The 109,083-nt window shown below is 36.4% G+C and overlaps 1 protein-coding gene across 4 annotated transcripts; it reads right to left on the bottom strand.

Moving 5' to 3' along the window:
- Positions 1–21,590: 21,590 nt before the first annotated feature.
- Positions 21,591–105,292, bottom strand: Pak3 (p21 (RAC1) activated kinase 3). 4 transcript variants are annotated; one of them, XM_077106591.1, is made up of 16 exons: positions 105,118–105,292; positions 86,602–86,702; positions 83,351–83,413; positions 81,734–81,778; positions 80,408–80,561; positions 78,523–78,560; positions 70,949–71,080; positions 69,220–69,385; positions 60,681–60,744; positions 43,211–43,259; positions 42,876–42,988; positions 41,543–41,660; positions 40,025–40,124; positions 39,328–39,524; positions 23,814–23,951; positions 21,591–21,680 (listed from the first exon to the last, which is right to left on the bottom strand). In XM_077106591.1, exons 1-16 carry the CDS (start codon positions 105,290–105,292, stop codon positions 21,591–21,593), a joined length of 1,743 nt encoding a protein of 580 aa, XP_076962706.1. The 4 variants fall into 4 exon arrangements, with proteins under 4 accessions (XP_076962706.1, XP_076962707.1, XP_076962708.1 ...); XM_077106592.1 differs by lacking the exon at positions 81,734–81,778; XM_077106593.1 differs by lacking the exon at positions 83,351–83,413.
- Between the last annotated feature and the right edge of the window lie 3,791 nt (positions 105,293–109,083).

The raw sequence follows: 109,083 nt of genomic DNA, 5'->3' as shown, positions 1-109,083 counted from the left end.
GAATACAAACAACAGTAAGGTTTGGCAAGAATTCGGGGAAAATGGCGCACTCATATATTGCTGGTGGGACTGCAAATTGGTACAGCAAACATGGAAAGCAGTATGGAGATTCCTTGGAAAACTGGGAATGGAACCTCCATTTGACCCAGCTATCCCACTCCTTGGTCTATACCCAAAGGACTTAAAATCAGAATACTACTGTGATGCAGCCACTTCAATGTTGATAGCTGCACAATTCACAATAACTAAACAGTGGAAGCAACCTAGATGCCTTTAAATAGATGAATGGATAAAGAAACTGTGGTATATATACACAATGTATTATTACTCAACATTAAAAGAGAATAAAATCATGACATTTGCAGGTAAATGGATGGAGTTGGATATTATCAGGCTTAGCTAAGTAAGCCTATCCCCCCAAAACAAAGGCTGAATGTTCTCTATGATAAGTGGATGCTGATTCATAATGGAAGGGGCATGGGAAAATGGAGAAACTGGAACTGGGCAAAGGGGAGGGAGAGGTGGGGAGGGGGTATGGGGGCAGGAAAGATGGTGGAATGAGATGGATGTAATTACCTTAGGTACATGTATGACTCCACATGTGGTACAACTCTACATTGTGTACAACCAGAGAAATGAAAAATCATGCTCTATTTGTGTACAATGAATTGAAAAGTTTTCTTCTGTCACATATAACTGATTAGAATTAATAAAATAAGTATATTAAAAATGTTAATAAAGAACTAAAAAAAATTAAAAAAGAGAACCTGGTAACTGAGGAAATAATAAGGGTAAATCTTATGAAGGGGTACTCAGGAAGGGTGCCTAGACATCTGACTTGGATACTGAGAGGGAGAATTCAAAGAATAGATCCAATATGATAAATGTGTTTTTTATAACTTAAGATTGAGTATCTTTGGGACATATTTGTGGAGTCACAATATGGATGGGAGCTAGAGACATAGATGTGAATACAACAGACTATGGAAACATCCAGGAATACATCCACATATAAGGGATAGCTACAAGTAGGACTATAGAAAAGGAACTAGAGAACTGGTAACCAAAAAGGTAAGACAATGATTAGGAGAGAGTGGTTTCTGAACCAAGAGAAAACAGTTTGAAAAAGTAACAGTAAACCTTCACTTAGTCAACTAAATTTTATTAAGTGACTACCTTGTAACTGAGGAAGCCTGCCCTAGTAGTATTTACATTATCTATAAATAGTCCGACAATAGGCATAGTAAATAAATAAATTATAGAAACTGAAAGAATTTATAGATATTATGAGGAAAAGTAGATCAGGAGTTCTGTTAGAAAAAGTATAGTCTAAATGGGGCTATTATAAAAAAATCTCAAGAGTGATAAATATGACTTGGATCAAATGAGTTGCAGTGAAGATGGTGATAAGTGGTCAGACTGTACATACACACATTCTTTCTCTCACACAAACACAATCATATAAGTTCATTCTTTAAGTTTCGACTTCATTTAAGTATAATTTAAATACAATAAAATTGGGGGATCCAACATGGCGGCCGGCGAGGAAGCTGCACTTTCAATATCTCCACATTAACGGGATCAGAAACACCAATTAAAACAGCTACATTCTACCTACTGAGGATCTTCTAGCAAAATTCCGTTGAAAGGAGACCTGCCGAGAATTAGTAAGTTTATTAGACGTGACAGTTTGCCCCAGACAAGTGAAACTTGACCGGCAGCACGGGCTCAGAGTCCAATCCCGCGGCCACCCGCCGCTTCTGCAAGCGGCAGGCGGCCCAGAGCAGCGCGGCAGAAGGGTCCCCGCCCAGCCAGCAGACAGCTCCAGCCATCCCGGCTACCCTGGCGGCCCTGCTTTCGCTCCGCGAACAGCCACCCCACCCGGCTGGTTCTTAGCCACGCAGCTGCAGTCACCCGGCTTTACAAGCGGCCCCCGGCGGCCCTGCTCGGCGAGAAGGGTCCCCGCCCGGCCGGCAGACAGCTCCCGCCATTCCACTCTTGTTCTGCAAACAGCCACCCCGCCCGCTTGGTTCTTAGCCACGCGGCTGCAGCCACCCGGCTTTACAAGCACCCCCGGCGGCCCTGCTCGGCGAGAAGGGTCCCCGCCCTGCCGGCAGACAGCTCCCGCCATTCCGCTCTTGTTCTGCAAACAGTCACCCCGCCCGCCTGGTTCTTAGCCACGAGGCTGCAGCCGCCCGGCTTTACAAGCGCCCCCGGCGACCCTGCTCGGCGAGAAGGGTCCCCGCCAGGCCGGCAGACAGCTCCAGCCATCCCGCTCTTGCTCTGCAAACAGCCACCCCGCCCGCCTGGTTCTTAGCCACGAGGCTGCAGCCGCCCGGCTTTACAAGCGCCCCCGGCGGCCCTGCTCAGTGAGAAGGGTCCCTGCCCGGCCAACAGACAGTTTCCGCCATCCCGGCTACCCTGGCGGTCCCGCTCTTGCCCTGCAAACAGGCACCCCGCCCGCCTGGGTCTTAGCCATGCGGCTGCAGCCACCCGGCTTTACAAGCGCCCCTGGCGGCCCTGCTCTGCGAGAAGGGTCCCCGCCCTCCCGGCAGACAGCTCCCGCCATTCCGCTCTTGCTCTGCAAACAGCCACCCCGCCCGCCTGGTTCTTAGCCATGAGGCTGCAGCCGCCCGGCTTTACAAGCGCCCCCAGCGGCCCTGCTCGTAGAGAAGGGTCCCTGCCCGGCCGGCAGACAGCTCCCACCATCCCGGCACTCCTGGCGGCCCGCCCGCTCTGCGAAGGGTCACCCCGCCCGGCTCTTAGCCACGCGGGCGCCATCTGTCTGGCTCTGTGAGCGCCCCCGGCGGCCCAGCGCAGCTAGAAGGGTCCCCGCCTGGCCCGACAGAAGGCACGTGCCCTTCCGGCTCTGCTAACGGCCCTGCCCACCCGGGAAAGGGCTCCCCCCCTTGAGAGGATGGGAAGGAAATCTAACCAAGCCTCTATGAATTAGCGAACTGGGATCTAAAACCAGAGATTGTGTCAGACCAGAGACAAGCCAGTTCCACCTCTCCCTTCGGTCACTCCTGCAAGGAGCCAGGGGCCCGCCATAGCAGAGAGGGGAAGTCACCAAAGATCGGCCAAAGAGATTCCTTCCCAGCGGATTCTAAATTAGCAGGAGCGGCGAGGGAGCCGGCCGGAGCTGGCGGGAACCGCGGCAGCGGCACGGGAACCGGCGGGAGCTGAGGCGGCGCTGACGCAGGAGCCGGCGGGAGCCGCACGGCGCGGGTCTCCCAGCTACAGCTCCCACCAGTGCTGACAACTGAGGTCTCTTGCACCAGATACGGGGGCGTGGCTACCAGAAGGTAAGCAAATTTGCTGGGGGTTCTCAGCCCCAAGCTCTACAAACTTAGGGCCTGAGGGAGGCAAACAAGGAGAGTGTGCCCAGGCACTAATGAAACAGCTGCTCCACGCGTGTGCAAGGTAGGCGGAACCGTGACCACCGACAAAACAGGCCCAGTGGCCCGCCAGATACATCGCCCCGGTCGGGGGAGGGGCAGAGCCGCCACCAGCGCCTTTTAGGTAGACAGATCTGCAACCGACAGACAGAACAGGCCTAGTGGCCAGCGGAGGGGCAAAGCCGCTGCTCACGCCTGCAAGGTAGGCGGACCTGTGACCACCGAAAGAACAGGCCCATCGAAAGTACAGGTACAGTGGCCTCCTGGCGTGGAAGGCACATTGCCTCAATTGGAGGAGGGGCAGAGCCACCGCCAAAGCCTGCGAGGGAGACTTTGCAGCTATACAAGAGCAATATCAATATATAGGGGGAAAAATCAATAACACAACAGTTTCACCAAGCAGAAAGAAACGCGATCAGTATGAAAAGACAAGGAAAGAAAGGACCACAAGCAATGCAGGTCAACTCAACTTTAGAAGAGGTAATATCTGCAGCAGATGGAATGTCAGATAAAGAATTCAGGATATACATGCTTCAGATGATCTGGAGTCTCAAGGAAGACATTAGACAGCAAAATCAGACAATGAAAGACCACTTCGACCACTTCGACAATAAATTACATAAACAAATCCAAGAAGCAAAAGATCAATTATACAGGGAGATAGAGGTTATAAAAAACAAACAAACAGAAATCCTGGAAATGCAGGAAACAATAAACCAACTTAAAAACTCAATTGAGAATACTACCAGCAGAGTAGAACACTTAGAAGATAGAACATCAGACAATGAAGACAAAGTATTTCAACTGGAGAAGAACATAGACAGCTTAGCAAAGCTGTTAAGAAACCATGAGCAGAACATTCAAGAAATATGGGATAACATAAAGAGACCCAACTTAAGGGTCATGGGGATACAGGAAGGTATTGAGGTCCAAACCAAAGGAATGAGCAATCTATTCAACGAAATAATACGAGAAAACTTCCCAGACTTGAAGAATGAGACAGAATCCCAAATCCTAGAAGCCTACAGGACGCCGAATGTGCAAAATCATAAGAGATCCACACCTAGACACATTATAATGAAGATGCCCAACATACAGAATAAGGAGAGAATTTTAAAAGCTACAAGAGAAAGGAAGCAGATTACATTTAGGGGTAAACCAATCAGGATAACAGCTGATCTTTCAACACAGACTCTGAAAGCTAGAAGATCCTGGAATAACATATTTCAAACACTGAAAGAAAAAGGGTTCCAACCAAGAATTGTGTATCCCGCGAAATTAAGCTTCAGGATGGAAGATGAAATTAAAACCTTCCATGATAAACAAAAGTTAAAAGAATTTGCAGCTAGAAAACCAGCTCTTCAAAACATCCTCGGCAAAATATTACAGGAAGAGGAAATGGAAAATATCAATGAAAACCAACAGCGGGAGGTAGTACAGTAAAGGTGGGGGGGAATAATCAAAGAGGAAAACAAACCATGTTTAGTAACATAAATAAACAAATATGGCTGGAAGAACAACCCATATCTCAATAATAACTCTAAATGTTAATGGCTTAAACTCACCAATTAAGAGACACAGGCTAGCAGAATGGATCACTAAACAAGACCCAACAATATGCTGCCTTCAGGAGACGCATTTGATAGGAAAAGACATACATAGACTGAAGGTGAAAGGTTGGGAAAAATCATATCACTCATATGGACTTCGGAAACAAGCAGGAGTGTCCATACTCATTTCAAATAAAATAGATTTCAAGCCAAAGTTAATCAAAAGGGATGAAGAGGGACACTACATACTTCTCAAGGGAACCATACACCAACAAGACATAACAATCATAAATATATATGCCCCAAACAATGGTGCAGCTATGTTCATCAAACAAACTCTTCTCAAGTTCAAGAGTCTAATAGACCACCATACAATAATCATGGGAGACTTCAACACACCTCTCTCACCACTGGACAGATCTTCCAAACAAAAGTTGAATAAGGAAACTATAGAGCTCAATAACACAATTAATAACCTAGACTTAATTGACATATATAGAATATACCACCCAACATCAAGCAGTTACACTTTTTTCTCAGCAGCACATGGATCCTTCTCAAAAATAGATCATATATTATGTCACAGGGCAACTATTAGACAATATAAAGGAGTAGAGATAATACCATGCATATTATCTGATCATAATGGAATGAAATTGAAAATCAACGATAAAAGAAGTAAGGAAAAATCATGCATCACTTGGAGAATGAACAATAGGTTACTGAATGATCAATGGGTTATAGAAGACATCAAGGAGGAAATTAAAAAATTCTTAGAGATAAATGAAAACACAGACACAACATATCGGAATCTATGGGACACATTGAAAGCAGTTCTAAGAGGAAAATTTATTGCTTGGAGTTCATTCCTTAAAAAAAGAAAAAACCAACAAATAAATGATCTAATACTTCAACTCAAAATCCTAGAAAAAGAAGAGCAAAACAACAGCAAAAGAAGTAGAAGACAAGAAATAATTAAAATCAGAGCTGAAATTAATGAAATCGAAACGAAAGAAACAATTGAAAAAATTGACAAAACTAAAAGTTGGTTCTTTGAAAAAATAAATAAAATCGACAGACCCTTAGCCACGCTAACAAAGAGAAGAAGAGAGAGAACTCAAATTACCAGCATACGGGATGAAAAAGGCAATATCACAACAGACACTTCAGAAATACAGAAGATTATCAGAAATTATTTTGAATCCTTATACTCCAATAAAATAGAAGATAGTGAAGGCATCGATAAATTTCTTAAGTCATATGATTTGCCCAGATTGAGTCAGGAGGATATTGACAACCTAAACAGACCAATATCAATTGAGGAAATAGAAGATACCATCAAAAGACTACCAACTAAGAAAAGCCCAGGACCGGATGGGTATACAGCAGAGTTTTTCAAAACCTTTAAAGAGGAATTAACACCAATACTTTTCAAGCTATTTCAAGAAATAGAAAAAGAAGGAGCTCTTCCAAATTCATTCTATGAGGCCAACATCACCCTGATTCCTAAACCAGACAAAGACACTTCAAGGAAAGAAAACTACAGACCAATATCTCTAATGAACCTAGATGCAAAAATCCTCAATAAACTTCTGGCGAACCGGATACAAAAACATATCAAAAAAATTGTGCACCATGATCAGGTAGGATTTATCCCTGGGATGCAAGGTTGGTTCAATATACGGAAATCAATAAATGTTATTCACCACATCAACAGGCTTAAAAATAAGAACCATATGGTCATCTCGATAGATGCGGAAAAAGCATTCGACAAAGTACAGCATCCCTTTATGTTCAAAACTCTAGAAAAACTAGGGATAACAGGAACATACCTCAACATTGTAAAAGCAATCTATGCTAAGCCTCAGGCTAGCATCATTCTGAATGGAGAAAAACTGAAGGCATTCCCTCTAAAATCTGGAACAAGACAGGGATGCCCTCTCTCACCACTTCTGTTCAACATAGTTCTCGAATCACTGGCCAGAGCAATTAGACAGACGAAAGAAATTAAAGGCATAAAAATAGGAAAAGAAGAACTCAAATTATCACTATTTGCAGATGACATGATTCTATACCTAGCAGACCCGAAAGGGTCTACAAAGAAACTATTAGAGCTAATAAATGAATTCAGCAAAGTGGCAGGCTATAAAATCAACACGCATAAATCAAAGGCATTCCTGTATATCAGCAACAAATCCTCTGAAATGGAAATGAGGACAACCACCCCATTCACAATATCCTCAAAGAAAATAAAATACTTGGGAATCAACCTAACAAAAGAGGTGAAAGACTTATACAATGAAAACTACAGAACCCTAAAGAGAGAAATAGAAGAAGATCTTAGAAGATGGAAAAATATACCCTGTTCATGGATAGGTAGAAGTAACATCATCAAAATGGCCATATTACCAAAAGTTCTCTATAGGTTTAATGCAATGCCAATCAAAATCCCAACGGCATTTCTTGTAGAAATAGAGAAAGCAATCATGAAATTCATATGGAAAAATAAAAGACCCAGAATAGCAAAAACAATTCTAAGCAGGAAATGTGAATCAGGCGGTATAGCTATACCAGACTTCAAACTATACTACAGAGCAATAGTAACAAAAACAGCATGGTACTGGTACCAAAACAGGCAGGTGGACCAATGGTACAGAATAGAGGACACAGAAACCAATCCACAAAACTACAACTATCTTATATTTGATAAAGGGGCTAAAAGCATGAAATGGAAGAAGGATAGCATCTTCAACAAATGGTGTTGGGAAAACTGGAAATCCATATGCAACAAAATGAAACTGAATCCCTTTCTCTCGCCATGCACAAAAGTTAACTCAAAGTGGATCAAGGAACTTGATATCAAATCAGAGACATGGCGTCTGATAGAAGAAAAAGTTGGCTATGATCTACATACTGTGGGGTCGGGCTCCAAATTCCTCAATAGGACACCCATAGCACAACAGTTAATAACTAGAATCAACAAATGGGACTTACTCAAACTAAAAAGTTTTTTCTCAGCAAAAGAAACAATAAGAGAGGTAAATAGGGAGCCTACGTCCTGGGAACAAATCTTTACTCCTCACACTTCAGACAGAGCCCTAATATCCAGAATATACAAAGAACTAAAAAAATTAGACAATGAGATAACGAATAACCCAATCAACAAATGGGCCAAGGACCTGAACAGAAATTTCTCAGAGGAGGACATACAATCAATCAACAAGTATATGAAAAAATGCTCACCATCTCTAGCAGTCAGAGAAATGCAAATCAAAACCACCCTAAGATACCATCTCACTCCAGTAAGATTGGCAGCCATTAGGAAGTCAAACAGCAACAAGTGCTGGCGAGGATGTGGGGAAAAGGGTACACTTGTACATTGCTGGTGGGACTGCAAATTGGTGCGGCCAATTTGGAAAGCAGTATGGAGATTTCTTGGAAAGCTCGGAATGGAACCACCATTTGATCCAGCTGTTCCACTACTCGGTCTATTCCCTAAAGACCTAAAAAGAGCACACTATAGGGACACTGCTACATCCATGTTCATAGCAGCACAATTCACAATAGCAAGACTGTGGAACCAACCTAGATGCCCTTCAATAGACGAATGGATAAAAAAAATGTGGCATTTATACACAATGGAGTATTACTCTGCATTAAGAAATGACAAAATCATAGAATTTGGAGGGAAATGGATGGCATTAGAGCAGATTATGCTAAGTGAAGCTAGCCAATCCCTTAAAAACAAATGCCAAATGTCTTCTTTGATATAAGGAGAGTAACTAAGAACAGAGTAGGGAAGAAGAGCATGAGAAGAAGATTAACATTAAACAGGGATGAGAGGTGGGAGGGAAAGGGAGAGAGAAGGGAAATTGCATGTAAATGGAAGGAGACCCTCAGGGGTATACAAAATTACATACAAGAGGAAGTGAGGGGAAAGGAGGAAAAATATAAGGGGGAGAAATGAATTACAGTAGAGGGGGTAGAGAGAGAAGAGGGGAGGGGAGGGGGGAGGGGGGATAGTAGAGGATAGGAAAGGCAGCAGAATACAACAGACTCCAGAATGGCAATATGTAAATCAATGGTTGTGCAACTGAAGTGATTCTGCAATCTGTATATGGGGTAAAAATGAGAGTTCATATCCCACTTGAATCAAAGTGTGAAATATGATATATCAAGAACTATGTAATGTTTTGAACAACCTACAATAAAAATTAATTTAAAAAAAAAAGAATATTACTCAGCAATAAAAGAGAATAAAATCATGGTATTTGCAGGTAAATGGATGAAGTTGGAGAAGATAATGCTAAGTGATGTTAGCCAATCCCCAATAAACAAATGCCAAATGTTTTCTCTGATATATGGAGGTTGACTCATAGTGGGGTAGGCAGGGGGAGAATGGGAGGAATAGACAACTCTAGATAGGGCAGAGGGGTGGGAGGGGAAAGGAGGGGGCGGGGGTTAGTAATAATGGTGGAATGTGATGTACATCATTATCCAAAGTACATGTATAAAGACACAAATTGGTGTGAATATACTTTATATACAACCAGAGATATGAAAAATTGTGCTCTATATGTTTAATATGAATTGTAATGCATTCCTCTGTCATTTATTTTAAAAAATCAATAAAAAATTTAAGAAATTAAAAAAAAATACAATAAAATTGCCTGATTTTAATGGGGATGCATGCACTGTCAGCGTATTTTACCAACTGGAGCCCACATGAGTATGCCCTACTGAGGACCAGAAGATCTCTATCAATGGCTATGATATTATGGAAAAACTTTTCTGCTTTTGGACTGCTGGGCAAAATTGACTCAGAGCAGTAAAAACTATGGAAGGTGTTCTAGTCATCTAGGGAGTTCTTTGAAAAGGTTAAATAATAAGAGTAGTAACTATTCATTGGTTATCTACTTTGTGGCATGGCAAGCATATTGATCAGCTAAGTTTTTTTTTTTTAATTCTTCACACTCTTCATGTACTTTTTGTTTTCCTTTTAAAATTGAGGAAATTAATGTTTAGAAAGAAATTCTAATCTTGCTCTAAAATCTTAAATTTGATTCCATATTGGCCTAAGGGACATCTATAATTTAGACTTGGCAGCTTGTAGTCTAGTCAAGTTGAGGCAAGAGCCACAGGCACTGGAAACCAATATTGGGCATTTTTTTTGTACTGCTGTGCTAGGAAGGATGATTTTACCCTCACAAACTTATTTTTCGATGAGAAATCCCTCTTCCAAGGTACTATGAGAGAAGCACTAGGAGTTGTAAAGATTTAGGGACCTGTTGAGCATGGTGACACATGCCTGTAATCCCAGTGACCTCAGAGGCTGAGGCAGGAGGATCCAAAGTTCATAAGCAGCCTAAGCAATTCAGTGAGACCCTGTCTCTAAATAAAATATAAAAAGGGCTGGGGATGTGGCTTAGTGGTTGAGTGCCCCTAAGTTCAATCCCTGGTACCCAATAAATAAATAGGAACCTGATATAGACTAAATTGGAAATTATTAGAAACGTGCAGGTTGACCTCTAAGGCATTTTGCAATAAACTTGAATGGAACAAACACGATCATGCTATTAGAGTTTGTTGATAGGAGCTGCATTAAGGGTTCTGGGTACTGTTGAGGAATTAAGGCCTACCTGCCCCCACCCTGGTGAGCCCAAAATGACTGCCCCATCTATATGGGAGCAAATGGGTTGGACCTATCATAGAAGGCTACAGTATATACTCCAGCCAATAGGAAATCAAAGGAAAGCATTCAGACCACCATCCATATGTTTATCAGCAAAGTAAGTGTCTTTCCTTTAATTCCTAGACACTTAGAGGCTAAGGAGCCAAGCTTGTATTTGTCCTTGGTCCCATAGCTGCAGGTGCCATATCTGTTAGAGCCAGGTACCACAACAATGATAAATATGGGGTAGGTGTTTCTTCAAAGATGGCAAAAGAAAAATGCTGGTAGAAAACCTGAAGATCTGAGAAAGATGTGAACTCAGATAGGTACGTAGCATCTTATTGATTATTAAGCCTGAAACTATGTACTGCACCTCACAGTTAACATCAGAGGAACAATGGCTCCCAGAGGGGTCATAGAGAGTGTGTAGGCCCAGCATAACCAACATTGTACCCCTTAAAATGTAGATGTTAGTGAAAATGACACCAAGGACCTAGATTCTTTAATAACCTATGCAGTGCTTCAGTTGACATATCATTTGATGGAGGTGCTTAAGTTGGTGTTAGTAATACTCAAAAACCTATTGAGTTAGCAAAGATTATAAGTGTTTACCATAGAGCTAATTAAAGAGGATTTCATTGATCCTTGAATTGATGCCTTTGCTCCATATATGAGCACTTCTGAAAGGGAAATGTTCTGGATTACTATAATAATACACATGCCTGTATCACTGGTAAACAGATCAGTCCAAGTGTCATCCATACAACTTTGCTATGCAAGCAGAATCTTCCATGGAATTGAAAAATTCATCTATGTTGCTTCTTTTTTATTACAGCATTGTAGTTATACATAGGAGTTGGGTTCATCCCTACAAAATCATACATGCATGGAATTCAATTTCAGTTCACAATCTGACCCTTTTCCCATGTATCCTCCCCTCTCCTCTTCTCCTTCCTTTACTCTGCTAGACTTCCTTACACTTATCTACTTATTTATTTTTGTTTATACATAAAGGTGAAATTGCCTATGGTATATTTATTTATTTTTTAAAATATTTGTTTTTTAGTTATAGTTGGACACAATACCTTTATTTCACTTATTTATTTTTATGTGGTGCTGAGGATTGAACCCAGGGCCTCGTGCGTGCGAGGCGAGCACTCTACCGCTGAGCCACAACCCCAGCTCTCTGTGATATATTTAAATATGCATAAAGTGTGATTTTTTAAAAGAATTAATTCTGTGTTGCCTCCCTTTTCCCATCCCTCAACTCTGCCTCTTGATCTCCTTCTTCTACACTACTGATCTTCCCCATATCTTTAAGATATCCTTTCCTTCTCTCCTTTCCATGTGTTGCTTCTTGTATGAACTTTTTAGTATTATTTCTTAATATGAAGGATACAACCTTCATTGTTCAGGATTTGGTAATATGACCCTGCCTACTGTGGGGTACACACACACACACACACACACACACACACACATTATATATTACATATAGCCTCTTCATGTTAGTTAGGTATGTTGGTGTTGGTTAGATTGATAACACAATCAACTCAATAAAGTCTTATGATAGAAATACCCTGAAAGTAGTTTATAAGAGATACAGTTCTACTTCAGGTGAAAAATAGCTTACTAAACACAATATACCCAAAATCAAAACAAAAATCATTGCTAAAGGTAGACATGGTAACAAAAGGGAGTAAGATTTTACTCAGGGGAATATTTTGGTAATTCCTGCTCCCTATTTGAATGCTATTTAAATGATTTTAAAAATATCTGAATTGTATCAGCTAAATAAATTTAAATGTGAAAGGGAATTTAACTCCATTTATTAATATCTGTTCAAAGGAGTTTAGAAAGAAAATGTGGAAAACATGCCAGGGTTGTTCAGTTGTGCCTGTGGGGTTTCAGGACATACTGACAAGAGCTTTATTCTGTAGTATAACGTTATTAGAACATGGCATTGTCCTGTATTTTCAAAGCAATTTGGTTTTACCAGTTGCAAAATAAAAAGTTGTTTCTCATTACAAATTTTATTCCTGTGTGACACTATAGGCAAAAGAGCAACTTGATCCATACTCACAGGGAAGAACTCATAAGCAATAATATTTGAATTTTCTGCTTCCCCATTGAGACCTTATAAGTACCTTGAAGAGAAAGAGTAAGTCCTACTACCTAAAGTGCATGGGACAAGTGACAGGTGGAATTAAATTAGTAGAGAAGTCCTTGATAACAAGGTAATTGGAAGTTGGGAGTTGGCATGACCTCTGAAATGTCATGAGGGAGATTGTCACAATCCGTTACTTTTCTTATTGTAAATTATGTTGATATAATTGTAGATTCACATGTAGTTTTAAGAACCGAGCTCTCATTTACCTTTTGCCTATTTCCCCTTAATGGTAATAGAGTCTTGCTTCTTGGTTTGTAGGAACATATGTCTCTAGAGAATAGGACCAGGATACTCTAGGTAAAATGTTCAAGTACATGTACAATGGGGTCAAACAGCCAATTTCCTTTTTATTCCAAGGTTGGCTGCTTGGAAGAACACAGAAAGTGTATAAAGCAATGGCTATAGCAAAAGCTGTGGATTAACTTCTAATGGAGACACTGGGCCCAAAAGGGGCTAGGCTATACGGAGGTTGACTAGACAAGACCCAGGAATGGACAGGGGGAAACTTACTCCCTGGTTCAGTGACTGTGGAAAACTGAAAAAGCACTCCCAAAACAGATGCAAAGACACAAGTGAATGAGTCACCCCAGTGCCCTACCCAGAGTTCTCTTAGCCTCAGGGACTGGGGAAAATATTATGGATACAATAACTAGAGTGGCAAGTAAGTAATAATTAGACAGTGGTACTGCTATAGGATTAATGCTAACTGGTATAGGCAATGTTAACAGTAGTGCTTAATATAGGTGTACAGGAATCCAACAGATGCCAATCAAATATTTGGGGGTTGAGACACACAGAATATGTAGAAGAATCATAAATCATGGTGCACCTTGGGTGTTAGCTCCTCCCTACTTCAGTAGGAAGTAAGGGACTTGAACCTGACTAGAGTTTCATCAATCAAGCTAGTAGGGCTAAGCTGTGGAATAATGCTTGGACTCAGTACTTCCAAGTTTTTGTGGTAAGTGGAAAAGCCTTTTAAATTTATTTTTTGGTAGAAGATACTGGTACTTTGCTAACACAAAAAAATTATTTCTAGTTCATTTCTTAGAAATAGAAAAATAGTTGGAGGAAACCTACCAGGGAAGGTGAGAAAGATGCATGGCTAACAAGTGGTAGAAGGAATGCAGTCATTTGTGCACACTGGCAGTAGAGAACTTGACCAAAAGCTCATTCTTGAGATCCTAATTCACTTACCCACTTATATTTACAGAAAAGTTCTCTTTGGCTTTCAACGTGGAGAGATACAATGAAAAATAAACCTTGTACAATGAACTAGAAAACAATGAATTAACATTCGGTAAGATAGATAGGTAATCCATATGTGAAGAATATAGTATCACTATGTATCCACCTACACAAAAAATATATAATTATGTACACATGCTTCAGAAGGACCACTATGCCCACTGTGCAAGCAATACTGGTGCAATAAAACTCCGGTTTTCTGAATCTGGTGTTTTTGTCTTGAGTCTTGAGGGCTCAAGAGAATCTCCTGATAAATGTGACTGAACGGTGCATCTAGTGGCTTTCACTGAGCTTTACTATCAATCAGTCACCTTAGAGATGACTTTTACTGGAAATATTAACGTTAGCAGAAATGTCCACAGTTACCTGACAGACGATAGGAATGCAATAAGTGCTCTTTGGGGGAGGGGGTACCAATAATACCCTTTTTATATTTTATTTTGAAACAGAGTCTCACCAAGTTTCTTAGGGCCTTGCTAAATTGCTGAGGCTAGCTTTTGAACTTGAGATTCTCTTACCTTAGTCCCAGTGCTGGGATCAATAAGTGCTTTTTAAGGAACAAGTTGATGAAGGTTCTTAGTAATGTAGGTTTGTAATCTATTTGACACCAAATATAAGGCAAAAACTAAACATGGTGCAACATTGCTTTATATGTTCACAATTTTTCAAACACAAAGATGATAAAAATCAAATGATTTATTGCATAATGTCTCTTGGTGTTTTTTCCTTCATCTGCCTTTGGAATCTACCAGCGTTTTGCCCTGCTTTGAGCGTACACATTAGCTTCTTTGAGCTTTTCTATGTCATAGCCAGATGGACACTCAGTTAGTTATTCAGTGACAGAATCTACAGAGCATTTTCTGTATTGCTATATAGCTGGGCATTTTGTCACCTCCAAACATCTGAGACAGTCTACCCCTCCAACCTGTATAATAGGTAAAATGGCCAAAGCCAGGAGAACAGGTGGGAAGGTGACAGAAGACAGAAGCATCAGCACATTGATGTTTGTCATTTTTATTTGCAATACTTTAGGTCCAAGTTTCAAACTGCAATATTTTTACACTCAAGACACAGTCATGCACAATCCATATTTCAATTTTCTATTGCTTCAACCACAATGTAAAGTAACAATATTGGAAACAAAAAAATCGTTAAAAGATCAGATGCTGAGGTCATAAGGATGTAACCATACCATCAGCATGTCTACAAAAGAAATAACTTACTTAAAAATCAAACAAACAAAAGACCATAAATACCTTTAATCCAAAGTTACAGAAGAATTTCACTACACATGGATTTACAGATAACACATTTTGACAAAAGTAATGCACAACCAAATGAGATACAATTCGATAAACAGTGAAAAATGTAGATCCTCCTCAACTTATTTTATCTGGATGTTATGAGTATAATCCCAGTAGACATCAGTATCCTTGTGATCTGACTCCTACTGGCTGATGTATTGAGATTTTAAACTCAACCCACTAATGGTTATTGGATTCTGTGAAACATCTTATCATCATTAATGAATATAGTATATGCGGGTCCATAAAGCACACCACACAAAGTACACACATTGAACTTGAATTTCGCACTCAGGGCTGGTTGGCACTCTACTATAGGCAGGCAAGTGGGACCATCCTCTAACTAACTTCTGGTTTACCCTTTCCACAGCATACTCATACAACTGGCCAATCCCTGTGAGAGTTGTCATCAGAAACACTATCTTTGGTTTCCAACAAGTAAATTTGTCAACAATGCTAAAAGTATGCAATTATTTCTTCATTTCTCTCTCTGAATTTTGCAAGTGCTTAGGTCCCCTCTTTGTAGTCTCAGCCATTAATTTGCACAGGGTCTGCCATCTTGTGCCACTTTAGAATTTAACTCTATAAGGCCCAGCACTGCTTCATAGGAAAGGAGAGGCCCAAAACAGTTCTATTCTAGCAAATGTGACAGTGTATTTCTGTTCTAGTAGCAAATACTGGCCACAACTTAATGAATACCAGACTTTACATACAGAGTGTATGGAAAATGAAAACTGGAACACTCACCAGAAAAAGGACATTAAAACAAAAACAAAACCATTGTGAATGAACTGGAAGTCTGCCACAAGTTTTATCAACATTCTCTAGTACTACTGAGTTTTTCCATCTTACATGGTTCTATTTTTTAATTGAACTATAAGAGATCCAGGCTTAGGCATGTGGTATTTGCCATCACATTGTAAGATTGAATGTGCAAGGCAACCTATTATACCACAGGATGTTAGAGCTTTTGGAAAGACTCTGGAGAGCAGCTACACAAACACCCTTATTTGACATGAGAAAACAGTCATGGAAAGGTTATGCCTAGGGTCACAATGCAAGTTAGTAATAAAGTCCATTAGTATTCAGGTCTCCTTCTTCCTAGGCTGGAATTCTTTCCACTGTATCTGACTCAATCTCTAGAATTGCTGTCAATTTCCTCTTGTCAGGTGACATAGTAAGTCAGGTGAACATAGTTCTACTAAGTCAGGTGAACATAGTTCCTGCCTTACTATTGGTATTATAGGATAGCATTCACCTGATGGCAGCTTCCAAAGGAGATTGATGGCACTAACCAGATTCTACAAATTTATCTTTCAAGTTCAATCAAATTAAGTGACAGTAAATGCTACAAGTTGTATAGTATACTTATATGCAGAGGTGTGCACATGGAGATGGCATCTCAGTTCCCGCATTTGCAGATTCAATTACATACTATTTAATATTAAATAGACATTCCCAATGTATGAGAAGTTGGGTTATATTCATTTGGTCACTAAAGGAGAGTGAATCAGAAAAAGGAGTAAAAACTAAAAGCTAACCAACAGAATAATTATAGTAGAAATAATTTTTTTAATGAAAAACTTTCATAAGAAAAATATTTCCATTATTTCCAAAGTCCCATTTATTTCCTTCCCAATCCACATGCAAATATATGTTCAGAGTCATGTGTTAAGGTCACTCAAATTCCCAGGCCTATTAGACTGTCAGTTTACAAATACTGAATTTCCATCCTCTTGCTCAGAGACTGGGAGATGCTTGTACCACTGGCCATGCCTTTGTTTAACTAAATATTAACTGCAAGTAGCTCAGAAAAGGACCATGAGATTCAAGTGGGGATGGCAAGGTAAACACCTCCATGAGCACTTTTACACTGAGAATGGCTAATGAAAAGCCTGTGAATTTTCAAGGTATAGGGTCTGTTTCTGATGAAAGTGAGTAACATATTTGAGGCCACTACTTCCTTATTAAAGTCCTCACCTAAATTTTTTTTTATGAGTTGGAAGGAAATTTCTCTTTTGGTAGATGGTCTCCCTTTCTCTTAAAAACCACAATTACTGCATACAACCTTTAATTAATCCATACAGAAGCACACGGAGACCACTCCAAGCCAAAACTAACAGAAATGAATGTAACTGAATGCCAACAGGTAGAGATAATCCTAAATATTTGTCTTAATGATTTCAGAGTCAGCTTTTAATTCAAGTCATAACTTCTATTGAAATCATTGAGACTTGCCTATTGGTCACTAAAAGAAGAAGTCTACTTGGATGATAAGATCTTGTTGGACAAAGAAATGGTGAGAGTTTGGGATTTTATCCTTTTAATCCTCCAAAATTCAACCGGAAAATCTGTTAAGATGATCCAGAAAGTTGTTACTGGAAACATTTATCAAGTAGGTAATCAAATGGTCATCCCTCTGACTTAAAGTAACCAAAGTAAACACCTGGATGTCATTCCAAAGCAGAGGGCAGCCTGTTTTAAAGCAGAACAATGTATTTGGAGTTCTTGTAGTGGCCTCTCCCTAGTTAGGACTTAGATAATAGTCTCCTAAGAAAGCACGTGCCATACCTGAGCCTGTGCCAACCTCAGCACCCAGGCAAGTATAAAGCCTATGGAATATTGTAACTAGCAAATATCTGTGCCCTGCATGCTCTGGGCTCTGGCCAGAAGGCCTCTGCTTCTGGCATCTTTTCTATGTTTCTATAGTTCCCTTTCTGATGTTTATTCATTAAAAAGTAACAACATCAAAGAAAATTGCAAAAAGAAAAGAAATTCACATAATCCCACCACCCTAACACAACTGATTTCAATTATCTGTGTTCCCTCCCAGTCTTTGTCCATATGCACACTTATTTTAACATAGTTGTAATCCCTGTTTGTTATGTAAAAGTGATTTTATAGAATCTCTCTGAGAACTGGCAGCCTCATTAGAAATAAACAACCCATTCAGCAAATGAATATAAGTATTTACACGATCTTTGAGCTGAGAAATATCCTTTATAGACAAACATCTCAAACTATCAAAACAGTTTACGGACAACAGGAAGCAATTTCATATTTCTTTTTCTTTTAGCAATGGAATGTGCTTCACAGGGGAGGGATGGATGTGAGGATCAGATGTTTAAACTAAAAAACTGGGTGCAATTCACAAGCTGGAAAGAAATCTGAATAACACAATTAAACAATAAATACTTGAGTTAAATCTTCACATGACTTGGCCATCCAGTAGCCAAAATGGAACATGGATGCACAAATATTTACAATGACACATAGACGAGATCAGCAAGAACGAAGTCATTACCCAACATGGTGACTGATTTGAGGGGATGGTGTCATCCCAAAATCCTCATGGGATTATGACAACGCACCGGATCCTTGCTACAACATTAATGTTCTTTTCTTTCTTAAATAAATAATCTCTACTGTGCTTCTCACCCTTCCCTGACTTTCCCACTGCCCTATTCCTCTATCAGGACATTTTGGAATCAACATTCGATAATGTGCCCTCACTATCTCAGGGCATACTAGCAACATTAAAGATCTGGATAGACTCACCTATGTCAAGATGAGTGAAAAAAATTCAGGGAAAGGGAATAAACTATCAACCACCTGGAGTCCAAGTTGTTCGAGTGTACCAAATGTGAATCCTTCGGCAGCATTTTGGCACAAGAAACAGCTTCTCTCTAATACTTATAAGAAATATACATAACTCCCTAACACAAGGAAAGGGTTTTAGAAGCTTTTCTCACTGAAATTTACATAGATTTAAATTTGTAAGAGTAATGCCTACTGGGATATAATATCATCAAGTCTTGGTACAAAGTGATGGTAAAAAAGTACTTGACTCCTCATTGTTAATATGTTAAACTGAAAGTATAAAGAGCAGCCATTTCTCTGCCTACAGTGATCTGAAGGATCACTGCTCCAGGGTCTCCAAAATAACAAAAAAGGGCCTTTGCAACATATAAGGGATGCTAACTGATGACTAGGGCTTCCCAACCAGGTTTTCGGCTCTTTCTACTGGCAGGGTGTAGTCATTAGGGTAATGAATTCTATTTGCACCCCAGGTACTTCATTGAATTACCTGGCACTATGAGTGAACAAAAAGCTTAATTTATAAAGAAATCAAAATTAAGGCCTCTCTCTTATACTAGAACAGTGTGGCATTAAAAACTTTAGGCCCAGACACCTCTTTGCAAAGTATAACATAATATGCTTCAAATTAATATTACCATTTGAGCCTTTTTTTTCACATTTGTTGTTTTATCCCACTGTGGACCTTGTTTTACAGGGGAGCAAGAGGGTCAAGCTCCTCCCAAATTTTATAGTCAAAGAAAACAACAGTAGGAAAATAGGAAATCCATCAGTGGTGTCATCTTCTAAACATAAACATGTACACTATATGGTTAGCAGAAACTCTAAAGAAAGTGCTTTCTTTTTAAGGAATGGATCATAGATGTTAGATGGAAAGGTGTACCTCACAGAGAAGGACAGAGGCCTATGGTCATTAATCTCTTTCCCCCTGTGGGTGAATGTAGATGATAGGTTCTATTCAGATTCCTTATATACTTACAAATTATGAAGCCTCCTACAACAGATTGTTAGCTTTTCAAAGGCTTAGAGAAAAAACTTTCCAGAATTTATAAAACTGCTAATACTCTCAAAAGAGAAGCATATCCTTTTCTATGCAGATACCTTCCAGACATTTTTTTCTACTTTCATAAGATTCAGGAAGTACTAAGTGTTGAATTTTTAATCAATAAATATATGGTGAAATTACTGTCAATTTTTGGTATTTTCCCCAAGCCACAGAAGAAATTCAGTTGGACTATTATTTCTTGGAATATCTAATTAGGAAGCAAAATTACTTTCACTGGGGAATTGAAAGATTTTTATGAACATACTTTTGAAATTCAAAGCTCTGAGAACTATATATACACCATAATCCTGAAACAGAAAATTGGTAACACACAGGAAAAATGTGAACAAGTGCTCAGAGCCAAATGTTGATTGGGATGTAGCTTTCATATAGAGTTGAAAGCTTACTATATCTCTGTTCTCCAAATCTTTTGAATTTTTTTCTAAAGTGTTATAAATTGCCAAAATAAATCATTTTATCATAAATAAATGTTGCATGAATCTATTCCCTCCTGACGTGCCTATTTTACAGTGTAAATGTTCCACAAAGCACAAGAGAGGATAAAATAGGTATCTTTACCTTTGTTTACTTAATGTCCAACAAGGATTTCAGTATTATACACGTATCTTGTTTTCTTTTTGGCTGTCAGAGAAAGTTCCAACTTTGTTTATGTAAGGTTTCTTCTATCAGGATTTTCTAGGTTTCAGGACCTAGACTCACCCAATAGGAATGTCACAGTTTTAGTGTGCCCTTTTTCTGGTATGAAAACTAACCAGCTGGTTTGTGTGACAAATTGACCACCTCTTAAGCATTGTTGTGAAAATGACAGGATTTCACCATTTCAGCCTTATTTAGGTATACAGTAATTAAAAGCCCTTCCTGAAAACACATACTCCTCTCTGCTTTTGGAAAATGTCTTAAAAGAAACCTTTTCCAACACAAATGCAGAAAAATAGGTACACAAACCAAGCCACCACTATAGAAGAAGAATAAAAAATTTCAACTCTATTAGGGCATGGACTTCCACATGTTCACACAGTACTTGCTCTATTTTTTTTGTTTGTTTGTTGTGTTTTTTTGTTTTTGTTTTTGTTTTTTTTTTTTTTTTTTTGCTTTGCTTTTTTTTGCTTTCTTTTTTAAAAAAAAAAAAACATCTTGACATCTTTTTTTCTGGACATCTAATGACAATGCAAGTGAAAAACATCACATTGGGTAAGGGGTTTTGAAGGAGGTTTGAATGTAAGAGGTACTACTCTCTAACTTAAAAACAAACACAACACTATGAAGAGGAAATGTGCATCTTTGAGAAATCTTTTTCTTCAAAGTGAATGCACAAAATGAGGGGATTCACTACTGGCTCTTTCGCTTCACGGTGGAAGTGACCACTTGATGGCCACTTCGACATTGCTGCCCTGTTTGGGCTGCGATTCAGGCTTACAAATAAATTACATAATCTGAGGGAGTAGGAAAAGGCTTATAAGAAGTTTCTATTCATTTGAAAGTTAAAGAACCCCCACCCTATTTGACTGTCTTTTCTTTGTCTTTCTTGCAGCAGAGTTTTATTTCAGTCTTACTCATGAGGGAGATGGTGAGGGGTAAGGCGTGCAGTCCTAGCGGCTGCTGTTCTTAATCGCTTCCTTTGCAGCGATAATCAGAGGAGTCAGGCTGGAGAGAGGCTTGGCTAGTTTTAAAAATGGGTGCTGCAAAAGGAAGAGAAAAAAGAATTACTGGAATTCTTTCCTTCAACATGTATATTACTTTACATTTTCAAGCAGCCTTTTCTCATTAAAATGTATTTGAGTACCCAATTAAACATCATTTAATTAAAAAACATGGTGCCAGGGGCTGGGGTTGTGGCTCAGTGGTGGAGCGCTTGCCTTGCACGTGTGAGGCACTGGGTTTGATCCTCAGCACCACATAAAAATAAATAAGAAAGTTGTGTTCATCACTAAAAAGAAAAAAATATTAAAAAAAAAAAAAAAAAAACCATGGTGCCAGCTTTTGTCCTTGAGATGTTTCATCTGTGTCATGAAAATCCTCTGGAAACTGATTAGCATCATTAAAAACTCTAAAGTAGGGATCTTGTAAAACCTCACTGAGTTTGTAATTGTCAGACTTTCTTGAACTGATGAATTTTTCTGGAATAGCCCTTATGTTTGAAAGTGTGCCTTCAGTTAATGACTAAAGAATTTTTTTCTGAAGCCAATGGCTTTCTAACTGCTAAATCCAATAGTTGTGTCTCCATCATTTTGTTAAGTATTTCTTTTGTAACCTCTAAGGAGCACAATGATAGGCTAACATTGGAGAATGGACTTAAGGAGATATGCAGATTCTTGTTTATTTGTATAAAATGAAAAGATGCAACAAATGAACTATTCAACTCACACTTAAAATATAGTTTTGCATCAGTTTTCTGACTGGTTCATATAAAAGTACTGTTGGGTAAATAATTAACTAGATAATTGATTTAATGATCTACTTAGCTGCATAGCTATACTTAAAGAACCTGTATCTTTAGTCATCCCTGGAAGAGGGTGTAACAGGAAATTATATCAGGGTGTATTTATGGGGTAGTGGGAGGCATGAAAAATGTGGAAGCAAAGCACTCAAAAGTTCAGGTTTTTCATCTGTAATTCAAAGCTGGATTAAGTAGTAGATTAACAAAGTGTCATTTCAGATTTGACATTTCAGGGTTCTATGTTAACCTGTGAAATGTCATGGAGAGCAGAAAAGAGAAGGTGTGGTCTCTTTACTTCCTCCAAATAGCTTGATCCAAGGTATGATTTGTTTGAGCTATTTTTTTTTTTTTTTTTTTTTTTTTTTTGCCCAGGTGTGGTTCTGTCTTGGAAGGGAGTTTAGAATTCACAAGAAGAGATTTTTCTGTGCAGGATGGGACAGAACACAGTGATTTTGTGGTGAAAGTTGTGCATAAGCAAGTGTTGCACCTTTTGTTTAATTGGTGTGTGTTCAAAGTCACAGACAGAATAAGTGGCCATTGTTCTCAGATGTTAAAGGTCTTGATACCTGTCTCTGAGAAACAGTCCCTAGCAGTGAAGCTATGTGTGTAATCCTGGCCATGTGATTCTTTGTCAAATAGATACATCTTTTTAATTGAAATTTGTTTGTGTGTGATGTGTAGTTGGGATTCAGACAATCTAGGGCTCAAATATCAGCTCTGCCATTCGAGAGCTCTGTGAGCCTCAGTTTCCATGTCTGTAAAACAGGATAATAATAACCATGCTATAAAGTTTTTGTAAGAAAGAATTAAATGAGGTAATGTATGTACATAATTTGGTAGATAATAGATACTAACTATCATCATATATAGTCATCCCTGAGAGCCATGAAAAGGACAAATGGTTACAGAGGCACTCACCACTGGATGGTACTCACCCAGGCAAGCAGGTGCCTGCCAATTGGCATCACAAGCAAAGGGGCTTTGACCAGTAAAGCATTAGAGTAGCAAATGCCATGGAAATAATTGCATAGTTATGTAGAGAATTACCTCCAGCCAAGAGCACCTGCATACAACATCCAGGGGCACAAGTAAAGTTTAGAACAAAAAAGCAACACCAGAGGGTCACATTGGTTTTTTCCCTTGCAAAATAAGACTCCAGGAAGAATAAAAGAGATTTATAGATTAAACTGCCAACTTCTCAGAAGAAAGGTAACATGTCAATCAATCATGTATTAGATGCATGCCTATACTTATGTGCTTGTGGTCTAAAATCAAATGGTAATAGCCTAACTCTAACTACATATCTCTTGAAAGAGCTCTCTTACTATCACACATTGTGATGGAAGACCTCTGTGCAATTGTCTTTTATTTTCACCTGCAAAAGCTCCTTGGCAGATCCTCGCCTATCCACATCCATCTCAAGACAGCGATTTAAAAAGTCACGGAATACAGCTGACAGTCTCTCAGGATTCTGGAGCTCTGGGGTTCCATTAGTGGCTATCAGATATAATGCCTATAGGAAAAAAAATTAGAAAAATCCATTCAGCACATACATATTAGGACCGTGGGTTGGAACAGAAGGAACAAATCGATTTCATTCTGGTTTATACTCTGGTTCTTAAAAATTCCATTTAGACAATAACAGTGACATACATTTCAATGTTTCTATAACATCTAGAAATTATTAGTCTTAGTAGTAACTTAGGTTACAATGAGGTATCATATTCCCCCAAAACTTGGAAATAAAGTTATAAAGCTTCCTCTGAAAGTTATGCCTCTAAAAATTTATATACAATGAATATGGAATGAAGCACTAAAGAAACCAAAGATCTGCCTGTAAATCTGCCTACAAAGAGTTGGTAGGCACACATATATCCAATCATGCTGAACTGAGTATAACCTGAAGAAGGTGCAGAGAAAGGTGATTATAATTTATTGCCTTCTTATCTTATATGAAGAATATTTGTGAGTAGATGGGGGATAACAAAAATATATTATAAACTTATAAAATTACAAAGAACTAGATGATAGCTGTGCCTGGATGGGAGGCAATGTGTAGGACACAAGGACTCAAAATATTTTTGTCTTGTGACAGCTGTAGCCCTTTTGATATTAATTAAATTTCTTAAGAAGTTTTACCTATAATGAAAGGAAATAGGAGAAAAGTTGGCATTGGTAGTCTTGGTACCTAATGATGATATATCCTATGATGAAACATTGGATGATAATTCTTTGAGATCTTTGATGTGTAAGGCCACCACTGAGAGACATGAATTTTTGGTATGCTGACAGAATCAAGGTCCCTAAGCCTTCAAGGAAGAGAGTTGGACCCACGATTGTGGTAAATAAATTCATATTTTGAAGATATGTTTTTTGCAATAAGGATTCATCTATTCAACACATTTTTGTTTCAAATAGGTGTCAGGTGTGAAAGATACACTGGAGCAAAATAGACATAATCATCCACCTTCATTCAGCTATTGTTTTGTTTTGTTCTTTAAAAACATTTTTAGTTGTGGATGGACACAATACCTTTATTTTATGTATATATTTTTATGTGGTGCTGAGGATAGAATCCAGTGCCTCACACATGCTAAGAAAGCACTCTACCCCTGAGCTACAATCCTAGCCCATGTTTTTCTTTTCTTAAATGCCTTTATTTTATTTATTTATTTATATGTGGTGCTGAGGATTGAACCCAGTGCCTCACATGTGCTAGGCAAGTGCTCTACCACTGAGCTACAGCCCCAGCCCCCAGTCCATGTTTTATTTATTTATTTTTTAATTCTAAATAGTCCCCAAAGCTGACTTCCTGATGCCTCCACTGAGAAAATAATTCTAGAGCACTTAGTAGGTACCAGATATTGTATTTGACATTGACGATCCAAGGATGAATAAGACAGTCATCTTGCTTCAAAGATCACACAATTTAGTCAGAAAGAGAGACATTTAGAACACTACAATACAGTGAGATAAGAACTAATACAGGAATCTAAATAGTGCTAATACAAAAATGACACAATTTACGTCAGAGTTCAGAGGAAGCTTCATGGAGGAGATTGAAATTTGAGCAGGGTCTTAAAGAATACGTAAGAGTTTGCCTGTAGGTACTGCCACAAGGGAGGGATATGCTTGCTCATGTGACCAGCTCTCTCACTTTTAAGAAGATATGCAACTTCCTGAACTTACTTGGGCTTTGCAGCAAATTATCATCCCTTTTTACCTTTCCCTCACATGGAGCCTAATATTATTATTGCAGGTATTTCTATCAAAGTCATTTCCCAGAGCAGTAAGTAGAGCTCTTTTCCTTACCAGCAACCCCTGAAGGTAGATGTCCATTAGAAAGGGTTAGGAAGGATTTAAGTAATATGGGGACTATCAACTTCTAGCACCCACAAGAAATATCTGGAGGGCTTGTTAAAACATGGGCTCCCGGGCCACGGGTCACCCCCACCTGAGTTTTTGATTCAGTAAATGGGAAAGGAAGGATCTAAGAATTTGTATCTCTAACAAGCATCCTGTTTGTTGCTGCTGGTTCCAGAACCAAATTTTGAGAACTGTTTTAATCCACCCTGATATTTAATAGTGGATCGAACTAGAGGTTCTCAGATTTTCTGCATGATTAGAATCACCTAGGGAGATTTTAAAAAAAGTCCTCATGCCCAATTCTCATTCCAATACCAATCATGTAAAAATCTCTGCAAGGGAAACCAAGGCATCAGTATTTTTAAGCTTTCCAGAGTTTCCAATTTGCAGCCAACATTGAGAATCACAGGCCAAGAACCTGCAGCTCAGCTAGGATTTGATAAATTAGAATCTCTGCATCATAAGCACACTAATTTAAGAGTCACAGCATTCCATAGGAGACTCTCTTGCATAACAATGTGTGAGACTTAGAATGTCCTTAGTTTCAACAGAGTGCAAGGAATATTTGGGTTGTTCTTAGTATATGAAGATACCCATGTGTAAATACAATCCACTCCAAATGCTTTACTTTTCCTCACCTCTCCTCACTCCTTTGTAATTTTCAATTCTTTAATTGATGAAGAGCAAATGCAGGTGGCAGTTCCTAGGGCTTTCATGCCAAAATACAAGTCTTAACTAAAAGGAGATGGGATGTACAAACTGCTTTTAGGAAAACAGTAAATGGGCTAAAATCAATTGATGCACAGTTTTAACAGATATATTAAGTTCAAAGTGTTTTAATTCGCAGATGTTTAGTGCTTGAAGCACCTGTTCTCACAAACCATTTTTGTTCCCTTATTATAAGAAAATCAGTTGCTGCATGGTACATTTACTGCCTCCTAAAACTCTTAACTTCGGCTGGATACAACTCCCCCCAAATCACTGTTTTTTACCTACTTTTTTTCCTGCTCTAAAGCCAAGCCCAGTCCTAAACAAACAAACCTTTTTTCCCCTTTTCAAGGTGTTTTCCACTCTCTCTAGGTCTATATGCACACCATACTATTTTTTTTCTCACTTTTCTTTCCTCATTCTTAACTGAATACATTCTATTCCATATAATCTTCTTCCTTACAAGTACATGCACATCTTTGCTACCCAAGTTCTTCTCATCTCTGTTCAATCCATGCCTAATTACCTCAGGAAGTGTATGCTCCTCTTTCCATTCTATTTACGAATCAAAAATGACCTTAATCATAGTTGTTAAGTCTTAGGAGTGCTAGTGATATAGAGCATCTAGGGAGAAGAAAACACTGTAATTTGAAGGAAAATGAGAAGTAATAAAGAACTAGTGTTATGAACCTGTACTGCACTTCAAAGAACACACATGTCCTATTTCAGAACTTCTACAAAAAATCTGGCTGTGGATTTGTTGGAGGCTGGGGCTGATAATAGAGAGTACTGGCTGATTGCTTAAGAGCTGACTCCAGTCCTGGTTGGTGAGTATTGATCTGACACTCCCTCATCCCCAATCTATGCATACTCAACATTATATCATAAATATTTTTTCACAGTTCAAAAAATTGCTAATAAATATCATTTTAAAGACTGCATTTCATCAACTGTTGTTCATCATGTGGATACAATGTAACTACTGCTGTTCAACTAATTAAAAAAATACATGTACTAAGAAAAAGGTTGAAACACACCAACATGTTAACAGTCATTTTCTTTCCATGGTAGAATTATTGGTGACTTATTTTTTAAAAATGTATTTTTCAGTTTTCCAAATTTTCTGCAGTGAACATGACTGCTTTTATTAGTTTTTAAAAACTCTAAAACATTACTGAAAAAATAAACTTAAAAGCCATGGTGTTCAATTTACACAAAAATCCTCATCTATTTCATTTTGTCTTCCTAGGATTAAACCTGCTTTTCATAAAGCACTGCCCTTTGAGGGAAACAAAAACCCAGACTATTCCTTTTTCAACTATTGTTTTCATTTTAATTGCAACAGTATTATTTCCAACTAATTTCCATCGCAAATATCCACACTTTCAGTTATATTATGGGTGAAACTGGCCTTTGTGGACTGGCCTAGGAACCTGATCACTAAGTATAATGCTGCTTCTATGGGAAAATGCACTCTGGGTTCCAAATAATTAACTAAAAAATGAACTTTTGGAACACATCCTCTGTGTAAGTTGGGGACTATCTTAGTAAAAAAGAAAATTGCTACCCACTGCCTTGCTAATGGGACACAAATACAGTTAGTTGCAGCCAACAAAACCATGACAGTAAGAAGGATTTTGCCAGAAGTCAAGTCTTACATAAAGAAAGATTGAAGAAATTAAATCTGGGCATGAGTGATCATATGTTGGCTTTATCCGAGTTAGTGAAATTTCAAAGAAAATGAGCAATTAGAAATTAGACTAGAGATTTCTCATAGAGTTGGCCATTTCAAATTAAGTAAGAAGGCAGAATCATCCTTGAGTTGTTCTTCTTCACCCAGTAACCTACCCCATCCTTGTTATAGGTTCCATTAATGCAACCCTTAGAGATATCTTTCATACCCATCCACTTCTCCCTTTCCCCATTGTCTTTGCTTAAGGTCGGGCTTCTCTTAGACAGTTCTAAGTTTCCTTACTCAACTCTTTTCATTCTTCAGTCCACACCCTTTACAATCTAATCATTTCTTTGCTTACAATTTTTTCATGGTCACCTATGATCCACAAATATGGGGTTTTCAAACTGTGCTGTCCAACATTCACCCTGAAGAACAGTTAAGAGGAAAAAGAGGAAGGAAAGTGTTGAGAGTGAGTTTCTAGGATCTGTCCCCTCCATCTCTGTTTCAATCAAATAAATTTTGCTTTTCTCTATTTATTTATGCTTCCAAGTACATAAACTTTGTTCATTCATGTGTGTATTTTTACATCATATTATGAATACTTGTTACTTGTTTACAGGTTTGCCTTCCCTTCTGAACTGGAAGTCTGAGGAAGATATAAAGTGTGTCATGATCCTCTCTGATTTTGTAGCAGTTTGCTCAAAATAAGTGCTCCATAAATGTTTTTGTTGCTGAATGAAATGAAAGCCAAAAAAGTATGAATTTAACTGATCTGAGAATATAACAGACTGATACAGAGTATGAAAGCTAAGAACCTAAAGTAATTTGTTAAAAATGTAAGATAGGCAGACAATGAAATAAAGCACCTTTTCTGAGTTGATCAGTATTGGCATGTGATAAATTTTCACTCAGTGTGGAAGAAAAAGCACTCGATGAACAGAGCACATAAGGAGATACCATCAAAAGGGGGAGACCTGGAGAAAGATGGCCACAACAAGTCTGGTGCAAACAAATGCAGAGAGAAAGGGGAGAGAACAAGTGCTTCCTGGGACTTGAAACTTAATTCAGAAATTTATCTTCTCTGGCTGACCTTGAGCAGAGAATGTACTGTTGGTTATACTGTTAGATTATTAAGCAAAATCTATTGTCTTTCTCAAGTGAGACTATATAGGCCCCATGATTTACTGACCTTATGACAAATACAATGATTGGCCCAAAACTGGTGGCATTCTTCATTGTGATATACATATTACCTAGAAGTTTCTAATAGTCTAGAATTCTGCAATGATAATTCTAAATATCTTATCAACAACACACAAAACACTAAAGTTTTCACTGACCCATATGCAACTCAATTTACCTAAGTACTAACAGAAAACTAGTTCATTCAGTTGAAGAAATAATTCAATTTACCTTATTGGCAATTTCCTCAGTTAAGAAAGATCAAAGCAGTCATTATAGAAGTTACCACATTTCTCCAAAGAAGTCTCAAAACAATCCATATGTACCTAATAAGTTTTCATTAAGGCAGTTTTGCAACAGGACTAACCATTTAATTAAAAAGCTTTAGTTTGTGACTTCAGTTCATTATAACAGTTTATAAAGTTTAGGTTAAGACATCAGAAAACAAACCAGGGGGCATACATGGAAATGTATTAGCAACTACAAGAGACCTCAGCACCAATACTAAAGACTCACTTTAAAAGAGGATAGGGTGTGGCAAGCTGAATATTTGGGACACCAAAAACATTTTCCCATGGAAATCATATTATACATGATGAGTGGGCTCCTAGTCTAGTCCACAAAAATCTTTTGAACATACAATGTAACTGAACCATAAATGCAAAAAGACTATTTATCTATATCTTAATATCTGTATAAATATGTTCATGATAAGTTTTGATAGATACAATTTATTGAATGATTACTATTATTTAATTCAATCAACACATCAAGCCCCTGAGGTAGACTATTATGATTCCCCAATCAACAGATAAAAAAACAGTCCTGTGGGATTAAGAAAAATAACTTGTCCCATGTCACACAACTAGTAATGTAGGAATCACTATTTGAATCGAGGAAGTAGGAGTCTGTTTCCAGTCTCTGAGGTAGGAGTTCTCCTGAGATAGAAAAGGGCTCATCAAGAAATGAGGCAGCCAGGTGTGATGTGCACACCTGTAATTCCAGTGGCTAGGGAGGCTGAGGCAGGAGGATTGTGAGTTCAAAGTCAGCCTGAGCAACTTAGCGAGACCATATCTCAAAATAAAAAATAAAAAAGCTAGGGATGTGGCTCAGTGGTTAACCATATCACTGTCACCAAAAAAAAAAAAAAAAGAAAAAAGAAAGAAAAGAAAGGAAAGAAAGAAGTAGCAAGCAAGCAAACAAGCAGGCATGTTGTGCATGAACAACTGGTTTGCTTGATTCACCTCTACCAGTACAAAGGAAATGGTCCTTCTGCAGTCAGTCACTCTTCACCTGCTTGGAAATGGGGAACAAAAGGGCACATACCAAGTTAGGGAGGATGCATACTATATCCTTAGTGTGTATGTGTTGATGGTCTTTATGCAGCTTGTTCTCTCGCTGTTCCATGCAGCCTACTGCTCTCTGGTTCCTTTCTTATGTTAGAATTTTCAACTAACTTTGAGTGTTTTATGAGCAAGATTTGGCAATGAGTGACTTGACACCTTCTGACTAAGTTTGCTCATGACCTGGGATTTCAGAGGTTAAAGGCCAGAGTGTATTGCTGCTTCTGATGTGTTTACGGATTTCAAGAAGGGCCCTGACATTTCTTTTTTTTTATTTCCTAAGTAGAGAGTGAATGAAGCACAACCTGCAAAAAGAAATCACCATATTGTAACAAACACTGTATTCCATACTTGAACTTATTCAACTTAATAGTCCAGTGTGACAGCAATGTGGTCTAATTTAGCTTCCTACTTATTTGCATAGAAGCTGTCTGTCTCCAAATTATGGGAGGAGGGCTTTATTGTTATTGTGCTTTGTTGTTTGATCCTTAAAAAGCCATTTAAATGAACTTATTATAGATCTATCCCATTATAGGTTGATAATAAAAGGTAATTAGGTATTGCTGACTGATTAGGTGCTAGCCTAGCTTTAGAGTACTATTTTCAAGCACAAAGGACTGGCTAATGCCAAAAAATAAAAACCAGATGACTCTGACAATGCATGTGTTCATTCTAATCTCTTGTTAAGAAATGCAGAGCAGGATACTTGTGTTCATGAGGCAACCAATGGCATCCCAAGTAGTACTCAAGCCTCAGAGAGTTAAGGGTTGAATGTTTTCTCATAGTTGAAGCTAGAGAGAGAGAAATGGAATATAAAAGGGAACCTCAGGAAAATAGAAGGGAGAACAGTAGAGCAGAAGCAGGGAACCAAAGGGGAGGGAGCAGGAGAGGAAAAGGGGAAGAACTTGGGAATAAAGTGTTATCCAAATTATGCTATGTGCATGTGTGACTATATCCCAGTGCATTCCAAGTTTATATGTAACTGTAAGGTACCAATCAAAATAAATAAATAAAAGGAAAAAGTAGAGGAAAGGGATTGGGGGAAGGAGAAAGGAAAGGAAGGGTTAATAGGAAAAGAAGGAAAGCAAAATGGTGCAGGAAGTAGAAGAAGCTGAGAGAAGCAGAAAGAACAAAAAAGTAGGGCAAGGACAGAAGTCAAAGGATAATGTAAGAGAAGGTGGCTGGCTGGTGGGATGAAGCAGAATCGAAACAGAGATTAAAGGCTAGAAAATCTGGTTAAAGGAACCTAGATCCCAGATTCCACTCTGTTACTGCCACATTCTTCTGGTTCTGAAATGATAAGGAGATGGAAATGCTAATTACCCTGACTTGATCAGTGCATGCTATATATATATATTGAAATATCACATTGTGCTCTATTAATATATGCAAATATTACATGTTAATAAAAAAATTTTAAAAAACTAAAATAAAATTTAAAAATGAGAAAAGTGATCATGGGGAAAAAAAAAACCATCGTATTGAATATATCTTCCAAACTTCCCATTTATCTTCAACCCACACTTAGTTTCTGGTCCCAAGGCACCATTTAACATTATACATTTGTTCACGGTTTTATTTGAGAGCATTAGAAGGGACTAATTCCCTGATACCTTAGGGTTTTTCCAAATTAATATATTAGGATCAAAACAACCTATGATATGATCTATAAAACAAGCATTATTGCTCATGTACACTGATTCCAGCTTCTACTTTACAGGTAGTTCATTAGCTGACCAGCTCTGTAAACAAAAACACAATTCCTCCCATTGCTCCCCAGAGTATAGACCACATGTCCCTATAATGGCTTTTATCACTACAGTGCTCTTCATTGGCTTCTCCCCAAGATTACTATCTGTATGGAGTTGCTGAGTCCCACATGCAGCATATTTCACATCATGACCAAGTGTGTTTGCTTGGTAAAATGAGAGGGCTTTTTTTACTCTCCAAGATGTAAATTTAGTCTGGAAGTGATTAGATAGCTCTGAACTGCTCTCTGAAGATCATGTCTTTGAAAACACTCATAAAGACAATGCTCACCCAAACTATGGCGCTTTTGGCAAAGTCAGGGAAAGCTGTGGCCTATCTACAGCCAAAAGAACACAGGATCAAAGTAGGGAACCCACAAGATTCCCTGGTTTATGTAAGTAAATCTCATGTGATAGCCCAATATAGAAAATGAATTCAAGAGAAACTATTCTGGTGGAACCAAGAACCCTACCACGTGATCACTCTCTTGGTATTTTCAATAGCCCAAGGAACTTCATGCAACTAACTATTGGGCTTTGTGGAACCCATTAGTAAACCATAACATAATCAAATTCTGCTCATTTGAATCAATAAGGGAGTAGAAATTCAACAAGAAGGAATCTTTTTAAGTTTGTGGAATTCCTGACTGACCAACATGGAATAGAGTTCAATCTTCAAATCATATAAAGTTTGTAGAGATAATAGAAATCTCTTTGTCTAGTCCTCTCACATTCATTGGCCACTGACTGGTGAGTTTTGCCATCTGAGCAGAGGGGGGCAATTCTTTAACCCTCACTCCCAAAAACCAAAGAAAGCAAAAGGCAAGACTAGCTACAACGAAAGGTCAGCTTGATTCTTGGAATAATGTTACAACTCTGGTTCTTGCAGCTACAGAATTAAGATTGCCTTCATAAATTAAACTTTCTTTGCTGAGAGGTTTATCTAAGGAATTTCAGAGTATCCTTTTATCAGAATGCAGGGTTTTCTATTTTTCCCCTCTTTGCACATTTTTTTATCGGTACATAGTTGTATACAGTGATGGGATTTGTTGTTACATATCTGTACATGCACACAATATTAGAACTCAAGGGTTTTATAAAATAAAGACACAATTAGGTTAGAAAGGGTATAAATCAAAATGATAATGAAAGTCAGAAATGATCTTAATTGCTGGGCATGGTGTAATCCATGCCTGTGATCCCAGCGGCTAGAAAGGCTGAGATAGAGGGATCTCGAGTTCAAAGCCAGCCTCAGCAACAGCGAGGAACTAAGCACTCAATGAGACCCTGTCTCTAAATAAAATACAAAATACAGCTGGGATGTGGTTCAGTGGTCGAGTGCCCCTGAGTTTAATCCCCAGTACACCTCCCAAAAAAGAAATGATCTTAATTATCAAAAAAAAACCCTTGATGTTCTTGGTGAAGTCATTTCTCATTGGCAAAAACAGATTTCAAAAGCCACAGGATAAAAACATGTGACTAGAGATTTCAGTGGGCAAATAAATGCCTATCACTGTGTCCAAGATTTGTTTGTTTATAACAAACTCTGATTTTTGAGGAATTGAATTACTTGGGTATTAGGGCAATAGGCATATGCATCTCTGGCTCATACCCAAACCATCATGTAAGGACTCAGGAATGATAAGCAGAAAGGAATACCAGTCTTGGATAATGCTTGGTCCCTGGTCACCACATTTTCAAACTTTCTTTCTCTCATTTTTGCCTGGTCAGAGTTTCTTGGATTTTAGTTTGCTGTGGAAATCAATTCCTCCTTTGGCTGTCTTCTGGTTCATAACTCACCAGTTTAAGCTGTCTGCTTCTGAATTACAATCTAAATGAGACTTGCAGCTTTCCTATGGCTAAGTCTCATTTTCCTAAGCTGAATTCTTGACAACCAATGATTCTTAAGAGCTGTCGATCTTTTGACAGGCAATATTTTTTTTTCTGATTAAAAAGAAGCCCTGTACTGTTCTATAGTTATTTTAGTTGTAGTTATCCCATCTGGCCCCTCCTTTTAGGCATAGGCTTGTCCTCAAAGTAGGAGTGTCAACAACCCATCAATAAACCTTGCTGTTCCCTAGTGGCTTATGGAAAAAGAAGGGAATGCTCCCAGCTCTTCCTGAAATACATTCAAAACAATATTGACTGAGTGCTAGCAAAGTATGCTTGCTTCTCTGGTGCTCAGGAAGTTTATGTCTGACTTTAATTCCAAATGAGCATGCGCCATCAAATCCAGACATTCCAATCCACAGCACAGGTTCCAGTGGTTAGAGGAAACTAGATGCAGTTTGGCCTTTTAGTTACTGTTTTTCAGTAGCTAGTGATTATTTTAATCTACTTTACCCTCTTTCCTAGACATTCAAGCTAACTAGGATTTCCCTGATCCAATAATAATAATAATAATAACAACAACAACAACAACAACTAATATTTGTGTAGTGCTTTAAGTGTGGGGAAAGGAAAAGGGTGTGAAGTCTCTTAGTGCAGACAACAGGTCTGGATTTAGGTTTCCTGACCTCCTCTCTCCCTGAATTTATATAGGCAATGAACTCTTAATCATGAGCAGTCAGATTGATGGCTATATTATGCACTGATATGTGCTAGGTACTCCACCAGCAGCTAGCACATTTTAATGATAAACTTCATTTTCAGTAAAAGCAAAATTGAAAAAGAAAATGGCATATCATGGAGATATTCCTTTTTTGATAGTGTTATTGGACTGGAAAATCTTAGAATGACACAGAGCAGAACATGATTTCAAGTAGGCTTTGACAGTAATGCTAATAATTTTTTATTGCTTATGATTTTTTATATAAAATGGAAAAAAATATGAGCAGAATAATAATGTGCTCTTTCTTGGTTGAACAACCACGCTCAAAGAGGCATGAAGAAGAATTATTTCTGAGTGTGGACAGTGTTAAGAGGGCTTACTGCCTAGCTTTGTATTTGGCCTAGTCCTGGTTACCATTTTCATTTGGGGGTGGAAATCTGGTGTCATTGGTTCTGAAAACTTCACAAATTATTCCATTGTGCAATCAAAGAGAAGAATCATTGATTTAGGATCTCTGTTGCATATACAATACTGATATTGTTTTAGCATTGATACCAATAACTGTCTTCCAGTGATCCAGGGTTTAATATAGCACCATAATGGTTAATGCAAGGGTATTAAATACTTACCTGATACAGCTCCATAATGGTTAATACAAGGGTATTAAATACTTAAAGTTCATTTCAACTTTGATAAAGGTTTAGAAAATTATACATACAAAGGGTTCCATGATTTGGTGGATACCACTGAGATATTTAAAAATGGGATATTCCATCAAATCAAATTACACTAAACTGTACAGAACCCTGCAGCCCCATTATGTGTGAATACAAAATTAATAAAGAGGCACTCTTTTTGTGCTGAAAAATGAAAAAAAACAAATTTTTGTTTCATACAAATGATCATGCCTCCTTATTTAAAATCAGGTCATTATAATCACAGGTCTTAAAAATATATCCTCAATTAACAGAAAGTTGAGATTAGAAGAACAGCAACATTTGATTTGCACATCCACAGGGCAAGTTCGATTTTTAATCACAGTCAAACAGAAGGAACAAGGCACTTTATTATTGGGAGCTACATTTAAAATGTCCATGGGCCACAGAACAACATGTCCAAGTCCAATTGTGTAGAGTGCAAAGACTTCAGGCAGTGGGGGATGGTAAGAAGTTTGTCTCCTTTCTGTCTCTGGAAGGGTACCAACCTCATAACATCAGTACAGTTAATAACTCTCTGACCTTTAAAAGGCATTTTATGAGCAAATTAGGTCAATTAGAATGGAACAAAAACCCCAACCACTTTGTAACCAGGGTAAAAAAGTAGCCAATTCCTTGCATCACATATATGTTAACAGGCTATGTTCATACAGGGTTTTAGTTTGCTGAATTAAAACTGACAAAAGAAAGACACAAAGAAAGCCACAGTGAGATGCAAACAACTTTGAAATGTAAAGCCCCAAACTTCACTTTGAACCTGTCCTATTCAGTGTTGCCTGTTCATGAGAATTACACTGAACTGTACAGAACCCTCCAGTCCTTAAGGGGATGGTGTGTGGCCAGTGTAGAGGGAAAGTTCTTGGGAACTACATGCTAGCTGGTTTATACACATTATTCATTTCGTTTTCATGCCAGCTCAATGAGATAGCTATTGTCCCTATTTTATAGAAAGGAAACAGATTTAGAAAGGCTTTAAGGGACACACCCAACTCCTGTCTAGTGAATCAATTATTTTTCACAAGCATGTGCCACTCCATTCTACCACTCTTCTTTCTTTCAATAATTTATCTTCTTTCCTTCCACTTCTTTCCATCTCAAAGCCTTAAAATCAGTGGACAGGTGATAGTACTGGAAGGATTTTAAAGGAAAAAAAAACCTAATAGAACACTCTTTCATTCCTCTCTTAAAATCCTAGATGATTTTCTGTTTTACCACACATGGCCTGGTCACCAGGATCCAAGGAAGTGTAGGCTCCCTATGGGCTCATGTTATATTTTTTGCTTTTTAATCTCCCCCTGGTTTCAATGACTATGTTTTTCAAATCCCAAATAAGGGCATCCAGCCTGAGACATTATGTTTTTTTAAGAGATCATGAGGATAGCATATTTTGAAATTAAAGCTTAAAAAGTACTCCTGGTGTCTTGGAGAGAGAGGCTCAGAATAGGGCTGACTCAGTATGGACATGTTGATTAATTAATTGGAACCTGATCACACAAGGAGAGTAATGAGCAAAGTTAAAGTAAATTCTTATCAGTGGAATTCAACAGGGTGGTCTTTCTGACAGGTCTTTTTGTCATAGTCTTAATGTAGGCTTTCCTAAACCTTGTTGTTTGTTAACCTGCAAGTACTTGTTTAGATATAAAGCTGTGGATTCTAAAAGACAAGCTGTTAATTATGAGTTCTAATCTGAAGCTAGAAGATGCCTATAAAGATTAAAACTTGTTTCCTTTTTTCTAACAATTAGCAGCCTAGCTGAAGAGTGATCAATTATAATTGAGGAACTGAAGAAGGTAATAAATGCATTACTAAGAACAGTTGCTTTACAGAACCATTTTTTTAATCCTTAAATTCTGCAGGTTGTAAATTACTCATTAGAAGGCAGAAAGCAAAATAGCCATAATCCATTTAGTGCCTCCAAACTCCACAGACTTAGAGGAGGAAATCCATGGAAACAACGGGCCTGATGTGTTCTTTCACTGCTATTTCTTAATGGGCAAAGGTAGTTAAACAATAAGGAAAAGCCCAAGTAATTATCCTGATGCGATGGTCCATAGGTCAGGGGTGGACTTGATTAAATTCATGGAGGGCTGACCCACAAATGGTGGGAAAATGCCCCTTCTTTTCCACTCAGCGCTGCAGGCAGCTAATCAATGTGAACATCTCACTTCCAGATTATTTCATGAGACCAGAGAAATAGCCCACAGCATTCATTAGGGCATTCACTCATATCTGTTGTTTTCCAGTCAGTGTAGGGACTAGGGCAAGAGAGCAAGTACCAGAGAGGAATTAGAAGGGGGCCAAGGAGGAGGCTGTCCTCCTCTCCACACATAGGAAATATAGCTCCCATTTACAAAATATTCAGCTGTGAAAACAACTAGACAATTATTTTGTAGGTTTCTTTGCCTACAGAAAGGCACATATATTTGGTTTGAATATGGATTTTTGTAAGCTTAATGTGAGCACATTTAACTATTTACTAGGGGGCAATGGTTTTTTTAATACCTAGAAATGAAATTCAATTTTAGACTCTTAGTGGTAATGACACAGATGATATGAATGAGTTTTTTAAAAATTTTTAAATGTGTTTTAATTAGTTATACCTGACAGTAGAAGGCATTTATGCACTTTGATATATCATACATAGATAGGATACAATTTCTCATTTTTCTGAGTGTATATATTGCAGAATTATATGAATGATTTTGGGGGGTAAAACTCAAATCTGTGTATATTTCCTTTTTTCCAACAATATAATGACCTTTATATACATAAAACAGCTTCTGGGTCACCGTTAGACTAAATACAATAGAATACCTACTGGTTTGCTTCTGTACTGAGAAGGCATTTCTTTTATACTTCTTTGCCTTTTTCCTTCATGATCAACAGCACCTTTCTGAATAAAGATGGTGGGATTAGGCTATGAAATGGAACTTTTTTCTTTGCAGAGGTAAGTGGGCCACATGAGGATCAAATCTCCATTTCTGCAGTAGCAAATTGAGTTACCCAACCCCAACTATTTCCATTCATTTTCTACTTGACAGTCTTCTAATGACGTTTGTGATTTCACCAGACTGGTGCTATGTCTATCTCTGTGTTCCATTCCAGTACCCACCAAGTTGTTGTTGCTCAATAAATCATTAATGATAATGAAGGGAAATCCAGTTTAAAATTATAGCTGTTTGGAAATGTATTAACTTTGTTAAAGTCATTATAAAGTAAGTTTTTCCTAGACAGATTATTTAACCATGTCATGTGATAAATATTTTTGCTTCCCATATCTTCTCTTCTTTCCATTTCTACTATTCTTACAGTAGAGAGAGAATTTTTTTATAACTTTATTTATTTTTATGTAGTGCTGAGGATTGAACCCAGTGACCCTTTTCATTAGACATACTGACTTCAAAGCACTTTAGGAAACCATTGAGGCATAGTAAGAAAACTTTACAAAGCTCACAGTAATTTTAAAATTATAACCTGTTGCTTCTATGTTATTTGTCCCAGGAAGAAGCCCATTCTGGTCAATTTTGGTGAAAACCAGAAATGATATCTGGTCTTTCCCCTTTCCTGGGGATGAACTACCTGAGTTCTCCTCTCACTTACCCTGAGTGGATTTTCATTAAGGTAAGGGGGTTCACCTTCCACCATTTCAATTGCCATAATTCCCAAAGACCATATATCAACTTTTGGACCATAAGCTTTGCGAGTCACCACCTCAGGTGCCATCCAATAGGGAGTTCCCACCATGGTGCTTCGTTTACTTTGCTCAGGAGTGATCTGGGCACAGAACCCAAAATCAGCTGTAGAGAAGAAAAATCAATTAAAATAAGCCCACACTCTTTCATTCTACAATAGGATACTTTCAGATATGGGTGAAACTTCCTGTGAAACACTGAGCTTCCATAGCTGCCTAGCTCACATCCTTTTGATACTTAATTTCTCAGCTGGTTCTGGTTTTAGTGGGGTCAGAAATAATCATTGATGTCATTTTTACCAAGCTTTAATATATTTCAGTGTCCATTATTGTTTCCTGCAAGTTACAGTATCCTTCACTTTTCAGATTAGGTACTTGTCATCCAATCATAACAAAAACCACTAGAAATTGTGAAATATTAAATGCAAAAATTCTGGACACAATCTACAGTAACACAGCATAAAACAAATTAATTAAAATTGGGTTCTCAATGCTTCCAAATAAATCATTTCAGCAGCCATTATCTTCTATCTTCTTAAGATAGGTAGTAAAAGAACAGAAATTCCCTGATATTTTCTCAAACATGATCTGAATCAAAATACCTACTCAATTTAACAGAGCCATCCATCCCGAGGAGAATATTGTCACTCTTTATGTCTCTATGGATCACTTGGTTTGAGTGCAAGAAATCCAAAGCTTGGAGGCACTATTGAACCAGAAAAAAAGTTCCAATTATATCACAAAGAATTTTTTAAATTCTAAGTTTCATTTCTAGACAAATTATTGGGGAAGGATATAATTTTGTGTTGTCATGATTACTGCATGCCTTAACACCACTTTAAAATAACACTATCACTTAAATTAGTGATGTTACTTAGCAGTATAAGTTTGATGGCTCCCATCTCAGACTAGGCCATGAAAGAGTAAGGATATAAGTAGCACTAATCATGAATACAGCAAAGCTAACACACAATATAATCATCCTTTGGCCTAGTTATCTGCAAGGTATAGATTCAGCTTGGTCTTTTCAGATGTAGGAAGCTTCTGTGTATATGATTTCATTTGATTGAATAGGTTTGGAGTAGTACCCAGGAATCTGCATTTGAAATATGTGCTCTAAGCTACTTCTGATGGAGAGCCAAGTTTGGGAAGGTCTCCTAGTTTATAAAATAACTATAGATACTTGTTTGGAGATGCTTTTGTATTGTAATACCAAAAAATGGAAACCACAGGCTCAGGACTTGAATGACAATAAATTTGATTTATTGCATGAATAGAAAACATATGCATTTAGTGGATCTGTGGTGTCTGGGGTGCAGGAAATGAAAATAAGAAGAAAACAAAGGAGGAAATTCAAGCAAACAATTTAATACAAAATGTAAAGATTAGCTGATATCATTTATTTTTGTTTTTCTATCATTTGTTTCCACGTTTTAGTGAATCATTATTCCTATTTTGTTTGTAGAAAACTGCACCATAATGAATGAGATACAGGACAATGCCCAACATGAGACTCTAATGAAAAGTGTGTGTTCTTAAAATTATTGAACAAAATAATTATAACAAAAATCCTTTATTTAGCTTGGAAGTAAGAACATGACACCATTATTGAAAAAGAGACATGCATAGGCCCACTGGAGGGCTATGGAGAATATCCACCTTGTAGTATGAAAGCAACTGCTTTCTGGGCTGAAGGAGAACCTTGTTTAACTTGCCTTCTGGAAAAAGATTGGAATATCATGTGGTCATATTTTACATGTAGTAAAAATAAATATTGTGTTAAAATTCTCCCAAATCAGGAATAAGTTCCATGTAAACATCACCATTTTGCATATTCACTATAGTGATATGAATATGGCACCTCAAGGATTAAATATGGCACCTCAAGGATTACATAATGGAACTCAAAAGATTATCAAAAAAAAGCAACTAAAATAAACAAGGGGCTGGGGAGACTGATGCAAATAAATGCTACTAGGTTAAGATTCAAATTGAAGTCAGGCTCTCCAGTTGTTTTTTCATTAGAAAACTTTTGTTATTGTACTTAGATGTTATAAACATTCTGAATAAGCATAAATACTAATTTTGGTGTACTCATTGGTAAGAAATGCTCTATTTTCTTACCTCTCTGCAAACAGCTGCTATCTGTCCTTCATCCATACAGGTCTCTGTGACCACATCAGTCAAAGAACCACCAGCCAAGTATTCCATGACCACCCACAGTTCATCACCAACTAAGTAGCTATAACAAGGAAAGAAAAAGATTTTGAGTTGTAACCAAGTCTCAGTTCTGAGAGAAGTCAGTTGTAAGTGGAGCCATGTCTATTATCTATAGTTATTCAAGAACAAAAAGTGACCAAATATGGGCACAGAGGTCACCAGAGCTTACTATACAGGTAAAGAGCATGAAGTTATAGAAAATAACTTGGGGCCATGTTTAGACACTTAAGTAGTATCATTGGGTCTCTGGTTCCTTGCTTAGCAAGAGCGAGGATTTATAAGGAATGGAAGGACCCTTGATGTGCCTTTAGGCCCACATCACTGTGAAATTAAACTACAATATCCATAAGATGCACTGGGGAGTCTATTAAAAATGAAAATTCACTGGGTCCATTTCATGAGTTATGGCAAGCAGCCCAGAAACCTGCATTTCTACAAGTGCAAATACAATTTTGACAAAATTACGAATGCACAGGGTCACTTTGCTGCAAGTGAGTCCCCAAGGGCATTTTATGAAACACTGATCATGACTCTCAATTTCCATCCTCCTTTTTTCCTCCTTCCAATATCATTGATCTACCTGGTCTAAAACTCAGACAGCAAGATCTTAAGCTCATGGAGGTTGAAGAACTAGCCTTTTCTTTTGTATTCCCTCAGAACAGCAGAGTTGTGCTAAACAAACACTTATTGAAACTGAAAGAGACAGATGTTAACCACAAGTGAAGAGTTAGTGCTGTCTTTAAATTCCTATTTATAAAACTGCTAATACTACTGATGAAAGAAACATTAATTACCTGGCTTAGAAAAAGGTTTAAGATTAAAGTCTCAATTCCCTAGACCTCACTGTCAGTTCCTCACAAAGCACCCATTAAAGTAGGGCCATTGTAGTCAGCCTTTCTTCATTCAGCCTCCTAGAGATCTTACCCACTCCAAACAAACACTAAAAGAAATGCTTAAAGCACCACGGCTCTCTATTTCCTGCCAATGTGGAGCCACAATCCGCAAGTAGAAATTACACAAACTGTTTATGTTTAAAACCAAACCCATAAAACCTTTCATGTTTGATGGGCAGTCAAAGATAAGTGGGTGCAAGGTTAGCCATGTATCTCACACTCTACTACTTTGTAGCATTTGAGAAATATTTGACTGTTAAATTAATAAAAGTCCAATAAAATAATTTACCAAGAAAAGGCCATCTCATAAGAACAACAGGTACATAATGAGAGAAAACACTTACCTATCTAAATAATTAACAATATTGGGATTCTTATTTTCCCTCATAACCAGAATTTCATTAATAATTAATTCTTTTTTGGGTTGTTGTTGAAGGTTCATCTGCTTTATGGCCACCTGAATGATGATGAAAATATGAGAATGAATCACAATTGTCACAATAAACACAAACATCAGTATTTTGGGAACACAGAATGAGGCATACAAAATATTTACTAAGCTCTTTCTCTGTACCACAAATCCATGAGTAAATTATCTAAATTTTTTCATAAGAGATGTTATTAACAAGGAATAAATATGAATAAAGGAAAATAATCAGGAATAAATGTTAGCACTAACCTCTTGTCCTGTTGCAATGTCAAGTGCTGTATAAACAGTACCCGATGCCCTGTGAAGGTGAAATTTATCAAATGAATAAGCAATAAAGGTGTTACCAATGTATTTCACTTGCAACAAAATACTGGTTATTTGCAGGAAAGGAAAATTAGCAAAGTCAAGATTAAAGGATGAAGTAAAACAAGAGCATATTTTTAAAAATTATTATCATGGTAAGGACATTGAGCATAAGATCTACCCTTTTAACAAAATTTTAAGTGCACAATATTGGAACAATCTCTTTATAAAGTAATTACACCTGAGTCATTCACTGTCTATCCCTTGTGGTGGGTTAGGAACTCCAGTCAAGATTTTTTTGGCACCAGTTTCTGGGCCATGCTCTATGCAATTATGGGAAACTACTGAAATATTCCTAATATTCCTCAACTCGTACAACAATGAAAATTGAGGGCCTCTGCTTAATCTGAAATCTAGTTTAGCAAAGGGAACATCACCTTTTGCTTAGGCAAGTAGAAATTAACCTTCACTTTTAGCAGAGGAACAGTGTGGCTCTTTTAATATATTTCTAATTTTAAAGAATATGTTCATCTAATTAATCAACCACTCTCAGTGCTGTACCAGTACTGTAGCTACACAAAGGAATAATGTGGTTTTATTATGGCATTAGTTAGCTGAAGTATTGCTTTAGCCAAATACCCTTTTAAACTCCATCATTCCTTAAGGACTGGTAGTATTCAGGCTTCTATTCTAACATCAATTACAGTGTTCCCATGCTTAAAAATAGAAATTATAAAGTTAAATTCACAGTAACTTTCTGTGAACCACACCTGCATTTTGAACCAACTTTCACTTCCATCCCCAATAAAAAGGAAAAAAAAATACTGTCAATTTCATCTGTGGTAAATAAAGGAATTAGGTTTGAAATCAGTCCTGTGATCCACTAGGCATTGTAATGCTTCCACTTTCCTATCTAAACTCTCTGGTAATTGTTGTTTCTCTTTTACTCTCCATTTATCCCTTATGTTGTTTTGTTTTTTGAGTCCAGACATTCTTTTCTTATGTCTGGTATTTCCTAGTATTTCTTCTCTCTTCTTCTCCCTGAGTGAGCCGAAATATTTCTCATAAGCCTAGGAATTTTATATTACCTGGTCCCAGGAAAAAATGGGTAGTGCAGTATAAGGAATATTTGACTATTGGTAGAGAGCCGAGCTCTAATATTTGGCATACTGTCGACAGCCTATATGACCTTGGGGCAATGAATTTCCTTTTACTGTTTTAATCATCTCACATGAAAAATAGTGATCACAATAACAGCAAACATATATTGAGCATATCGTGTGTGTGCGTGCAAGACATTGTGACAAACTTCATATAACTTCTCTTATTTTTTAATATTTTTTTAGTTGTCGATGGACCTTTATTTATTTAAATGCAGTGCTAAAAATCTAATCCAGTGCAAGGCAAATGCTGTACCATTTGAGTTACAACCCCAGCCCATGTAGCTTATTTTATGTATTCTTTACCTTATTTCTATATAAGGAAAATCTATCATTTTCATGGTATATATGAGGAACCTAAGGTTGAGAGAAGTTAAGTACCTGGCCAAGGTTATACAACTTATAATTAAGGTCATCTGACTCTCTCACATGTAAAGTATGGGGAATGGGCTACTTTGTTTCTAAAGCTCTTTAATTCTATCATCTATAACCAACAACTGTACTTCCCTCCACATCCTGCATGAGTTTTAAATATCTATTCCAACTAAGCTGAAAAATCACACAAAATAGAGGCCACTAAACCTGGAATTGATAATTATAGAAATTTCTTAGGTTTGAGGATTATATTAAATAAATTATTCTGTCCATTTTGTGTTTCTGATTCTGGGTTCAGAGCACATAGTTAGTGCCCAACAAATATCTGCTGAATTAACACATTAATAAAAATATCCTCGAGCAAGCATATGATTGCAATAAGAATTTTTTCCATTGAAGAAAACATTTCTTCTACTTAAGTCTACATAAAAACACTTCCTCTTGGAATAAGCTATAAGACATTCCTCACTTTAAGGGCCAGAATGTGATTTTTTTTTCTTCTGAATTCAGAGCTGTTCTAAGTTCAAAGGAATAGATAGATCATCTCAACCTGGTGTGTATTATAGCTGGAATATCCCTGAGCAACTTCTTGTACTGAATTGCAAAATACAATTTTAAATTCATTTGTATATCTTTACATATTTAGGCCATTTTCACAACTTCTTCAGATGCAAAAGAGTAATAATATTTGCAAAGTCAGGTAATAGTAGTACCTATCTCTTAGGAGTGCAGTAACTCAAACAGCAAAATCTAGGTAAGTATTTAGCCCTGTGCCTGGATCACAGTTGATGCTTAATATGGTAACTGTTATTATTATCTGATTTTACTGCTGTTACTACTTTCCTAGTACAGGATGACTGATTCACTGAGTTCTTGGTTGGCCCTTCCCAATCTCCCAGCCAAAACATCCTTGCTAGCATCTGTCTTTATTTTCCAAAGGACAGAGGTTAAGGGTGATATAGTGGAACACTTTGTAGAGGTTCCACATCTTTTTTTCTCCCTCGGGAAGTGTTTTTGTCTTTTTCTTTTAAGCTTGGAACACTGTTATCAAATGAAACCACATGCAGGAACCCTCAATATAAAACAATTAAAATGGGAGCTGGTCCAGCTAAATCTGGGGAGCAAGGCCCAAAATGCCAGCCCAGGCATCTCCCCTTATCCTCTACCAGCATTCCTCCAACCTCAAGTCCATTTCACTGTACTAGGACCTAAAACTGTGATTGACTTGGAGTGAAAGGGGGATTAGTGTTTAACATCTCTTGAGCTTTACCTTGCAAATCCTTTGGGGTTTCTGTCCCCTAATTCCTTCAGCATTTTATTGTCTTAAAATTGCTGGAGTTTAACCCTGGAATCCTAATATCCTGGGTTTTACGACATTCAGTGGTATAGAATTGCCACAAATTCCTAATTCACAGAGGTTTACAGACCCTGAAACTCTAGATCATCAGTTATTAACTAAAAATGAACTTCCCCCGTCATTTCCCCTTCCCCCACCTGACTGCGTGTACATAATTATTTAGTGGGAGCCATTTTCCCCTTTCCCCTCACCCTTGTTCCCAATATTAAAATAGTGATATACTCTCCATCCTATTTACCACCCCAAAAACAAACATGTTGCTAGTTGGTTGGAATTCATTGCTCTGATTAGTAAGTGATTGGTTTACCCAACTTCCAGCCTTTGTAGAACCCTCAACTAAAATGCACATACTCAAGTATAATCTGCACAGTGAAATTTAGTGCCTTATCCCTAGCTCCATCTCAGCATGCCTAATAGTTCTTTGCACCCCAAGTCTACTGTATTTCTATATTCTAACAATCTAAGATTCAGTGGTGTAAGTGCAAATCTCTCCTTCAACAGATGTCAAAAATTTTTAAGACTCATTTATTGAAGCACTTTCATTGCCTATCACTGGGCTGAGATCAGTATCCCTTATTCCTTTTCATCCTAACCTCCCCTGGTTCACATTCAACTACTTCCTAGTTGTATGACACTGGGTAAATAATTTAATCTCACTATGATTCAAGATTGAAGGAGGATTAAATGTCTACAGTGCTTAGAATGTAAACATTCCTGACCTATACTATTTGTCCAGTAAATATTAGTGATAATGATAATTACTATTTGATTGATGGTAGTCTGTGGATGACTAGGAAGTTCTTTAAGTGCCTGGAAGTTTTCAAGATATTTGATATCTCAAAATTCATAACAGAAATTCAACATTCATCTGAATGCAACTAATTAAAATATCATATACATGTTATTTTAGCTGGAATAATATTAACTAATGATTATGTTAGATATTGCATGGTGGCCAGAAGGCTCTAGGCAATAGTTAAGTTATATGCATTTTAAAAAATTTATTTGTAGATGGACACAATACCTTTATTTTATTTATTTTTACATGGTGCTGAGAATAGAGCCCAGTGCCTCACATGTGCTAGGCAAGCACTATTCCATTGAGCTATAGCCCCAGCACAGTTATATGCATTTTTTTTTGCTTATTGAAGTATAAGAAATAAACAATTACTTAATAAATACAATATACTCATCAAAATTATTTACAATCTGGGGTTCATAGAGACTATTATAGAGGTCTTGGTGGTAAAGGTGAGAAGACCTCTTCTTGTAATAATTGAAGCACAGTAGTATACATGTACTTCAAAAGAAACAATCTTTAAGCCAAACATGTATCACACTGATTCCTAAAAGATGAATTCTGCAACATCCTGGAGTATCTTAAAGTATATCAATATATATTTTACAAAATAAATTTTAATTCACTTTAACAAAAAGAAAGAAAGAAAGAAAGAAAGAAAGAAAGAAAGAAAGAAAGAAAGAAAGAAAGAAAGAAAGAAAGAAAGTCTGGCTAGTCCCAGTGGTGCATGCCTGTAATCCCAGTGGCTCAGGAGGCAGAAGCAGGAAGATCATGAGTGCAGAGCCAGCCTCAGCAATTAGCAAGACCACAAGCAACTCAGTGAGACCCTGTGTCTAAATAAAATATAAAAAAGGACTGGGGATGTGGCTTAGTGGCTAGGTGCCCCTGAGTTCAATCCCTTGTACAAAAAAAAAAAAAAAAAATCAGTATCTTTCAGCTCTGTGGGTTATAAAGATACCAGAAATCAATCTAACAAAGATGGAGGTTAACACTCCTAATTCACTGACATACTGGAGCTGTTATGCTAAAATGGTCCATATTGTCAATTCGATTTTTATGAAGCCACTTAATTACATTCATCCTTATTCCATTCCTATTATATTGAAGTCAAAGGTTGCTGTAGAGAGTGAAAGACCTAAGCAATTTCGTTCTGCTTGGGATCTTATTTTGCTCTGAAACTTAACCTCTGACTTATTGTAATCCTAAAGTCAAGAAAAAAATCTACAGAAAAGCTCTGTGGAAACAGTTCAGTTCTCGGAAAAGCCAGAAAAGCCGCAGATAGGCCAAGATAACCACATATCTGAAATTCCAGATGGCTTCCACCTAGGTGTGGTGACCAATATCTAAACTAGAAGCCCTGCAGTTTGGCACGTACTCCCCTTGCGACATCCTCACGGTTTAAACCAATCAGTTTAAATGAATCCCCCTCTTGTAGTGACCAATCCCTCCTACCCAACTTGTTCCCGCCAGTGAATGTGCTAATCATATTTTAGAATTGTTATTTGATTTTCCCGCGGTATGTGATGATTTGCTAGGAGATGCTATGATGTTATGTGGAGGTCCCTGCCTTCTCCAAAAAATGTATAAAACTGCTGCAAAACCTGGGCTCGGGGCCTCTTAGTGTCACCTGTTGCTGTGTGTGTGTGGAGGACCAAGCTAGCTCGCAATAAACACCTCTTTGCTGCTTACATCGATCTTGGGTCTCTGGTGGTCTTTTGGGGGTTCCGAATTTGAGCATAACAAGAGAACATATGTTTATGCTTGGCATTTTATTTATTCTAAATCTCAGTTCCTTAGATGACAAAAAGAAATTATGGATTATTAAAACTCAAAAGAAATAGAGATCATCCAGTTTTACCTCCTTATTGCAGATAAGAAACCTGAAGCCCCAAGAGTGGAAGTATATGTGTAATATGACACAACCAGTAAGTAACAAAGGGCTCCTAACTCTGAATTACAGACCTTAGGGTTAACCTACACTCTAGTTAAAGAATATTAAACCAACACATTGTTCATTCATCATCAATTACAGTTGTGATGAATTCTCCACATCACATTAGATACTTTATCAACAGTCTGTCCCTGACATGGCCAAGTGCATAATACTCAAATGGAAACACTGGCATCTAGCCCAAACAGTCTAGCAAGGAAAAAAAAAACAATTCACTATCTTTCCTGACAAGTCAATTTAATTATCAGCACTCTTCATCAGGTTTTGATATTTCCTGCTAAGAGCCAATGTCAAACCATAAACCTGAGTAGCTGCCAAAGCAGCAGCATGGTGGAGCTAAAAGGTTAGATAAATCACTTTGATTTCAGCATGAAAATGAATTAAAGGAAGGAAAGAAGGGCAAGGAAGTGAAGCTAAAATGAAGCTCATGGACTGGGGAAAAAGAAAAAGACATGAGGACTAAAGAGCTCAATGAGGTCCAATGTGAGCCTAGTGGGAATAAGAGTGAGGAAACCTGAGGATAGGCAATATCTCCATGTAAGTTTCTACATATATATAGTGCCAATGCAGTCATGGTAAGGATTTTAAACTCCATTTAGGATGGTTATTTTTTACATCTACTCTTACTTCTACTGCTGCTAGAAAAGCCTGTATCATTTATTGAGACTTTCTGCTAGCTCTCAGTAAATAGATGATCTACTTAATGTTCACCCTATACAACCCCATTATCCTCATTTTACAAATGAAAAATAGAAACTGGGAAATGGTAAGTAGCTTGCCCCAAGGTTATGCAGTTAATCAGCAGCTGAGCTTAAAAATGTAGCCCGTGCTCTTAACTATCATTTCGGTTTGAAATAGATCATTAACATTTTTCATCAATGCTAAGTGCATGTGTGGTACTTCCTCATGGTCACAATTGTATCCATATGTTAAGCTGCTCCGGCTCCCAAATATTTATCTTGCCTCTAATTTTCTGCTTACTTAGTCCACGTGTCCCTTTTAAGCCATTTAGTTTGTCTCAGGACATGGTATATTTGATTCTTTTGATATAACCATACAAGCTGGTTCTCCTGGTTTCTGAGTCAGTTAAGATTATCATGTGGCTGAAGGTGACAGGACCTGGGGTTAGTTGTTAGGACTCAATTTTATCTTCTTCTGAATATTTAAGAAAGTCACTACTTAGAGGACCCTGTGTAGAAATTGCCTCTCTATATTAATGCATTTGACATAAAAATACACAAATATGTGTATTTCTTGACACTACCATACATTTACTTGTTTTGTTGAGAAATAAACCCTTCAGGGCTCAAGGATGGAAATGAATAGTGTAACCACTGAATGCAATAATGTTCTCATAAAGAAATTTCAAAGGGTTGTCTTTTGTGTAATTTACTTTTCAAAAGTGCATCTCTAAGGTAAAAAAAAAAAAGTTATGTAAAAATTCATGTTACCTTGCTACCTTTCTAAGAATACAGAATGCAGTTGGGGCCAGATGGCATAATGTTTAATTAGTAGAATTATGACTTTTAAAAAATATTCTTTTTAGTTGTAGATGGACACAATACCTTTAGTTTCTTTCTTTATTTTTATGTGGTGCTGAGGATTGAGCCCACTGCTGCATGCTTGCTCAGTAAGCACCCTACCACTGAGCTACAACCCCGGTCCCCAGTATTATAATTTTTAACAGGTAATTTTCTCTTCTTTAGTTGGGCAAGACTTTTCCCAGAGTATTCATGGTCATCTACTTTTAAATAGAGCTGTAACACATTATGGGTTTGGGGCTGGGGAGCTCAGTGGGTTACAGTCCAGTGATAATGAGGCCACAGTCATAGGGCTTAATCCCTGGAAAGTCCAGATAACTCTCAGCTACTCACTCCAACATAAGTATAAGCAGCTGCTTCACAGTGCGTCCCATTGGGTTCAAGAAGGCCTTGACAGGAAAGGAGGGCAGGTGGCTTAATACAAGCTCATTATTATGGCTGGAAAAAACAACTCAACGTGCAAACCCTGCTAATGACGGCTGATTGAGTGGCATCATCTTTCTTTACACACAAAACGGGGCATTTAAGAGAATTAAGTAGAACAAAGGGCATCTCCCTACACTCTATAAACACTGTTCTTCACAAATGCTAATGTATTTCCAATCTCTTACATCACAAAGCCTATTATAGAGCTCAGACTACAACTATTTAGTGCTTCAAAGCAGTGATCTACCTTGTGTGGCCCAAAATAGATCCAATGAGGAAGCAAATACTTTTATGGTGGGTGGTCCTACCCAAAGAATAACTTCTGTAAACACACTACACACCACTTTTGCTCTTGCCATAGTTTCATGAACAACAACAGAAACAAGTCAGATGTTTTATTTTCACTGCTTATCCCTCAGTTCTACGGTCATACACTGCTTTGTTATATTCTCTAAACCAAGGTGTTATTTATCAAATCTTTAAGATACAAGACTTAAAACTATTCATATTCGATAAAGGAACTTGATGTAATAAAAAGGGGGCTCCTCATTGAGTGGTGAGGTTGTTTGAAAATACCTAACATGGTATATTTACTTTCTCAAGCCTTAAAACACCCACAAGTCTGGGGTCCTAATTTTAATTTAAGACTCTACTGTCACGTATTACCAAAAAGAACTGATTAAAAAAAAAAAAACCTAAAACTAATTTAGAGGCATAGGGACTGAAAGCTTGTTTTATTACACATGAGCTAGTACTAAAGTTTGTCTGTAATTATCAATGAATTGATTATGTTACCATTCTGTATAATGAAATGATTGGCAAAGATTCACATGTTAGACAAAATTCCTTTGGCCAGAAACATAGTTTTACCTCTGGGAGGAAAATGATTTCATGAAATATTCCCATTGTCACTTTCTATCAAACATAGGTACATGACTGTATTAATCTGGGTAGAAAATATCATACAGCCGTACTACACTGGCCGATGAATTCTGCATGACAGCCTTTTGTATTGCCACATGCTTTCTTGTTAAGAGTTGCTTTCTTATACATTTCCCTCTTAATAATCATTGTAGGGAAGGGTTTTTGTTATAGTATTATAATGCCAAATAGATGAATACAGCTGTGTTGGCAAGATGGCTAGCAAACAGGCATACTCATTATCGTTGGTGGAGTGTTCAATGAAATGAAACAACCTCTATGAAGGGCAACTATCTTTTCACACAACAATTCCACACTTAGGAATTTATCCTAATTATAAATTTACATAAGTGTCAAATGGTTTGTCTGTAAGGATATGCACTGAAGCCTTGTTTGTAATAGCAAATATCAGAAAGAAACTAAATGTCTATCAATCGGGGCCTGCTTAAATAATTTATAGTTAATCCAAACAATAAAACCCTATGCATCTTTTAAAAAGAATGAAGTACTGGATTGGGGTTGTAGCTCAGTAGCAGAGCACTGGCTTAGCACACATGAGGCACTGGGTTTGATCCTCTGCACCACATAAAAATAAATAAATAAAATAAAATTATATAAAAAAAGAATAAACTACTGATATGAAACCATCTCTAAAACAGAAAAAGAGAGGCTCATAATAGAAAAGGGGAAATATAGTCTGTTGCCACTGTGTTAAAAACATGAGAGAGATAGAGAGAGATGCACTGTGTTCAAATACAAGGTTCATTTGGTTTTAATCATCAAAATACAGTTTGGGAAATACGTATTAGGTTGAAATATTCAGTGCTAGTTGTAGATATCCATAGAGAGTACCTGTTAGAATTAGAAAAGAAAGGATGCACATAAATTATTTCTGGGGGTGTCGTCTTATAAGTACAAGTATTAGATGTCCTAAATAAGCTTTTAAAAGATCTCTTTCAAAGTCAATACAGTAAAAGGGGTTTCCATTAACTAAAGATGGAATAGTCTGATCATTAAAAATACTGATGAATGGGCTGGGATTGTGGCTTAGTGTTAGAGTGCTTGCCTCACATGTTTGAGGCACTGGGTTTAATTCTCAGCATTGCATACAAATAAATGAATCAAATAAGGGTTCATTAACAACTGAAAAAATATTTTAAAAATACTGATGAATGAAAATGAAACAAAATGCATAAACTCTTGAGTTTATAAGGATGCTTTTAAATAAAAGATAAAGCTTTCTTCTCTTCCTAAAAATATAAAATAAAACCACCACTCATTGGAAACTTTTGGAAGTAACTTGGGTACCAACTCCTTATACTGAATTGGCAATAATAATGAAGGATTTGGCCCTAGGTTTGATTCAACTCTACTAAAAAAATAAAGAATTCATCTTGACTTTCTTGCATGACTACATTTTAGGGTAGCTAAAGAGTCCTAGCTGATGAAGTATAGTTCTTAAAAAAAAATCCTAAGCTGGGTGCTGGTAACACATGCCTGTAATCCCATCTACTTGAGAGGCTAAGGCAGGAGGATCACAAGTTTGAGACCAACCTCAGCAACATAACAAGACTCTGTTTCAAAATAAAAAATAAAACGGGGTAGATATGGGGCTTGGAATATAGCTCAGTTGGTAGAGTGCTTGCTTTACATATACAAGGCCCTGGGTTCAATACCCAGCTCCACAAAAAAAAAAAAATCAGTTAGCGGGTTGGGGGTGTGGCTCAGTGATAGAGTACTTGCCTAGCATGTGGGTTAGATCCTCAGCAGCACATAAAAATAAATAAAATAAAGGTATTGTGTCCATCTACAACTAAAAATATATTTTTTAAAAAGGGCTAGATATGTGGCTCAGTGGTAGAACACCCCTTTGTTCAATCCCTAGTACCAAGCACACATAAAATATTCTAACTAGCAAATATGGAAGAATGACAGATTTAGAAAATCCCTATTTTTCAATCCCCCGTGAAATAATTGATTTTAGCAACAATCATCAATAGATGAAACTATTGGATGAAAAGTTGATGGGTAACTTTACATGGAGGGTGAAAGTTACCCAATGAATCCTCCAGTCAATCTACTACTCATTAAATACAGGACAATTGGACAATACATCCTGATGTGATGGAATACAAAACATAGATAGAGCACCACCTATGAAAACTCTTTCCAAATGCTGAACTTGAATCTTACTAAGCCTGTACAGCTAACACTCATTTATAGGAAATACAGAGAACAGATGAACAAGTTAAATGTTACTGTATGCAACTAGCAGACAAGTCCAGAAAGTGGTACATTCTGCAAGATGATGTCTAGTTTAACAAGTCAATGATGTCCTACTTTTCTAATGGTGGAAAAAGAAGGGAGACTACTTTAAAGTACAGAGACTTAACAAACACAAAGAAAGACAATGTGTGGGTCATCTTCACTTGTTAGTTTGAATAAATCAACTGTAAAAATAGCATTTTGAGATACCTGTAGAATTCTGATTATAGACTAGGAGTTAGACAATATCAAACAAGTGTTAATTTTTTGTAGATCTTATAATGGTATTCTGATTTTATTAAAAATTATTGATAAGTGTTAAATCTGGGCAAAATTAATCACAGTGTTTCTGTACTATTTTCTCTACTTTTGTGTAAATCTGAATATTTGTAACAGAAGATTTAAGGAGTGGTATACTGGATATGTCATAAAACTTTATAGGCCAAATTCAGAACACAAACATCTTAACATTATGGAAGGAATAAATTACTGAGGGACAATCATATGTTAGTTTAATATCTCAAAGATCTCAGATAGAAAGCAGATGATACATTTGGATAGCTGCTAGGAGACTCAAAAAGAGGTTCTAGTAATTATAAAAACAACAATGTTAAATATGCCCATGAATATTTTGAAAACCACTGATTGTGAAATATAAAAGTAGAAAAAATATCCCCAAATCAATATAATTTTATGTAATATGTGGTTTCAAATATTTAAATAGGAGTAAATTAACAAATTAAACATTATAAGTAGACATTCAACCACTTATTTATATATCTAGCAGTTTATGTATTTAGGTAGGTCAATAATATTTTTAAAATTATTTCATGTCACCTTATATTTAAGCATGTATGGGGTATGTGTATGTGAGCTTGTGTTTACATGTGTGTGCACATGTATGTGCACAAATAATCTATAAAAGTATTATATATGAAACCATCAATACTCTCTTTCTGGAGGTTTCCTCTGTACAGGGTAAGTGGAAGGCTAAGCAACAAGTATTAGAGGGACACACATTTCACTATCAATTCTTCTGTGCCTTCTGAATATTATGCCAAGTCCAAGTATCACCTACTCTGAAAAAAGTAAACTTAAACAAATAAAAAACAGTGTAGCTTATATCTTTCAAGTTGTTTCATAACATACCCCTAACCTATCTTTCTAGCATTATTTCCTATTAATTTTCCTGCCAATTGGACTTTTGTATATTCATATATTTTATTCTTCTGGTCTTTTCAATATGCATTTAACGAATACTGAGTATTCACTCAATGCCTGACACATTTGCAAACACTACAGATATCAAAGGGAATGAATCCTATAGTATAAAGTGAATATTCACTTGATTTCTTTCAAATGAAATTTCCCATAATCTCAACTTGTTAACTTCTTACATCTTCTCAGGTCACTACTCAAATGTACACTGCTCTAAGAATTTTGACCTCACACCCCCTCCCTGGCTGTAAATCATTTTACCTCCCTTTCTTTGCCCATAGCTCTTGGTAGGTAAATTTTAATACTTGCTGTATTCTGCTCTGCATAATAGTAGAACATGGGTAAATCTTTCACTCCTAATAATAACTACCATTAACTAAGTATCTATGTGCCATGAAATGCACTAAGCACTTTAAATACCTTCTCTGTATTTCAAAACTTTATGAAGTATGTGCATTATGCTTTACTATGAAGGAGAAACTGATGCTTAAAGAAATTAAACAATTTGTCCAAAGCTTTCTGAGTTTACAATGTTGCCTCTTTTTAAGGAATTTTACCTGTCAGCTAAGGTGTAAGAAGTAAATACATGCTGATGCTAGTATAATCTATAAGGTTCTGAAGGGCAGAAGACAGAAAAGGACAATTAGGATCAGAGAAGCCAAGGAGGGATCTATGGGGGAGATGAAGATAAGTGTGATAAGTGTGAAGATAAGTGTGTGGGCAAAAATATCAGAGAAAGGCATATGCATGGGGGAAGGGGGGGGTATGCTTATATTTTGATACAATTCCCCTTTTCTCGCTGTCAGATATTTAGGGGGAAAAACACAGAAGTCGCTGTGAAGTCCCAGAACCTGATTCTGAACAGTATAATACATAGTAGGCACAGGATAGAAGTTCACTGCAAGAAAAATGAATTTGTTAAACTGGTTCTAAACCATCTCTTTAAAGTTGCTGCCTCACAAATTTTTTTTTATTACATTGTTGAAGAGAAAATATAACATGAAACTGAAGGGAAAAAAAGGGCTTATTTTTCAGTGCATTCTCATTTAAGGAAAGGTCTTAAAGTGAATTCAATGTATTAATGAGAAATCTGTGGGAACAGCTGCCAACATTAGTAAATTCAGCCCTCTGTTACATAGCTACTACTTATTTGGGAATTATACAGGCTTGCCAACGAGCTGCTAATGGAAAATAAATATTTGATTTTGTTGTCTCATCCTACCACATTTATCAAACAAGTTCTTTTACATAACTATCCTAGAGAGTGAAGATTCTTCTGTTTCCACCACATACATCTCAGATGAATTCATGTTATTAATGACAATTTGGGAAGTACCTTCCTTCCTTCCATCCCTCCCTTTTTTTCTTTCTTTCTTTCCTTCCTTCTTCTTCCTTCTCTTCCTTCTCTCTCTCTCTTTGTCTCCCCCCTCCTTGCCTCTCTTCATAATTTCACTTTGTATGCATGTGCTCAAAATGTCTGGCTGATTTTAGAACACTTTTCACAGCAAACAGAGTGAAATAATATCATCTTTAGCTTTTGACCCTTCAGCTATGTCTTCAAATTATTAGACTTGGAATTCTGAACTTGACTTATGGATGATGGATCCCAATGCTCTGGCTCCAGGCCTGAATGCTGGGGTGGCAGAAACCCATTCTGGAAAAAATTTAGTTTTCCAAGTAGTCAAGGGTGATTAATGAAGAGGTTTTTTCTTAAATCTGGTTGTGTTCCCTGAAGCTGAAAATGGAATACTGGGGTTGATTATTGCTAGCATTGAATGGTTACCAAAACGATTTGAATGATGCCACAACAATAGGTAAAACAAAACAATAAAAACCCCACACTTAATGAAAAGAAAATAAAAGCTCTATATATTGAGAGTAGAACTAGTTTGTCTAATTTAGGCCAGTAATTCATGGAAAAATAAATTGAGAGCCATGTAAGTATAAACCAAGTTAATATATGAGTGGTTTTCTGAATCTACAGAGAAAAAAAAGAAATGTTTTGCTCATTCACTTTAAACTTAACAACAGAGAATACTAAGAACAAAAAAAAATTAGTAAACAAATGATAAAATCACATTAAATAAATATATTCAAGTTGCTAGATTTTATATTAAAACTATTTTGAAAATACATCTTGATTTTATAAAAATATATCTTGAGGTTTATATTATGACCATTTGGAGTGTGTGTGTGTGTGTGTGTGTGTGTGTGTGTGTATGAGAGAGAGAGAGAGAGAGAGAGAGAGAGAGAGAGAGAGAAACAGAGACACAGAGACACAGAGAGGACAGTAGAAGGGGAAGCAAACATGCATGAAAAAAGATGTGTGCAATATCCAAAGGACAAAGAATAAGATGTGGTGAGAAAGACTAAATCATTATGGGAGATGAAGATACATTGATGAGAGCAAGAGCAAGAGCAAAAACACACAAGTCACACATGCATACACACATGAAAAGCCAGAGGAAAGAGAAAGCTATAAAGACAAACATTTTCATTAATTCAACAAACATTTATTGATGCAAAAAGCAGTCCCAGAGCAATGGGGGCAGCAGAGGAGGGAAGCTTGGTAGTTAAACTTTGAGTGCACCCAAAATGAAGCTGGCTGTTGACCATAACTATATAAATATTTTTGAAGGCCTAGTATAGGTGGAGGCACTATGCTAGATACTAAAGGAGACAAAAGAAGAAATAAAATAGAATCCTTATCCTCTAAGGCTTATGAAAAGGTTGTTCACCTGCAAGTGAACTATCCGTGATTTCACCATTCTTTAAAATGATGAACTCAGTGGAAATTTAAAATAAACTTTCCTGCAGAAGGCAAGCAGGATTTCTGCTTTGATGTTTTAGTTTAGATTATCTGGACTTTACAAAGGTACTCAGAAATAAAGAACTTTGCTTTTCACCTTTAGAGGTCAGGGTATAAATAACAGGCAGAAGGGGAAATCTCTTTGGTATGCAAAGTTGCTTGGTGGCCTAATCTTTGTTCTTGTAGGAATTAGTCTTGCTTCATTACCTGGGAGATATTTGAAACCATTTCTTACCTTTTTTCCTTTTTAAATTCAATGCTATTGTTGGCTCAGTTGGGTCTTGATGGGAATGAACAATCAAAACAAAATCATAATGTCTCTCATTCCCACCTCTAAAAAAGAATTTTGTTTGAAGAAAGCTCTTTGTGACTAAATAAATAAAAAAAAATAGCTCCCATTTAATCCTACAATTAAAGCAGTTCTGTCCATTAGAAAGATAATGTGAGGTGGAAATAGGACAAAGGGTATTATATCAAACAAAAAGCTTCTGCATAGCAAAGGGAAAAAATAATGCAAAGAGACAACTTACAGAATGATAGAAAGTATTAACAAACTATATATCTGATAAGAAGTTAATATTCAGAATATACCAGAAACTCAATTCAATGTGAAAAATGCTACAATTTTTTTTTAAAGGGTAATAGGGCTGGGGATATAGCTCAGTGATAGAGGGCTGGGTACAAATAGATAGGTCCTGGGTTCAATCCCCAGTACTAGAAAAAAAAAAATAGACCCGAATAGATATTTCTTAAAAACACATACAAATATCCAACAGGTATCAGAAAATAATGCTCAATATCACTCCTCATCAGGGAAATACAAATCAAAATTTCAGTGAGGTATCATTTCAGTCCACTAACAAAGACTATCATCAAGAATACTAAATATAACAAGTGTTGGCAATAATGTGAAGAAAAGGGAACCCTCACATTCTGCTAGTGAGAATGTGAATGGAAGTTCCCAAAAATACTAAAAATAGAATTACCATATGACCTAGTAATTCCACTACTGGTGTAATATAGCCAAAGGAAATCAAATCAGCATGTCAAAGACATATCTGAACTCCCCTGTTTACTACAGGACTATTCACAATAGTGAAATAGAATCAACACAAGTATCCATCAACTAATGAATGGATTCAGAAAAATATGGTCATATATGCAATGAAACACTATGCAGCCATTAAAAAGAATGAAATCTTGTCATTTGCACCAACATGACTGGAACTGGAGGATAATAAGTAAAAGAAGCCAGACAAAGAAAAATAGTCCATGAACTCACTCATATGAAGAATACAAAAAATTTGATCTTACAGAAGTTAAGAGCAAAATAATGGTTACCAGAGGCTGGAGAGTGTAATAAGGAAGAAGGGTTGGGGACAGACTCATCCATGGATACTAAATTATAGTTAGGAGAAATAAGTTCTGATGCTCTATTTCACAGTGTGGTGACTATAGATCATGATAATGTAATGTATATTTTTAAAAAGCTGGAAGAAAAGACTTGGAATGTTTTCAGCACAAGGAAGTGATAAATACTGGAGGAGATAGATATGCTCACCCTGATTTGAATATTATGTGATATTTGCATGTACCAAACATCACACAGTTGCCTATAAATATGTACGTCTTGTCAATTTGTAACAACAAAATATTTAGAAAGAAAAAGAACCTAATGTAAACCCTATTATAAACCTCCTAGAGTTACAGTTTAAAACGTTTTCAAAAGTACAATTAATTGTAATAATATATTTTATTTAATTCAACATACGTTGTTTTATCATTTCAACATGTAATCAATATACAATTTACCAAGGAGATATTTCACATTCTTTTTTCATATTGTTTCAAAATTAGATGTATATTTTATATTTACAGCATATCTCTTGATTTGGAATAGCCAAATTGCAAATGCTCCACAGCCAAATGTAAATAATGACTACCATATTGAATAACAACGATCTGGAGGGCTTTACTGATAGCACTCCCAGAGTCTTCACCAATTAAAATAAAATCTAAAACCAGATTTTCTTTTCTTAGTCCCCTTCAATGCATGACATTGTCCGTTTACAACCTGTCTTGTAGTATTTACCATTGAGGAAAGAAGCAAATGAATTGAGGATTGTGACTTAGGAAGGCACAGTTTTTTATACAGAACTTTTCTACTTCAAACACTGTTGCTTACTCAGGCCCTCCCATTTAGTATCACACTAAGGCCTAAGAGATATACCTAATTATAGCTGACTTGCAGAACCATTGACCCCTCCCTTCAGTTCCAGTGATCTAACACTGGTTCTCATGTCTAGCTGATGATCAGGAATATCAGGAACTTTTTGCAAAGTTTTGATTCCTAGAGCCCATGACAGACTTCTAAGTCAAATCTCTGGCACCAGATCCTTGGGAATCCAGCAGATATATTTGTAGGTTTAATTATCAGTCAGTCTGCCAGCTTGAAAGACCAATATTAAAATTGTAAAACGCAAACACAATCCAAGAAATGACAAGCATGAATTGGCAGGAATCCAAGCTGTTATTAAATTTTAATACCTCTTGCTGGTGCTCGTCTTTTGATATCTCAAATATCCATCACTTACCCTTGACCAATTTTTTCAAATCTTGTGTACTTTTTCTTTGGGTCTCCAACACTCACAATGCTTCCTAAGTGGGGAAAGAGGGAGACAGAGAGAGAGAGAGAGAGAGAGAGAGATTGATTTAAACTGATTAATTGATTTCCCTCTAATAAAGTCAATGACAAAAATTAAGCAAATACTCCCAAATTTATGAAACATGCTACTTTTCATTTGTTTTAAAAACAAACAGTAACATATGAATTAAAGTAGTAATAATTACCCATGATGCTTATATTAAAGTTTTATGATGTTTTTATGTTTTTTTTAGTTGTACGTGGACACAATACCTTTATTTTTATTTATTTATTTTTATGTGCTGTGGAGTATCTAACTCAGTGCCTCCCCTCACATGTGCTAGGCAAGCACTTTACCACCCAGCCACAACCCCTGCCCAAATTGATGATGTTTGGAAAACAAAACAGGATTGGTCACAAAGTTTTCATAAAATAATATTGTAGATTAGGAAATGAAAACATCTAAGAATTTTTTTAGACACTTTTATTAAACTTTATTATTGGAAAGATGAATTCTCTGACTTGGAATAAAGTTAATCACTACACTACATTCAATTCTGCTGTACAAGTTTCTACTGAGTAATTACTGTACACCTAGTTCTGTGCTAATGACAATGAGGGATAGGGATGGGTATAATGAAGAACAAAGTTTGATCATAAAGTAATGAAACTTTCACTTTTTAAAAACATACATCCCTGGACCTAGGGCCCTACTAGTGCTTCAAATATTTAAATGGCATTATTGACATAGGATTTACATACCATAAACTTCAGCCATTTAAAGCACACAATTCAATAGTTTTTAGTATATTTGCAGACTTGTGTAAACATCATCATGATGTAATTTTAGAAAATTCCATCATTTTCAAAAGGTACCTTGTACTTCTTAGCAATAACTCTATTTTTCCTGTTTTCTAAGCCATCTCTAAGAAAGCACTTAAAAGTTTCTGATCACTGAAGGATCAAAACCAAATTCTCTAGTTGTGCACAGGTCCTTCACCATCCAGTACCATCTGGCTCCTATTAACCAGTGTTAGTATTCTTCAGTCTTCTTCTTCTGCTTCTCTCTCTCTCTGCACTACCTTGAATTTACATGCCATCACTTATCCAATGCATATGTCTTCATATAGACTTTCCAATTCCCCTTCCCATCTAACTCATGAATTCATAATTATCATTTAAATATAATCTTAAAACACTCTCCTTTTTGAAGTCTTCTCTGATCCCTCTAATGAGAATCACATGCTTTTCCTGGAGGCCACAAAATTTGGCTTTTCACCTCTAACTTCAGCTGCCACTCAACAAATATTTGTGTATTAAATGGATTAGAATAAGAAATTATGGGGCTGGTGTTGTGGCTCAGTGGTAGAGCATTTGCCAGGCATGTGTGAGGCACTGGGTTCCATCCTCAGCACCACATATAAACAAATAAAATAAAGGCATTGTGTCCATCTACTATAAAATGTTTTTTAAAAAGCAATTAATGTAGGGGCTGGGGTTGTGGCTCAGCAGTAGAGTGCTCGTGTAGCACATGTGAGGCCCTAGGTTTGATCCTCAGCACAACATAAAAATAAATAAACAAAATAAAGATAGTGTGTCCAACTACTTCTAAAAAATAACTATTTTTTTAAAAAAGCAATTATGTATTTGAATGCTGTGCTGTGTCTATAGATGATGCCTCATGCAAATTTAGACAATATCTATTCTCTGGGCCAATGGACAGCTTAATTCATATCTAATCATATACAGAAAAAAAATAGTAAAGTGTTTCACTCATGGACTATTCATCAGATTGTTGAGGTGGTTCTTGCTATTTTTTTTGGTAAAGGAAGTCCATGTTTACATGAGGTTAAATAACACTTAGGCAATATGAGTTGATATAATTTTTTTCCTAGTAGTTCCAATTTCAATCAAGTGCTACTGTCAATTCACCCACTCTATAGCCTGGTCAGAAATATGATCATCTTTGATTCATCCTTTACCTCACTGGCTCATTCAGTTTCCTACCAAGTTGGCATCTCTTTACTTCCTAGACATCTCTTCTACCTGTCCCTTGTTTATTTCTGCTTCTTTAGTTGGGCTCTCAACAACTTTTTCTTTGCTTTGTAATTTTTTCTATAGAAAAAAATGAACATTTATTAACCTTATTCATTATATATGTGAATCCTAATTGTCTATTTGATTCTCATCATCGTTTGCCTGAGTTATTCCAGCAGCCTCCTAAATGGACTTCCTGTTTCCACTCTCTGCCTATTTCAGATCAGAGTCCACACCTCTCCTGTGATGCTGGAAGTAGATAGCTGATCAAAACATGTGATTCTCTGTGGTTCAGGATACCAGGATGGTTCCCTATCATCTACAGGGTAAGGCCTAAAGTTTTTGGCATTGAGTGCAAGGTTTCTCATGATTCAGCTCTAATTCTCCCCATCACATCTTTTACCACTAGAATCTTCTCATCTAATCAAAACAAACTTAACTGCAGATCAAGATTAGCTTCTGCTTAATAGCTTAGATGCCTCTTCTGTAACTCCAACAAAACCCTCCACTACTGAATCTTTGTTCAATTAACACTGAATACATTAGAGTCCTAGGCATATGATGTCAAGTCTTTATCTGGAATGTCCTTCCCATTTTTCTTCAGGGTAGGCTTCTATTCATGCCTTAATACTCAGATGTTTCCTCTTTGATCCCTTTAAATAAAGTTAGTAACTTACCCTCTCTGTGCTACTACTATGTTTTTCCTCTCTCACTCTTTAGCTTTTCCTTTTTTTCCCCCTCTCCTTACTGGATCATATTATCCATCTTTTTGCCATCCCCTTTGACACAGTTTCTTAAAGACAGGAGTCATTTCGTATCACCTCTGTATCCTTAGTGCCTTCTTCCTCAATGATGTTTATAAAATATATCAAATACTCAGCAAATATTTATTTAATTGAACTCAATTAAAATTAGGCATTATCTTTTATAAATGCCTCACAGTTTAATATGGGATAAAGAATATATGTTACATAAGCTGTCTCTATAGAATACCACCCACTTAGCAATTTCTGAGTTGCTATTTTATTTTTCAAATTGTCTGAAGATTTCCACATCACTAAAAGCCATATTTTTCAAGTCAGTTATTAATGGGTAAGTGCCTGACCTTTTTTTTTTTTCCCTAATGAAACGATGATTTTAAAGTCACTTGAAACCATAGTTTTACTAAGTAGTTTATAGTTTTCTAAGAAAGTTTTACTATTAAGTTGCTGAGCAGACTCTTTTCCATAGACTGATCAAAAGCAAAATAAGCTTCAACCCAAGCCACTTTCTGAATTATGACCAATTCTTATTGGCGGGGTTCAGTTAATGAGGCTCCATGGTAGTAAATTATTCAACTTTTATTTTCATGGTATGTAGGTTAAAAAAAAATCTGGAAATAAATCCTTTCATGAGGATTACCAAAAGACAACCATTTTCCTGAGATTCTGCTTCTGAATGTAATTGCTGTTCAAATAAAATGGCGTCCCCTCACCCATTACCCTTCACAGGAGAGTGTGTGCTGCCATCTATTGATGTTAGGCAAGGGTACTGAAGGTCTTGTTTACAATCCCGAGTCTCAAATACAATAAAGCAAAAGAAAAACATTGTGACACAATATTTAAAAGGTGAAAAAAATCAGCAAACCAAAATTCAGAGAAAAAAAAATGATAGCAACATCAGAACAATTTTCTACCAAAGAAATTCCCTAAACAGAAACCAAACCATTCACTTTCAAGTACAAGGTTTTACAAAATCATTAAATGCTAGTATTTGGAAAAGAGCTCTCACATTGTGGTTTCACTGGCAGAAAACCCATCAATGCATTCTCTGACATATTAAGCTAATCTGAACTCCTACAATTAAAACATATTCTCTTTGACATAATGAAGGTTTTGACTCCTAAGAAAAAGCAAAATAGTTTCCTAAATTACTATCAGTTCTATCTGAGGATGGCTTAAGAAAGTGAGTTTTGAGTGGCGAATACTGGGGTAGGGGAAGGAAAAGAGGAATAGGTGATTGTAGGACCCTGGAGGAAAGAGGATAAAGACATATTTCCAGCATTGCTTGTTTTGCTGAATGTGCCTTTTTGGAATTTTTAACTAAAATGTAGGACTTTCTTTATTTTCCAACAGATCCAGACAGACCACAATGAACAAGCCAGACCCAGGCGATCTGACTGTGTAAAACTGAAAGATGATCTGTTCATTTCAGGACTTAATGATCCCTTGGTTTGGCCCCCACAATCAGTATCTGCATGGAATATGAATAACCTAGTGGCTCTGTGGTTTGGACTGCCTGCCTCCTAGCAATCAGCTCCCTGAGGCTAAAGGTGAGGATGATTAAATAGAGGCTTCCTTTTCCTCCTGTTAATGTTTGTGGGGTCCACTCTGGAGTGGGTTGTAGGCCATCCTTTTCCTTCTCTGTCTCCCTTTACCCGCTCCTTTGTCTCTCAGCATCGGCTCTTCTACTCCTTCCCCAAACTCTAATGATACCCCCAATTCCAAGGTCCTCAATCACTTTTGTATAGAGATAATGCATTTGAAATTATTTTTACTTTAATTCTGTCCTACTTCAAGTACTGAAAAATATGGTGACTCTCACTTTGTGAAAATAGCATAGTAGTCATTTTTATGCTATTGTTTATTTTTTAGATGTCTTACGTATTTTAACTCATTTAGTCTTCACCCATTACATTCTTAATATCATCTCCAGTTTTTCAGATGAAGAAACTGAAGTTCAGAGAGGTTAAGTGCTTTTGCCAGTGTCACACAGCTAGTCTGTGTCAATGATTCGACCCCAGCTGCCAGGGCTTTAGCTCAGTGATAAAGCACTTGCTTAGCAAGAGAGCAAGGCCCTGCCTGGGTTACATCCCCAGCACATACACTAAAAAAAAATTGTGTGTTTCATTGTGTTATCTTATTAAGGCTTCATATTCATGTAAGAAAAAACAGTACCTACCAGTTTTTTGAATAACTAACTACTATGTGCCACATACATTTACTGAGGTTATTTCATTAGTCATTCTCATTCAATTATCACAGTGGTATAAGGCTAATACTATTTACTGCTACTATCCCAAGTGATGAGGAAAAGAAAGGTCCAAAAGTTAAATAACCGGATCAAAGTGACAGAGCTAGTAACAGTGGGTCTGCAACTTTTTTTTTTTAATTTATTTTTAGTTGTAGTTGCACACAATACTTTTATTTTATTCATTTTTATGTGGTGCTGAGGATAGAATCAAGGGCCTTGCACATGCTAGGCAAGTACTTTACCACAGAGCCACAACTCCAGCCCCATGGGTCTGCAATTTGAATCAGGGTGTTTCTCACTTCAATGCCTGTCCAGAACCAGAGGTTGAACTCTCTAAAATCCACCCCATAGACAGACTTCTTAAATCTAGTTATGATTCTTAACTTCATTTGGCAGATAAGAAATGAAGCTCACTGGGCAAAATGACTTGTCTAAGGTTACCAAGTGTGAGTGTGTTAGTGACAAAGGGCACAGGGAGGGTGATAGCAAAGCAAGGCCGAGACTGTGATATCTTTCAGCCTGGATCTACTAATTAAGAAACACTCCTCCATTTCTCTACCAGTTCTCCCTGTCAAGATGCATAGGCATAGCATAAACAGTCACAGGTGACCCACTGGCTATAGGAAAAGAGATTTTGAGCCCAAGAATAAAGTCCAATACAGGAAAAAAACACTCAATTCTTAATAAAAATGTTACCAAAGGCAGCTTTTCCCTCTTCATGCTGTTGCTTAGTGCAAAAGTGAAGAAACAAGAAATCATACAAGCCACATTTATAGTTTGCAAGAAAAGCAAGAGTTTAGCCCAGTAAAATAATGATTGTCAGCTAACTTAAAAAATATTCAAACGGGGGCTGGGACTGTGGCTCAGTGGTAGAGTGCTTGCCTAGCACGTGTGAGGCCCGGGGTTTGATCCTCAGTACCACATATAAATAAATAAAAATATGAAGGAATTGTGTCCAGCTATAACTAAAAAATAAATATTTAAAAAACACAACAACAACAACAACAAAAAACCCAAAACATTCAAATGGGGCTGAGGTTGTAGCTCAGTGGTAGAGTGCTCACCTAGCACATGTGAGGCACTGGGTTCGATCCTCAGCACCACATAAAAATACATAAGTGAAATAAAAGTATTGTGTCACCTATAACTAAAAAATATTTTAAAAAATTTTAAAAGGTACAAATGCATTTTCTTTACAATCCATCTAATGAGATTTGAAACAGATACTAAATACCAGTCTGTTTAAGTAAAGCAAGGCTGAAAGATGTTTAAGATCTGATATAATCTCACAGGTCACATCTATGTGTACAGAACAAAGAAAGAAATTAAGGAAATAGTGTAAGTAATTGAACTTAAATTATCCAGGAATTCTTTTATTTCTTCCTTCCATTTTACACAAAGAGTTGGGATATGCAAAGCAAAGTGGGTAATGGGAAGAGTGTAAGCTTTGAAGGCATACAGATAAGAGGTAAAAATCTAGTTCTGTCCTTCATTACTGTAATTTGGTGACTTTGTCACTTAAGCCTTTTCAAGCTTACTTTCAGTGATCTATAAAATGAGGACATTCAAATCTGCCTCAAGAGATTATGGAGAAAATTAACCCTGATAATGTATGTAAAGTGGGCAGTACAGAAAGTGCCCAGTAAATGAGAATGATTATGGTTGTAATAATAAATGGTTGGTACTGGTGCTAGAAGAATATTTAATCACATAGAGTAAAGTCAGTTTGCTAAAGTCCCACAATTCCAATTGTGAGTGCTCATTAACAACTACAAAGCCAATCTTTGCCTTTCCAAAATACCTCTAGTTCAAAATGTCTCAACTTCAGAACTGATGACATTTGGAGATGAATAATACTTTGTTGTGAAGGGGAACGGAGCGGAAGTATCCTGTGCATTGTAAGATGTTTAGAAACACTGCTTGCCTCTGTCCACTAGATGCCAGCAGCACTCTCTGAATTGTGACAACACTGTATCCAAACTTAATAAAATGTCCCCAATAGAGTAAAATGGTCCTGACCACCACCTCCTCAGAGCCTCCTTGTGGCCTACAGCTGGAATTGCTCTCTTCCTTTTCTCAGTTCCTTTTTAAATTAAAACAATTGTCTGAAAAGAGATTACATCTTATTCTTTGATTGGCCATGCTACTAAATCTTATCTTTCAAAAATAATGTAAGTTTCTTGGTGACAGGACAGTATCTTTCCATTGTGTCCTGTAACTTTTTTGTTTGTTTGTTTGTTTGGTATTTGGGATTGAACTCAGGGGCACTCAACCACTGAACCACATCCCCAGCCCTATCTTATATTTTATTTAGAGACAGGGTCTCACTGATTTTGTATGAGTTTAATAAGTATGATGCATAGACCTTTGACTCTTTGAAGAAGAACACCTAAATTTTTATCTTCTTGACCCAGAACTGAGTAGAATGTGAGTGTTTTGAAAAACTGGGGTAAAACATGTATATGCATGGGCTGGGTTGTAGCTCAGTGTTAGAGCACTTGCATAGCATGTATGAGGTGCTGGGTTTGATTCTCAAAACCAAATAAAAATAAATAAATGAAATAAAGGTCCATCAACAACTAAAAAATAATAATAATAAAGTATATTTTTTAAAAAAATGTATGTGCACAAGCATGTACATAGTAATGACATTGTGGAAGGAGACTATAAGCATTTGCTTGCTCTGCCCCCAATACCACATAGAAATAATGCTAAATTAAGGGAAAAGGCTGGTTTATTTGTGGTAAGTTGCAATTAACTATGAGGGCTCTGAGGTTGATTTTTCTATTGTGATTGATCAGTTGGAATGCTTGGAGAAATCATAAGACTATTATATCCCTTTTGATGGTTTAATTTCTTTTTGTATGGGGGGAGACTAGGGATTAAACCCAGAGATATTCTACCACTGAGGTACATCCCTAGCCCTTTTTTATAGTTTTTTAATAGAGCTTTATTTTATTTATTTGTTTTTATGTGGTGCTGAGGATCAAACCCAGTGCCTTACACATGCTAAGCAAGTGCTCTATCACTGAACCACAACCCCAGCCCTCCTTAGCCCTTTTTTATTTTGAGACAATATCCTGCTAAGATGCCTAGGCTGGCCTCAAACTTGTTATCCTCCTACTTCAGCCTTCTGAGTCACTGGGATTACAGGTGTGCACAACTGTGCCTGGATTGGTGGGGGTAATCGTAAGACAAAATCTCTTATGTGATTTGTTTTGTCATGCTGTTACCCTAACTGACATGTTTTTCAAGTAAAAATATCTTGTTACTGTTAAGGTAGGAGAGTGAGTCACAAACCTTTCATCTCATGACTGTGGGTATCCTGAAGTTCATACAAGCAGATACAAACTTCCAAAAGATCAATCCTCCTTCTAAATAGATCAGTAGAAAGTTTCTCTTGAAGAAAGTAATGATGGGAAAAAAATAAACAAACTCACTTAGCTTCTCTAGGATCTCCTCATCTGTCATCTTTGATTTTTTCCTTTGCCGATCTGTATTCCTGTACAAAGTACTAGAGTTGGCATTCTCTGCTGAAGGTGGTGTGACTTCTTTATTTGGTGCTGCTGGTGAAGCAATAGATTCAACCACAGAACGAGTATAGATCTATGAAACAAAATAATACAAAGTTTTATAATTAAAACATAGGCCATGGAATAACTATGATATTGAGACACTGTCATCTCATTTAAAGATAATTGTTTAAAGAGTTTTTAGTTTCCTTAATAAGACTTAGAAACTGCAAGAAATAAAATAAAAGTTCAGTAAGTGAGATGGCATCAAATTAAAAAGCTTCTGCCCAGCAAAGATAATGATTAGGAGCATGAAGAGAGAGCCTACAGAATGGGAGATCTTTGCCACCTGCTCCTCAGATAGAGCACTAATGTCTGCAATATAAAAAGAACTCAGAAAACTATAAAATATAATATAATTAATGTCTGCAATATAAAAAGAACCACATTAATGTCTGCAATATAAAAAGAACACACAAAATAATTAAACACTTTTGTAAAGAAGAAACACAAATGGCCAATAAATATATGAAAAAAATTCAACATCTCTAGCAATCAGGGAAATGTAAATCAAAACTACACTGAGATTTCATTTCACTACCATCAGAATATAAATAATAATAAACATTGGCGAAGAGGTGGGGAAAAGGGTACACTCATACACTGTCAGTGGGCCTGTAAATTAGTGCAAATACTCCATAAATCAATATGGAGATTCCTCAGAAAACTAGGTAGTGAACTACCATATGACCCAGCTATTCCACTCCTAGTCCATTCTTTGTCCAAAAGATCAAAAATCATCCTATTACAGTGACACAGCCACATCAATGTTTATAACAGCACAATTCACAATAGCCAAGCTATGGAACCGACCAAAGTGCCCTTTAACAAACGAATGAAAAAATAAAATGTGGTATATATACACAATGTAGTATTACTCAGTCAGAAAGAAGATTGAAATTATGGCATTTGCTGCAAAGGGTATAACTGGAGGTCAACATACTAAGTGAAATAATCCAGACACAGAAAGTGAAAGGTCAAATGATTTCTCTGATATGCGGAAGCTAGACCAAAATAAGGAAAAAACAGAAAAGTGGTAGGGAAAAGGGAATTCTATCAAAATAGAAGTAAGATCAGGGGAGGGAGAAGAGACAAGATAAGGAAAGACAGTGGAATGAATCTGATCGAAATTTCCTATGTAATCACATGAATATACCACAGTGAATCTCATCTTTATTTATATCCACAAGGCACTAATTAAAAAAAAAAAACTATAAGTACACTGAATTCGAACAAATTATATTCCATGATTTTATAACTAAGAATGAATTGTAATGTTATGTGTAACTAAAAAAAAACTAATCAAAAATAGCATCAGGGCTGGGGCTGGGGCTCAGTGGTGGAGCACTTGCCTAGCAAGCACGAAGCTCTGGGTTCAATCCTCAGCACCATGTGAAAATAAATAAATAAAATAAAGGTATTATGTCCACCTACATCTAAAAAATATTTAAAAAAAAAAACACAGCATCATATCTGATACTCAAGTTCTGTGAATATAAGATATGCTACTTAGGTTACTGGTTGGTTAATTGTATTCTAAGTCTATGTTCTATAGGTCATCTTCTGAACCATGTGGAAATAATCACTTGTAACTTACTGATTTTGTATGCTCTGGTCTTGGTGCAATAACTGGTGGGGGCTCATTGTCATCTTCTTCTTCCTCCTCTTCTTCATCTTCTTCTTCAGATACAGGAGGAGCTAAAGGAGGCTCAGATGCTGTTTTTGTACTCTTAGAGAAAAAAATTTAAGTATCAGGTATTAATTCTCATTGTTTTTCATCAGAAATGAGAAAACAAAAATGAATATTTAAGCATGTAGGGATAGGAAGGAGCTATGTATTTTATACTGGTGTGCAAGATGTGCTCACATTCAGAGATCAATTTGTTTCACGATGGAATGAACCATTTTTTTGTTTGCAACTGAGCTCAAAAACAGTGAACAATTTATTACTTTAGTATTTTAAAGTTAAATGTTTTTGAATCCAATGAGTACTTAAAAATCAAACTGCCACTAAAGCCTCAAATCTGTACTGGATACATTGTCAATTTGTTGATTGATGGTTTGTCAATTTGAGAAGGGCAGAGCATTCATATGGATATTGTATTAATACAGCTCTGCAAATACTCACTAAGAATAAGGAAGCCAGTAAATGTTTCTTCCTTGTTCAGCCTCCTGAAAAGAAGCACTCAGACAGTAATAGAAATGAAGATCTAATCACCTATCTACCTAAATAATTGTTTGATATTAACCAATAGGTTAATGTTGATTTACAATAACTAATAAAATATAATAATATAACCAACAATAACAACCACCACCACAATACCTAGGATCATTCATGTTAACACAGGGGCAGAATGGTTGCAAAGTCTATTTTAAAAAAAACTAAGGTTATGGTTCTCAAAGTGTGGTTCCCAAATCAGCATCATCAAGCAACTTGTTAGAAAAGCAAATTATTAGGCTCTTTGTACTTTGGAATCAGAAACTCTGCAAGTGTGGCCCAACAATATGTGTTATAACAAGCTTTACATGTTATTCTGATGCATTGTCCAATATAGGAACTACCAGCCACATATGGTTATTGAACATTAAAATGCAGGTAGACTAAACTGTGTTCTAAGTGTAAAGTATATTCCAGGTGTTATATACTTAATGTGAAATAATTTGATTTTTTTTTTTTTTTTTGGTACTGGGGATTGAACTCAGGGGCAATCAACCACTGAGAAACATTCCATCCCTATTTTGTATTTTATTTAGAGACAGGGTCTCACTGAGTTGCTTAGTGCCTCACAGTTGCTGAGGCTGGCTTTGAACTCATGATACTCCTGCCTCAGCTTCCCAAGACACTGAGATTACAGGCGAAAAACCACCACTCCCAGTCACATGAGATAATTTTAAAAAATGTTTCATCGATACGTATATATTGATGTATTAAAATATTAATTTAATATACTGGATTAAATTAAATATATTATTAAATTAGTTCAACTATTTCTTTTTAATTTTCTGAAATGATTGAAAATTTAAGGTGAATTTAAATTTATGGTTTGTATTTCTGCTGAACAGCTCTATTAGAGCTGCTTTGTATTTTTTGTTTTTATGAACTTACTAGTTTATTGTTTACATTACTGGGTATATTGCCCACAGTTATCCTACAATAAATTTTTATTCCTTGAATTCAAAGATCCTGGGGGCAGTTATAGGTATACTATAAAGACTATTAGGTCAAAAGACCTCAGTCTGTGATTAAAAATTCAATATGGATTTTCTACAGCAATGTAAATACCTACAGTAGAGTCATAAGGTATAACACATATCTGATAGGAGCTAGCAATATTTATATATTTGAGAAATAAGGCACCCTAGAATTGATAAACACATGAAAGAATATTTCCCTGATATAGATGTTAAGTGGTTTATAGATTGAAGTTCATGTATACTAGACATTGGTTTTCTTATTTATCCACCTGTATTTATTATGAACTTAATCATAATAACTGGGCTATAGTATCATATTATGGCTATAGCAATAGTAACAAATGTTAACAACATCATGATACCAGCTTTAAAAAAATCACTTTCTTCTTATGAAACACTATCTGTTCAGGGCAATTCAGTTAGGTGCAGGAAGAAATTACCTTTGGGTTATTGTATTTGTTTTGATATTTTGTTCTTTCTAGAAAGGTGCTCTGTCTTATGATTATTGGAATCAAGAATGTACCTAATGAGGGGCTGGGGTTGTGGCTCAGTAGTAGAATGCTTGCCTGGTATGTGTGAGGCCCTGGGTTGGATCCTTGGCACCACATATAGATAAATAAATAAAGTAAAAAATCCACTGGCAACTAAAAAATTTTTTTTAAAAAAGAATGTACCTAATGACAGAATGTTCATATAAATGAAGTACATTTTTTATAATGTGAAAAATGCTGCTATTTTATCAGTTAGGCAGTATAAACCAGACTTGGGTATAATAAGCTTTATGCCGGCCTATGAAGATGTTTCAGATTAGAAAAAAATCATCAGTTCTAAAAGGACACTATAAAACTATCAAGTAAATTAATCAATCTATAATCAAATGTCTATTAAGTATAATAATACATCAACATAACCAATTACTTAAATTTAGCATTTACAGAAATTTCATTACATTGAAAACAAATTGTAGGTTAGATTTTCTTATTTAGCAACAATTCTTAAGTACTCACAAAGATTTGCCAAGAAATTATACATAATCATACATTAAATTTTACTTATAACCAAATTATTTCAAAAATCAATATTTTAAAAAACCGTTTCAAAAATTTACAGCAAAAATATAAAGTGGAATATAGGAGTTCTTTAATATGACCTCCAAAAGTACACTTATAAAAATTCTTACTAGGATCAAAGAATGACCCTGCTGGCAAATATTATAACCCAAGGTCTAGTCTTCTTGGACCAATTCTTAGACTGTTGCAAAAACCAATTAGTGCATAATGGCCAAGTAGCTACCTTTCATATTTCAAGTTTCGTTACTGTGGGGGACAAGAACCCTAAACTCTACTTGCTTCCCTGACATTCCCTGTCTAGACACTGCTAAGATTCTGTATGTGGTGGTCATTTTTGCTGCTGTAAGTTTAACAAACTTATTTGTTTAACAAGTTTTTGTAGTAGTCTTTTTTTTTTTTTTTTGTATGTGGGGCCTTGTGCATGTGAGGCAAGCACTCTACGAACTGATCAATATCCCTAGGCCTGTAGTACTCATTTTTGTAGGGTTTCCATATTCTTCCAGGCAGAGAATTACTATGTCTAAAATTTAAAATTGTAAAAAATGTAGATAAAAAGTATGACATATTTTTGTCTCATCAAAATTACAGAGGGTCAAAAATATCATGATGCACACATTGGGACATGGGAGGCACTTATTGACCTTTGTTGGGACAAGGACTCTTAACATTCTGAAAGATTTGGCTCATATCTCCAGAAAAATGCAGGTAGAGACTTTTTTAAACATATACTTTCAACAGTTCATAGAGCTTGTGAAACCATCCCTGAACTCCAAGTTATGAACCCTGATCCAGAGAATGCACCAGCTAGAGGAACTATTTTAGGAAACTATCTTTTCTTTGATATTAATTTCTAAAGGCCAAAGGAATTGGAAGAAAGATTTTTGATACTTAGATGATAGAAAATATAGTTTGAGGGTCCTTGTTGGTATTTGTTTAAAATTCAGAATTCATAATTTCAATGCAGATCTATTTTCAGAATAGACTTCTGGAATCTGCACCTTAACAGACGTCCCTCGCAATTCTGATGCACACTGAAGGAAAAAAAAAATAACTAGTATATAAACAAACCAGTACTGCAAATCAAAAAAGAGCAATCTGTCAACTACACATTCAGTTTCTTTAGCAAATGATGGCATATTCATATTAATTGTTTTTAGCTTAAATTGGAATAATAGCTCAGGATCCTAAATATAATCAATTCATTTTTAATAGCACAATCAAAATATAAAATTTAAAATTGGCTTCAAATTGAAGAGTAGGTCACTGAATAGAATTTGGAATTTAATACACTAATATTAAAGAAGCTATATAATAAGTGAGAAGTAAAACAGGCATCTGTTTAAAATATTTAGAAAATGCAACATTGCTTCTATTTTAATTTTTATCCAGACTATTAAAGGATGCCAAAACTTGTGATCAGTTCAGGCTGTGCCTATACCGAGTAGTCAGGATCATTAAATTAGATCCTGTACGATAATCTCAATATCTTCCAATAGAAATCTGAATCTCCTGAAAGATAATATGCTTATATTTTAATTCACTCACATCTTTTTTTTATATGGATTGAACTGGGGGCAGTCAACCACTGAGCCATATCTCCAGCCCTTTTTATATTTTATTTACAGACAGGGTCTCACTAAGTTGCTTAGGGCCTCACTAAGTTGCTGAGGCTGAGCAGGATATGGCAGTGCATGCCCATACGCCCAGGAGCTCAGGAGGCTGAGGCAGGAGGATCACGAGTTCAAAGCCAGCCTCAGCAACAGCAAGGCACTAAGAAACTCAGTGAGACCCTGTCTTTAAATAAAATACAAAATAGGGCTGGGGATGTGGCTCAGTGGCCGATTGCCCCTGAGTTCAATACCCGGTAGCGCAAAAAAAAAAAAAAAAAAAAAAGAAGGTAAAAATAAGTTGCTGAGGCAGGGTTTGAACTCGTGATCTTCCTGCCTTAGCCTACCAAGCCATACTCACATATCATTTTAAGCATACAGCCATATTTGATCTCATCCTTTCCTCTAACATACCATCATTAATCAAGACATCTCTAGAATTTGAATCTAATTTTCAGTCCTATTGTCACTGTCTCATATCAGGGCTCTGGTTCAGTTGTATACAGTATTTTCCCCACTAGTCTCTCTTCATTTGGTCTCGCCTTCTGTTCTCAATTAATTCTGGACATTTGCTGTTAGTTACACTTCCCAAAGCATAACCTTTGATCACTTCACTGTCTGGCTTCAAAACACTTCAAGGGCTTCCCACTGCATACTGGAAAAGTCAGATGCCTAAAAATACCATTTAAGGGTCTCTGATTTTAGCCCCATATTTTCTTTCACAGTTTCACTGTGTTACCTTTTCTGTGTTACCTTTTCTTTCATCCAGACTTTATTCAAACCTATGACTTTTGTTCCCATGCTCTCCTCACCATTGTGCACTTTCCTCAAACCTTTCCTTTTGCTTAGAATGCCCTTCCCCATTTTCACAAATCCAAATCTCATCCTGTCTAAAATAAGGTCTAGCTCCAATCCCAACTTTTATATGATTCATTTTCTAATTCAGCATTCAAAAACTATATAGCAAGTGCTTATTAAGTACTAAGCAATGAGTTTAACCTCTCAGAGACAAGTGCCTACTTCCTTTCCATCCCCATCTTAAAATAATCTCTTTTCTTTGCATTTTCATAGCAAATTGATATATTCCATGGCATATTAATAGACACATTTGATACTCTATATTTAATAAACATACTTAATGCTATCCATATTATATTATGCTTCTTTATGTTCACACTTATTTACTGTACCACACTGAACTCCATACTTCTAAACTTATGCTAAATAAGAAAACATCTAGCTGCTTTATATCCAAAAAAACAAATCTACTTTTTTCTGATTTAATGGAATATTTGTCCATGATATAAACTTAATTCTATATGCAAAACCAACAGAAGTGATCTCAAAAGAAACAGTATATATTTCAGGGGAAAATAAAAACTAGTACACAGATTAATCTAGCAGGTTGGTGTTTAAAATAACTGACCTAAAAACAATACCTAGGGCTGGGATTATAGCTCAGTGGTGCTTGCCAAGCACATGTAAGGCACTAGGTTTCATCGTCAGCAACACATAAAAATATATAAAAATAAAGGTATTATGTCCATCTGTAATTTAAAAAGTTAAAAAAACCCACATCTAGTTCTTGGCCAGGACTGCACAAGTATGATACTAATTAAATTAAAGGAGGTAAAGTCTGTGTTGATAGGGGATGTTAACATTCTTTCTTACTTTCCTAAGCTCTCATGGCAAAGAAGAAAAAGGAGAAAGAAATAGCTAGTCAGATAGAGACAACAACAATCTGTTGTTTTTTCGATCATATGGTAATTCTTTTTTTAATTTTTGAGAACCTGCCATACTATTTGTTGTGCTCTGGAGATGAAGTATCCTCCAAAAACTTATGTGTGAGATGGTGTAAGAATTCTCAGTTGACATGATAAGATTATGAGAGGGGTAATGTAATTAGTGGTAAATCCACTGATATGGATTAAGTGTAGTCAGGTAGAGTATAGCTGGAGGAACTAGGTCAGTGGGGCTGTGCCTTTGGCATTCATAATTTGTCATTGGGGAGCTTGAGTTCTCTCTCTGCTTTCTGGTTGCCATTCTAAGCTGCTTTCCTCCACCATGGCCTTCTGCCATGATGTTCTGTCTCAGCTTGGGTCCAGAGCTAGGAAGTGAGCAAACCATGAACTAAACCTCTAAAACAGTGAGACAAAAGGAACTGTTCCCTCTAATTTTTTTTCTGTCTTTTAGTCACAGTGATAAAAATGCTAACTAAAACTTTTAAAGGCTAACTAAACCATTATTCTTCACCACTTATGATCTACTATTGTCACATCCACCCAGGGTGATTTCAAGTAGGCCAATAGTATCCTTCTACAAAAAGGGAAAAATCAGCCTGGCAATCCATGACTCTTTGGATAAAAAATAGGGGACTTTTGCTAATGTCAATTATTTTACACCTGAAGAAGCATGTATGTCAGGAAATACTTTCAATCAGTATATTAGAATGAAAATTCATAGAAAAGGAAACTTTGCCTAAGATCATTTCCTCTTTAATATATGTGAATATTATTTCAGATACTATAGCACTTCCAAGAACTAGGTTACATTTATTCCAGTTAGTTCTCCAATACACCTATATGACTTTGGGCAAAGTCACCTCCTACAATGTGCCTCAGTCTGCTGAAATAAATTACACTAAAATGTTGTATTGTGACCTTAGACAAGTCATTTCTATCCTCAGTTCCCTCATCTATAAAGTAAATCTTAGTTGAGTTGTAGGAAAGATGAAGCAAGTATAAAATATTAACCCACATTGTACATTTTAAGTTTTCAATAAAAAGAAGTTGTTATTAATATGGTTTTTATTTTTAAGATTCTATACATAGAGAAAGAAAAGCATTTGTCCATGTAAAGACAAATGAACATGAATTTTCACAGTATCTTTATTTGTAATAGCCTCAAACTGGAAATAATCTGGAAAGTCTTCAGTGGGTGAGTGACTAAACAAATAATGCCATAATTATACCATGGAATACTACTACTCAGCAATAAAAGGAACAATCTAGTGATACACAAACTAGTGGCTGAGGATTAATTGTGATCAGTCATGAGAGGTTTTACTAGGGTCCTGGAGGCATTCTAAGACTTGTTTGTGGTGATGGCAGTACAGGTGTATAAATTTACTAAAAACTCGTTGTATCCTTAAAATTGGGAAATTTTATAAATGTAAGTTATACCCTTAAAAACTGTTTTGTGAAGATTTTATATCTAAAAACTGGATTATGCGATTATATTCTATTGGATCTTAGGGAACCCTGATTATAACAAAGAGTCTTTAATTTTTCACTTACCGAAGGATGTGCTGCTATGTATCCATGTGCACTTTTATCTGAAAAGTGAGAACCAAAAGGTTACCTTTATTTCATGAAGTCGACCTCATTTAGAAAAATAGAAAAAAATATATTTGAGCAGAAGGTAATACTTCAATTTAGTATTAAATACATATTATGACAAATGATACCTTTTTTAAAAAAATAGCTCACACCATTACATGTTCTCACCAAGTCATTTTACAACCTATAGTAAAAGCCCCCAGGTCTTCAGTGTACCTCATCTATAAGGAGGAATATCAAGATTACCTATTCCTAACTGTTATGATTCTATACATCAATATCCATGATTTATTTTCTTTCCTCTCTTCCTCATCATCTCTTCCTTCTGTCCTCCCTTAAAAATTACCATCTTCTCATCTTCTTCTCCAGTCAGTCAGTTTCAACATTAGAGCATTCAGAAAACATATGTTGAGGATCTGAGGTTGTGGCTCAGAGGTAGAGCACTTGCCTAGCACGTGTAAGGCCCTGGGTTCAATCCTCAGCACCCCATAAAAATAAATGAATAAAATAAAGGTATTGTGACCAACTACAACTAAAAAATAAATATTTTTAAAAAAGAAAACACATGTTGAGTTTCACTCAGCTAAGTATAATGCAGGAACTCTGATACTATTGAGTTTTGCCATAGTGCCCAGGAGTTCATATTTTTAAGTTAAAATAATTCAGCATCTAGAAATATGGTGCTAAACAGAAGTGACTACTTGGAGTAAAAAACAAACTCTGAGAAACTGAAGGGTATTAATGGTTATACTGAAATGATTTCTTGAATGCATTTTCAGTTCTGGTAACCTATTGGAGGCCCACTCCTATTGTCTTAGCATTAAACACTGTTGATGTATCAACAGACTCTCTCAGGCATTTCATTCCACATGGAACACTAAAATATCATAAAAATGTTTCCTTAATGGTTTTCTTTTCAGAAAAAAGTTTTTAGGTTTTTAACATTGGATGGTAGTTAAATAATCCTCTCATATCAAAAAGTCCCACTTAGTGTATGAATTGCCATGTGCCTTCAAGTCTGAGCTTTGATATTTGACATGGCCAAATAAGACAATCCTCCACTTCCAAGTACATCCTTGTACTATTCTCAAAGAGATCTCAAGCCTGCCCTATATTAAATCCAATGACAAGCCACAGGAGGTCCTTATGGCTAGGATACTATTGATAGCATTCCCTTTATTCTTTGGATATTTAATTATACTAGAGAGATGATCCAGATCACTTTTCTCAAAATGTGAAAGTATTATTTGGGATTAGGTTTCTCTTGGTTGTTTATATTGCACATTTGAACATCAAATTTCCAAACCAAGGCCAGGTCTACACACTAGCAAATTAAAGCACAATTTGGCAGTATGGCTATTTCAATCTTTTTAAATAATAAGACATAGTTCCTCTTTTTCAGTCTGATATTGGGATCTGATCAAAGTAACCTGACAACCACAAAATTTATTCTGTGTCATCATGATATAAATCATTGAGTCTAAGGGGTACAATGTATTTCCATTGATTATGGTTCAATCCAAAACCTCTTACTTCATGAACCCATCACAAGGCCTGATCATAAGATACCGAGTATCAAGAATTGTGATTGCTAATTCAAGTTTACCATTACTGCTTCACTCAACAATTTCCCTACTTGGGTTCTGCAAAAACAGCCAATTAAAATAAATCTTCTAACATCAAGCCCAAATTCCAATTTGTCTTTTTGTTTTACTTATGGTGAATCCAGTCAGAGAAGGTACTGGAACTGACTTCAAAAGTTTTATAGACATTCTGTTCTAATCATGAGATTCTAAGACTAGAATGACTTTTTCACCTTTTGATGCACCAGAATTTCTCTTACCTCCTGATGTAAAGCTCATGTATTTCTGGTTGTTGACGGTTTCTTTGGAATCATAGAATTTGAGAACATCAAGAACGGCTTGTGGGTTCTTCTTTTGTTCCAGTTTTGTTATGTTGGAGGTTTGGAGTAATCTTGCCCATTGCTCAGGAATTCCCTGTGGACAACCAAAGGGAAAAAATGGCAGCTGAGAACATACGGCAATGGCAATTTCATGTTCCAGTAAAGTTCTTCACCAAGAAGCCCATGCTACCTGTAGGATTACACTTGGGAAACTGAAGTTACATTCTAGATTTAACGTTAGTAACTTAATAATGCAATCATTCTCTTCTCTAATTAAAACACATAGGTAAAACTAGGATCCAACTTAAAAAGGGTGGGTGGGAGTATGACTGTGATAGAAAAAAAAAGCGCATGAAAATCACCTCCATATTGACTCTGCTCATCCATGAAATGATGTTTACAGCTTAGCTTATTTTGTTCTGGTGACTCAGGGCAGACATAGCAAGACTTCTCTAAATTTGTGCACAACATAGTATAGTGCAGATCAATGGGTTTTATATGACTGGATTAACATAAGCTATTTCTGTGCATGTTGCAATCAGAATATGCTTTAGAATAAAAGGAAAGCCTCACCCTTGGTCAGTTTACACTTTGTGATTACAAAATTCAATTTTTTTTGGAACTACAGCTTTAATATAAAGTCAAATTGGGAGGAGATCAAACTAGAATTGTGGAGGAGCAATGACCATTGAGATGCTAAATAGTAAACATTAATGCTGCTTTGGGGATTTTCCCTGCAGCTTTCTCCAGGGTATGCCTCCTCCTCTCCTCCCTCCCTCCCTTCCTCCCCACTTCATTTATTGGTCACATAGAACCTGGGGACTATGAAAACCATGCCAAAACCTTGTGAAAATTTACAATAATCTGAAGTATTTAGAGCAGAGAGGAGGGAGTATTTGAAAATCTTACCAAGGAGAATTGCAAAAAATTACAGAGAAGTTAGTTTTGCATTAAGCATCCAACATTCTTTCCTACATCTTCAGCCTACGTCCCCATTTCATAATTGTCCAAACTCCAAGAGCAACTTGGAGAGAGAAACAGACACACTATTCCTGAAGTGCATCCAGGCACAATTTATGTGGCTTTGTCCTATGAAGTCTCGGCAAAACAATGTGTGACGTGGGCCTCCAGAGTTTGGGAATGACAACAAAAAAGTGAGATAAGCCAAGCAACAACTCTACTGCACACACATGAACCTGCTGCTGCAGTGCTATGACATCTCAAAGAAGCACTTTGATGCAAGCTTCTTTTGGGCCTGTGACGCACCTCTGGGAGCTTCCCTGGGCACATCTGTGAGCCATAGAGATCTGGCTGTAATGGACGTAAATAAAGAAAGAAAAGAAAGTTAAAACAGAATGTGGGACAACTTAGAAGGTGGGAGGAGATGAAACCAATGGGTCTGAATGGGGGGGGGTCCCTTTTAAAGTGGGGCGGTTATGAAAATAGGGAGGTATTAACTAAATCAGGGACAGGACAGGCTACAGGACAACAGATTTAAGAGAACAGAGAAAACGACAATGTTCCAAAGTTTGGAATTATAATTCCACTTTTGGCCAGGTGCTTACTTCATAAATAGGCAATAATAAGAATTACCATTAAATGATTGGAGAAATTTCTAAAAGCAGAAACATGAATTTGGAGGGAAGAAGAATGGCATCATGAAAAACTTTGACAATAATTTGTAAGTTGTTTTTATAACTTGGTGATCACAGGTAGCCCAATGGCCATGTGAATAACTTACAAATTTCAATTCCCAATTCTGGTTAACCAATTTAAATTTCACATTGAAAGTGTCTCTCTGGCTAAAATTCAGAGAATGGATATAAGGCAATGCTGAATTTTTGTTCTCATTGATGTAATTCTTCTATATTTTATTGCTAAAGTCATGGCTGGCTTACAGAAAACTAGGTAAAGGATGTTCCCACACAGCCAGACTCTATGTTTAAGATTCTTATACACTTGAGACTGGGGAAAGGGAAACAATTTCTTTTCAGACCATATATGGATAATTTACATTTTAATACTACAGTTCCAAATCCCACTTCCCAGAAAATAAGGTCTGATATAAGGTACAGCATTGTCTAAATATATTCAAATGCTACAGAAACATGCTTTGACCCAACTGGTTTGATTTGGGATATATGTCCTTGATTCCTGGCATTTGGGGTTACTCCAAGCACAGTGAAACAACACTTTTACATGCATTCATCACGCAGTTTGATGCTAAAGCCTTAAGCCAAAAATTGGAACTCAGGAGCCCATGCATGATCCCAGTTCTGATTCTAAGTGCAATTAATAGCATTTGGTTAATACTGTAATGGCCAAAGGAGGTATTAAGTGTTACAAATCCAGGTATGCATTGCACATAACCACTAAAGCAGACTTCACTGGCATGATCATTACCATATTCATTAGAATATTTGCAGTTATTATACATCCCCAGGGTACTTCTAAACTTCTGTGATAATAGTCATGTGATCACTAGACAGCAGAAAAAATGCTGTCAATTGCAGGAGATATTCTAGACAACTATACTTACCACATAGCTACACTGATTATGTAATTTCTTTTTTCTAAGTTGAGGCAAACCAGTTTATCAATGAAACCTGACACTTAAATTTGAACGTATGCCACAAAGGCACATAAATCAGAAAGTCATCTCATTACTCCAAATTGAGGCACTAATCTCAAAGGTTAGACAGCTAATGGAGACCTAAGAGCATCAGAAGCAGGAGCACATATCAATTCCTGACCATATATACGATAACAAGTAGATGTACATCAAGCTGGGGATTGTCCAGTGTAGCCCAGGAGAATGGTAGCATGATATAACAGGCCAAGCATTATCTTATCATAAGAAAAGATAATTTATATCACTCATACCATTTTTCCCTCTGATTGACTTGAAGCGACCGTCACAGGTCTAGAGGTCTGGAAAGGGGAGTTCTGAAGTATTTGGGACAAAAATGGTAATATAAAGGGTAAGGACTTGTAATAATTTAATACCAGAAAAAAATCTCACCTCCCAACCTAATTTTAGCTACAGCATCCAAGTATATGACCAGATATACAAGGTTATATAGACCAATTAGCCACAGTGTAATCACCAAAGCAACACACCAAACCAGTGTCCAAATATTCAAAATACCAGGCCCTTTGTAAGACAACTGGATTAAACAATTCAAGAAATTGCTAAACATTCAACCTCAACAACAACAATAATCAAATTTAGTGATATGATCCTTCCAAAACACAACGACTTAGTGGTACTGTGGCAATTAAGACCTACTAAATCCTACCAATTAAATTACTTTTTAGAGTGTATTATCATTTGGCATTTTAAAAGTTAAACAAATAAATAGTATAGAAAATGTAAATCATGTTAAGATGGTAAAAAATAGGCAGAATTTGATATTTTTAAAAATTACAAGTGGGTACGTCATTATAAAATATCATCAAGATGACAATAAAATGCTTCATATTTCTAAATTTACTTTCTGTCTATATAGTTAATAGATTTATGTCATTTGGCTCCATCAAAATAGTTGTTTTATTTAAAAATTGGTGGGGGATTGTTTTAATGGATTTGGTTGTATCAAACTATTTTTCATGATTGAAAAGACTGCCCATATATCCCACATATCCCACCTCATCCCTCTGAGTGGTTCACTGTATTCTAATTAACAACAAAATGAAAATAGCTAGTGCTACAGTCAGCAAGATGGTGGTGATTCACTTCCTTCATTTCCATTCAGAACTTAGTAACAATAACAATAACAACAAAAAGATAAAGATGGAGAGATTGCATCACAAGATGGCAAGTAAGTTGGAAAAAAGTAGAAACAATAAAACATTGGAAGGAAGCAAAATATCACATGGAAAAGCTAGAAAGGAAAATCAGAAAAAAAAGAAAAATATGGGATGACAACAATAAAACTAAGAGAAATTCAAACAGAAATACAGAGGGGAAAGGGTCAAAATTGAAAAGATAAAGTTATAAAAATAAAATAGGTAAGAGTTGTTAGATAAAATTTCTATAAATTTTAAGAGGTTTTCCTGTTTCAAATGTCAGAAAAATAATTGTAATCTCTTTAAAATGTAAAAATTGTCCAGATTATAAAAATTACTTTTATGTGATGGGGATAATGTGATAGTAGTGTTGATAGTGAAGTTATATTTCTAAAAGTACCTAACAGAATATGTATATTTTTCTACTCAAGGGCACTTTACCACTGAGCTACATCCCCAGTCCTTTTCACATTTTATTTTCAGAGAAGGTCTCACTAAATTGCCAAGTTTGGCCTTGATCTTATCATCCTCCTGCCTCAGGTTCCTGAGTTGCTAGAATTGCAGGTATGTGCCACCACATCTCACTCTAAGAGAATATTCTGACAATATAATAAAGGTTGGGCTCAAACTCAAGACCATTTGAGTAATGTCTCTGACTTTTTTTTAATTGTTGATGGACCTTTATTTTATTAATTTATTTATATGTGGTGCTGAGAGTCGATCCCAGTGCCTCACACATGCTATGCAAATACTCTACCACTGAGCCACAACCCCAGCCCAATGTCTCTGACTTTGATGATGAAATTCATTAAATCCTACCTATCTCAATTTTACAGTGGCAATATTTCCTAACACTCTCTTCTGCATACTACTGAGAACACAGGAATAATTAGTCCACACCACTTTATGAGGCCAAGATGTTTACTGTTTGCATTTCATTCTTATAGCTTACTTCCAGAATTGAACAAATAAGATAATGTGGTTGTCATTTCAATTACATTATTTGCTTTTCCAAATCAAATTGACTTGCTCCTTCTTTTTCTTATCGCTTAATCATATGATATAGTCTATTCACTAGCCATCATGGTATGAGAAATGAAATTTAACTGTTTGATATTGACATTTCTTTCTGGTTTAACAAGCCAAGATTTGATGGTAATGATTCTATTAAAGATTTTCCCCCAAAATGTACTCAAAATTACTCATTGTTTCAGAAAGCACATTTGATTGAGTTCCTTACTAGCAGAGAAAAAAGAGTAGTTGATCTTCCTAGGGATATATTTTTAGCAATATCTTTTCCCTCACCTTTCTAAAAGAGGTGCCAAATCTTTTTCTTAAAAAGAAAATATAAAATGGCATACATCTGAGATCTTGTGCTCTATGAGCACTACATATCCAAAAATGGATTGATATATAGCTATGCTGTATCCACAGAATTCTGATTGGTATTTGCTATACATAGTAAGTGTGTGTGTGTGTGTGTGTGTGTGTGTGTGTGTGTGTGTGAAGTAAACATATAACCACTAAAACGTGCATGATGTTTCAGTATTTCTCCTTGAAACATGGAGTTTGTTGTTTTGAATGTCTAAAAAATACATCTATTAATAATCTAATGTTGGGCATGATAGCACATGCCTATAATCCTAGCAACTCAGGAGGTTGAGGCAGGATTATCACAAATTCAAGGCTAACCTTAGCAACTTATTGAGACTCTCAGAAATTTGACAAGACCCTGTCTCAAAATAGTATTGATAATATTTTTTAAAAAATGGTCTATAGATGTAATTAGTGGTAAAGCACCACTGGTTTCAATTCCCAGTAGGAAAAAAAAAAAAACACAAGAAACAAAACAAAATGCTAAAAATAATCTATGTATTGAAATCAAATAGAAGATTAAGTTAATTTTATAGAGCTTTTTGGTTAGTGCAGTTAGCTCATCTGTGTAATTCAGGTCCTAATGTAAAGCCTGAATTATTCAGATCAACTGTCATCACTGGCCAAATTGAGTAGATGATTCTCTGATTCACTTCACATAATAAAGAACAGGTTCAGGCAGGGTCTCCTTACCAAGACTACATTTTCTGTGCTATGGTAAATTAATATTTTCAACCAACTTGAAGACTATACAGGGATAAGACATTTCTGTTAAGATGGGACTAAATAATTTTGTCAATATTGTTGCCAACTTCTACTGCATCTATAATTGTGTACGAAAAGTCCATTTTTCTTGGAATCATCAAAAACATTGAGTCTGACATTTGGGGACATGGCCAATCTTGATTGACACTATTTTTATAAAGGATTTTTTTTCATGGCTTACAAAACAAAATAAGGAGCTTACTTACAGTGAATTCCCCGGTGACTGCATCAAACCCCACATGAATCGTATGCTCAAAGTCTGAAGGAAGAGAGATCTCTGGGCGCTCTTTCTCTTTCTTCTTATTGGCTAAAGGCAAAATGTTAACATGCATTTATTTGGGGTATAGTTTTGTCTTCCAAAGTGTACAACTAGGTTCATAAAAACAATTCTAAAGTTGAAAGACAATTGATTCCACTACAATTTTAATAATACTTAATTCCAGAAATTCCAATTATTTGTAGAAGTGGCTGAGATTTAGATGAAAATATTATGTTGAAATCATTTAAAAATTTATAAAATACAATTCAAACACAACCTCCATTAGAGTTGATTTATTTAATTTACCAATCTAATGAAGTAAATTGACAGGTGTGAGTGTATTGTGTTTAACTGAGTTTATCGGGTCAAATGATAAGAAACTCATTACATTCAAGTCAAGCTAAGGCTTAGTATTAGAAAGAATAGAAAAGCACTTCAGCTATCTATAGAACTAATATGGATTCTTTCCATGTTAACATTAGCTAAATACCAAGTGGCTGGAAGTTTCTCAATTTACATATTTACATTATGAAGTGTATCATAATCTTCTTGGAACAAAGATACTATTACAAGTAATGATGTTATTAATCCTTTTCTATCCTTAAAACCATTTTAATCATTTTCCACAAAACACAATCCCAGTAACAATTAAAAAATGTTACTTGTTACTGAATAAATTTTATTAGCTTTTGAAACCTCAAATTAGGTCTTTGGTTTAGTTTTTCTAATCCATAACTATTTTTTATATCCCCATTATATTCTGTCATGTTAGCCATTTGAAATCATTGCCTTTCTCAAGTAGCAGATTTTTCATGGTGACATAATTATGAATAAATGTATTGGTATTTAATAAGTCAAATGTCTTTAAAGATAAAATTACTGAAGAAATTAAGTTAGGAACTATAAGGAAAGTAATATATCTGGAAATAATTCCCAGAAGGAAAGTACCATGGAAACATTTTAAAATGGTCTCTAGTAGCATCAGTAAAAGACATATCAGCAGATTTGAGCATATATCTTTCACAAGAGTGCATTTCACACTGAAAAAAAATAATAATACTCACCTTCCTAATACTGGGCAAGTCAACGTGAACCTGGTTTACCTAGTTGAAACTAGATGATCCCTTTGCCCAAGTTACAGGAAATATGCAATTAACCATATACAAATTACTTCAGGTTACTTACTGGTTTTGTAGTTTACATGTGATAAATTTTAAATTGAAAACCTTTCATATCAATATCAGGCTTATGGCTTCTTTTCTCTTTCCATTCTCTTTCACTGCTCTCTATGTTCAGCCAGACAACAGAGATATGGGTCAGTAATATGAAAATTCAAGTAGTCAGGAGGACTATGCGGAATCAGGGGGGAAAAAAATTGGAGGCAGAGGGACAAGAGCCACTCAGAACCCTTGCCTGGCATGAAATAGATGTAGGACTCATTTTTTAAAAAAGTATATATTCCATCTAACCTAAACTTAGAATAGATTCTGTTTTTATACTAAGTCTACTTTATTGATGAATATCATAATAACAGTGGATGTAAAAGCTTCCGTTTTTATTCCTAATGCCTCTGCATGTTCGTATACTACAGTTACCATTTATACTTGTTCAACCATTGTTCATTTGTTTAGGAAGCCAGATCAAACAATCATGATTGTTGTCTTCCAAGGCTAACCTCTCTTTCCACTTCCTTGACAATGTGGTCTTACTTTCCTCCTCCCTCAGTGATCATTTTTTCTTTGTCATTATTTCTTTCTCTTCTGCCTTTCCTAATGCTGGCTTTGTCCTTCTGTAATCCTTTCTCTATACTCATTCCTCCAGGATTGAATCCAGATACTAACTCAAGTTAGGGAATTCCTTTATTTGTGGTTGACAGGGGGTAGATTCAGATATTGTGGGATGAAACACTTTTGAGAGGCAGGCTCATTTTAAGAAATAATAAAAATAAATATAAAATTGCTAGGGCCACTATTAGGGTTTTGGAAGTCCCATGCAAGTGAGGAATTCTGATGAAGAAGCTTTGTTCATTTCATAGTAACTAGCTCTTAGTAATATTTTTGGGGTCAGTCTACTATGAAATATCTGAAGAAAGTTGTGGAATTTATCCAAAAATGTGGTATACATATTTCCATATACCTTCAGAGGTTCATAATTCTCCTGGACTCCAGTTTAAGAGCCCATACTTTGATCTTAATCCTTATATCAACTTGCATTCATGTTCTCTATTTCCAGCAAATAAACTCTCCTAACTTCTCTATTAGTATTGGTGTGCATTTGACTCACTCCCCTTGGGCTAAGTTATACCCAGAATTGGCTTTATGGTGTTTCCCTAGAAGGTCATCTGATTGCCAGTATCTTACCAGACCAATCATTCCATTCCTTGCATTCAGGGCCAAGCATAACAGAGGCAGGAGCCAAACTCCTTTCTCTATTGTTCCCTATCTCCATGAAAGAAATCACCAATCATCCAAATCGGAGGAGTAAAGACAGACAGGTCCTCTTTTGCGGACTCTAAGCAAGGAAGAGATTGTGATTCCCTTCAACATGTAAGTTAAATAAAAATAATATTAAAGTATAAAAAGTTAAGGAAGTTCAAAATATTTTGATGTTACTATGATGGATAATAAGTCCTTTTAAAAGCTATATATACAGGGCTGGTATTGTAGCTTGGTGGTAGAGCACTTGCCTAGCATGTATGAGGCTCTGGTTTGATCACCAACACCACATAATAAATAAAAAAAGGTATTGTGTTCACCTACAAATAAAAAATAATATTAAAAAGCTATATATGCAAAATCATAAAGTTTTCATATTTTGGGCACCCCTGATTTCCTGGATCGCATAAATTTTACTCCATCCACTGGATAATTCAGCAGTGGTCCAGCAGCCAAAACCAAAATTTTGTGGGTCATTTTTCACTCCTACTGTATTTCTACATTAATTAGTCACCAAGTTTCTTTTCATTCTATCTCCTAAACTTCATTCTTTCTTCTCCATTAACCACTTAGTCCAAAGCAAGGCATTACTATTCCTTTCACTGCCTCCAATTTCTCCCCTCCAATTCATTACTCTTTGAACATATATCACATTCTCACCTTTTAAGATCCTTAAATGCACCACCATTGCCCTATCAATATGTTAAAAGTCCATGCTCTTTAGAATGATATCCAAGGGCCTGCAAAATCTATTTCTAACTTATCTCTCCAGCCTCTGATTTGGAACCCACTATCCATACCTATCCTATATTCCTTACATGACCAGGTTTTTCTCTTGCCTCCAAGCTTTGATACATGCTAGACTCAGACCTGGAAAGCCATGTTTCTTACATATTTCTCCCAGCTTTATGTGGATGATTCCCTTCATCCTTTTATTTTTCTAGTTCTAGGGATGGAACCCAGGGCCTTGGACATGTGAGGCAAGTGCTTTACCACTGACTGACAACCCTGGGCAGTCCTTGTTCTTGAAGGTTTCCACTCCCTTAGTGTGTTCCCTTTTCAGACAAAGTTAAATGCCTGTTCTTTTATGTTACCATAGAACCACCCAATGTATATTTTGACTTGTCACATAACATACCTATCTCTTTAGCTAAAATTTGCAGGAAAACAAGTATCATTTTCACATTCTCCATCACCTGCCTTGGGTCTGTACACTTAAGAACTATCCTTTATGAAACATTCATCGTGAGCAAAGTACATCTATGGTTATCTCAATTGATCTCCACAACAATATTATGAATACGTTTATTATGGTTGTATTACTATTGATTTATGGATAAGAAAAGTAAGACTTAAGAGAGGTTAAGCCATATACCCAGGTTATACAGCTGGCAAATATCAGAGCCAACATTTAAACCGATGTTCCCACTATGTCTCCAGAATCTAAGTTCTTAATAGTTACACTACTTATTATGAATATTTAAAATTAAACGTATTTGGACCTTATCCTTCAGTAAATTTCAATGACTGGCGTCTAGATGAGAATGGATTTTTGCTTTATTTTATTTTTTAAGAACACTAAATTGTCTATCTCCCTCAGATAATTCTGAGTACTGGGCATTTATATTAAAATTCAGCCTACCCTGAGTCTTAAACTAAAACCCAGCCTGATTAGCTCTAGGTTAGTATTCACAAAGAATGGAAGCCCAAATGGGTATCACTTTCTAAGTGTACCTCTAATATCCTATTGGAACCCAGAACAAAGCCACAGATTGCTGGCTGAACCACAAATTGCAAATGAGTTTTGGCCTTGGGAACCTCTGGCTGTGCATGAGTTCTGGTTGTAACTCTAATCTCTCCAGTCTCTTATTCTGACAGCTTTCTCTATTACATTACCTTGTAAAGAAAGAAAAGTCATCTAGTCATCTATCATCTCCTCTATACCCACTCCAATATTCTACCTGCCCTCTAGTGGCTACAGCTTGTCCCATTAAGAACAAATTCCCCTACATCTTCAACCTCTTCAGTAAATGTTCTCTTCGTTTCTTGCCTATCATGTGAGAAATTATTTTTAGGGAGAAGCCATAACCCCACTCCTGTCAATCTGGGGTGGGCCCAGTCATCTTTATTTTTTAAGCTTCCTCAGGTATTTCAATTACATAGCCGGTGTTGAGAAATACTGTAAATCTCACTATCCAATGAGGATCACAACTTCCTCAGATAACCTGGTAGAGTATGCTCATTCTTCCTCATCCCAAGCCTATTGGCCTAGGGGAACAGGGAGGGCTTTCTTCCAGTTTACTCCAAATTCTTTATTTGAAATCATTACTTCTGCACTTGACTACAAAATTCTCTCCTTTTGAGGTCATCGAAACTTTGTTTTCTTGGCCATGTCCCTGTATCCACTGAGGACTTTAGCTCCAAGTTTTCCCTCCAATACTCTACACTACCACCACTGTGTGAAACATAAGATATGAATCGACAATAAATGGGCACCTCCTTAACACTCTTTCCTCAGGGCTCCTTGACCTCCCTCGACTCTAGTGAACTTTACCTCCCTTCCACTTCTGCAATTTACTCCCATGGCCATTCTTTAAGCCACTGGTTCTCAACCAAGGCCATTAGGATAATCTGTAGAGTTCCATAAAATACCAATGTCTACAACTTATCTGTAACCTATTCTATCAGAATTTCTGGAACTAAGACCTAGAAAGATGACTTTCTGAACTCTATTGATGATGTAAAAACAAAATGGAGAACCATGGCTATTCTGGGCCTTTTTGTTATTCATAATAAACAATTCTCTGAAATATTCCACACTGTTTTCTTATGGTCTAAGCCTCATCTCCCATCCTGCCAAACTTCTAATCCTTTTAAGCCCTTACTTCTATATTATTCTTCTTTGAGCTCAGCTCTTTCCTAGCCTAGACTGTATCTGTCAATCATGTAAATTGGTCTGAAGCCATCACCCTACCCTAGAAATACTCACCCATTGTTGAACTTGTCCTGCCAAACCCTACCCTGACAGAATCCAACAATGAAATTTCTCCACTTCTATACTAAGGTTCATTGTGAGTTGCTGAGGAATAAAATATCATGTGGCCATGTAGATTGGTGTTATTATGAAGATCACAGATCTCATTTGGGTCCTAATGATTTTTAGCAATATTTTCCTTACCCCTTACTAACTTCCCTTCCCAATTCTCTCAGCAGATATTCCAGAATTTCACTCAAATTTCTGCTCTATCCTATCCTCCTTTACTTTTAGCATATGATGTACGTTCTACTTCAAAGAAAAATGGTAATTTTCAGTTGAAACTCTTCTGATATCAATTCCTTTAACCTTCCTATGCATATATAAGAATCAGTACCCTATATATGGGATGTCCCTATAGATGGGAGGAGATAAGAAGGTGCTACTGATGCCTATATATGCATATCTCCTCCCATCCCACTAGAAACAGGTGACTCCTTTCCACCTAAGGTGTCTCTCTCCACTGGTGCTCTAGATCCCAGTCCTCTCACTTCTCCAGGGATCTTATTCCACCAATTACATCCATTTCTTCTTGTTTCTTTCATCTCTCACTCCCTTTCTCTCTACTGGTGTTTTGGGCTTAAAAGGCTAAGATTTCTATTGTCCTTAAAAATTAAAACCCTTCTGCTTCCTCACATCATTCTCTAAGTTTTACGGACATTTGGCCTTTTCTTTTTAGGTTAAACTTTTTGAAAAAGTATTTTAGAGTTATTAAGCTCTCACTCTCCAAATCATTGTAATGACTCCCTGAACCTCCTCCTTGACCAGGAGCTACTTTTCTATCCTTAAAACCATTGTCACCTCAGTCAAAACTGACATGGTTAACCACATACTTCTTTTTTAAAAATTTTTTTAGTTGTCGATGGACCTTTATTTCATTCATTTATATATAGTGCTGAGAATCGAACTCAGAGCCTCACACACGCTAGGCAAGTGCTCTTCCACTCATCTACACAGCCCCGACCACACACTTCTTGAAACAAATTCCTCTGCACTTTCTTTTGCACAACTAATTCCTAGAGTCAATTTCTATTTTTCTGGGTTTTCCTTCTCAGTCTCTTGTGTAGGAGCTTCTTTCTGTTGGTTCTTTAAACAGTATGCTCTAGGAGCTGTCCCAGGTACTCATGTCTAGGCATCAAACACCTCTCCTTGGTTCATCTCTTCTACATGCATGGTTTCAATCACCATCTACAGTACTGACTCCCCATATGTACTTCCAGCTCTGATCTCTCTGCCATATCCCAACCCCCCTGTACTTAACAGGCTATTGAACATCTCTATTCTATTGTCCCACCTGAAACAATGTGAAACTACAATCCCCCCTTTGTTTTCTACTTCACATTTCTCTAGCTTCTTCTCTCCCAAACCTGCTTGTATTAAGTCTCCTTTCAACGTATTCCCTCTGGTTTTCTTCGCCTATTCTTAATGATACTGGCCCTTATGCCACCGTCATTTCCCACTTGCATGTCTCCAACAGGCTGACATGCCTGACTTCACCACAAATCCATTCCTCCTCCTCTGGCTAGAGTGATATTTTGAAACACTTATCAGATATCATTCCTCCTGCTTAAAACATTCCCTTCATTGTCTTTAGAAGCAAATTCAAAGCTCTTAGTATAGCAAATATAAATCCTCCATGATCTAGTCCCACACTACTCCCATAGCTTCATCTCCCACTTACTCCCACACTGACTCTTTGCACTGGCTATTCTGAATTTCTTGTAGTTGTAGCCATAGAAACTCAACCTGCTACTGCATTATGCCTTACACAGCCAGCTCTATTCTCTTTTTTAAGACTCACCTCAGTTCAGTGGTCACCTTCTCCAGGAAGCCTTCTAACATCTCCTCCCTCCCTTCAATCCTGAATAGATGCCCCCTCTTTGGTGCTCACTTCTGTTTTGTACTTACCACACTAAACTCTATTGACTCACATGTCTGTGTCCCCTACTAGACTCTCAGTTATTAAGGAAGGACTGGGACTTATTTATCTCTATACATCAGCACAGTACCAGACTCAATGTTTAATGAATAACTGAACAAACGAATGAATGAACAAATAAATGACCTTTATATGAAATGAGACCCAATATATGGAGACAGTTGATGCTTATTTGCTATGATGTGTTCATGGATGAGGAAAAAATGACCTGGATCTGCCACGAGTGCCAGGCAAAAAGAGAATATGTTTAAGAGTTATTTTTGTAATTGCATTTTGTTGGTGGCATTGTTGATATTTTCCCCAACAGTGTCCACACTGACTATATATCCATTCAGACACATATCTTGTTAGATGCCACATGCATATACTGGCAATAGAGCAGGGTAGGGGTCAAGGTACAGCAAAGCAATGAATTCTCCCCAGAAGACATCCATGGATGTTGCTATGTTTGCCTCCTGATAGCATTGTAGAAAATTGTCACCTGAGTTTTCTCTGTTGTCGTGGTTCCATTTATCATCTTCCCCTAAAATTCCTGGAAGTTTCGCTGGGCCTTCTCATTAGATCTCATTTCTGAATGTCCAGTATTACTTTTTAGAACACTTTATAACTCCTTTAAAACAGAGCTTGCAGGAAAAGGAAAGGAATGACAGAAGACAGACATACAGAAAGCTTTCCTACATAAATTTAGTCTAAAAGCACAAAACAATATTTTTAAAAAAAGCAACGGAAACCAGACAAAATGTTGTGCTCTACATGGCAAGGGCAACATTTAAAGCCACATTAATAAAGAAAGCTAAAAGCAAAGTATTATATAAAGCATATTGTTTAAGTGTGGACAGAATTTTTCCAAAGGGAAAAAAATGCAGACTGGCTAGTTCTCCAAGGCAAGTATTTTGCAACCCCAGATTTAAGGAACAGCAACCTCTTGCTACTACCTCAGCTTCTTTCTCATGAGTCTGTTATCAACTAGAGGTTAAATTATGCATCAATGTAATGACAGAGTACACTAGATGATTCATTAGGAACTCAAGTAATGGAAAGTAATTGGGGAAATAAAGCTTAAGAAACAACATAACAACCAATACTATAATACAAAATAAAATTAGGTGCTACGTTGTGAAGAATAGCGTGTAAATGCTTTAATATAAATGCATGTCAAAAGGGACAGTCAGGACTTACTGGAGGACACAAGATTTAAGAGATGAGTCAAAAACTTGTTAGATACATGAGGGTAAACTATCGGAAGTAAGAAAACAGAACAAAATCTTAGAAGTTGGACTATATATAGCAAATGAATGTAGAAGTGAGAAGACAAGGGTAAATAGATAGCAACCATATGAGAAATTAAGTGGAGAGGAAGATGAAATTGGAGATAGTAATAAAAACTGTGCTTGGAAAGGTTTTGAGCAGATGGATGCCAACTGAAAAGGGGTTTTCCAGAAATAAGCTAGGTAGTTATGTGCTGCTAAGGTACATGGACCATGGTGGGGGCAGGCTTCATGATGGTTACTGTTTCTCTCAGGCTGAGGAGAAGATATGAAGGATGTAGAATGGGAAGACAACCTACCGTGTATCTGTTGCCTTTAAGATCACTAATGGAGCACTTCCTGTTATTTCTACAACTAGATTGAAAATTACTTGAAGATAAGGAACCTTTTCTCATATGTGGTATCCTTCACAATATTTAGCATAGAATGAAGCAAGTAAAAAGCAGACACAAATATTTTCTGGGTGAATGATACAGCAGTTAAAAGCATACTCAAGGTTCTGTTATATCTGATTTCTAACCTGAGATAATAAATTAGATCTGTGCTCAAAGTCAGCATGCAGTTCATATTGATTTGTTGCCTGGTTGCCCCTATATCTCTACCATGGTCTTTCAAGGAATCCCTAGAGATAAAGGAGGTCTAATAAAGCATTTTGTTAGAAGACTTATATTGGAGTTGATGGGTCTGAATCTTTCCTGAGAGGTACCCTTATCCCACTACCTCTAGCTTGAAACCAGAAGCTCTTTTCCTTCCTCCAGTCTTTTGTGTTACTTAGCTACAGTCTATTTATCCAGTGTTATATAGTCCTGGAACCAAACAACTTGTACAGAAGAAGCCAAGCAAGTTCTGGCATAGGCAGTGGGATGGCTGGGTCAGAGATCCATCATATTAAAGATCTGTTTTTCATCTCAATATTCCTAAATTTTGTTCTGGATAAGTCATCTTGGAATGACATAAAAGTATTTTTAAAAGACCATCCATATTCTTTGTGTGTCAACCTTCCTTTACCAAATATATGCTACTTAGTGACTCGGTGAATCTTTAGCTCAGTGATAGACACTTTTAGTGGTTCACTGATTTCTGTCACTAAAAGACTGCTAGTCAATGTCCCACAAAAGTCATTTACAAAATGTTGTCTCTGTGGGCTACAAGAATGAAAACACTTTAGTGTCTGCTTAATTATCAGAAAGGTGAATTAAATACTGAGTTTGTCGCCTTTTTTACTTTTTGAAAATGTTATTCTGTTCCATCCTTTGATTTGTGGGTCATAGGGCACACTGTGCCATAACCCTCTAGAAGGAAGCATTCTGAAGCCTTCCTTCTACTTGGGTAAAAATAAGTATCCCTGAATAGTACAACAGAAGTCCTGCAAGGCAGTGTCAAAGAGGTTGGTTCTCCTTGTGAGAGCAATAGTGTCAGAGGGGCTGATTTTTGTCAAGGTTCTAATCCCTGATACATCTGTTCTATAAACAAATACCCTCTTTTGGGGTGTGGTATGAGCAAGGACCCACAAGAATTTCTTAACTCCTGGATTTATGAGATGCATATTCTCCCTTACACAGGGAAAAGATTAATTCTCTGGTTTTCACATTTTGGGGGTAGACTATCATTGAATGGGCCTTCAAATTTATTTCTCCCATTGAAGTATCTGAAAGTATTATGTGGTAAGTACAATGGAAAATTATCTATTTTAAAGTAGTTATTTACTATTTCAATTTTACAAGCATCAAACATTATTTTTTTTGTAATAGAAAATCATTTAAAAGCCTTCCCCCACTAAATAACACAGGAATAGAATAATAATGAATTTCACTCTTTTTAAAACAAAGATTGGTAACCTCCGGCTAGCAAATTAGGCCCTCAGGAGAAATTACTTAAAAGACAAAGGAATGACTACTGTCATAATTGCCCATCCACCTAGTTTTCCCCTGCTTCTATTAAAAACTCCATTTTCAATATTCTGTTGGTTAAAACCTATTTCAAAAACAAGTTAGGTTTCTCTCATTTATGGTAAGTGGTATAATGTTCTACCACTGGACTAGTTGGAGGATATAAATTCTAGGTCTGCCTTATTTTGTTATTAAGTAGTTGGCAAATTTGTAGAAGTCATTTAACATCTCTGCTATAAAATGGGATAGCAGAGGAGGTTTGAAGAAGTAACTGATATGAAAGTACTTTAAACATCATAATACCCCCATAATGGTCTTCCAAAATACATCTTCTCATTAGCAATGCACTAAGTAACAAGATGAGTCTTTGCTGGGAAACTAATGTGAAACTTTTTAAACCTAGCACTTCCATTCTATGAATGATGTCCTTGGGAATAGAACTACCAAGAAAGAGGATTGAACTTGGTTGTTTTAAATATTCGCTATTTTGTATCATAATATCATTTATCATATTGGCAAATCCTAGAAGCTTAGAGTTGGGAAGGCTAATAATGGAAGGTCCATTATTCACATAAATCCCTAAGAGGCCCAATACAGAACCTAGAAAATTTTACTGTAATCCATAGCATCTAATTAGTCCATCTGGAATGGAGGAGGAATATTAAGTCTATTTCTTCCTGCCAGGTCTTCAGTGGCTATGGAAAACAGTATATACAAATAAAAACTCAAAGTGGTACCTAATTCTTCAAGAGCAATTATAAGGCTAATTCATGGGTTGGATGTATCATGAGGATGATGGAATGGAGGAAAGGAAATGATAGCCCCATGTGAGCCCTTTAGTTGCCCCCACAAATACATACAGGTAGCCGTCACCTTCAGGAGTATTGTCTTAAAAAAAAAAACATTAAGCAAGTATAATCATTCTGGGAGATAATTAAGAAGTTTGCCACCTATTCATCTCTGTCTAGGCAACACATACTGACTCCCCTCTCACTTATGCTCAATTCACCCATGCAATAATTTCAATGGAAAATGTTTGAAAATAAAATGCAAAGATGAAGCAATGTCCTAGCATGATACTTCTGATCATGTGTATAGTTTTACATAGTACAAGTTTGAGAGGAGATCATTTGTTCTGAGGAAAGAAACTTCATATCTTTTAGGCTATTGTCATAGCTATTATCATTGCTTCTTTCTTTGCAACACTTCATTTGAATATGTGATATAGAGCTTTTCTGTCTTCCTATCCATCCCCTGTATTTTCTCCACCTCTTAGTCTGCTTCACAAATATTATTTCCTCTTTACCTTCGTGTATATACTCTCCAATCCCACATTCTATATTTCTCTTCAATTTAGCTGTGTTATGTTTTAAGTGGGCTACCATATTCATGCCAAGTTTCCCTGTTTAATGGACATGAAGTAAAAATTCAGGCCCTAGTAGATAGAAAGAGGGTATCCTTATCCCACCTTCTTCCTACTTCAATAGTGGACTTCTAGGAGTGAACAAGCAGATAGGAGGGTCTTCTCCTGGAGGACAAGCAAGAAGTTATGCCCTCCAGGCTTCCCAAAGGACAGGGAAAGGGTCTCTGAAAAGCACTCTGCTCAGCAATATGGGCTACATTTGGAGAAGAGGAATGAAAGCATGATTTAAAATGCAACAATCTCTGACATATGGCTTTCTGATAACAGAACCCGCAATTAATTTAGACGCCCACACTTTTTGGTGACAAGAAATCACCTTAGGCTACCTCAAGATCCTGAAGGGTCTTTGGCATCACCAAAGAAAGATTGCATACTGTTATCACACTAAGTATATTTTATTGTGCATTATTTAGATGAAAATAAGTAATGTGCATTGATCAAGACATTTGATTAACAAAACCATAAAGGATATTTGTAAGTTTTCTTTAATATAATTGTTATACAGCAGTGCTTCCTGCTGTGTGGGGTATATAGAAGATGACATACTTTGGTATTAGAACAGCAATATATACTGGATACATTTACAAAACTATATACCACTTTAAGAACTTTTGCTCATTTTTGTGATCACACCCATTTAGAGCTTCAACTTTCTACAGCAATCAACATGTAAGCTTATGAAGCATACACCCCAATGATAATCTAACACACAAAACTCCAAATCGAATGTTAGCATATCTCTATTCTGAATAATGTTGTCTGACCGTCAATTGTTTTAAAACAAATATGATTTTTTTTTCTTTCTTTCTTTCCTGCTGAGTGGTTATTTTAAAAGAATCCTCTTTTCTGAAATTCAGATACATTTCAAAGTACACTGGAGTTTTTTTAAGGAAAAATGAAAGCCACTACTGGCCTCAGATGCTAAGAACATAGTTTACCACATAGTCCCTTTGTCACATTGCAAGGCGATATAATATAGGAGGGTGGAAAATAAACAGGGTTTAGAGTCACAAAGACTTAGGAGATTTCTGGCTTCTTTCCTTTGCTATCTGGTCCTAGGCCTTCTATTTAAATTCTTTGAGATTAAATTGCCTCATTGGTAAAAAGGGGATAATACAGAGTAGCTATAGGGGTTAACACTGAATGCATGTATAGTACCTGACACACTGCTTGGCACCCAGTTACCAGACAGTAAATAATTGATCATTCCCTATATGTCTTGGTTTGATTCATACAAAACTATCCCCTAGTAGGCTCAGGAAGAGGGAACAATCTATCATTCCTCAGCTCACCAAGTTCCCAATTCTCTCTGGATTCTCCACAAACTAAATGCACATGAACTGTGCTCTCTACAGACACAGCCCTTCAAAACATACCTAATGCTCAAAGCAGCACAAGACACAAGACACAAAAGCACACTTCGGAAGACACAAATGTCACATAGAACATGTCACCACTAAATGCAGCCTCACCTGATTCTTTCCAATATGTTCTTCCAAGCTGCAAATCCTTAATATCGATCATTTGTAGAGACACTATGCCATTTTCAAAGTCCTGGCTGCATTCATTTGCCTCATTGCCTATTCCTTATTGATTTATTTACTAATGTATTGAATATATTTATTCATTCATGTATGTATTCCTCACCTTGTTCCAAAATGGATGTCAGGTGGTTTACAAGAATACACCAAATACAACATGATAGTATAAATTCAATGTAGACAAGAAACTAAAAGAAAAGCAAAACAAAACAAAATAAAAAACACAGGAAAATAGAATGGAGCCTGGAAGACAGTTAATACAAAGTGCATACATACCATGGAGTCCTTTTACAAATGCTATGCATGGACCACACATTTGGCTCTAAACTTTCCAGTAGTCAACAAAGGAGAAACCTGATTAGTCACACACTTCACAGGCTCCATAAAATAAAGTAAAATTGCTTGCCCAGGATATTCTTTTCCTGGTCTGAATCTTGAAACCTTTCTATAGTGAAATAGCAAAAAATGGTGCCAAATTTTCCCTCCTAAATTGCTCTAACACCAAGATTCAGCTCCTGGAATGCACTCCAAAAAAAAAAAAGACTCTCGATCTTGCAATTAGATCTATTGCTTCTTATTTTTCTTTTACCCATCAAAGTTCAATTTGGATAATGCAATAGAACTATTAACAGTCTTCTTAAAAAACAATCATGCTCAATGCTCTATGTAAATGAAAACATTTAAAAGGGGCTTATAAAATCTTCTCTCTCATCAATCCAAATATTTTCATTTAACAAATAAAATAGTCATTCCAACATTATTTATAATGACAAAAATTAGGAAAGGACTCAAATATTAAAAAAAGAAAAAAAGAAATGGTGGGTGGGTCTGTAGCTCAGTGGTAGAGCCTTACCTAGCATGGGTGAGGCACTGGGTTCGATCCTCAGCACCACGTAAAAAAATAAATAAAGTTATGAAAATATATTTTAAAAAAAGAAATGGTTAAATAGACTGTGATGCTACTATATGAAGAACTAATTTACACCATCACAACTATATTTATAAAGACGTTTAAAAGGTAGGAAAATATTCATGATATAAATGTTAAATGAAAAGAATACAAAACTGTTCACATTATAAATTTAAGAATATAGGAAAATATATATGTGCATAAATAACATATATAAGAAATCCACCAAAATGTTAACATTGATTCTAGGATTTACAATTGTGGGTGATATTTTATTATTTTCTATGTTTGTTTTTATTTTCCAAGTCTTTGACATTGATGAATAATTTTTATTTGATGAGAAAAAAGTATGTGGAAAAGTACCAATGCAGTTACCTTTGGCTTATGGAATTATGAGCAATTTTTATTTTCTTTTTAAATTCTAATTGACATATAAATTCTATTTATGAAGAAAGTTATTTTGAAAGAAACAATAATTTGAAAATAGGGCTTTTTGGTGTTTGTCTGGAAGGTCTGAAATACTAAGTTGACACTTCACAATTATCTAGCACTTTATAAAATTTTTGTTTTGAGACAGAGTCTTGCTGAGTTTCCCAAGCTAGCTTTCAACTCACAATCCCCTGCCTCAATTTCCTGAGTAGCTTGGATTACAGGTTTGCATCATCATGCCCAGCTATGTAGCATTTTTTAATTTTACTTTTAGTAGCATCTGGTATACACAATTACATTTGATTATCACAAATATCTTGTGAAATAGGCCAGGTAGTATTATCCTCATTTCATTGGTGATAAAACTGAGGCTCACAGAAGCTAAATGATCAGCTCAAAGACACAATCATTTCGGGCAGAGCTGGATGCAAACCTGGCTCTCCAGAACCCAGGTCCAGTGCTCTTTCTGTGAGCTTAAGATTGAACAAAAATAGTAATTCTTCCCCACCCATGAGAGTCAGGTATCTAGACAAACCCAAGATAGCAGAGTTGAGCTGGGAGAATCATAGTTTTAGGAGGAAAAAAAATTAGAAGGAACGAAGTCACAAATGAACTTTTGAAAGCCCTTATAAATGTTCTATGTGCAATAAAATAAAACAATAACAATTTATTACATAAAAATTGAGCGTTTACATAGTTTCAATTAGTAAAAATGATAGGTTCTTCAGTTTCCATTTAGATCCTGATATGATTCCCAGAGGTGATGAGGATGTATCTATCATTTATTATGGTGGTGGAAAATGAGGGTGACAGAGAGGCAATGAACAGTGAACATTTGAACTGTTAGTTCAAATCATGGATGTCTGTGTTCTCAAGAGTCACTAAAATCTAATCCTAAAGTTGTAACATATATTGCTTTCAGCTTTAACTCTATTCATCAAGTGAATTTAAGTGGCACTACTTAATGACTTTGGCCCTTCTGAAGATGTCTGTCTTCTTAAGACTTTTTTGAAGACACCTTAGCACTTCTGAACAGAATTCAATTATAAATCATTCAAGCCTTGTCTGAAGGCAACTTATCAGCCCTCCATTAAAGGTATTTAAATGGCAATAACCTGATGACTTAGGCTTTTCTGGCATTGCTTTCTTCCCAGTATGGTCTTTATAATATAAACACTCTTAGAACCTTTTTTTAAATGTTCACTTAAATCATTCATCTTTGTCTGAGGTAGATTATCAGCTGTTCAGCAATGGTATTACATGGCACTTGATTATTTAAGTTCTGTTGAAGGTGGATCCTGTCTAATGTGATTGTTTTTGAAGGCATCATAGCACCTATTTTTAGAATTCTGCTAAATCACTCAAGCTTTAGACTGGTAAGCTATGACATGTAAAGGTACCAATTTTCAGTTCTTTCCATAAGAGTATTTAATATGGTTCTAAAGAAATTGCATCTGCTGTTTATAACTGCCTCTGTTTCTAATCTGACAACCACCTAATTGTCTTCATTGTCATTTATAATAATCACCTCTAGGGTACTGTTGACTTCCTGAGGATCATACTATAGGAGTACCACATCATTTAAATTAGTATGAACAAGTTAAATTCAACTTATTTGGCGATATATCCTGTGCCACATGTGTATCTCCTTGTCCATAGATTCTTCTTGATCCCTTGATTCTGTCTTTGGATGGATCATTGAAAAGAGTTCACTGCCTTTGGCCAAATCTTCTCCCATTTTCTGTTAAAGGCAGGCTCTTTTGAACTATTTAATGCTTTTTATAAAAAAAAATAGAATATTCTTTTAAAAATGATATTTTCTGAACAATAAAGTTATATATTAGTTTAACATGACTACTTGAAAGCTGTATCAAACATTGATCTAATGGCTTGAGGATATGAGATATGGCTACATACAAAGACAAGGTGTACATTAAGATTAGCATTGGCAAATGCAAGTGGGGCACATGGAGTACAAAGAATGAACAGGAATTTAATTCATGATCTTTTTTTTTAAGTAGTCTTGAATTTCTAAAAAAAAAAAAAAAAATCACTGTTCAAACTATTCCTTGAGGGGAGTAAGAGTCATCCAAACTCTTTTGTTTGCATGCCAGCACACTGGAAATTTAGCTCAATTGTTCCCCCTGAAATCTGTACAGCAGCAATGGTTTCACCATGATATCACCTGAAGTACTGGCCCAAAACCAAAATGTCAGCCTCTGTTTTTGCTAACCTCATATCAGCCTCAGTTGGCTCTTGCTCTTCAAAATGGCAAGCAGGACTATTCAAGGGCTCCAAAGCATGCCAATTTCAATAGCACCAAAGGATTTGTGCAGGCATGTAATTCCCTTCCCTCAATCGCTTTCTACAGTTGCAGCAGATACAACATAGAACATCCTTTCTTTGGCACTACTGTCACACAAGACTTGGTCTCTAGGTCATGGCACACCTTTAATCCTCATACCAACCCTGTTGCAAGCAATTTTTTTCCCAGATCCACTTCAGTGTCTGTAAATATATTTTTTTAAAACTCCTCTTGTATGGTCACAGATCCCTTGCATGAAAATGTTCTGTTATTCATTTGCTTATCTTCAATTCAGAGGTTTAATGTAATTTGCCTCTTTTCCATCTTTCAGGCATAAGATATAAAGTACCTTGTAGGCATATGATAAGAGTTTCAATTGTCCTTATAATATCTATTGTTGACTCACTAACACAATATAATCAACCTACATAGCTACTTGTTTACATTGAAGAAGCAGGTCAAGAATGTGCCTTTTTCTCTTCTACAGACATCACCTTTCTTACCCTTTTGGCCACTTTCTGTGATGCCAGTGGCCTTGTACCGGGTTTACTCATATATGCCTCAGTAATCACATCTATGGAAACCATGTTCCAGCTTTATGATTATTAATACAATCTGAAAGTTGTTTACTAGTAATTTTATATCCCCAAATGTCACAAATGTTTAGCATATGATATTTAAGCATCAAAATGGCATTATGAACACCACATGGATAAATGATAATATATTATGATACTCAGCACATATGAGGCTGATTGTGTAGGAGACCACTGGTAGAAAACCAAAAGAATAAACGAATGACTTGGTTTCTTCCCACCTTGTAACACAGTCAGAGAGACAACACTGTGGTGACTTGGAGTGACTTCCATACACTCAGTTGAATATGTTCAGTTCCCAAAAACATATACAGAAGTAAAATCACCTATATTTAAATTTTCAAAAAGGACAACTTACAGTTATGAAGGTATTATTTTAAATTCTAGTCTAAGTTATCAGAAAGTCACTGTTTATATATTCAAGACAATACCATTGCTATGATTCCCCATGACTTAACTCTATGAATTCAATTTTCTCTGAAAAGCAAACATAGCATACATATATTTTTCTGTCAACCCACAGTAAGTCCATCAAACATGATCCTCTGACAAAAAAGCAACCTTGGAAGATGTAGATGTAAATGGCAGGCAGGCCCTGAACAGCCAATGGCTTAAGAAATGACTACATGAGAAAAAAAGTGACAATGAAATAATAAACTAGCCCCTTTTCAATGCCCGACCACTGATACTTTACTTTTATCCCCTCCTCCTGGGAAGATAGAGCGAAGCCTGGCTTTCTTATTCTTCTCTTCAGGGGCCATGGGAAGTGGTTTGGAGCTGTGGTTGAGTGCTGAAGAATCCCGGTTGTTACTATTCATCCTCAATGGGGGAGCTGGGGGTTTTTCTTCATTATCCAGACCGTCAGACATTTTCAATTGTAACTGATTTCACAGCTCCTAAAGAAAAGCAGGAGGAAACAGGAATTAAGGAAAGAGAATTCCAAACCAAATGTAGTAAATATGGAGGTTCTAACATATTAGAAACAACAGCCTTAGTCTTATGTTCTCTTAGGTTTTACGTGAATCAACTTGAGGGATTTCTCTTCAGGACCAAGAGATTTGCCTCCCCGGAAGACCAACAATATAATATCTAAGTGAGGAAAGTGACAGTAACAATTAATGACAATTCAATATGTATACACAAACACATTTCTGCTGTCCAGTCTCTTAATGAACCACGTTAAACCTTTCTTTGAAGATTCCATCTTGATGATCATAATGGTTAAGAAGCACAAACTCCTGAGAGTATGGAACTGACAAAGTTTTGGCTGTTGATTTTTAATGGCCCACAACCATGATTTGTTGGCTGCTTTTACATTACAATGGTTTTGATACCTGTTTCTTACCTGTGTGTACCTGATTTACAAAATATCTCTGCTGTATTTATAGGAATAAACTCAGAAAACATCCCATAGATCTGGTACTTTCACCAGAGTTGGGATGTACTGGTAGGGCAAAAAATGCCCCATCCTTTCCTAAGCAAGTAAAAGATGAAAGTAGACTGAATGTCACCATGAACAAAAAGGAGATCCAGAGGAGAGGGCATATCCTGAACAGATGTTATGACCTTATTTTCTGTTACATTTTATGTCCTAAAACAAGGAACAACAGGGAGTTGACAGAGACTTGTAAGATTCAATCTGGGTTTTAGGAATTTATTTATTCTTAACTTTATTATTTTTAGTACCTTTATGTTTTTTATTTATTTTTTTATGTGGTGCTGAGGATCGAACCCAGTGCCTCACACATGCTAGGCAAGTGCTCCATTACTGAGCCACAACCCCAGGCTTAACTTCATTATTATTTACTATTTTGAGTGTAGGTTTGAGTACATTCAGGTTTCATCCTACTGGGAGGATGATGTGAACTGGAAAAGCATGGACCTAGCAAGGAAATGTTTGTCTTCAGGTGTTTTCCAACTCTAATTCAAGTCCTTTCATTATACTTCAACACTTGCCAGCACAATTCAAGTACTAAGAAAACCTTCCAAGAGAATCCCTAGTTTGAATACAAGGAAAATCAAATCCCATTAGTATGAAATCTCTGTAAATTCATCAAGTAGTACCCTGCACTAATTTGGAACATAAGAACTCCTCCAAATACAAGCATCCACGTTACATTATTCTGACATTTACTAGAAGCGAACCTAGGTACAAGAATAATAAAAGCCAGGGTCTCTTCATTAACTATTGAAATGAGGAAATACTCTCACATTTCACAATCTTCAGTTTACCTCTTTAATGGTTACAACGTGTTTGTTTTCAGTAGTCAGAGCTAAGTTACATCATGTTATGTGGAGAATTTTTTAAAATTAGCTATGCTTTAAATTCACTCAAATACACAGTCTGTAATTACTCAAATAGGCTAGAATTAATTAATATCTTCTCCTTCTACACAGGTGACTGTCAACTAACAATGATTGACTTGATCTTGATTTGGACACAAGATCTCTTTTCTTTTGCTTTGCCATGCCTTGCATTATCTTAACAAATTAAGACCAATTCTTTTTTTTTTTTCAGTCAGTGCATTAGTGAAAGTACCCACTAATAAATGTTATATCACTACCAACAATTTGATAAGCCTCATGTTTTCCATTGTAGGTACATCTATGATATCAAGAATGAAATGCATGCATACATACTAATTAATGGTATTAGTAAATATTTAACAAGAATATGAAACCAATGCTAATATGTCTACATTCTCTTTTGCATTTTGAGTTTTAGTTCTTTTAAATTCATTCTTTCTCCAGACAAAAAGTCAGTTTAAGCCTCACTTCACACATGGCATTAATTTTTATCTGAGAGGCTGATGGATTTAATGTGGCCACTGAGAAGAATTTGCTACCAGATTGACTTTTCTGGGTTCAAAAATAATTCCCAAATATAAGGCATATTTGGGATATACAAAATCTACCTTGGTAAAATGAAATTAGAAAGTTATTGGAAAGGAACTGAGCATATAAAAAGAAATACCTAGAAGACAGATTTCTGAAAAATAATGTGCCTCACAGGCATAGAGAGCCACCATTTTCTAGATGATATGTATTTTCTGATGACATATTACTTAAGATGATAGAAGTCACAGAAACACAAATGACCTCTTTAAAAAATCAAAGCTGATCTTGCATAATAAGGCAAACAAGAGTCTGGGCCAGCCAGGGTTCTAGGACAACTCCATAATTTAAAATTCTATGCTCCTTTGTTCTTGATAAGTAGGTGTGGCTCACCACACAGTGGCCTTTTTCTTTCTTAATTACATTCTCTAACCAGAGAAGCAGGTAGATGCCCTGATTCTTTTCAGGCTGCTGATTATGTTGATGTTACTTGACCAGGTATATTTTCAGATGAGAAGAAAGGACTGCTTGGGATATAAAACTTGAACTATACTCTTCCATATTGCACCAGAAATTCTTAACCAAAAGGTCAACAGCATACACACATGCTCTGGTCAGTATCAAAGGTGATCTGCAAAGGACCTAGCTTATATGGCAGCTCCTACCAAACTGGAATTGTGTCGATTCCATTTAACCCATCAGGAGATTGTAAGAAATGTTGAAATAAATGTTTTACAGAAATGAATCAGTGGAAAGGGAGAGTAGGGACCTGTGAGGAAGCCTCACAGCTAACATAGTATTTACTTTCTAAATGGGAGGGGTCTCCTGCTCTCCCACAAATGTAGAAAATAAAAGGGCATTCTATTATGCTATGTTTATAAACAATACCAATTTACTAATCCAGGTCCTCTTCTGAGACAGCTTTCCATAAAAGATACTATTAATGGATTGCTGGTTCAATCTGCCTATGATGTCATTATTTTCAAGATCTTGAAAGGGACTATTTTGTTTGGGCCGGCTGTAGGCTCTATTTCAAGAATTGGACAAAAGCTCCATTATTTTCTAGGAACCAAATCAAAAACCTGTTTATCGTTAAAGTTCAACTGTTGTTGTTCACTTCTACAACAGAAAGGAAACCTATAAGTGAGTTACACATTACATCTAGCCACAGGCCATTCGTTTCACTTTCAGAAATTGATCTTTGGCATCATGGAGGAATAGCTAAAATTAATGGACAACCAACAACAGTTTATATCTGTTCATAAATTGATTTCATATTTAGCTGCTATGTTTTTCAGAAAACATTCAAATGGTTTCTCTGAATGGTGTGTATTTTTAATCTAGCCCTTGGGACTTAATGTGGCTTACCAATACTCTGTAATTATAATTCAAATTCATCAGCAGTAAGAAAGAAATCCCTTGTTTCATGATAACCAAGGAACCTAAACTTCCTTTTATCAAAGTACTAGGATTACTTTTGTCTTTCTCATCTGTTTTTTTTTTCTATTCATCCAGGCCTCCATTCAAGTCTGAGAAAATGTGTGTATAGATTATCATAGTTGGAATTTGAAATGTCCCCTAAAGGCCATGTGCTAAAGACTTGGTTGCCAGTCCCTGGTATTAGTGAGAGGCGGGGCCTCATTGGAGGAAGTATGTCTTCTAAGGCATGCCCTTGAAGGACATATTTTGTCCCTGAGCCCCTTCCTCTCAGTCTTTCTGTCCCTCTCTGTTTCCTGGTCATCAGGAGGTAAGCTTTGTTTTTACATGCCCTTTGCCATGATGTTCTGCCCCACTACAAGGCCAGAAACAATGGAGCCAGCAGACC

The sequence above is a fragment of the Callospermophilus lateralis genome, chromosome X, assembly GCF_048772815.1.
Source record: "Callospermophilus lateralis isolate mCalLat2 chromosome X, mCalLat2.hap1, whole genome shotgun sequence".
NCBI lineage: Eukaryota > Metazoa > Chordata > Mammalia > Rodentia > Sciuridae > Callospermophilus > Callospermophilus lateralis.
The sequence above is the reverse complement of the archived record's forward strand: the minus strand, read 5'-3'. Positions and strand labels throughout refer to the sequence as shown.

Bases quoted from the DNA above. Each gene is read 5' to 3' on its own strand.
- Pak3 (XM_077106591.1), bottom strand. From the start codon at position 105,292: ATGTCTGACGGTCTGGATAATGAAGAAAAACCCCCAGCTCCCCCATTG. The intron at 80,562-81,733 runs GTGCGTCACAGG...GGTTGTCCACAG, and splicing joins GCCCAGGGAAGCTCCCAGAG to GGAATTCCTGAGCAATGGGC. The intron at 39,525-40,024 runs GTAGGTATTTTG...TCTTCTCTACAG, and splicing joins GGATGGCTCTGTTAAATTGA to CTGATTTTGGGTTCTGTGCC.